The 117,363-nt window shown below is 31.9% G+C and overlaps 2 protein-coding genes across 2 annotated transcripts in view; one reads left to right on the forward strand and one right to left on the reverse strand.

Annotated features, from left to right (window-relative positions):
- The window catches only part of LOC126733979 (uncharacterized), an 18,303-nt gene extending 1,201 nt beyond the window's left edge, over positions 1–17,102 (forward strand). The window contains exons 3-6 of the mRNA XM_050437480.1: positions 1–1,552; positions 5,399–5,591; positions 5,644–5,772; positions 12,711–17,102. The exon at positions 1–1,552 is cut by the window's left edge and continues 603 nt beyond it. Of these exons, the coding sequence (XP_050293437.1) occupies positions 1–1,552; positions 5,399–5,591; positions 5,644–5,772; positions 12,711–13,208 (2,372 nt within the window). The 3' untranslated portion in view covers positions 13,209–17,102. The remainder of the gene's footprint in view (positions 1,553–5,398; positions 5,592–5,643; positions 5,773–12,710) is intronic.
- Positions 17,103–27,383: 10,281 nt separating this feature from the next.
- LOC126733882 (coatomer subunit beta) lies at positions 27,384–96,232 on the reverse strand. Its single transcript, XM_050437314.1, has 15 exons — positions 96,004–96,232; positions 95,476–95,809; positions 75,616–75,892; positions 75,294–75,551; positions 74,827–74,974; positions 74,385–74,596; positions 70,130–70,243; positions 69,900–70,066; positions 69,602–69,798; positions 55,135–55,320; positions 54,887–55,063; positions 43,642–43,850; positions 43,389–43,574; positions 27,712–27,954; positions 27,384–27,627 (listed from the first exon to the last, which is right to left on the reverse strand). Exons 1-15 carry the CDS (start codon positions 96,092–96,094, stop codon positions 27,547–27,549), a joined length of 2,880 nt encoding a protein of 959 aa, XP_050293271.1. The 5' UTR covers positions 96,095–96,232; the 3' UTR covers positions 27,384–27,546.
- Positions 96,233–117,363: the final 21,131 nt, after the last annotated feature.

A 117,363-nucleotide genomic window follows, 5' to 3' on the forward strand; every position in this document is an offset into this window, starting at 1 on the left:
ACAGACTAAATACAGATAGACGAGAAGTGCAGAGGCACCAAAGTGACTTCAATAGAAAGTTTGAAAAAGGTAATGAAGACTGGAGAGATAATCAGGAAGAAAAGTTCCATGAACTATATAGGTCGCAGAATAGCAATTATAGGGGTGGTTTCTATAGAGGGAGAGGACAAAGATGGAACAAAAGTAGGGAACAAATCTCTTCCCATGACATTGACAAAGAGTGTGAAGTAGTCAAGAGTAAGGTTATGACAGAAGGCGTTGAAGAGAACAAAATTTGGAGTAAAGATGGTCATGAAACATATTCCAAACCACTTAAAAGTTATGAGGGATATTACAGAGGTAAAGGTAGAGGAGGGCATAGATCAAACAGAGGTAGAAAATCCCCTATCCACCAAAATAATTTTAATGATGAAAAACTAGAAGATGCTAAACAAAAACTTAATTTAGCAGAAAATAATGCAGGGGAAGAAAATAGTGAAGCTCATCACCAAGATAATTTGGAGTCAAAGGAGCATTACTGCAAAGGTGAGTGGGAAAGTTCCTGGGCAGACCATAATAGTGAAGAGAAAATTCTAGAAGAGCCAAACACAAGTTATCATCAAATAAGCATTGATGTTAAACATCAAAATGAGGTGAAAGAAAATGAATTTGGGTCAGTGGGCCAGGGAGATGATAAGGAGAAGACTATAATTACCTCAGAAATTATTAGAAAGAATGGTGAAGATGAAAAAGATTTGACAGAACCAGACAGTATCCAAAAACCTTTAGTCAAGGAATGTTCTAATCAAAATCAAATAATAAGAGATAAAAGTCCTTCAAAGAGTACAGCAGCTAGGGGAACTGAAAAGCCTGTTGTACAAAGACAAAATCGAGCAAAAGAGAGAAATGGTTCAGAACAAAATGCAAAGAATTCATCAAGAAGGGGACGCCTCTCAAATGCAGATTTTTCAAAAAATTATGATTCTAAGCCTAGAGGTAGAGGTACTGGAGGGAGAGGAAGATTAAGTGATAGACAACCATTAAAATCTAATGAAGTTAAAGAAACCTGCTCTGAGGAACATTTAGTTTTAAATGAATCAAATCAAATTTCAGAAACACCTCTAGAAAAAGACAAAATGAACAGATCCTGGATCCAAGAAATGGAAGAAGAGAGGAACCTGCAGGAGCAAACACAAGAGGCACCTCAAACTTTGCCCTGGAGAACTAGAAATAATGGTGGTTCAACTTTTAAAGATAGATATTGGGATAAGGAAAGAAAAATGAGGAGATCATTGGAGAAACAAAATGGTGACACTGGTTCATGGAGGCATAGGTCAGACACTGTACAGGAAGACTGCAAATACAGAGATCCAAGAATGGAAAGAGAAAAGAAACAATTTTATCTAAAACCAACTGGGTTTGAACAGTGGGAGAGACAGTGGATGATGATGCAAATAGAAAAAGACATAGAAGAAATTGAAGGGAATCTGTTTAATCAGCCGAAGGAATTTTCTTTGGTTCACTGTGTTGCTGAGGATTTCAGAATGGGCAGTGGAATTGCTGTGACTTTTAAGTACGTGAGTATTTAATTATTTTTTATTTATGGAGTATTTATTATAACAATTTAGTGAAGGGGTATTCTGTGATAGATATATTTTTTAGTAGTTTATTTTTGTATTTAAAACAAAACTTACAATAGGTAAGGGAAACACCACTTTGACAAAAAATTTGCCACATTTAGTTGTATAGCAACATATGCCAATGTATCCTTGTTGACAGAAATAATGTACTTTAATTCTAGCTAAAAACTGTAAGAAGTATTTCTGATTACTAGAAATCCTAAGATTACTATTGTATTTTTAAGTAATTCTTATCTTAACTTTCAAACATATTTTACCTAATATGAACTAACTTGTACCACCTGTCAAAATTTTTAACAATATTTACAGGAGAATTCTTAAAACTTCACTTTAATAATTAATTAATGATAATTTATTTTCTAGCAAAAGCATCTATACTATGAATTAGATAAATAATAACATATAATAATAAACAATAATCTTTATTGCATTATACCAAAATACAAAGTATTTGCAGAGATATAATTGATCAAAAATGGGAATTTGACCTATGCCAAATAGTTCTGCATTGAGATTTAGCTCCAGCACAAAAAAATTTGGAATTCTATAAAATATCTCAAAATGAGAGATATCAAAGGTTGACTACCTAAACAAAATAGAGTGGATTTTTTTACTATGCCAATTGAAATAATGTTTATATTAGATGTAAATGTTCATGTGATAAACAGTTTACAATATTGTGATAATCTATTTGCAATAATAATGTTAGTTCAGAATTAGTGCATAATTCAATTCCCTGAGAGTATAATTACCTCTTTCACCGAAGTCCTGGCAGGTGATCTGGCTGGCTAAAGTATTCAAATATCCGGTACCGTGTAATATTACCGTTAAAAGCATTTTCCAAACATACACCTGTGAATTAAACATATAAAAAATACAGAAACATAATTTTTCAAAAATTTTACTCAACTTGTTTGTCAGGTTAATTAGCCTAATGTTTTTCAAGGTATCTCTACAAACAGCTTTAAATGAAGAAATAATTATTTTATACAAAAATCAAATGAACCAGTAACTAGTATGTGTAAACATTTGCCAATTTAAATAAATTTATAACATTATAAAGATTGTACATGTATGGAAGACTACAAATAATACAAAAATATTAAAATACATTTATTATGATATTTATTCTAATGACAGTAATTAATGTTTTCATTCATTGTTGGTGCTCATTTTTGCTTACTACACATGATTAGTTTGGTCCATACATCAGATCTGTCATTAGCTATTCTTAGTTTTCATAAAAGGGATTTGTAATATTTTGTTAGACTTTTTGAATTGTATTTCATTTCTTCTTGTATTTACTTAGAAATACTATTTCAAGAAACTTAAAGATGGAAATGAAATTTTTAGGCTTATTCATTTTTTATTTTTTCTTATATTAATTTACAATAAAACTTTTCATTTGTACATAAATTGGAATCATTTTTGCTTAAAATCGTTACTTTCGCTTACAAGAGAGTTTTTAATATTATTTTATCTAAGTTGTAGTAAAAATTTAATATTTATTATTAACAACATTATTTTTTCATATGGAAATAATAAGTATAATTGGAGAGTGATCTGAATAACTACCTTTAAGAAAAAAGGCATTTTAATGATTATTTGATATATGAAATTTACTGTTGCCGTCTGCGCTAGTTATGTTATTAATCATACATTTAAATACGGATAATTATTGACCTTTTCTCTATTTTAAATGCCATGTTACTCTCCACAAAAGATATCAATTTCTTTATTTATAGCTACTGATCCCAGTGATTTTAATAAATTAGATTATATAATTATATATATTAAATTAGATTTAATATGGGATATGAACCCATCACCTTAATTTATTAAATTTTGGTTTTTCAAATTGTTTATTTTACAATTAACATTAATTATTTCTAATTAATGCAATTTTGGCAAAACTGCAATTTATGTATTGTAATCCATAACATCAGCACACATTGTTAAGGTTACAAAAATAAAACTGTATTGTTAAATTTTTACAAGAATTATATCAGAACCACCTACAGTAGTGACCAAAATTATAGCAACAAATCTGAATTTTACTAATATTTAATAATAACTATTATATGTATGTTTTAATCGTAAAAGTACGCCACTGGTTTAGATGGCCTCGTAATATTTAAACAAAATTTCTCATTCAAATAAAAAAAAAGCCTACCTGTTTTTTTGCTGACAATAAATATTTGTAATTGCAAATATTTCACCTGGTCATAATTATAGCAACATTTGAAATTTAGTGCTCTTTCAATCTGTTGAAGTGCAATATTGAAACAATTTATATTGTGATTTCTTGGTAGTTATTAACTTATTTAAATAACAGTATGAATCGTGGTAAAACCGTGTCTGTTGAAGTGAGGCAACTTATAATTAATCAGTGTAAGTCAGGCATCAAACAGTCATCCATTGCAAAAAATTTTGCTCTTCACAGATCAGTTGTATCACGTATAGTGAAAAGATACAATAACACAGGGCTGGTAGTACCCAAAAAAAATTCGGGACGTCCCCGGAAAACTTCACAAAAAAAGTGACAAAATGATTGTTCGGATTTCCAGGCAAAACCCATTTTTGTCCTCTTCAAAAATTAAAGGGCTTTTGGATGGCAGTGGGTGTTCCGATCTTAGGAACGATCCATAAGGCGGCGTCTATTTGAAAATAAGTTGTTTGGACGCAGACCAGCAAAAAAGCCTCTTCTTTCCAAGAAGAACGTGAAGGCCCGACTTGAATTTGCTCGAGAACACCAGGGCTGGACTATTGATCAGTGGCGCAGAGTTATTTTTAGCGATGAATGAAAATTCAATTTATTTAAAAGTGATGGTGCTGCATACGTTCGACGTCCTGTAGGCAAAAGATTTAATCCTCGGTACACTTCTCCTACAGTTAAGCATGGTGGTGGTTCAGTTTTAGTGTGGGGCTGTTTTTCGGAGTATGGTATGGGACCTCTTCACAGAATAGAAGGGATTATGGATCGATTTATGTACAAGGATATATTAAAGAATGTTATGTTACCCTATTCTGAAGAAAATATGCCGCTGTTATATCAATTTCAACATGACAATGATCCAAAACATTCTTCAAGGCTAATAAAAGAGTTTCTCCATGATGAAAAAATTAATGTTATGAAGTGGCCCTCCCAATCTCCGGATTTAAATCCAATAGAAAATCTTTGGGAAATTGTGGATAACAGGTGTAGAACCAGGAATTTCAAAAATGCTGGAGAACTTTTCGAAGCTCTTCAGGATACTTGGTTGTCAATCGATCATGATGTTATAAACAAACTTATTTTATCCATGCCAAAAAGATGCATTGCTGTTATAAGGGCTAAAGGGTACTATACTAAATACTGAAGAATATTATTGTATTGTAATCTTATTTTGACTTTGGAGAATAAATAAATTGATTTTTCTAAAATGTGTTGCTATAATTTTGTCCAACCCGTTTCCTAAAAAAAATTCCCATTTTTTTATTTCTTTTATAAAGTAACAAAAAAATAAACATAAATAAAAAGGTTTGTAAAAAATACATCATAATATATACCAGTTTTTTTTCTAATCTACCACATCATATAATTTGAAGGAAAAATGTACTTGTTGCTATAATTATGGCCACTACTGTATATAATTACATAATAAATAATTCACAATATCTTTCCACACAATTTTGCATCATTGCAAAAAAGACTAATATATATAAAGAAAATAACAATTGAACTTTTATTTACTTGCTAATCATTCCGTTTGCATACACCAAGATCGCTTCATTTACAGGCGTGAATTCGGTAACCAAGCAGAACTCCTGGACCAATATGTGAAACCAGGTGGCCTGGCAGTTCTATTTGACGAGGAACATCAGCGTTTTATTTATTATTTGGTTACCAAAAAAGAATCTTCAGGAAAACCGACTTATCAAGACCTCTGGGAATCTTTGTGTAAACTTAAAGATCATATTAAGGAAAACAAGGTTAAACTGCATTTTTTAGCTCAATTTCTTAGGCTTATTAATGATTATTTAGGTGACAAAATTAGCTATGCCACGACTGGGTTGCGGTTTGGACCGTTTAGAATGGAATAAGGTGAAAGCGATGTTAGCGCATTTATTTGACAATGTTGATGTTGAGATTCGAGTGTGTAATTTAGTTCAGGTATGTATGCTACAATTGAGTCCAAACAAAACTTTGTCTTTTCCATTTTAACAAAATGTTTTATTATTTTGCGAGAATTTGAGCTTCATGATCGATAACCAGTATGTTTGATGTGTTTTTTTTTGGTTCTTTGAAAACAGTTTTTTTTTCAATTTTTAAATCAAATTAAAAGTTTTCAAAGTTTTTGCCTCTTTTGATCCTAATGTATCTTGCGACAGCTTTTACAGTACACTTAATGAAATATTTACATAGTATGGTTTAATTCTGATATCATAAAAAATATCAAACTAAAGAATTTAATTCGAAAAAAACTCAAGAAATACAGAACTCATTATTATGAAAGTCAGTTTAAAATAGTTCGAAGCAATATTAAACACAACAAACAATGAACGAACAAATTAGGATTGCTTTTTTAGAATTTCCTCGAACAGCTGAAAATCGAATTAATGTAGACTCCTCCGATTTTTGGAACTATGTGCAGAACAGGAAAGGAATTTCGCGTATTCCCGGAGTAATGCTGTTTCAATAAAAGATTCACAGCAAATTGTTGATGCATTTGGAACTTTCTTTCAAAGCGTATATATTGAGTCGGACCCATCTAGTATTAATGTTGGTATTGAATCGAGCCAGACTATTAACAACTCTCTAAATTGCTCTTATAATTTTTCGGAAGATGAAATTGTCACCGCCTCTAATAAACTAAAAAGTAAGTTGACCTCCGGTACCGATGGAGTACCAAGTCTTGTCGTTAAAGATTGTATTCGCGCTTTATCAGGGCCTATTGCCCACCAATTTAATCTTATCTTGTCTTCAACAGTATTTCCCGATAAATGGAAGACTGCAAGAATATCCCCGATACTCAAAAAGGGACCGAAGAACGACATTCAAAATTACAGAGCTATATCGATCTTATGTAATTTCTCCAAACTTTTTGAAATAGTTCTTTATAATAGAATATATGCCCATGTCAAATTAGACATAGCACCTAATCAACTTGGTTTCATCAAAAATCGCTCCTGTACAGTAAACCTGGCTTGCCTAAATGAGTATCTGTGTCAGCATTTGAATAATAGAGGCCAGGTTGATGTAATATACCTTGAATTCTGCAAAGCTTTTGACCAAATTGACCACTTTGTACTTCTTCATAAGCTAACATTTTTTGGTTTTTCTACGGATTTAGATATGATATGATTTTATAAATGATGCTTTGATAAAATCTTACTTACGAGGTCGTAAACAGTTTGTTGAATATGAAGGCTTTAAGTCTCCTATATATGAAGTGTGCTCGGGAGTTCCGCAAGGATCTAACTTGGGCCCGCTTCTCTTTTTATTATTTATAAACGATCTTGCCAATTTACTGTCTTGTCAGAGTTTACTGTTTGCGGATTATATAAAATTGTCTACAAAAATAGATACTGAAGACGATTGCGAATTCCTTCAGATAAATCTTAACAAAGTAGAGAATTGGTGCAATGTCAATAAATGCTCTATTCTCTCATTTTCTAGAAAACTGTTGCCAATCAATTTTGACTATAGAGCAAATAATGTTGTGTTGGCCAGAGTGGATGAGGTGATTGATCTGGGAATTACTTATGATGCAAAATTAAGTTTCGCTAAGCATATAGCAAAAATAGTTTCTGACTCTGCCAAATTGTTGGGTTTTGTTTAGCGAAACTGTCCGCACTTTTAAAATATTAATACTTTAAAACTACTTTTTTTCACTTACATACGCTCAAAAATAGAATACGGATCTCTAATTTAGTACCCAATTTATCTAGCTACCTGATAGATGATATTGAGCGCATTCAGCGCAAGTTTGTGAAGTATCTCTGGTTTAGAGAGGAAGGTGTTTTTCCAGCCAGAGGTTTGGATAGTCAATTATACTTAAATAAATTTAATATTATACCCTTAGCAAAAAGAAGAGAAATTCTTTCCATAAAATTCTTATATAACCTTATTCATAACAAGATTGACTGACCCACCCTTTTGGCTGGATTAAATTTTCGGGTACCAAGAATAAACTCTAGGCATTTTAGATTATTTTATGTAAATCCCACTCGGACTAATATTTTGTTTAAATCCCCTAATAATTTAATGTGTCAGAATTATATTAATAATAAGTTACACGAACGGTTCGTTATTTTTGTTGACAGTTTAATGTCCATTATAGAAGGTATTAAGTAAATAGGTAATGCAGTAGTCTTTCTAGTATGTATATAGATAGTCTGTTTAAGTGCATAGAATGTTAAGCATTTTGATTCTTCATTTTTATACTTATTTTGGTAAATTTTTTTTTTCCTTTTATTCTTTCCTGTAATTGGGTAACAAACCTGTTGGAAATAATGCCTCTTTTTTTTCAAATTTAAGAGTTTTCAATTCATTAAATCGATAATTTTGAACTACACAATAACTTATAGCAAATGCAGTTTTAAAGGCAAATTCATGAAATCAATTGCTTGTTACATTGTTGGATATAAATACATTGTTGGATTGAAAGTTTTCTAATTGATATTTTATTAAAAAAAGAAAAATATTTGTATAAATGGAAGCTCATAAGAAGTATAAACTTACCGGTTATATCAGGAACGTGAATTTATTAGAAATTTCTTATTTTTAATTGTTTTATTATAGTTCTGGGGCAGATGGCTTATTACTGAGTCTGTGAAAGAAAGGTATAGGGTATTCCGTTTAAAAGGAACAAAAATAGTATATTTTTGCTCTTTTGCCGTATTTTTCAAGGTACTCGATGTATTTCAGCTCGAAAAATTCTAAGATTGCCATAAAAAAGTAATTGTATGAAAAACAAAAGACCTATGCTATAAATGTTGCGTTTTTTAAATGGAATATATTTTCTGTTTTTATATAAATAAACGTATATGTTTGTTTAACTTCAACTGTTTTTTGAGTTCGACGCTTAGAGTCACACTTTCGGCTTATATTTTTCAATTAAATATATTAATATAATACAATTAATGCTTCAAGTTATACCTCAAAGTCATTAAAATGTTGACCTACTAGTAGCTTCTATATAAGTTCTTTACAGTGAATTATTCGTTAGATGCAAATCGACAGATATTAACGCTGTATTATGAGTAGGAACCTTTGGTGTAACACTTAAATCACAAAACAGTTTTACCACTATATTCTAACTCTCTAAGTTTTAACTCTCTCAATTTAAAACTCAGTTTTAATCTTCTCTCGAAGATGCTAACATAGTTAGCGAAACGTGTCGAGGAATTAAATAAAGTTTTGGTTAGTGACAAAACTATTTTGTGATTTGAAGAAAGTGCAAGTAAAGCAAACAGAAGATCCATTGCTAAATTTTATATAAATATATACACGAAAATAATTATAATATTTAAAGAAATTTGAAGCAATTTAATCATCACATAACAAAAAAATCTTCAACAATACAGAAAAGTAAAAAAATATGCCTTTTTTTCCATACCGCATTTTTCCAAAGTTGTTTAGTTGTGCATACGTATTTCAATAAGATAATAGATAAAAACATACTCATCATATTATACCTGCACACAAGTTTATCGTATACCGTAATAATTGTTCTATATTAGATACAATTAAAAAGGGTTTTTGATCGTTAAGGACAAAAAATTATTTAAATCAGCAACAAAATTTGTTTATATACTCAGAAGTTAAAGAAAGACTTTTAAGACATTCTTGTTTTTAAATTTACTGAAAAGCAATTAATGCGCCTAGGCATTAGCGCTTATTTCAAAAAAAATGCAAAAGAAGAAAAAAGGTACATGATATGATATTTTAATTTATTTTTTTGCAGCTAAACCTTGCCTCGAATGAAAATTTTACAGGAGACCGAAAAAGCTTCAAAGTACTCAGCTAATATCTATGAGTCAATTTAAGTCATTTATACAGTGTATAACAACGTTACAACCATTTATATATGAATAACCTGTTTTTTAAATGTTCGGGCACTAATCCAAGTCGGCGCCTTTATCAAAATACGTCAATTTATGTAGTTATCCTTCGTCCCAAATTAAAAAGCAAAAAGCGATATAGGTATATATGGTACAATGGTCAAACGAAGCAACTTTGGTATAGGCACGTTGGACAATATCATTCTATTTTATGCCAAGGAATTTGAAAGACACAAATTATACATTTATTAAAAGAGAAATGACTCCACTTATTTCCAAAAACCTTGTCTTACTGGCTTAATTAGCAAAGAAAGCAAAAGAAAATTAAGTGACTCAAAATTATGCGTTGACGAAAAATTATAAATTTTTTGACCATTTTGAAACTGATTATTACATTCTCAGAAAATCGCAATTTTATAATTAAATAAATTATACCAGTGGTGGTCTGAAAAAGCTTTTAAGAAATTTAAAATTATCTGTTCCTCGTCACTACCGGATTGTACGAATCCGGATTGTACGAAAATGAGTAACTTCAGGTTTTTACATAAAATCTATTTAAAACTTTACCAAATAACGGATATATTATTGACCTCAAACTTTTGAATTCCAAATGGCTACTCTAAATATGATACATCATTTTAAAGCGTGTGCAATCTCCTATCTAACCAAACCGAAAAAAAAAACAAAATCGGTTAACGTATACTCGCTTATACCTTAATTATAGTAAGCAAAAATGAGTGGTACTAAAAGACATTTTATTAACTTGAACTTTGGTAGGTCAAATGTAAATTAAAAACAGTATGAGGTAAAGACCAGTGCAACGATATATTAGAATGGTCACCCGTCAAAACACGAGCATTTTACTTCTCAAACAATGTAAATAGAAGGTGGATGACATTGTTTGGCAGGTGGAATGCTGGTGTTTTGACGGGTGACCATTCTAATATATCGTTGCACTGGACTTTAGCAGGATTGATCACTGAGGAATATCTAATATGATGTCATCTCCTTATCCCTTTTTTCGGTTTTTTAACCGCACGGACTATTGTCTGTTCGCCAAGTATCCACTTGATAAGTTGTAGGCTTTTGGAGGATCCTTTGATTAACACAGTCAAACGCCTTGCTGACGTCGCACCAAAAGAATGTGCCGCACTGATAATCTTGAAAAGTTTCAAAAATAGCTGATACCAAATTCAAGGCTCCAACTATAGTTCTGTCTCTACGAAAATCAAATTGACACTCAGAGAACAAAATGTTGTTTTCAAAGAAATTCACAATATGCTTAGCTAGAATCACTTTTTTAGGATCTTGGACGTTAGATGCTAAATTAAAATTCGTATACAATAAATGGTATTTAATAAATATAGCTGTACTGTACTCCGCCTTTATGCTATCTACCTGATAAACCCGTAAAGCTAAATCCACGTTCCATCCCATGATCAGTAATACATAGGATATGAATATTTTTGTTGGTGGCAAAGTCTTCATATACTCTGATGTTATTATTAAAGGCACTTTTTTCAGCTTTAGTGATTTCCATCTCTTCAAGAAGGTCTCACTTTCTATTCTTCTCCTACAGGTGAATAACCGACACACTTTTAGGAACCAAAAAAACTATTGCCTGTTAACAGCAGATGGGTTGCTAAAGCAGACTAAGTTTCTTTAACAGTCAGTGGCAGACTTGAACTTTTGCCACCCTTAGGCAATTTGGAACTCGCCGTCCAGATTTTAACAAAAATGAGATTTTGGTAATTTTTTTTGTGAGTGCTTAATCAATAATATTGCTTATTATTTATATTTAGAAGATTACAAACATGATTTAAAAAAACAATGCTCGGCATCTCCTTTCTTTTATTCAAATTATTACAGCCAAGTCAAGAACCCCTTTTTTCAATTCTCATATTCACGATTTTTGCGTCAAATTTTTACACAAAATCACAGATAATTTCTTTACAATAGATTGACAGGAACAAACCTGACTAACATTATTAAAAATATCAATCAAAGGATGACAGTTTTCTGTAAGCTTCGAATGAGGTATTGTTGCATTTTGTCAGAAGAAGCAAATCTAAGAAGGGTAGTTTGTTACCTGATTCTCTTTCTAAAGTAAGTTATGATGGATAGAATTGATAAGAGTTAAGAAATCGGCAAGAATGTTATCGCTGCCTATCCAAAAACATTATCCTCGTATCTTTGGTGATCGATATATGAGGCAAAGCGACAAGACATAATTTGTGACTTATGAAAACCTCACTTACAAAAGCTCAAAGACAAGAACCTATAGCAAGACTTGCTCTATTTTTAATAAATGAATAAAAGCAAGACTTGGTTTTGAATAAAATGAATTTGAATCTTAGTTTATCGACCAAACCTATAATGTGTTGGCCTTATTTTAATTTGCTAATCTATACCTAAATAAATTTTTGCAAATACGTTTTTTGTACTTTCTTTATTTCTATAGCATTCCGCGTTGACTTTTTTTACTTGTAGCTTATAAGTAACTGTTTTGAATGAGAGCCAAAATTATTATTTAGTCTTTGCCAATCAGTGTCGTTAAGAAATACTGACGAACAAGATAACAAAACTCATTTAATTTAACCATACTGTCTATTTTTAGATAAGATTTTAATAATTCCTGTGTTATACTTTGAATGCCCTTGATGCATCCCTAATTTTGTTTTTTTTTAACAATAAACTTATGATGGTTGTTAATATAATTATTGGATAATAATTATATTAACAACTACACTCTACATGGTTTAGAAAGCTTAACTTTTTGTGCACTACTGTTCCGATTCATATAAAAGGAATATTTTACTATAACTAACTATTTTAGTCTTTTCCAACGACTTTTCGCTTCGGATAAACCATCATCAACTTCGTTTTTTTTTATATGGCATGTAAAAAAAGTATACCTGATATATTGGTAGCTCAATATTTAATTTAATTTTTTTATCAACCTTTACTTTTTATGTTGTTTGCTAATTGAATATTTAGTTTTTTTCTTTTTATGTCGCAACATTTCCTACTATTATTAATTTTCAGAGTGAACCAGCAGAAGAAAAGAAGTCTAATACGTGTAAACTGGTGGTAGAGGACAACACCGCCCTAACCAACATTGACTCAGGGACTCTGTTGCTTTATTTTACCGACACTGAAGGAACCAGCGACGATACCATGCTGCGTTTGTCCAAAAAATTTAATTTCATGGAAGAGTTTAATCAACATACGCCAAAATCTCTTGGGGACATAGTTTATTTCGACGATAACGTCACAAATTACGGCATTTGCGGGTGTATTGTTAGAAAATCTCCAAATGACACGATCAGTTTTAAAGCTTTGCAAAAGTGTATAGAAAATATTAACGAAAAAAATAAGGCATTCGGCGACAGTGCATTCTTATACGTAGCGATGCAGTGGGTGAATGAAGAGGCTTATTTAGACAAAACGGTTAATCAAAAGATAATTTCCGTTTTGATTAATATTTTAAAGGACGCTAGTGTACATGTTTGTAAAGGGAATTTTGGGGACGAAGGAGAGTAGAAGAGGCATATTTAGTAATTTTTTTTAGGAACAAAATTTATTTGGAGGGTTTCCAAGAAAGGAATAACTGATTCATTCAAATGGCGTTTGTCGTGGCGTACAGTGGGGCAAAGAGTGTGTTATGTTGGTCAGTTAGACCACTAGAGAACATTTTTTTAGGTATTTTGAGCTCACTTTAGATAGATTCTGAACATTGGAAATATATGATATATATGTTAATTTTTTGTCGGATATCAATAATAATGGTGTTGCACACTTAAAGTAAAATCACAGATTTAGTTTTTAAAAATCTAAAAAACGTTATGATTATTTAGACCATACTCCATCACACACAACTTTAATTCTTGCTCTCGTTACCCGCTTCTATGATTTTATCGTATGCGAATTCTTCTAGATAGTTTTAGAAAATGCTATTGTTGTTATGAGAGAGATCGAATATCTAAGGCAGCCAAAAATTCGTTTGTTTGACATAATCTACATCCAATACGTACAGATCCAGAAACCTTAATTTGCTATTTTTAGGCGTTTTACTAGATATTCTATGTGTAATGTAACATCCAAACACTTTAAAATTAATACAGATGTTACTCTTATTTTCTTTTCTATTTTAGTCATATTTCCTGAGCAGATAAATAATCCGTGATGATGGAAAGTTCCGTATTTCTTAAATGAAATATTTAATATCCACGATTGTCCTTCGTGGCAAATTTTGTTTCGTATTAGGGCTAAAAATAAAAATTATATGCCTATAAAAAACTTTCATTTACCAACATTCTGTTTTCAAATAAGTAAGGAACGAATTCCATAAATACCATAATCGATTAGCTAATGAGGTAATTGTGCTGGGTTAATCGGATCTGAAAATTTTGTAATAAATATTTCCAGAACGTGTTGTTAGAGAACATATTTTTGCAGTGATTCCTTGTCATCACTAAAATAATTTAAAAACTCAAGCTGTTAGTAAAACACGATCAGTATTTATAGCTAACAAATAACTTTTTTGTAACGCATACCTTTTATCATCAAAGAAATTTTCTTTGAGGTTTGTACTTGGTTTGCCCTTTTAGAAATATTCGAATGAGTATCACTTTTGAGGTCAAATATAGAGGTAATTCCAGCATTGACATGTCTAGAAAATCATTAAATTATGTATTAAGAGTTTCATTAAATGATCCATTATCATGTAGTAAATAAAATTGCTTTAAAAAATTTCTACATAACTGATTAGACATTGAAGAAGCGATGTAAAGAATAGATTTACCTCTACATCAAAATAATGAATTTTGTTATAAATGACTCTGTCTTAAATAAAAATAAAATTACCTTATTAAAACACGACCGCATATCTATCTAAGCTAAGATATTTGAAAAACAGTGCCTTAAATCATAATTTTGCAAGAATAACTTCTTTTTCCAAATTAAATGGAGGATCTAACAGTTGACTTCTTATAAAAAATATTTTATCACCTCGCAGATTTAAGACAAAAAAGGACCAAGTCTGTCCGTATGTTACGCCACTGGCAATTTTTTCAAAAATTGGCTTTATCAGTAATTGACAATTCACTACAATAAGCTGCATGCGAAATTTAATTTAAATTGAGCTGGTAGTTTAAAAATTATGATAAATAAACAAATAATTATTCTTAACTTTTACACCCTGTATCTTTGTTATTTAATATTTCTGAGAAAAATTTTATAATGAAAGTCTATTTCTTTTTAAATTCTCTATCACGTCTTAAAATTAATGACGTTTAAACTGGACCACCCTGTATATTTATAAACATTTTTTGACCTGGCCAAAAGTAAAGCAACTTTTTATTCAATATATGTTGTATAAATACCAAAATAGTTTTATAATGAAAAAAACTAATATTTTGTAAAATTTACGTTATTTTTAATAACTTCCAGACAACGGTTCCGCATTGAAGATACCAGCCTCTGGATAATGTGGGGATCCATATTTTTCCATGACAATTTTAAAGCGTTATAAAGTTCTTCCACATTTTATAGGTTTTTGCTCTTATCTTCTTGTCCAATATTGCCCATAAATTTTCTATAGGATTTAAAATCGGAAACTGCGATGGCCACTTCAAAACCTCTATTTTTGCTTGCCTAAACAAGTATTTGGAGGAATGTTTGGCATCCTCTGTTTTTTTCAGAGAGCAAATGTTTTCTAGCTGGTCGTCTAGCTTGTAATCCACCATCCAATAGTCTCTTTCTGACAGTCCTTGATGAGACATTAACTTATAGGTCTTCAGCAATTTTGGGCTTGATTTGAGAGAAACACAAAAATGGATTTCTTTTTGAATATCTTAAAATTTGCATGTCTTCATACGAGGTAGTTTTTTAGTCTTCCTGTCTTCAAGTTTGAAGACACGTGGCCTTCCTTCTGAAATTGCTGCACAATTCCGGATAAAATTGATTTATGAATGCCAAATCGTCTTGCTATTTCCACTTTTTTCACATCATCACGAAACAGATCGACGACGCGACTTTAATTTCTTTCGGTATTGCTTTTCCTGTAGGCATTGCGAATAAACTATTTACGGTCGGGTTTTAAAATAATTATCCGATTTTATTCTGGCATTTTATCTGCATTGTATGCATTCCTGGGAAGGTACAGTGGTCATTTATATTTTATTATAGTCAAACTTAAATATAAAATAATAGTAAGAGAGCAAATTTTTTTTTAAGTTGCTTTACTTCTAGCCAATACTGTATATGCTAATATATAAAAGAAAAAGCCATAAAATCGCTTGTCCAGATCTATACATCGTACGAATCCTGTGTCTTGATCTGCATTGAAAGTTACTCGAAATCTTCCAAGTTTAACCCTCCCTCCTTTCTTAAGTCGGTCTCTTAATGATGATCCGTGGAACTTAATTTCTTTTACTGCTTGACGAATGAAAATACCTTTGATCATATGACCTCGTGTAAATCAATTATTCTTACAACGTGTGGTAGCCAAATTAAATAAAAACAAATCATATAATTGTAGCATGAATTAATCAAACTATTATGAAATCATCTTTTTGAAAATTGGTAAATACATTCAAAATTTATTGACCTATTTATAATCTTTTATTATTATTTTATCTTATAATTATTTAAAAAATATGCAAAAAATAAACCAACCTCATGTTGTCTCCACACCAGCTTCTCGCCATAAAGTACTTTGCACCTTCAGACCCTGAGCAGCCTTAATACAGAACACCCCTTCTGGCAGGTAACTTTAAGATTTTCCGCGGAAAATTCAGAGTGCGGAGCTTTACCTCCACCTACCCTATATTATTTTTGAACAACTATTTTAAAACATTTAGTCCTCTACAGGTATGTATTGTCCTTTACCTACGTGTGTGCTCCTTCCGCGTATTAGGCTGACAGGCCACGTTACTAAACTCTTTTGACGCACTGCAGGGAAATATCGATACAGACGTTTCCAACAACGTAAATGTCGATTTACTACATATATTGAGATTTTAGAGATTACACATAATTATTTGATACACATAAGTGTGATTATTTGAACATTCGTAAATATGTGTTTTAACAATGGAAAAAGTATGATGACACTGAAACGTAGTGTTGCATGAAGTATAAAAGAAAAAAAAAAGGTGATCTATTACTTGTTGAACTGAATTACGAATCAGTAAATGAAACATTTTAAGTTAATATTGACAAAAGTGCACATAGTTTAAGGGAAAACCATTATATTATTAAAAAAATTATGTAGGTAAAATGAAAATCCTGCTGTATCCCTCCGCTTATTTATTTATTAAACATGATTCAGTTTTTTTAAATTCCCGACATATTTTGGACTCAGCGCTGGGTCTAAACTTTTAGTAACTCCATTATCAGGAGATACTAAAAGGAAATAGTTCTAAAAGACAAACAGACAGAAAAAAAAACCTAAAATTAATAATATAAGGCACATTTACAAAAGCTTAAAATTGGTATCAGTTATACGCCCCAGGGTTTCATTCCATGTCAAAAAATTATTTAGGTATTGCCCCACTGTACAATTATGAAAAAACATGTTTTTACAGATGAAGTGCCTTATAATTTAAATTAAAAATTTTAGTATTGTGCATGTTTCTATCTCGTAATGGCATAATATTATTCGTGTATGTTCACATATTTTACGTGGTATGCTTTATAAATGACTATAGAACATTATTATTATTATTATTATTATTATTATGTTTATTTTTGTAAAGGGATCTTAAGAAAAGAAAGAAAAATGCGATAAATTCGCCCATTTTGCAAAGTTTTTTTTTTAACCGGTAGGTGCCTCATATTTTTACGAAATTCGTTGCCATAATAGTAATAAATCTATAATCCTATGACGTAATATAGTATATGGTAAATTCTTGTAAATAATGACTATTACATATAGTTCTAATATATATTGCATTATATTTTAATTCCATTAATTTAAACAAAATATTTTATTATTATATGTCAGATAAATTCTGGGTGATATTATTTATTCACTTATTGCGGATATTAAAACCCATTTTTTTTTAATAAAAATTAATAAACAACAAAGAAAAGATAGATCCTAGGTCCGAAACTTCATTTATACTTATTAATTGTGAATTAGTTAGTAGAATCACATCACTATATAACATTTTTCCTTTTTGTAATTTGTCCTATAAAAGTCAATAAATAAAAATTGCAAGATCTAGGAGTAAGAAAATAGTTTTTGTTAATTTTACTCCTGTTTTATGGTTTCCTAATGTTTGGAATGTAAAAAAGCGTTAATTTTGCAAAATGTGGATGTCGGCAAAATTAGTAACACACAAATTTTGAAGTTTTTTGTTTTTTTTAATGATTCCACAATTTTCTAGGCGACGTGGATGATTCCTTGGGTGTAGTGGTCAATAAATAAAGGTCTAAAATCATTTAAACACGCCGACATTTTGGCAAAATATATTGGCTCACTGCAAATGAAGAATTTTCAGTCGATATAAAACTCAGTTTAATAAAGATACTATAAATCCTCATTAGTTAAAAGATCATTTGTAATATAACTTCAGTTTACGTTTTTTACAAAATTTCGTAAATGTAATGTACTGTCTGGCTATTCTTTTTGCGGCTACGGGGCATCGGTAAGGGGAACACCGCAGTAAATAAAACATGGATTTCATTCATCAAATGCCCAGTGGCGTGCGAAATTTTATAAGGTATTGAAAGTTAAAAAAATAATTCCGTAAAATTTTAATATTTTTTTTGTATTTGATGTATGTATTTTACAATACATATAGGTATTTTGAGATCATGATATACAGGGTGATCCAATGCGAAATAGCCACCCCCGTTTTTTTCGCTAATGCTGTTTAGGGAGCAAATTAATTTGATATTATCAACCCCTCAACTTTTTTTTCTTAGTTTTGTTTTTCGTTTCAATGAGTTAAAACGAAAAAAAAACTAAGAAAAAATACACTGTTTATGATTCAATTTTATTAATTCTCAAAATCATCTTCCTCTTCAGTTATATCATCGTCACTGTCGTCGGTATCGTCATCACTAGCGGACAAAGTAATTATAATGGGTTCAATTTCCTCCATATTCTCATCTGTTTCCCAAAATTTATCTTCAACACCTCTAACATGTTGGGAAAATTTTTGCCAATCTTAAGGTTGTTTAAAGGAAAAGTTTCCCGTGATATTTCTGCTTCTTATGATATATTTAACCTTTGCCCATGCCAATTCTATAAGATTTAGTTCACCATTATAAGGTGGTGTCCTAAATGGGGTATGTCCATGTGAATTGATAATCCTATCAATCACATAATTTTTTTGATAAGGGGGGTCTATGGAGGACAACAAGATCAAAGAGATCGACTTTCTTGGCTTTTGGGTCATGATTTATGCCTGTAAGAAATATTTATATCGTAAAGTGGTTACATAAAATGTCTAAAATATAGTATTTTTTTCTTAGGACCCATACCTCAATATTTAAATTAAAGTTAGACTTATTTGACTACAAATTAAGACTTATTTTATTATATTTTGTACAAAACATGCTGCATATACCAAAATATCAATTTAATTAATAACCTTTCTTTGTAAGCTAATTCACTATATCTTGTTTTAGAGCTGATTTGGTTGGAGTCTTATTTTCCTGAACAGAATGATAGGAAGCATTATCCAAGACAATAACCGAGTTGGCAGGAATGTTAGGAAGAAGTTTTTCAGTAAGCCATCGAGTAAAATTTTCCCTATTCATCTGTCCATGATAATCACCCGTAGCAAGTCCAGCTTTGAATATTAAACAGGCATTTTTAATAAAGCCATTTTCAGAACCTGCATGTACAACTATCAGTCGACCTTATATTTTGTTTCAAATTCAGTGATATAAAACATCATTATAAATATTACAAATTATATTCCACGACCACATAATATAGCAAAATATTTACTTTAATTAATTAGATTATTCCTTACCTGTAGATGATATATTACTAATGACTAATTACTCTGCCAACATTTCTTAAAAGTCAGGTCATTGTCTATCCATGTTTCGTCCAAATAAATAATATTTCGTCCCTCTTGCCGATGTTTTCGAATTTCCCGAAGGTACTTATATCTCAGAGGTAAGATATTAGGCCGCTCCATCAAAATTTTTCTTTTATTTTGGCATTTACGCCAATAAAATCCATTGGATTTTAGTAATCTCCTTAGTGTCTCTCGGCAATAAGGAAAGTTGCCATCTTCCCGCAATTTTTGAAGTAATTTTCTTGTGCTTGGTACAACCTTAAACTCTAAATAAAAGCTATTAATAAGATGTCTTATTATTTGGTCGAAATTTTCGTCCTTTTCTATTAAGGTCTGGCTGGATCTTTTTTTTCCTGGAGTCGAAAGCATTTTATTGGGGTCCGTTTCCATCCTTTCAACATCTTCTTTGTGAATTTTTTTGACACTGGAAATGCCAACACCAGTGTATAGCGACACTCTTTCCAATTTTCGCTTTACTGGCAATTTATAACAGTTATTTGTTGCTTCTTCATCGCAAATCCTATAAACACAAAAAAGGGTGGGCTGTTTAAAAAAACTAATTATTATTATTATTATTATTTTTAAAAAAATATTTTCCCGACCTATAAAAGTATTTTTATTTTTTCGCGACTGAAATGACGTTTGAATGCATATTTTATTAAAATGAAACAGATACATAGTTTAAATGAAAATTCCTTACCTATAAGCATTTGCCACAACCTCTCTTGCTCGACTATTTACTGTCTTTCCACGTGTAAATTTGTTCATATTAACAAAAATCTCAATGTCAACGATAAAATAAGCACAAAACTATATTAACAAAAGTACCATACAACAAATATTAAGATAACAAGTAACAAAACAACGAATAATAAAACTTGAACGAAACGTAAATAAACACACTGCTAAGCTATCACTAAAGGCATCTAGAAAATAAAGCCCTTATATACGGGACTTGTACTGATATAAAAATTTTGAAAATAAAATTTTACATGTAATATGTCCTCCTATTATATTTAATAGGACCTGATGCTCATTTAAAAATTGGGTTATACGTGACTTGAAAGGTTATATTATAAGAAAACCATCATCATACAACTGTTTTTTAGTATTTTTAAAAATAACGTTAGAGAAAAGTTAAATTGTTAGAGAAATCAAATGGAGAGAGGATAATATGGTCACACAAGTAGCACTTAGTTTTATTAGGTAATATGTATTTTAATTTATATTAATTTTAGAAAGATTTACCAAGTTAAATAAATTATAATAATTTGAAAGTTAAAAATCACCAAAGAATTACAGCTCTTAATTCCTTTTTATATAACCATATTATCGGCTATATAAATCATTTTCAACAAACTTAATTTGATTTTAATTTATTCTTATAATAAAACTTGTGCATTTAAATTATTTAAGGTAGTTCTTATACGCAATAACTACGAAATGTTAGTTTGGGTTTCTCATAAAATATATTTTAACTTAGTTAAAGTTTAACTAATTGAAAACAAATGAATGCTTGAAATTGTTATTAAGGTAATTAATAAAGCTTTTACGTACTATTATAACAGATCATATAACAGTATTTTTTTATATTTTCTCATATAACAGTAATTATTTTTTTCATATATATACCTTAAAAACGTTTTTCTATACTTTCTGAATAGGGGTTTCGTTAGGAGCTTAATATTACAAAAGCGCCCTCTAAATTTTTGCTGACTACTACATTATACTTAAATATATAACAAAACACGTTACCCTTTTTTGTTGGCTTTCCGACTTGAAATATTTGATCTAATGTAGCTTAGAAGCACGTTATCTTTATTAGATACTTAATTCCTTCAAAAGTAATTAAAAAAATATATATACATTTTTTATGGTTCTTCTCCCGCAGAGTGTAGTTTTAGACCCCTTTTTTTAATTATCATCTATGCTGACCTTAAATATATTTTGCTAACTCATTTTTGAATGCTTGACGTAGATGGCAATATAATACTTTTTTTCTTAAAACATTGCTTAATAAGACATGTTATTTTTAAGTTGTACTTTCTTGAACTGTTTATTATTTTCCTATTCAAATTGAATTATTTTGTGAAGATGGATATATTTTAAAATCTTTCTTTTATTGAACAATAAAATTTAAAACTCTTTAATTTTCTCGGGATATTTGAGACTCCGTTATTTAATTGAGTACTTGTATTTTGTTTTCAATAGACTTGCCAATATATCCTTCGGCAACGATACTGAAATGTCAGCCCCGATGGCACTTTAAAGTGAGCAAGTCACCCCCTAATATTTTGACTGATGTCCTGATGATCGACGAAGTGCAGTATATTTATGGACTCGGAAGTTTCAGAAATTCGGCCACTTTTCTTTCCATATTTACTATTTTGTTGATACCAACAACCTGTTTTGTGCATGTACCATTGTTTATTATTGTATATACAATTAAGAAAAAAACTTTTTTTTCTCATATTTTGGTGACAAAGATTTCTTGTAAATTCCATAAAAGGTACCTTTATCGTATGTTTTATTTTTACCAGTATTGCTGAATCAGTCTTTGATATCCTCAGTTGTTAATCTGCAGAGCTCGTCTCGCCTACAACCTCCTGTTACAATTCAATTGCAACGACAGCATAAGAAGTTAAGATACACTACATTAGTTTTTAATTTATTAATATTGTCTGAATATAGCACCTTATTAAGCAAATATTTATAATCAGGAGTAGTAGAAAGGAACCTATGAAAATCATTTTCAGTGAGAATGTTCTGAGATGACTTCTTTGGAACATCATTTATTGATTTGCACTTTAGGAAAGAACCAATTTCATATAATTACCCAAATCGACTTTGTATTTTATCTTCAGCGTACTTTTCAACATTGAGTTTTCAGGCCAGAGAGCGGACGACTTACATTTCTTCGAAAGTTTGTGAAAATGGTCATAACCATATGATTATTTTCACGAACATTGAAAATAGTTCGTCCAAACCATAAACCACTGTTATATGCAGTATCGTAAAATTCTCGAGATTTTTCAGGTAATAAGCAACGATATATTTGCGGCTTGCTGCGTCAATTCGAAAGGATCGGTGGATTCACTTGTATGCTCGATTACCCAAAGATTAAGGTAAATCTGTGTCATGTATTTTAGAATTGTAACTTTAATTTAGTGGAAGCCGAATGTGCCTTAAATATTTTACATTTTATTTGACGCTAGGTACTCCGCAAATAGGTTAATCTAGGTTAAGTCAGCATACTATCACGTTTAGTTTTTAGCAGCCGTTTTTTTGTAAGAGTAGTTTTACCATGTAAGGCATAAAACCAACAAATAAATACATATTATTAAAAACCGTTGCGTTGATTGTCTAAAACATTATAATCTGATATTTAAGTTGAATTACTTTTCAAACAATATGATACTGATGAATATGTTCCACCAGAGACAATGCTGTTATCTCTGGTTTACGCGGTGAGAACCTTACAAAATTTGCGCACGGCGCCTGACAAACGCAGCTTTCAGATTGAGTTTGGAGTACGTTTTTTAACGTTTACGCAGCAGTCGTAGAAAAAATATTTTGAATGCTATGAATAAATTAAAAATGTTAAATTTATACCAAGTAACGATGCAAATATTACTTTGTTGTTTATATATAATAAAATTGTTTTTTTAGACATACACAATGAAAATTTGTATAGAGCCTTTGAACATGATTTTTCAAATTTGACAATTCCCATGAATAAAAATGGGGATTTTACACACATGTAACATAAATTTTTCTACTTCCGAATAAAACAGACATCAAAATCAAAGAAACCAAATTACTTACGCACTATATTAAAATTTAGTGTGAAATTACTTCTTACATGTCATATTCCTATGATAGGTATCGATAATTTAAAATTTTCATAATATAATAATTGTCAATGAACCTTTGAAGTTCATTTAAATAGCCAATTATACAATATATATATTTTAATCTCCTAAGTAATGGAGATTGAAATATGTAAGGTATGTGCATTATTCCCGAAGCAGAACGTGTTGAACTAACTTTTGACGTCACGTCAATCAGGAGACGTTCTCGGCCGCGTGTGAAAATCTAATAATTTGAAAAACGATTTAGATAGTTTTTGGTACAAAGATGAGTCGCCTCTACTGCTAGTGAACAAGAATCCTACCATTCATCTAATGAGTCTGTAGCCAGCAAAAGAATGTTAAGAATGCAATAGTTGGGTTTAACCGAATTGCCAATTTTAGCTATGTTATGCATACTTTTTACTTTATTCTATTTGAATCTTAAAAGAAGAAAAATAGGACTGACAACAGTGGATTTTATTAACGTTTAAAAATGAACTTTTACGAGTATATCGCGGGAGCCGTACCATTTTAAATAGGTTAAAAGGAAAAAAAATAGTTCCACGGTACACACCTACTATTTTAGAACCGGCCATCTTTTTCTAAAAGTATTCAAGTATCTGTTTAATTATTTTTCATTTATTGATAATCTTGTGATATCGCGTTAATTTTATTCCTTGGTTTTAGTTTGACCATACAGAGCCTTTATCGGCTCCAAGAAAAAAAAACGTAAAAGATTATCAGTACTGGAAAAAATTGATGATGCTGATTTTGGCGTAATAAGAAGAATTACTGAGAAATTTTTATACAGAATATAAAATAATACCAACTTTAGGAAAGATGCTGGCGAAAATTAAGGAAGAGATTGAAAAAAAAACTGATTGCGAAGATTATTAAAAAAGAATGGAGAATATGTCAAAATGGGCGATAAGTAATATTCTACATATAAATTTACATGATCCATAAAGCAATACCGCCTACTAATACTCGTAATTTAACAGCTATCAAATTATTAGATTTATTATATAAGGGCATCGAATCTGTCAGTTCCAATCATTGGAAAAATAATGTCAGACATGTTATAGATATAGAACATTCCGAAATTCCATGTTATGGAATAGGTATTGGGAAACTGACCAGATTATGAAGAAAATCGTATTATTTATTATACAGTTTATACATTTTTAAGTTGTGAACCAAATTGTATAAACTTATTTTGTATTCGCACAAATTTTCTTTTATCCATTTTTTGTAAATTCGGGTACATTTCTTTGAACTTTCTGCATGTTCTTGCTACAATTTTGTCACATTGTCCATGAATATTAAATAGATTCATCAAAACTTCATTTGAATAAGTATTTCTTTCCATTTTAATGAATTTTTAGGTCACTATTTAAAAAAAAACACCCAAGCGTATTTACTATTAATCAACTAAATGTCACTGTCAAACATTAATAGCATAGCATTGTTTCATCATGACCTTTCATGGCCAACTAAAGCAAATATGTCAAAATATTCCGATTTTTACAGAAAATTGCTTTTATTTCCGAAACCGAACTACTTCGATATAGGAACATAATTAAGCCTCTCTCCTAAATAAACCTCTTTAGACAGGGATTTTAATTTCCTTTTAGAATATGTTATAATATACAGGGTGTTCCATTTTTCACACTTTTTACCATTTTTGTATCTAGCGGTAAAATCACTAATTTTGAGCAACCCTGAATAACGTAGAACAAATTTCCATAGTGAAAAATAATGTACAATACTTCCATAAATTACGTTTATAATTTCAAGGTTCTGCGCGTTCCAGTGCCGTAGTAATACAAATTTATTTGGAGCTATGTTTTGGTCAAAAAATAAAGAAAATAATTAATTTCTCGAATACCACTAAGGATAGGTATAGGAATACCTTATACAAAACCAATCATAAAGTGATAGCGGATCGGAAAATAAAAAAATATACAGGGTATTCCATTTAAAATAACAAAGTTGCTACTACTTTTTGGTATAAGCGGCAACGCTGCATCGCTAAAAATATTTTTAATCGTTAGATCTTCAGCTAAAACCCATGTTGCCAAATTTTCAAAAAAAAATTATTTTCCGTTCTCCGTAAACGTCTAAGGTACCATAAACCATCAATCACCCTGTATACATTAAGTATGTATCTATAGTTCCCTCCATCAATAATCTATTTGCGGTTTCTTAAATGTATAAATTCAACTAAATACCCAAGATCCAAATCCTTTATTACTCGCCGTAATGTAGAGGCACGCAACGAACCGGGATGCTCGATTTGGCAACATAGACTAATAATTTTGGCTTGGGATGCTAGAGCTCACTCAGGCCAGCATCCTTTTAGGGTCCGCAAATTTAACATTAGAGTATTTATCTGGTGCGGAACTATTTACATCTGTGGACTTGCCAATATATCCTTCAGCAACGATACTGAAATACATAGAAGATACGCCCCCGTGGCGCTTCAAAGTAAGCAAGTCGCCCCCTAATATTGTGACTGATGATCGACGAAGTGCAGTGACGCAGTGCCCGGTGTATATTTACGGACTCGGAAGTTTCATAAATTCGGCCACTTTTCTTTTCATATTTCCAATTTTGTTGATACCAACAACCTGTTTTATGCATGCACCGTTGTTTATTATTGTATATACTATTAAAAAACGTGATTCTAGGAACTGATATTCAAAATAATATACGAGATGTTCACCCAAGCGTAAATCAGCAACGACTGACTAACGGATGTTTATTCATCTCTTTCTCTAACAAAAAACGTCAAACTTCAACTTACAGTGTTGCCAAGAGTATCTGGAGAGCATGTTAATTTATTGATACATGAAATTTAACACCTCCACTTATCAATATAATTACAACTTCACAACACCTAGCCTTGACATAAAATCGTAATGCTTTTCGTTAAATATCTGCAGGCATAACTTCAGTTCTTAAATACCTCAAGTCTATTACTTTGTCCGTATCAGCCTCTCTTACAAAATGGTGGTGTATATCGATATGCTTACTTCTTTTATGGTAAACATGATCTGCAGATAAATTAATCGCACTCTGGTTGTCATTGAACAAAATTATACAAGGAACTACGCCAATCAAATCAGTAAATAAACCTCGCAAATACATGGCTTCCTTAGTAGCCTCAGAAATAGACATGTATTCTGCTTCGGTTGATGAGAGAGCCACAGTTTTTTGTTTTGAGCTTTCCCATGAAACCAAAGACCCACTCAATTTAAAAGCATAACCTGTGTATGACCTTCGATCCAAAACATTTGCTCCCCAATCTGCATCCACAAATCCCTGTAACTCTGTTCCATCATCACAAAACTTTAGACCATAATCCAGAGTATGTTTTAAATATTTTAAGACCGTTTTAATGCTAATAACTGGCGATATATTCCGGAGAGGGAAGGGAAAAATCTTTTATTTATTCCAAGCCGTTGAAAAAATAAAAATGGCCTCAAGTGCCTGGAAGAATGAAATAAAAAAATATAGAAATGATTTGTATAATAATCGCAAGCAAGCACTAGTATTCTTTCGTTCTTTTATTTGTAATGTAATTTGTAATGATTTTCTGATACTAAAAAATTCCAGAAATTATACTTGAACATCCATTTTTTTAGCCTCTGGCGGATCATTTCCGCCCCTTTTTATCCCTTATTTCATATTACTATTTACTTGCGCCCTCCAAATTAAAAAGCCACGATCCGCCGCTGGAATTTAGAATTGTAGATTTGAGTTAAAGAGCATATGCAAGAACCTCATTCGTCAAAGGATGCACAGAGAGAAAACAATACATCTATGTTTACAACATTTTATTTTTTATTATATATACAAGTAGTATAGTATCTTAAAAATCTTCATTCACATCCATAATACTTATATAATCTATAGGCTAACATACAATTACTAGAGATTATGTTACAATAAAACTAAGGATAAAAACGAAAAGCGATGGAATATTTAAGCCGCGGCAACCACTTTAGTTTGTTGTGCGGTTTTTTGGCTGCTGTTAATTTTATCCCCCAAACTTAGTGCCATTCCCTGTTAAAAAAAAAACAAACAAGTTAAGATCATATTCACAACAAGTTCAGAAGTAGTTAAAATAAAGTTAACCAGGATACTTACTTGACTTTTAGCCCTAATTCTAATATGACCCTGCACGGGAGCATCAGGTTTATTAAATGGCTTTTCAATGCTCAAGTTGGCCAAAGCATCTTCTCCGAAAATCGACTTGGCATACATGTTTGCGGCCATAAAGCCGCACTGGCCAGAGAGGGCCTTATCGGGAGTCAAACATTTCATATTTGTGCTTTTTATGAGATGTTTAAGGTATTCGTTGAGGTCGGTCAGGGGTGTATTTACTGTTACCTATAAAAGAAAAATGAGCTGATTAATTGAACAAATCCAATAGTTCCAATATAGCACTGAAAATGCTGTCGTCCAAACCATAAAAGATGTTAACTGACATTTTCTTCAAAATTGAGTTTTTTACATCAATGGATTCGTTATGGAACTCTACAGAACACTATTCTTTTTATTTTATAAAAACAAGTATTGTTTCTTAAAAATATGGAAGCGAAGTTTACTATGCATTGAAAGAATTGGATGACATAAGGCCGTAACTAGCATCAAAATTGTCGAATACATCAAAGACGTCACTGTTATCCACGGGAATGACCAGTAATTGCACTATGACCTTCTTGTATTGCGAAACCTCCAAGAAATAAGAAAACTTGATTTTTTCGGATTCTACTTAAATGCAGTTAGCTACTTTTATGCTTTGTAGGACATTATGCCTCTCGGACATATCGCATAAAGTATAAGTCCGTGGAAAAACAGATTATTTCATCAAAGATGCCAAAAGAAATTGCTGGAAACTGTTTGTTTGAGAAAATGTTTAAGTTTCCTATAATCGCCGCTAGAGGGCGCAAATTTTATGGCCAATAAGTTAATACCAAAATAGGTAAGGAGTATTATAAATAATGCATAAGTAAATGTCGATTTTTTAAAAGTTGAATCACTTTCCTATCTCCAATCAAGCAAACGATTTATTTTTAAGACAAAAGGTATCGCAGTAGAGCTTTTCATAATGACTATTCTAATAAAATTTGAAAGTAGAAACAATTCGTTTAGTTTTTTATCGATAATTAAGATGCCAGGACAGTGAATATAAATCGAAGTAAGTGAAATCATGTTGTTGTCCTATGTTGAAAACTTTTGCCGAAATATGTTATGAAATCACTAATACTTCTTTTTTTAATAATTAGAAAATACAAAAGAATATTAAAATATACCCCAATGCGATTAAGCAACAGTATTTGCTTAATCAATATTTTGATCTGATAACATTTTAACATTTAAACAATTACTTCAAAAGTTACTGCTTTCCAAGGCCTACTATAACTTCACTAAAGCATTTCTTATTCTGTCTATATATATATATATATATATATATATATATATATATATATAGATGTCCAGACATTTAATTATATTATTTATTAATTGATCTGATATTATTTTATTCTGGATAATTATTGATATTAAAGTAAATTAATCGCTTTTTTCTCATAGTTTATTAGAATTGTCATAATCATGAGCGCTGTTGATACCGTGTTTTAAAAATAAAAAATGTATATATATATATTTTTATGTATATATTAATATATTTCGTATTTATATACTACTCAATATATGTTAAGTTGTAAGACAGTCTCGTAAATGCTTATTATTATTCTTTATATTCTTAGGAAAAAAATATATAGTAAGGAATGCTCCTTTAAAGGAGACCTAGAATAAGTGATTCAAACAGAAAAAACTTACTGAATATTATAAGGCAACATTTTGTAAAAATCTAATTCTCTTATCTATATAAAAGTTGCGCCCTCCTGTAAAAATTATTATAGTTAAAAATTGCCAAAGATTTCTTACAGCCTCTTTGATAACAGTTTGTTTCCCGCAGACGACTAATATCCGACTATACTCTATTTCAGAAGTGTGTAGAGCAATAAAACCTCATTAGGTATGCAAAAGTGGTACCTGGTGATCCACCAATATGTTATGCCACTAGTTGGGTATTAGTTTCAATGTAAAATTCTTTCTTTTCGTTGATTGCAGGTAGTGCCACCCGGTTTTGGGTCAATTTATGAGTTTTGCCCATTGTTACCCACTGATAAACATTGAAAACGGTTCGCCAAAGGCGTGCAACTGGGACTTGTTTTTTACCTTATAATTAATGTACTTAAATGCTATTTTATTTTAGAAAGTTACTTTTGTTTAAATGGAATAATATATTTTTTTCACAAATTTATTGAACATAATATGTAGAGTAAAACAGTTGAAAATGTCACTTTTGGATCTGGCACTTTTTGAACAGTGTATAACAATTTTAAATTATAATAGATTGTAGTCTTCTTCGTCATCTGACGAACTGTCATCACCTCTTGACATTATAATTAAAGGATCGACTGTCTCTCATCGATCGATGAGGTTGTCAAGATCCCACATTTTGTCCTCTTGCTTAATTACATGCTGAACTGCTTTTCGCCAATTCTCTGGTGTCGCTTCCGTAATGGCTCGATCAAACAGTAGCTTAACATCTTTCATTTTAAAAGTCGTGTTTTGTCTTGCTACAAATCCTTTTACCTGCGCCCATATCAGTTCTATAGGATTTAGTTCGCAATGATATGGCGGTAAGCGCAGTACAGTTATATTATATTTTTCGGCTATATCTTCCACGGCGTATTTCATGAAACGAGTTTTGTGTAAGTTTGCTATTGCCAGCAGTTCTTTTTTTATCAAATTTGCTTCAAACGCAATACCTTTTGCAGTCAGCCAATCGATAATTTCTTGCTTTCTCCAACTTGAAGTTGGCGTCTTCTCTATTCGCCGTGAATGATAGCTTGCGTTATCCATAACCACCACCGAATTAGCCGGAAGAAATTTTATCATTTCACCAAAATAGTCCTCGAAAACGTCTGAGTTCATGTCTTCATGGTAATCTCCTGTGCGAGTCGACTCAAAGGTTAGCACACCTTCTTTTAAAAATCCCTCTTCGCTTCCAATATGTGTGATTATAAGTCTTTTTCCTTTTCCCGAAGGTACTTTAATACCCGTAGACAGGTCTTCTATGAAAGCTTGGCGAGCACTGGTTATATTTTTGTCTTGCCACATTTTTTGGACTATATAACCTTCGTTAATCCACGTCTCATCAAGATAAAAAACTTTCTTTTGCTCCCTGCGGTACTGCTTGATACTTCTCAAGTATTGTCGTCTCCAACAAACAATTTCGTCGCTCTCCAGTAAAAGTGCTTTGCGGTTATGCTTTTCCCAGGCAAAATCCATATTTTTTAAAGTTTTCCATAAAAGTTTTCTACTTATCAACGGAATACTGTCATCTCGGCCAAGCTCCATTAAAATTTTGTCTAGGGTGGGTATTTTCTTTTTAAAATAAAAAGAGTGAACTTTTCTTCGAATTATACATTTAGCATTTTCATCAAGGACTTTTGTAGGTCGTCCTGGCTTTTGCTTGGGAGATTCCACTTGACCTGCTACTTTTCTTTCCCGCAACAATTTGAAAATGGTGGACTTTCCAATTCCACTCATTCGAGAACATTTTTCAACAATTTCTTGCACAGTAAAACTAGGGTAATCGTGTTTTATGCAATCATGTACATTTAAAATAATAACTTTTTCACTCAGCGATAGCGGAGAATTTTTAGTACATCTTTTCGTTGGACTGAATACCTTCATTTTTTAAATATTGGGATAATAATATTGTGATTACACTACAGCGTAGCAGTGACTACTAACGTTTAAAATATGATTTAAAAGTATTTATAGTCTGTATATATTACCTGACCCCATTTTTGCATGTTACGAAGCGTTAAAAGATAGGTACCTTTACAAAAGGATTAAAAGTAATTATTTAGTATTTAATCTCTTTCAAAATAAAGGCATTTAATCCGTGAAAATTAAATTCATAAATATTATAAGTACCTGCGCCTATGAACTACCACGAAATGTAGCCAAACAGAATGGAATTCCCCAGTTTATTGCTCTATACACTTCTGAAATAGAGTATAATACCTTATGAGATACGGCCAAGATTCATTCTTAGTGGGGTCACCCACTTAGTTTATTTTGGCTTTTTTGTCAAGACAAATAAAAAAAAAACACGCCCAAGCCAGAAAAAAATATCATATGCCAAATTGCCATTAATAACAATTACTCTCGAACGCTGTTAGATAAACTGATAATTAAGCAATATACTTAAGAACTACTGTTAAAAGCAGGGGAAGAGGGACGTGATTTTAAAGCGAGCATACGCGAACATCTAAACTCTCTTCGGATCAACCTTTGGGGTATATTTAAAACAAGAAAACCACAATTTTGACATTTTAAAATGCCCTCACCCCCGACAGTACCGCGTCCTAGTATGTCTCGCATTTTATAAAATATACCGGTGGTGCGTCGCCGAGCGGAACATAGGAAAACCCATGTAAATTTTAAGGGGGTCAATTATTGGCTTCCCTGTACATTTTATAGAAAAAATGTAACGTAGAAATGTAGAAAAAAGATAACTTTTTGAAGAGACCAATCTGGCAAACCCTTGTGCAAAGTTTCAAAAAATTGTAATAAGCGAATCTTAAATTATTTAATTAAATGTAATTGCAAAATTAGCAAATTTTCGGTTCAGGTAAAACCAAACGGACACCAGTAAAATGAATATTGTCACTGACGTGAGGAAAAGTGTCAATAAATCAGTGACAGTCGATATTTAAAAACAAGTATGAATTATTCAATCGACGAAAAAATAGCCATAATTAAGTGGCATTATGCGGGAAACAGTTTTAGAGCAGTATCTAAAATGTTTAAATGATAAAACGAAAAAAAAACATTTCTTGTATTCGGCTGTACGTCAGATTTGACAAAGCCTTATAACAAATTGTTTGCTGGTGTCTGGTTATACCTGAATCAAAAATTTGGTAATTTTGCAATTACATTTAATTGAATAATTCAAGATTCGCTCATTACAATTTTTTGAAAGTTTGCCAGATTGGTCTCTTCAAAAAGTGATCTTACATTTTTTCTGTAAAATGTACAGGGAAGCCAATAATTGACCCCCTTAAAATTTACATGGGATTTCCTATGTTCCGCTCGGCGACGCACCACTCGGTATAGAAAAAACACATAAAATGCATGCAGAATAAATTAAATTAGGCAATGTACCGAGTTAGATTTACTCGGTGGTGTTTGATCATTGTCGTTACGTGTCGGCTTAATTCGATAGTTCTAGATCGATAGTTCTAGCCTGGACACTTATCCCCGCTTCCATCGATACCTCACAACAGAAGCCGAAATCATGCGAGGCGACGACCGCATCGCGATGGCAAAAATTCCGCGCTGGGGCACATATTTTGCGTTGATTCGAAATAATATTTTACTGCAGTTATTATTGTAGTTTATAGTAAGATTACGCATTTAAAATTTTAAACTACCACACTATTTTGATACTCGCTTTGAGTTTTAAAAAGAATAAAAATTCGGTATTTAAATTAGGTGGGTAAATAAAAAAGCAATTTTATTTTTAACTTACATTTTACAATCTTAATTTTATTTAGAATAATGCCTACCTCTTGCTGCATTCCTATTTAAGCTCAGAAAAAATTAAAATGGATTTTAATTTTTTTTTTTTTTGGTTTTTTTTGATTATCTTTGAAATCATTCAAATTTTCGATTTTTTAAATAATCAACAAAAATTTGCCGTAGGTACCTACCTATTTTTGTTTTCGGCATTAACATTTTTACGAAAAAGTAATACAGCAATGCAAAAACTTTCCCATAGCAACCAAGATAACCCACAAAAGTGTCAAGAATAAAATTTTGAAAAATTGTTTTTTTTCAATAATCTTCAAAACCACATAAAATATAATATATATGTTTCTTGATATGGCATATTCTTTTACAAATAAATAATGTGCAACTTTGGGTTAAATTTCGTATTTTGAGGGTAGACGAATTTGAAACACCGTTTATGTATATTTCTCCAATAAAATAAATAATAAAAAATATTTAAAACATTTATCATATACCTAAAAATACGTAATAATGAAAAAAATATATTATCTTGTAAAATGTAAAATATTAGGTCCCGCGGTATCTCCACTTAGTCGTTCCACTGTACGGCGTGCGCCACCAAATCTCGGCTTCAATTTTGACGCCACGAAACCAGTGTCACGGCTAGAACTCTCGATCGGCTACGGTATAGGCAGTGCGATTTGCTGTTTTCAATTTGACGTTCAGTTTGAATCATTATTTGATTGCCGAAGATAGAGCAATAGACGCCACAACGTAACGGTCAATAAGGTTTAATATTTATTTAGCCTTTGTAGTAATTTTGTGAAATTTATTTCTAGTATTTACGAACAGAATAAAAAACCAGTAAAAAAATGCAGATTTAATGAAGAGCTACACAGAGAATTTCCATTGATTAAAAAAAATCATACCATACCATTTCCATACCATACCACAATCAAAATTTCAGATGAATGGATTGAACGTTGCAAATGGTTTGAACGTATGAGGACAAAAACCGAAGCAATAATTTTTAATATTTTTTCACCATATTTGCTTTCACAATTGCAAAGAGAATTAGAAAAATGTGCATTTATATCCATATATTCTCATGTTTCCAAGCACAAAAATTTAAAATTATCTCCCACAAATGTCTGATTTTTTGATCCACAAACCGGAATTAAAATTAGAATATTAGATTTTGTTTCTTTCATTGCCGGGTGAAACTTCACAAATAATGTTTGATTCGATAAGTACTATTTTAAAAAAGAATAATTTTGGCAAAAAGCTAGAAGAGGCATCATTACCGATTTTACGAAACTTAACGAATATTTAAACCAAAAAAATATTATTGGAGTAAGTTGTGCAGTGCATTCATAATACTATTTAAATAGCACCTGACTTACTTCCAGTTGATGTCGAAATTATTGTTGCAAATATATTCGTATTTTTATGTATATACTGTCCGTGTTGAAAACTTGAAGAATTTTTATGAAAACGCAGAAATTAAATATAAAAGAATTCTGGGTTACAGTAAAACTCGATGGCTCTTTTACCAGCTAGAGAAAATATTTTAAAAATAATCGAACCATTAAAATCAGGCTTTTTATCACAATATAAATGTCCACGAATATTGCAGCTCTTTTTTGAAAATGACACAACACAAATTTGGCTTCAGTTCATCCACAACCAAGCTACATTATTTCACGATGCTATAAAAATTATTGAAGGGACAAAATTACAATTACGAAAGTATCAAATAAAACCAATAATTTAAAAACAAAATTACGAGAAAGAACTATAAGGATTACATTCCTTTAATTATTCGAAATTAGATTGCTAGGTTGGAAGAACAAGGTATCATCTCCGTCTACTATCAACGACCTGATGTTCTGAAAACTGTCAACATTTTTATAATAACTGATTGGAATATCTCGAAGAATGAACAGTTCAATTCGAAGATATTAAAAATTTTCATTGTAACATTTAAAAAGGAGATTTTATAGGAATATGTGAAAAAATCGTTTTAATATATTAGTAACAATTTTCCGAATAATAATATTTGCGAAAATTATCTTTTTCTTATTGTAAAGAGATATTTTACAGATGAAAAAATTAAATGTTGGTTGTCTGCAAATGTGGAAACCGACAAAAAATGACAGTTATTCCTTCATTTTAAATAGAATAATATTCCTTATCAAAATATTTTTAAAATTGTAGAATTTGCGCTCTCCCTTCCATATAATTTGACCAATTCCACATTTCAATAAATGATCCGAATTTATTGCAAAGTATTCAAGCAGATCAAAAATATCACCTATTCACCATATTTTTTTACAAATATTTTTATAGTTACCAATAATTCATATAAATAAATTTTGTACAAGTAGATCCATGTATACAATAAAATATATGTACCTAAATTTGTTTTATTTCATTTCATTTGTCCGGCTTTGTCTTAATAAAAAATTGGACACTTTACCTTGGAGTCGATCGGAGTTGCTAAGAAAGGTCTAAAGGTGAGTTTAAATGAATTGGTTCAAAATCATTTTAAAGCAGCAGCTCGTGTATTAATTTTTTTGGCGTACCCCAGTAGGTTCACCGCTCAAACATACATATCACACCCGGTGATAGCGGCTACTTTTAACTGTATACAGTACCATTTTATCATTACTGTTGTTTAGGCTCTTGTTTTATAATTTTTTAGATACAATAGCCTAAATGTGTCGAGGTAATTAAAGTTTTTACCAAACAGTGGAGATTTGGATTTTTTATTTTCTTTTCCTCAATAATTGACTATGAGTTGCTGTCTGGAGTATCATTTTAATGCATGGGTTCGGCACCCAAGAAAGCCAATTGCCGACGGTGTATCCAACCATGTTCGGTATTAAGACAAAATTATCTTTCGTTTCATAGCAATAGGTGTAAATTAACTATTTCATAAATAATAATAATAATAAATCGTCTTTTATTATTCATGCATATAATCTGTTTACATAAGTATATATATATAAAGGTTAAGGAATACAAATGGCGAATTTTAGCCTTAGGCTTATTCTTAACCATTCCTATTTTAAATCAAAGAAAAACTGAAAAGTTTATATAATTCATAATGATTAAAGTATTCTAATAAGTATTTTTGCAGATTAAGAGAATAAGCTTTTAACTCAGACCTAAAAAACTTTTGAACTGATATTACTAAAGTAGGGATTCAAGGCATTATTTGAAGATACCGCATTATAGGTAAAACCTCTCTAAAATAGTTTTGTATGATGTTGCGGTATAGTAAGATGATTTCCATCACGAAGTTCACAGTTATGAATGTTCGAAAGACTCACTTTTCTCTCAAATATATAGCAATATTCAACAACATTTAACAACCTTATGAGAAAAGTAGCATAATGATGTCTTACCACACACAACATATTTAACCACCAATTGTTTAAATTCTGCTGAAACATTATCATATCTCCTCAGACCAAATATGAAGCGATTATTTTGTATAACTTGCAGGCGACTTTTTGTAACTAAATCTAAACAGGGGCAACCTTCTATATTACAATAATAAAAAAACTGACTAGAGATTCACAGAGTTTTTTCCTAATCTTAAAGTATAAAATAAATCGGTTTACATAAAGAACTTTCATATTCATACTTTATACATTACAAAAGCTTTCTCTTCGCATAATATGTAGAAAATTCCAAATTTGGATCACCCAGTTTCAAGTGCAACCTATCTTCTAGGAGTCCTCTGTTCAAGTACCTCTGTTTTGTCAGGATTTATCTTCAAGTTATGTTCACTTGAGTAATCATTTATAGATTTAAGATCCTCGTTAAGAGATGCTTCAGCCTCTGCTTTGTGATTTTTTGAATTTGTGATTACCCGAAATATTTCAAAAACGTATATAAGAAACAAAAGTGGTTCAATTATAGACCCTTGTATTACACCAGATATTACTGTCTCAGCAGAAAAAAAATTGTTACCAATTTGTACGCGCTGTTACTATCTGTCAGATAGCACCTGAAAAAGGACACAGAAGTTTCACCAAAGATCAGATACTTTAGTTTAGCCCATGGTCCCATCTGTTATCAAAAGCCCTAGAGTAGTCCAGGGAGACTAAAAGAACTGCAATGTCAATGCTCTTATTATGTTGTGAGTTAAGTTCAAAAGAGCAGTAGTAGTACTGTGAACAGACCTAAAGCCTGACTGATGAACTGGAAGTAAACTATTAAGATTTAGATAATTTAATACTTGTGTGTGCACAGTTCGTTCAAGAATTTCAGATAGGACAGGCAAGAGGCTTATAGGTCGAAGTTCATTCACAGCAGTTACTTTTCTGGCCTTTAGAACAGGAGATATTATGGACTTCTTCCAGTCCTCCGGAAAAAATACTCAAGCTTCCCTTTCCTTAAGCTTCAAGCCAATTAAACTAATTAATTTTTTGCCTAAGTTTATTTGTATTATAGAAAGCTGTTTTTTTTTTAATTTATTTGATTTCTCAAATACACTCAAAAAAAAGTCAGTTGCGTGATCAGGACTAATACAGTCAAGTGGAAATTCCCTATTAGAGGTTTCTGAACTTACATTTAGATTCATATTCTAGATTTCTCCAAAACAACTTGTTTTTTTGCTGTTCCAAAATTTAAATATTGTGTTTTTTTTTTCTTCGAATAGAAGCAAGAGCAAAGTTTCGAGCCTGCTTATAAGCTTTGAGATCAGCTAATGATTTTGATTTTTTATATTTTAAGTTAGCCTTGTCACGATCTTTTAATATAGCTTCTAGAGCTGGTGTAAGCCAAGGTGGTGGCGGTTTATGTACGCGGGCGGTTTTTTGCGTTACATGTTTGTCAAATAATTTTGTTAGGTTCTGTGAAAGAAATTGTACTTTGTCATCTATATTTGGCATGTAACATATATTATCCCAAGGTATTTGTACAAGCTCCGCATTGAAAACGTTTTCATTAAAATTTTTGTACCTGCGGAATGATATTATTTTCTGGACACTTTTTAAATTTGGTACGCGTATATTTTAAAATGCCAGCTTATGGTCGCTTATACCGGTAGCAGAAATTCATTCAATTCATTCAACATCCACAACAGCATCTGCATCGCTAAAAAATATAGGATCTAGCAGTGTTGATATTCTGTTATACTCTATTTCAGAAGTGTATAGAGCAATAAACTGGGGAATTCCGTTCTGTTTGGCTACATTTCGTGGTAGTTCATAGGCGCAGGTACTTATAATATTTATGAATTTAATTTTCACGGATTAAATGCCTTTATTTTGAAAGAGATTAAATACTAAATAAATACTTTTAATCCTTTTGTATAGGTACCTATCTTTTAACGCTTTGTAACATGCAAAAATGGGGTCAGGTAATATGTACAGACTATAAATACTTTTAAATCATATTTTAAACGTTAGTAGTCACTGCTACGCTGTAGTGTAATCACAATATTATTATCCCAATATTTAAAAAATGGAGGTATTCAGTCCAACGAAAAGATGTACTAAAAATTCTCCACTATCGCTGAGTGAAAAAGTTATTATTTTAAATGTACATGATTGCATAAAACACGATTACCCTAGTTTTACTGTGCAAGAAATTGTTGAAAAATGTTCTCGAATGAGTGGAATTGGAAAGTCCACCATTTTCAAATTGTTGCGGGAAAGAAAAGTAGCAGGTCAAGTGGAATCTCCCAAACAAAAGCCAGGACGACCTACAAAAGTCCTTGATGAAAATGCTAAATGTATAATTCGAAGAAAAGTTCACTCTTTTTATTTTAAAAAGGAAATACCCACCCTAGACAAAATTTTAATGGAGCTTGGCCGAGATGACAGTATTCCGTTGATAAGTAGAAAACTTTTATGGAAAACTTTAAAAAATATGGATTTTGCCTGGAAAAAGCATAACCGCAAAGCACTTTTACTGGAGAGCGACGAAATTGTTTGTTGGAGATGACAATACTTGAGAAGTATCAAGCAGTACCGCAGGGAGCAAAGGAAAGTTTTTTATCTTGATGAAACGTGGATTAACGAAGGTTATATAGTCCAAAAAATGTGGCAAGACAAAAATATAACCAGTGCTCGCCAAGCTTTCATAGAAGGCCTGTCTACGGGTATTAAAGTACCTTCGGGAAAAGGAAAAAGACTTATAATCACACATATTGGAAGCGAAGAGGGATTTTTAAAAGAAGGTCTGCTAACCTTTGAGTCGACTCGCACAGGAGATTACCATGAAGACATGAACTCAGACGTTTTCGAGGACTATTTTGGTGAAATGATAAAATTTCTTCCGGCTAATTCGGTGGTGGTTATGGATAACGCAAGCTATCATTCACGGCGAATAGAGAAGACGCCAACTTCAAGTTGGAGAAAGCAAGAAATTATCGATTGGCTGACTGCAAAAGGTATTGCGTTTGAAGCAAATTTGATAAAAAAAGAACTGCTGGCAATAGCAAACTTACACAAAACTCGTTTCATGAAATACGCCGTGGAAGATATAGCCGAAAAATATAATATAACTGTTCTGCGCTTACCGCCATATCATTGCGAACTAAATCCTATAGAACTGATATGGGCGCAGGTAAAAGGATTTGTAGCAAGACAAAACACGACTTTTAAAATGAAAGATGTTAAGCTACTGTTTGATCAAGCCATTACGGAAGCGACACCAGAGAATTGGCGAAAAGCAGTCCAGCATGTAATTAAGCAAGAGGACAAAATGTGGGATCTTGACAACCTCATCGATCAGACAGTCGATCCTTTAATTATAATGTCAAGAGGTAATGACAGTTCGTCAGATGACGAAGAAGACTACAATCTATTATAATTTAAAATTGTTATACACTGTTCAAAAAGTGCCAGATCCAAAAGTGACATTTTCAACTGTTTTACTCTACATATTATGTTCAATAAATTTGTGAAAAAAATATATTATTCCATTTAAACAAAAGTAACTTTCTAAAATAAAATAGCATTTAAGTACATTAATTATAAGGTAAAAAACAAGTCCCAGTTGCACGCCTTTGGCGAACCGTTTTCAATGTTTATCAGTGGGTAACAATGGGCAAAACTCATAAATTGACCCAAAACCGGGTGGCACTACCTGCAATCAACGAAAAGAAAGAATTTTACATTGAAACTAATACCCAACTAAGGTAGTGGCATAAAATATTGGTGGATCACCGGGTACCACTTTTGCATACCTAATGAGGTTTTATTGCTCTACACACTTCTGAAATAGAGTATAGTGACCCTTGTAGCCTCATCAATGGTCTGAGTGAAACCAAAAGCATAAAAAATATTGGATATTAGATTACTGATGTTAAAAAAATTAACATTTAAGTCCTCCATAACTGTTACATAGTTGGAGGTTGATATTATTTTTGGTAAAATATTTGCATTTGCACAAGCCCCAACATTATTGATAATACAATATATGACCCCAGCAAGATACTGTGTTAATAATAATTTTCGGCTACATATATTTTCAAAACCATCTACTTCTGTAGCATTATTAAGTTTTAAAATCTCAACCTTTAAGTGAGATTTAATAAAAAATAAAAATATCTCAAGAATATAATACATCATTTAAGTGTCTCATATACAGGGTGTTCATTTGAAAACTTCCCACCACGGATTTATCGAAAACCACTGTTTAAAAAAAAAAACGCCGAAATACGTCAAAAGGTTTGCCAAGGGAGACAACTGTCTAACCTAAAATTACTTCACCCTCTTTTACCCTCTGCCCCCCAGGGTCATCCCCTTAAAAATTTTAAATGACAAGGAGTATCGAGTAATAGCTTGTTTAAAAGGTCTTTCAAAGTCTTCTATTTTGACGTTTGATTTTTTTAAATCGGTCTATTCGTTTTCGAGAAAATTAGAAAAACCTTTGTTTATCTTAATTTGTTTAGATAGAAAACAAAAACATGAAAATATCAGTTTTTATTTCAATAAGCGTTCAAAATGTTGCCCGTTAGGGTTTGCCAAATCTACAATTCGTTTATAATTTCAATACGTAAAATTGATTCGTTTATAATTCAAACGAAAACTACCAACATAAACAGCAACTCTGAAGATTAACACAGCTTGTACTGCACTGAATTCGTCCGGGCTAGCAACTGGGCTCTTGCCGGTTTCCTGACTTAGTTTGTTGTTGATGTTTTTTTTTGGCGCCTATCTTTTCTTTTCTGGGTCGCATCGAGGTGCTCTAGCTTTTAATGGCTCGGAAAGCGGGGACGGACTGACTAGGATGAGGAAGCGTAGGTTATATTTATACACTGGGTGGGCGGCTGGGATTGGTTGGATACGTTGGTTTAGGACACGCCCACCCAGGTCGTAGGTTTTGGACCGGTGTTGTGCTTTATTTATTTATGTGTTGTTTTTTTTAAATATGTTTTTTTATTTTTTTTTATTTAATGGAGAAGTAAAAGTTAGATTAAGAAAGTAATAATTTTAAAGCTGGATTTGACGTTAGTTTATTAAGTTTAGATATTAGATTATTTATTTTAAGATTAATTTCGTCCTCCGGCAAGGATAAAAGAGATAAAAGAGTATTTTGCTGTACTGATATTTCAGTCTGTTTGGCCCCCAGGTCGGGTTTTTTTGCTGTTTCTGTCCTCCCGGACACTGGGCCCGGTGTGGGCACTCTTTTCAAAGCTTCAGCGAAGTTTTTCTTGCTGTTGATGTAATTCGGGTTTTTGGGGCAGCATCAACACAGTTATCCTGGGCGAACTGTATTTATTGTTATACCTGCTTAGTTATTTGTAGTTGCTAAGGAAAATAAAGAATTTATTTTGCTGTCAGTTCCATTTGTGACAGTCTTGGAATAGTGAACATTTATTTGTTGAATTGAAGGTTTTACTTCCAAAATGGTTTACACACTAGCCGAAAGAGTGGAAATTATTCTAATTTATGGTGCCCAAAATCAATGTGCTGTGCAAACTGCCGTCACGTTTAACCCCAGACATCCGGAGAAGATAACTTCGCATAGGTATGTTTTGGACCTTGTTACTAAGTTTACTGAAACTGGATCTGTTGCAAATAAAAAACGTGATCTTCATTACGCAAAATTGTTGGTGCCACTGGTATTTCATTAGGTATTTCATTAGGACGATTTCGATAGGCGAGTTGAGTTTTGTGAAAAAATGACTGAAGCGATTAATGATAATACTATTCATGTAAAGATTATCTGCTTCAGCGATGAATGCACATTTTATCTAAATGGATTTGTTAATAAGCATAACTGTAGATATTGGAGCAATGAAAATCCTCATGCATTTGTAGAAGGGCATACCCAGTACCCTCAAAAAATTAATGTATGGGCAGGCATTTTAGGAAATAAAGTGATTGGGCCATTATTTATTAACGGAAATTTAAATGGAGATATTTATTTGGATATGTTGGAAAATACCATCAAGCCCTATACTTAATGAGGCTGAAATATATTTCCAGCAGGACGGCGCTCCTCCTCACTATATTCTTCCCGTTCGGCAATGGCTAGACGACGAGTTTCCAGATAAATGGATAGGGCGAAGGGGGCCTATAGAATGGCCTGCTAGATCTCCTGATATAACGCCATTAGACTTTTTTCTATGGGGTCATTTGAAATCTATTGTGTTTACTCCCCAACCTGAAAGTTTAGATGAACTTCGTCAACGCATCATCGGCAGCCATGATATCCCACAACATGTTTTTGAAAATGTCCGTCAGGAATTTAAACATCGCCTATATCATTGTTGGGCCAACAACGGCCAACATTTTGAACACTTGAAATAAAAACAGATATTTTCATGTTTTTGTTTTCTATCTGAACAAATTAAGATAAACAAAGATTTTTCTAATGTTCTTGAAAATGAATCGACCGATTTAAAAAAATCAAACGTCAAAATAAAAGACTTCGAAAGACCTTTTAAACAAGCTATTACTCGATACCCCTTACCATTTAAAATTTTTAAGGGGATGACCCTGGGGGGCAGAGGGTAAAAGGGGGTGAAGTAATTTTAGGTTAGAAAGTTGTCTCCCTTGACAAACCTTTTGACGTATTTCGCCGTTTTTTTTTTAAACAGTGGTTTTCGATAAATCCGTGGTGGGAAGTTTTCAAATGAACACCCTGTATATATCTTATATATATACGTCAGTAATTTAACAGTTTCAAGTTAACGAATCTTTTTTTTTTATTAATGAATTAAAAAATAAGAAAAGTAAAATTGCGGCACTCACCTTATTCTCCCACTCAAACTCGGCCCACATGCGCATAAATTCAGAATCAGTACACGACGCAGGCACTATATAGTCCATTATGTCAATATGAATGTCATTTAAGACAACGACATTTCTATCTGAAGCCGCTCCAGTTACATCGTAGACAATGTTGCCGAATATTATGCCATTTTCCGTGGACGCTACCTAAGAATGGAAAAGATATATTTTTGTTAAAATTATTGATAACAAACCAAAAACAACAACTGCTTACCTTAACGTTAGCCTTAATATTACAAAAATCTTTAGGAGCTAAAACTACCGGTTGCGGTTTTTCTACCAATTTCAAATCGCCCAATGTTGCTAATTCTAGGGTGCAATTTTGCAAGGTATCATTGGTCTGATTGACAATAAGCACGTCCAATACGATATCATATTGGTTTACGTGAACATAGGCTTCAGCATAGACTGGATCAGAGAAACCTGAAAAGCAAAAGGTGTTTTTCGATAATTAAAAAATTAAATAAATAAAGCCAGACATCCAATCATTATTCATATATATAAAAAAAAGATTTTTATTTTTTTATTTAAAGAGTTTTTATGAGGGACGATAAGTTTTTTATATTAAAACAGATGTATTACATGTTCCAAACAATGTTTTATAGTTGCCTCCACCAAAATTCAATTTTGTGTTTAGCGGAGCGTTCAGCGGCACCTTTGATGACAATACAATCGCAAAATAGATTATTGGTGGAGAAAACTATAAAAATATGTAATTTAAAAAAAAACTAAAAAAATGGTAAATGATTACAAATAACCGCTAAATATCCTTCACATATCGTTATTATACAGGGTGTTTCGTTGATCATGTTACAAACTTCTAGGGCAGATAGAAAACGTCAAAAGAAAAACAAAAGTTCATATAAGCATGGGTCTGGAAAAGCTTCCTCAGGGAGCTAGAGCTCTTTGAAAATAACCTTTAAAAACTAGTTTTTTTTTAATAGCTCCGGAACTACTTTACCAGCTACCGCAACCAATTTTAAGAGGTAAATTGATCGTGGCGGTCGGCATTTTGAGCAATTAATATTTTAAGTTTATTTTTTTGTAATACCAATCTTTAATAAAATTTGTTTACGTTTTTAAAATTGTTAATTTGTTGGTTTTTTATTACACTTAAAATCATTTAAACATTTTATGCCTCAAGGTAATTAAAGTGACAGTTAATTAATTTGAGTACCAATTTAATAAAGTGGCTACCTTAACTTTTTTTAAACATTTATTTTTTATTTACGCCAGATTTTTTTTTATTTGTTTATTAATAATAATAGGTAATTCATTTTTGTATCTCATAACTTGCTTTTCGTCAATTTTCACAAAAACGGTGATATTTACCATTTACCGACTTTTACTAAGAGCACCTTTTTTATGTAAAAAGCATAGGAACATCATAATCTAATGCCCAAACGGGCAGAAATTAAAGTCTTAAAGAAATGGGCCTAAATTTACCAAATACCCCCCTGATTCTGAAGCCCCTGGTAAATATTTTTTTTATTTAGTAGGTTCAAAAGAATAAACGTACTAACAATAATTTACCTTCCAAAATTGTTTGCGGTAGCTAAAGTAGTTCCGGAGCTATTAAAAAAAAACTAGTTTTTAAACGTTATTTTCAAAGAGCTCTAGCTTCCTGAGGAAGCTTTTTCGGACCCATGTTTATATAAACTTTTGTTTTTCTGTTGACGTTTTCTATCTGCCCTAGAAGTTTGTAACATGATCAACGGAACACCCTGTATAGCACGAAAGTACTATTACGGCAGATCACTGTGAGGGCATCTTGAACATCCCCATGGACAGTTCTACAAGCCCCTGAACCACGACACAAGTCACAAAGATGTAGCTAAGCAGTATACTGAGGGTTTAATATTAACACTTAAATTTAATACTAGGTGATGGCTAAAATACTTAAAAGAACTTTTTAAGTATTTTAGTATTTAAAATAACGTTTTAAGTAAAACAAATTAAATTTGGTATGTAGATATGTAACGTAAATCGATTCATCAAGTATTCGACTATTTGTCACTTTCGCTTTGACGCGAAATTGTGCCTTCATTTTCTCATTTTATAATCGATAAAAAATAATATTCTTAAAATAATGACACCCCACTTGTAATGTTTTTTTTTGACACATAACGTCAAAAAAAATCTTGGCGATAGTCCACTATGACTAACATAATAATGTTGAATTTGCGTCAAGTAAACACAGGAAAATAATTTTCGTCATATTTTGTTTTTATGTGGTCTACACGAATATTAAAAATAAGTAAATATGCATTTCAAACATTTAATAATTTCATTCAAATTATTGGGAACAATAACTTTTTAGGCATTAATTTTCTACTGATTATTTATATTATTCTTTCGAATATTTTAGTGTAACCTTTATAAGATTGCGAACCTAATTGTTAGATTATTTTTTGTTTTATTTCTTCTGTTAAATAAATAATTTATATATTTTGCTTTAAATTAAAAATCTTGAATGAAACAATTATATATATTTTTTTTGCAAGGTATAAGTGTGACATATTTTTTTGACAAAAAATCTAAAGAAATTTGATGTCGATATTTTAAGTGCATTTAATTAAAAAAATGTTAATTTCTTTATTGTAAAAAAAGAGTTCCGCGCGAAATTTTTGGTTGCATAGTTCTTTCATTCGATTATGGGAATTTTTTGTTGTCAAAATGCAGTGAAGTCATACCAACACAATTTTCTCCAAGCTTTTGATATCTTATGAAAGAACAAACAGACAGCTTAAAAACAATGAAACAAAGAGAGTAATGGCCTTTGATTTGCAACGAGGTCTGCGTGCTGCAAATTTATCTACATAGTATATTATTTTAAATGTCAATGTTAATTATCAGGCTACAATCTTACTATTTGAGGCTGTTCATCGACTAAATCGTATGTTTACTTTATGTGGTATGAACTTATTGGAGGCAGAGGATCTGACTAAATTGCATTATGTATTTATAGTAAATTAATGAACTTAACTGAGACCGTTCAGCACGTCATAACATAATTCGGACACGTGCGGAGAACTAAACCGATGGGTATGGCGGTTATGTGTCTGTATGCTATTCAGAAAAAACCAACTCTTAAGACAACTGATCAAAAATTTCTTTGATGAGGTCATACTCACCTTAAGTGTAACAGAAACCACGCACGCACGAATTGAAAGGTGTAAAAAAACAAATATCGAATGAATTTAAAATAATGGTGCCACGAAAAAACTAACTTCAGTTAGTTAATAGTAAAGGTTTTCAGTTAGTTTTACCCCTTTCTTAGAAGTAAATCTAAATATAAAGTGGTTTAGCCTGACCAAAAAGATTTTTAGGCATTTTTAAAGCTCTTAGGTAACATACTAGTAAATCGATCTACGTATGGCTAAGATATACCAAAGAGTTCGGAATAATTCAATTTAGGTATACACTTGATGGCCATTTAAAACCCTTGATAAGTAATGGCTTTAAAGCGAAAAACCATTAAATTAAAAATTGCCCTAAGCAAATTATTTGTTTAACCAATGCAAATTATTTGACTTTATGTTAAGTATAAATTCTGAGTGAGTATTCTACCTAATTACCATATAATTAATAAGAGGATTTATATAGGAAAATTTATTTACAAATATGATACCGCTTGGTATTTGAAATCGTATCCACTTTAACTGGCATACAGACTCGTACTTAGTCACAGTTTAAAATTATACGAGATCGATTTCATATGGAAGAAGAAAATTATTACCAACAAAGATTTGTACAATTTGATTCAAGGCTTAGTTAGTCAAGATAAAGTTATACAAGAGCAAATAAAATTAGGAAACGAAGAAATTAAAAAAGAAATTGAAACTACAGAAGATTTGTTAAAACTGGAAAATAAGGAACTTAAACAGCGACTATCTGACGTAGAAAAAAGTCAAGAAAATATAGTATTATTTTTTACGATGTCAAAAAAGCCTCAAGTTCGATAAAAGATATTGAGGGTGTGCTAGATATTAGATATAACAGCAAACTAAAGATTGACTGTCGTTCCAATTATATAAGAGACGTTTACCCAGGGTTGGCAAAACGAAAAACCCATTTAAAAAACCCATAGGGTTTTTGTGCCAAAAACCCACCCAACGACCTATACAAAAATCCATACAAAAGCCCAAAGAATTTGAGATGTTTAAAAAAAATGAAAAATGAGATAAAATTGATACTTTTTATATAGTATTTAATAACAAAATATCAAAATATAATGACATTCTTATTCCTAAGTTTTATCAACAAATCGGGTTTCTCACTTTTTCGTGAGGAACAACATTAAATAAATAATTTCAATTGGAAACAGAACAGAAAGGTACTAATAGACCAGTCTTTAATATTCTTATTTCTAAGTTTCAAAAAATCAATTTTTACATTAAAATATAAAAAAACAAAACAAAAACAAAATGCCTTATTCATTATAGGAATAAAATGAAACTAAATTAAACACCTAAAACAACTTTTTCTTTTTCTCTTTTTTAAAATGACTCATTTTAATTATTTTTACTAGCTTTTCTACCTTATCTGGCAGCAACTTATTCCGAAGATCAGTCCACACCAAACCATAGGAACTAAAGATTCGAAAATGTGGCCATGTTCATCAAAATACAATCTGAATCTGAATTTTGAGCTGTAGAAGTAATCTTAGTTTTTACAATTGACCACCATTTGAATGCAGACATGTTTTCTATCATGCTTTCCTTAAAAAGTGATAATTGATAAATATCTTCATCCTTTATTCGGAATAATAGATAACCTTGGAAAAAATCTTCGTGATTCTCAAGTAACCAAGCCTCTGCCTCATCCTGGTTTTTTTTTTCTAGGTTTTTGTCCATATATTTAGGATCAGTTAAAAAACATAGAAAGTGGAAGGGTTGTATTGCCTGCTCAAATATTTTTTTAATGTCTTCAATGTAGGGGCTTAGACATGGTTTGTTTAATAAATCTAGCCAGATGGTGACGGCATCGGCGAGAGTAGTTTGGTCACTTTGCAATTTATCTAAGGCAGTACCAACTGCCTGTAGTTGTTGCTCTAAGTCAAGTGCATTTTTGTATAAATTAATGTCGTCAATTTTTCTTATAATATGCTGATCAAGAGACTCTGGATGTTCTTTTGTAATTTCTCGGTACATTAGGTAGTTAGCATTAAAGGTACTTACACAGGCCAACTGCGAATTCCAACGGGTATCATTAGGAATTTGAGGCATTAAACCCCCTTTAAGTTTAAGAATTCCGTAAGGTTTATGGTGGTTTCTGATATATGTCTGTATTTCTACTATGTGTTTGAGGACAGTTTGTGGCGAAACAATTTTTTCCAATAGATTTAAATAATGTGCATTACATCCATAGGTTAGTATAGAGGGATATTTCTCTGCAACCATTTTTCTAAATTTCTTCATTTTATTTTCATTGTCGGTTACTATTGCAAAAACGTCTTTATTGTATAATTCCTTACATTGTTTAATCGCACCTTCAGCGATTTCAAAATGATATTTAGATGTTTTTTTGTCATCGACGCAATCTAATGAAGGTAACAAAAAAGAACTATTTCCGGTGTGAATGCTTGTCGATATAATTGGATCGTTTCTAACACTAGACCATCCATCCAACATCAGAGTAACTGGTCTATTTCCCTCGGTCTGCATTAGAACTTCCCTTATTTCTTTTTCATAAACCTCGTAAACTTCATCCAGCAAGTTTCCGGCAATTTGTCTCCTGTTAGGGGGTGTATAACCTGGTCGAAGGGATTGGATCATCTCAATAAAAGATGGATGTTCAACTGTGGAAAATGAGAGATTGCATGTATAAAAACATTCTGCAATTTTGAGGTCCAACTTATGTTTTTCTTCCTTTGATGCTTTTACGACTACTTTGTCCAAAACTGTTTGTTTTCTTCTTTTAGGAGTCATTGTAACTGTAACACCGTCACTGTCAATCAATTGGGGGGATTCTCTATCTTGTTCTGGCCTTTTCCTGTTTTTTTTTGTGCTTTCTGTTGTAGGGCACGAGGAAAAAGAACTATTGTCATCATCTGATAATCGCAAAGGAACTACCTGGCTCTCCAGATACAACGAACACTTTCCAAGATGTGCTTTAATCCTGAGTGTACCATCTGTCAATCGAATCACATATTCCCACTCCACAGATTTGTGACGACCCCCTCCGTAATAGTCCCCACCTTTTTTAACCCTTCCTTTATTAACTTCGTTTTCTTCTTTCTCCAAGTTTTGCTCCATTTCAATCTCACTGTCTGAAATCTCCGACGATCCATCCAAGATGTTGATGACCTCGTGATCAGCCTCCAAATTTTTAGACACAGAATTCCCTTGTGTTGATGTGAATGGTATTGATGAAAGACTATCAAAAGACTGTTGTGATGGTGTTACAGTCTTCCATCCGTTTTCCATCTTGTCATTTTTATTCATATCGTTTCCTGAGTTTACCACTTCTTCAAGTTGTATATCTTCAACGATAACTTCAACTAGGTTTGTTTTTGTTGTATTACCATCCACATTTTTCTACCATAAAAGCAAGAAAAACCCATGCTGAAAATATTTATAGTTTAAAAAAAGTAAAACTCACCTTTTAACTTTTAGTTTACGCATCAAAAAGAAACACACTAAAACACTCTGTTTTATTACTATTACAACACTTTACTAGTGTTGTGTAAAGTTTTAACACAACACCAAAAAAAAAACCAGTCTAGTCAAAACTTCAAAATTAATGTTATTTTTCTATAATTTAAGGTTAGAGTTTCGGAAAATGACAAATAGCCAACAAATACCCAAGAAAAACACAAAAACCCAGCACAAATAACCAAAACCCCACCCAGAGCATACAAAAACCCAGATTTTTGCCAACCCTGCGTTTACCTTGGATAGAGCGATATTGGGAGGGACGCCACGACCACTCTCCATTGAAGTGGTAAATTACACTCTTAAGCTTGGTATATTGAAAAACGCAAAAACTCCTGAGAGAGCAATTAAGGCTAGTTCGAGAAAAAAAACCAAATAGCATATATTAAATGAAAAACGCTGTACATAAACTGGAATCAGGTGACGTTACAGTAACATCAGGACAAAACTAAACAGCCCACAGAAAACCAACTCTGTGAACAGATAATCTCTCAGCCAGGAAGCAGCAATAATCCAACCTTAAGTCCTTTCAACACAAAAAAAGAGTAAATTTCCTCTTGGACCGATGGAACAGTTACCAAGAATATAAAAGTTAGTACTACAATTTTTTATTGATTGGGATACTTTAAAAATACAAACATGTTACTTTCACTAATTATTTTAGTAGCTTTATTTTAATCTTAGATTTAAGTACCTACCTACTATACAGGGTGTCCCATTAGTGCGATAATGGACGATAGCTCCTTATACAGTGATACAAAAAAAAAATTTTATACAAAGTTACTTTACTGTCTAAGGTGCATAACATAAAAATATTTTTGGATATACAGGGTGATTCATAAATGTGATATGATACACAACTTTTTTAATTTAAATGGAACACCCTATATTTTATTGCATTTTTGGATTGCTTTAAAAATTCTGCATACCTTTTATCAAGCATCGTCTATACCAAAACTTACCCGTTTGTGAGATATTTAATATTTTATCAAAAAATCGTCATTTGCACGTCTCCACAAAAACAAAAATAATTCACTCATTTGGGATCCTACAAGCCAAATCTTTTGTAGGTTCTTAGTGCATACTTACACTTACTTTATGGTCCTATGAGAATTTGATAATATTCTACAGGGTGTTCGCAATACTCTATCCAAAACCAAAAAATGTAAACAACCATATCTTATTTTTTTCATATGGAATGACCCATATTTTTTTATCTTAAAATGTTCACAACGTGATAAGCTTTTTTTTTGTTAGGCATGTCCTATACCTATCTGTAATAGTTATCGAGTTTTTTACACTTTTTCCTAATTTCGCCCTTAAAATCCACAATAGTCGCCACAATTTAATTTAAAAGAAGTTTGCTTAGTTGGCCATGGAAATAACAGTTGCACAAAAATCAAGCAATTACTTTGACAGAAGATTTAGTGTTGTCAGTTTATCACTATAGCGAAACATTTTTGCATTAAAAATGATTTTTCGAAAGAGGATAATATGGTGAAAATGATTTACTGTTTGGGTGCAAGTGAGAAAAATAGTTTACTAGCAAGCAGAGTTTATGCACAAAAATATCTGGATGCGAAATGACATCTAAATCGATTGGCATTTGAAAGACTAAAGGAGAGATTTGAAAGAACTGGAAATTTAAATTATGAAATGTCACAAAGACAAAAAACAGGGGAAAATCCACAAAATTAAATGCTTGTTATGCAAGCCCTAGTAGAAAATCCGCATGTCTCTTGTAGGCAAATTGAAAGGCAGTTGGACATTAAAAAAATCCACTGTTAATAGAATCACCCGGAAACATAAATTTCATCCATATCACGTACAGCTTGTACAAGAATTAAGCGATCAAGATTTTGCTAATCGCCGAAACTTTTGCCGCTGGGCTTTGCATCAAATCCCACTACAACAGGACTTTTTTGACTTTGTGTTGTTCACTGATTAAGCGACATTCCATAAAAATGAATTTGTAAACCGACACAACTTCCATTATTACAACGATGTAAATCCAAGGCATGTGATACCACTGGATCATCAACATAGATGGTCACTTATGTATGGGCTGGTATCATTGGGACAAAGGTTCTTGGACCATATTTCTTTGATGGGGCAGTGAACGGTCAGAACTTTCTACATTTTTTGCAAAATGAATTCGAAGAAGAGCTGGATGATTTACCGTTACAAACAGTAAGACGAATGTGGCTACAATTAGATGGAGCGCCTCCTCATTTTAGCCGTGTTGTGAGGGCCCATCTAAATGACCATTTTCGAAATAAATGGATTGGCAGGAGAGGACCAGTTGCTTGGCCGGCCAGATCTCCTGACCTCACAAAACTCAATTTTTTTTGTGGGGGTTTGTGAAAAATCGGGTTTATCAAAGGCCTGTTAGCACCAAAAACGACATGAAGCAAAGAATTCGGAATGTTTTTCAAAAAGATACTAGAGAAATGTTACAGAAAGTAAGCAGTTCTTTTGTTAAACGAATTCGTTTGTGTGATCAACACCAGGGTGGACATGTAGAACATTATTTATAGTTTAATGTACATACCTTTTTGGTTTAGTCATTTGTTGTTGTTATTGTTCACAATTTTAATTTTTTTTATTTAAGGAATATTTTTTTGTTGATTTTTCGATTAGTTTTAAGATTTTATTATTTGGTAAATTTTAAACAAAATTTCTTTTCTGTACATTTTGGTATCATTAAATTTGTTGTAATTTAATGATAATAAAATGCCAAATTTAAAAATGCTTTTCAATCCGTTCCGTTCACTATTTTTAAAGTTTAAGGTTTAATAAATTGTTTTTTTCAAACGTCTTTAAACGTTTAGCAAAATCTTTATCAGATAATTCTTGCATAATCTGTAGGTACCTACATAAAAACATGTGATTCTGTAACAGTGGATTTACAGATAGGTATAGGACATGCTTAACAAAAAAGAAAGCTTATCACATTGTGAACATTTTAAGATAAAAAAATATGGGTCATTCCATTTGAAAAAAATAAGATAAATAAAATTTTTTGATAAAAATTTAAGATACAAATTTTTTGGTTTTGGATAGAGTATTGCGAACACCCTGTAGAATATTATCAAATTCTCATAGGACCATAAAGTAAGTGTAAGTATGCACTAACAACCTACAAAAGATTTGGCTTGTAGGATCATAAATGAGTGAATTATTTTTGTGGAGACGTGCAAACGTCGATTTTTTGATAAAATATTAAATATCTCACAAACGGGTAAGTTTTGGTATAGACGATGCTTGATAAAAGGTATGCAGAATTTTTAAAGCAATCCAAAAATGCAATAAAATATAGGGTGTTCCATTTAAATTAAAAAAGTTGTGTATCATATCACATTTATGAATCACCCTGTATATCCAAAAATATTTTTATGTTATGCACCTTAGACAGTAAAGTAAGGAGCTATCGTCCGTTATCGCACTAATGGGACACCCTGTATAAGTTTCAATTGCAAATTTAAATTATTTACTTTTTTTAAATAGGCTGAACTGTAAATAAAAACTGATACTTAAAACGATTTTAATTCGTTTCATTGTACTTTTAAAACAGCATTTATATATTCCTACAATTTATGAGTGTTCTATTCAATAATATGAGTGTTCTACGTGTATAAGCATAGTTTTAAAAGCTAGAATGATAGGAATGTTTATGTTTATAGAAATTCGTTAAGATGAGAGAAATATTTTAGCCTTTGGATGCTGATTGTATCCTTATTGCAATTATATGGGGGCGTTTCGACCATCTGCATATCTGACTGTTTTATGCAAAAAGAGATCCCTTTGTCGGCTTTAAAGAGAATATAGGTGCCAAATGTTTGTTATTTAATTTTTTTTTAACTATCGACTTTAATATTTGCGAAATTAATACCAACTATAATGAGTTTTCATGGTTTTTGAAAGAATTAGAGGAAAGTTTCAAGATTATAGTTTTATCTGAAACGCATGTCTTAGATAACGAGGGAGAATTCAATATTTTTGCGTTTTTGTAAAGAAAAAGCTCACCACAGTATATTTCTTTATATTTATTGGAGAAGATAATTTATTAAAATTTCAATTGGACGGAATCAGGAAAGGTTTGTTGTAATTTGTATATACAGGTCGCCAGCTATTAATTTAAACGTATTCATAGAAAAATTTTCTGAGTACCTTACACATAATTACTTGAGATCTTAATTTACATATAATATATTACCCACGAATATCTTGCATCGAATCGAATATCTTATGAATAATTTTGCATGGAAAATTAGTACTTTACCAGACAATCCAATAAAACATGCACTGATCGTATTTATGTTACAGGTCAAAACCATACCTTTTTTAAAAATACAAAATTATAAATTTTTGATGGTCGAATAACTGATCACTATTCGATTGCTTTTTCCTTTAAGAATGACTTTGTGAAGAATGGTCAAAGATCACAAGAGATTAAACAAAAACTTATATAAATAATATTAAACTTAGAATGTGTCTACAAAGCAAATTTTGGAATTGTGTTTATCCAGCCCAGAGTCTTTATGTATATCGCAACTTGAAATTTTATCAGTACAACAAATAAACACCAAAATTGCAAAAATTAATTACTAAATTTCTATTTAAGTTATTCTATTTAAAAGTGCTCTCCTGGAAACTACGAAAAATTAAGATATATGATTTTACCATCTTTCCACAGAATTTATATTGCTAAAAAATGTTTTGAAATGTAACTGGACACTATGAAACATCAAAAATAAAACCTTGAATAACATTAGCGAGAAGATTCAAAAAAATTACACTCACCGGTAAGCTGGGTGACCTTGTTCAACTTATTCACTCCTAAACCGTCTGCTCCTGCTCCTCTTCCACCAATTAGTGCTTGGGACAGGGAAGTTTCAAACATATTTTCTCCGAGTTCTCCTCCCTTATCCGTTTCTAGTTGCAAGAAAGTGATTGGATCATCTGTTTGGATTTTCGTACCTAAAAAATATTAATATATTTTACCCCGTATTTACTATATATTAAGATTTAAACTTGGAATTAAATAGTACCTGTTTTTTCTTTAGCCTTTTGAGTGGTCGCTTCCTCGCGCTCTTTTGCCAATAGCATTTCCTTTAGAGCGTTCCTGCAATAATTTGTGAAAATTTCGATTATTGTTGGGCATCGGTCAGAAATTACTCTAAGGCAAAACAGGATGTGGTCTTGATCGTCGTTTGTGATTGGTTTTGTTGTTAGGCCTATGAGAAAAATTGTTATATGAAAAGTGGTAACTAAAGGTTAAAAAAAAATGTGATAGATAAATGCACTAAACTGCAGGTGAGTATTGTACACGCAAAAATAATTTAAGAACCTCATATGTTCTTATCAAATTCTCATTTGTTTTTGAATTATAACATATTTAATTTTTTTTAATAGTTTATAGCTTTTTATAACATATGCTGTAGGTAGTAAAGGATTGTTTGGTCCGTTTTGTTGTTCTGACTTGTGTTGGTGTTAGTGTGTTTGACGCGTTTATTTTTGAGTTTGTATGATTAAAACGTTTCACAGGAGAGAACTACTTTTTTTTTGCAAAATGAGTTAAAACCATTATTAGATAAAATTCCTCTAAATATCAGAATGCAAATGTATTATCAGCAGGATGAAGCTCCCACACATTTCGCTCATCAGGCCAAAATTTGGACGAGGAGTTTCCAGGACTAGGGATTAATCGCAGTCGTCCCATTAGTTGGCCTCTAAAATCTCCAGACCTCAACACCACCTGGACTACTGTTTGTGGGACTGGTTTAAAAATGAGGTATACAAAGTGATAGTCGACACTCGGGAGGCCCTAAATCGACGCATTAGAAATGCGGCAGTGTTCGTTAAAGAAAGACATGAATCACTTAGAAAAGCAACAAGTGCCCTTCGCAGATGAAGTAAAATGTGTTTAGAGGTTAATGGCGATAGCCGACCCCGGTACCATGGTGGGCAAAGTGTTCATGATTCGATGGTGTGGTCTCAGGTTCAAATCCTGGCATGGGCATGGTTGCTTGTGTTTGTCTTGCAAATCAATACTCGCGGTTCGGAATCCACATTAATTTGTGGGTCCATTACAATCAACAAAATTGGAAGGCCGTCGAAATACGACGCAAGTCCATTGTAATTGAGGAAGAAGAAAAAGGTTATGTCAGTATTTTTGAACATCTGTTAAAACAGCGCTATAATTAGTAGCAAACTTGTCCGTGGTCGTATTCAGAGTGTTTCATTTTCTTAAATTGGTTACAAAGTTTTCTCTTTTGCTCAAAACTAGTTAGTGAAAATTATTGGTGGTATTCCTTAAGAAATTTAGATTTTCGGCTAGAATTTGTACAAAGCATTGGCAATCATATAGAGCCTAAATCCTTCGGATGTACAAAGGACATATTATGTTGTCTATTACAATTTTTCAGACAAGGACCAATAAAACTGTGACAATTTTTGTCGTACTACTAGCAGGATCATTTGAGACTGTTTCCTCAACTTCAGCACTCTTGCTCTTACTATACGAGTGGATTTCATGAATGGTCCATTTGTAAAGGATCAATAACCTTCAAAATATTTTATAAGCAAATTATATTATATTCTAGTTATAGGAAATGGTGCAATCTAAATAATATGTTGTATTGTTACCATGGGTACATTAACCTTAAATAGTTTAGTAAGCATTAGGTATTATTCCAGATATTATAATATACCTGGAATAATACCTACCTGTATTTTGCTGAATAATTAATTAGGAAGTGAATTAAACAATATATGTAATATAATTGGGTATTAATAAAATGTGATTGATAGTAGCAACAAGGGACGTCTTATTTCACATGGCGACCCTGCCAGACAAAAAAAAATTAACTTTTAGTTAAAAAAGTAACGTTTACGTTTTAAAAAGTAAGTGCCTAAAAAGTGAAAAACCGAAAATCAGCAAGGTAAAATGGGCACTTCACAGTCAACGGATCAAAAAGTGGAAGAAAATGGAGTAGTTAATTCTAACTTCATAGTCCAAGAGGCAGAATATAATATCACAAAGGGTGTTAAGGTTGTGTTATACCTTATCCTGTGCATATTGGTAGCCGTGTTTGCTTCGAAGATATACAAGACGTGCAGAGAAACATGAACAAACAACTCCGAAGAGATTTAGCCGCTTCAGTAGCGAGCGTTGCTGCTGTTTAGAAAAGATACAGTTGTGTCCTATAGTATTTTCGGCAGTGTTTGCAGTGTTAGTCCCAGTAAAAGTAAACAATAAGGTGTGTTAAAGGTGTTAAAAGTGCTGTAAAATGTCAAAAGGGTTCAGCAAAGAAATGTTTACTAGATATAAGTACGTAAGTTTATATTTAGATCTATCTTATGTTCTTTAGTCGTTAGTTTAATAATTTTAGGAATTTGTCATTATATTTTATTTAAATATTTGAGTTAGTCTTTAAATGGAATCTGACTATCAAGTAGTCCTAAAACTTTGGCCATTATTAACGTTAAATGCTACACGAAGATTTAAATTTACAGTTAGCCGCAATTAAGGCTGACGTAATTAAAGAATCAAAAAGGGTTTTAAAGAAAAATATTCCTAGTAGTGAAATAGTTCGAGTTGAAGTCAGGGATCAACTTATAATACTATATAATCAATTTACAAGCATAGTGAGGGAGTCATGGGAGTCTTTGGATCTTTTGGAGAAAAATATTTGTAGACGACATTTTAATTATATTAGGGATAAAACAATAAAATCTTTTCTAGCATTAAAACTGAGGATTATAATACCACAGTCAATTTTTTCAAAAATAGATATTAACGTCTTAGACAGTGAAGACGAAAGCGACGACGACGAGGAAACTGAGACTAATATTTTAACAATGGTGACTGCAACAGATTTCTTTAATCTTGCAAGTAAATTAGTTCCCACTCAATTTGATGGAACATTTGAAAATTTTCAATCATTTTTAGATTGTTTAGAACTGCTTAAAGCAAATTCAGCAGGTCACGAAAATAATGCTTTAGCTTTCATTAAAACTCGTTTAACTGGGAAAGCTCGTAGCTTAATAACAAACGAACAATCAATTGACCAAATCATAGATAAACTTAAAAATAATATTAAGGGTGAAAGTTCTCGATTATTAACAGCTAAACTTTTAAATTACAAAGAAAATCACAAGGATGCAACTTCGTACGCAGTCGAAATTGAATCTTTGGCAGACAAACTGCAAAAATCTTTTATTTCAGAAGGCGTTCCAGCACAAGTTGCACAAAATTACACTGTAGAAACTACGGTAAAATCTCTCACTCAAAATGCAAGTAACGAAAAAACACGTTTAATTATGCAAGCCGGCACTTTTACAACAATAAATGATTGTTTGACTAAATTTATGAATGTTAGCTCTGACCCTAACCAATCTAACGTATTTCGTTTGCATCAAACTAATCGTCGAAACTATCGCGGTAGAGGTGGTCAAAATGGATATAGAAACAGCGACCATCAACAAGTCTTTAATAATAATCGCGGAAGATTTAATTTCAGGGGTTCTCGAAGAGGGCGTGGTAACTATAACTATAACTGTAACTATGACAATAATTACCGACAAAATTTTAATAATAACCAGCAAAACTATTATAATAACAATACATCTTCAATAAGATACACTAGCGCAGAAATTCCTGAAAACCAATCGAGCCTCCAACCGGTTCGATTGGGGGAAATGGAAAATTAACTAATATGTTTCATCTAGATCTTACACTTTCAAATTTCGTATTACTTGATATAGATATGACTAAATCTCAAAATGTACTGCTAGTCGATACAGGGGCTGATATTTCCATTTTTAAACGCACAAAAGTTGATAATAATCAGATTATTAACATAGCTAATAGCAGCGAAATTAAGGGCGTAACAGACGGGTTAACTAAGTCATTGGGTGAGACGGAAACTGTAATTTGGCTCGAAGATCAAGGGTTACATCATAATTTTCATATAGTAGATTCCGATTTTCCTATTCGAGGGGATGGTATTCTCGGACGTGATTTTTTAGCTAAATATCAGGCAGTTATTGACTATTCAAATTGGACCCTAAGTATGCAGATTCGGGGCTTCAAATATGTAGTTCCTATATTTAGTGGTCCAGAGAAAAATACAGTTCACATATCCCCTTGGTGCGAAGTCATAAGGCAAGTCGATAGCCTAAAAAACCTATCACAGGATTCAGTAGTTTTAAATAAAGAGTTACACCCAGGTGTTTTTGTTGCTCGATCTATTATTAATGGGAAAAATCCCCTTGTAAGAATAATTAATACGACATCTGAAAGCGTAGATATAGACCTTTCTAAATTAGAAGTTATATAATAGACCTTTCTAAAATAGAATGTATATAAGATTGACATAGAACCCAAAAATCGTGAAATACAATTAGTGAACGAACTTAATCCATAAATGGACAGAAAACTTGGAGATTATGTATTGATTTTCGAGCAGTGAATAAATCGCTTATTGCAGATAAATATCCGATTAGTCGAATGGATGATATTTTAGATCAATTAGGTAGGGCTAAGTGGTTTTCAGTAGTCGACCTCATGTCAGGTTTTCATCAAATACCTCTTGACGAATCTTCTCGTGATATAACCTCATTTAGTGTCGAGAAAGGGTCTTTTAGATTTACTAGATTACCTTTTGGGTTATCAGTCAGCCCTAATAGTTTTCAACGAATGATGTCCTTTGCATTTTCGGGTATCACACCGGAGAAAGCATTTCTCTATATAGATGATTTAATCGTTATAGGTTGTTCAGAACAACATCATTTAGGAAATTTAAAAAATGTTTTTGAAACATGTAGAAAATTTAACTTGAAACTAAATCCACAAAAATGCGATTTTTTTAGAAAAGAAGTTACCTTTCTAGGTCATAAAATTACAGACAAAGGCATTTTACCAGATGAATCTAAATATAGTACCATAAAAAACTATCCTATTCCGAAATCTGGTGATGAAGTAAAACGATTTGTAGCATTTTGCAATTACTACCGCAGATTTATACCAAATTTTGCTGAAATTACACATCCTCTAAATAAATTAACAAGGAAAAATACCGAATTTGTGTGGTCAAGGGATTGTCAAAATTCTTTTTCTTTACTGAAAAATTTCTTGATAAGTCCCCAAATTTTACAGTATCCCGATTTTAGTAAACAATTTATTCTTACGACTGACGCATCAAATATCGCGTGTGGAGCAGTTCTCTCGCAAAACAGTAATGGTAATGACCTACCTATTGCATATGCTTCTCGTACGTTTACTAAAGGAGAATCACACAAACCAACTATCTTAAAGGAATTAACGGCAATCCATTGGGCAATTAAATATTTCCGTTGTTATTTATATGGACAAAAATTTTTAGTTAAATCGGATCATCGACCCTTGGTTTATTTGTTCTCAATGAAAGATCCTTCTTCTAAACTCACCAGAATGCGTTTAGATTTAGAGGAGTTTGACTTTGAGATAGAATATATTAAGGGTAGTGAAAATGTTGCTGCTGACGCGTTGTCAAGAATTGACTTTGAAAATGTAAAGAGTATTACAGAAACAAGCTCACAAATTTTTGTTTTAACTAGGTCACGAACAAAACAACTAGTTAGTGACGCAGCAAAAAATCCAACTAAAATCCCAAATTCAATAACAGAACCTAAAATTTACGAGACATTAAATAATTATGATATATTAAAAATGCCCTTATTAAAATTCGAGCTCGAACGAATGTAAAAATATTAGTCTATTTCAGAAATAAAATAAATGTAAATGTTAATATGCCTGTCATTAATGATGATTTTGCGTTAGCGCAATTATTATCTAAGCTTGAAAAATAGCTGATGACTGCAGTTTTAAAAATATGAGACTAAGTATAAGTGATAACATTTTTACGAGGTGCACCGTAAATAATTTTAAATATAAAGGGCAAGAAATATTAGAAAAATTAAAAATTGTACTATTTCCTCCCCCAAAGGAAATAAACGATAAAAAAGAACAGCTTAAACTTATGGAAAGATTTTCATAATGACCCTTTACTAGGAGGTCATTGTGGACAAAAAAGAGTCTTAAAGAAGTTAAAATCATTTTATCGTTGGAAAAATATGTCTCGCGATGTCGCTCATTATGTTAAGAAATGTCATAGGTGTCAAGTTAATAAGCCTGGTTATAAACACATTGAACCATTAACATTGACACCTACACCCCAAAAAGCTTTCGATATTGTTTGCATTGACACAATTGGTCCTTTTCAAAAATCAAATTAGGGTAATTCTTATGCTGTTACGATCCAGTGTGAACTAGCAAAATATGTCGTGATAATTCCAATCCCCAATAAAGAAGCGTCAACAGTGGCTAAGGCTATTTTTGAGAATTTTATCCTTATATACGGTTCCATGAAAGAAGTCAGAACGGACATGGGAACTGAATATAAGAATGAACTTTTTAAAAACCTTAGAAATTTAATAAAAATTACCCATAAAACGTCTATTCCTTATCATAGCCAAACAATAGGTGGTTGCGAACGTATTCACCGGGTTCTTAATGAGTTTATGCGAATGTATGTAAACGAAACGCGTTTAGATTGGGATATATGGACTAAATATTTTGCATTCTGCTATAATACAACACCAAGCGCATATCATAATTATACCCCATATGAATTAATTTTTGCTAAACAAGCGGACCTTCCAGAATTTCTCAATGGTTAGGTAGATCCATTATATAATTTAGATGCGTATGATAAAGAAATACGTTTCAGATTACAAGCGGCTCATAAGAGAGCTAGGGAATTTCTTGACAAAGCAAAATGTAATCGTAAAGCATAAGTTGACCTGAATTCAACTCAATTGTTACTTAAACCAGGAGATTTAGTACTAATCACGAATGAAGATCGTCATAAACTAGATCCTTGGTATGATGACCCATCATAGCTGTACAAGGTCCAAATTGTGTTATAAAGGATAATAAAGGCAAAGAGTCTATAATTCATAAAAATAGGCTTAAGAAATATGTAAACCAAATGTAAAATATAATTTCATTGTAATAATTTTAAGATTAAATTTAAGTTATTGAGCATAAGCAGTGGAAAAAACAGTGAAACAAGTATAAAAGCAAACACAGTGTATTTTGGCATTTTTCTACAAAAGTGATTTGTGCGCGGAAATAGTTCAAATGCGAAAAGCTTTAAAATAATTTTGAAAGGCAGTATAGTTAAACAATAATAATTATTATTAACATGTATAGCATTAATTATTTTAAATAATATAATATTGTAAAATATAAACTGGTATCTAGGTAGCTATTAGGGTAAGCAATTTTATAGTTTTTTTTTTTTAATTTTATTTTTTTTATATAGAGTACAGGTATACACTTTTGTCTTTAGATAATGCCCTTCACAAGTGGCCATAGTGAAGGTCATTCTCTAGGAAACGGAGGTGTAAAGGATCACAGCAGAAGTTTTTACTATCGTAACATAATTAAACAGCACAAGTTTTTAATATCGTAACAGTTCACAGAAACACCCAAATGCGTCTTTTTTCAACCAAAAACAAAAGAAAAAACAGAACTCCACAAATGCCGGATGTCATCTTGCGAAATGTCAAGATGGTCAGCTTTTACCTGCAGTGTTGCCATTTCAATTATTTTTTCTAAAATATTTGGAATGACATTACCGTAAGCAAAAGCTCAGTGACGTGCGACATGTAATCTTATCAAACGGCTTTCTGTTTACATTCGGCATTAATTTTCATTATGCAAAACACAGCATATTAAACATTTTAAGATTACAATTCTATGCGGGTTTTACACATTAGAATAAATATTTTAAAAATGCCTGGATTTTCGGGTAATATTTTGGGACATTTTATCGACAAACGACGTAGCTTCGACGAAAGTCAGATGTTTACTAATCCCGTCCTCGGGCCGGCCGGGGCGATGCTCTGTCGCAGGCACTCGTACACGCGCGACGTTGCAAAATTTCGCCTCTATGCGGTTTCCTATAAGTAACGAACGAAAACACGATCTGTATAGCAAAAATTATCTATACCATTCTACGGAAAAAAAATCTGTAAAAATTTATATTATTTTACCTTTCCGATAAATTGAAGGATAACGGAGATACGAGGGGGATTCCAAAATGCAACATTTTCAAAATTGCCCTATATCTTAAAAACTAAAAGGGCCGTGAACATTTTGTTAGCGGCATCTTTAGTTTTATGAAAAAGTTGCATACTGTCGTAAAAATTGCATCCCGCTAACGTTAAAAACAACAGAGATACTCCGCAAACGCATTCAAAATGGAACACCGTGTACATTGAAGGAGAGCATTCGATTGTAAAAGAATTTTTAAATCGAAAATATAGTTGATAAGCAAGAAAGATCTTATTATTTAATAGTGAGACCTTATAAAAAAGATTATTTTGTATTATTTTGTAAGATATTTAGTAGATACTTTGTAAGATAAGATTATTACCTACAAATAGAAATTCAAGAAAATACGAAAAAATAATAATTACTACATCATTACCCCGATTTGGCGACATAGTCTAGGCGAATTGTACTTTTTAGGGAAAAAATTGTTATCCGGAAACTAACGAGGGGAAAAGGTTTGGGGGGTATCAGGAACGAGAAAAAAATTCATGCAGGAACAGGTTAAGGGAAGTAAAGTTTTGGGGGGGTGAAAAGGGGTGAAAAATTGTACCTTTTCGATTTGCGGCGAAAGTTGACGTCAAAGAAAAAAATGTATAGTGGAAAAGTTGTAAATAATAAAAAAATCTACAACTTTTATAGAGGCCACTTTGTGACATAACCTCAACATTTCCAAGAAAATCGCGAAAAATTGCTTTTTTTTAATTTTTTTGTTTTTTATTTTTCATTTTCGGACAAACACACTGATTTTGATCGAACTTGGCAAAAAGATACTTTCAGGTGTCCTTAAAAACCACAATTTTTTTCAGACCGAAATATTGAAAATTTTCCGAGATATTAAATTTAAAAAAAAAAATGACGTTTTTTTCAATTAAAATTTGTCCTTCAAAAAATCGTCGTAGGAGATTCATCCAGGTCTCATTTTGTTTGTTTTTTTATCTACTTTCAGATAAAATTAAAAAAAAATAGACTTGCCATTTAAAAATGTGCTCAAAAATGCAAAAAACTAAAAAAATTTTTTTAGATTTTTATAAATAAAGTCAATAAAAAAATATTTTAGATAAGAAAATGATAATTTTAATTATTTATTTTAATAAAACACATTGATTATAATACATTTAATAATAAATAATTTCAAACATTCTTTTTTTTCATAAAATTTATTGTGTATTTTTTCTGTTATACCATCCAATCAAATACTGATTGATTATTTCAATTTTAAAAATATTAAAATGCATTATTATAAGTTGGTAAGCCGATAATGTATTATTTTTCTAGAAAATTAGGAAAAACTGTCTATTTTGCCAAAAATTTAGTCATACGGCCTTGAAGAAAGCGAATTTGGGCACAATAACCTTCGAAAATAGACTCAGCACATTGTAAAATATTAAGTAATGTGAAATTTAATCGTAAAAATAGTAAAATCAATGAGATCCCACGCCCCTTAGTAGCCGGAGTATTAAGTATATCCATGCAATCGAATGTTTATAGTAATATTATCAAGAAATTAACTTTACGATCAAATAACAAAATATATGTTTTTTTTGTATTTTTTCCCGTAGAATTCAATGGTGTAATCAGATTTTTTGTTTTTTAAAAAATTTGAACATATTCTTAACAATTATCGTAAAAATTTTTTTGAAAAAAAAAATTTTTTAGTTTTTTGCATTTTTGAGCACATTTTTAAATGGCAAGTCTATTTTTTTTTAATTTTATCTGAAAGTAGATAAAAAACAAACAAAATGAGACCCGGATGAACCTCCTACGACGATTTTTTGAAGGACAAATTTTAACTGAAAAAAACGTCATTTTTTTTTAAAAACTTAATATCTCGGAAAATTTTCAATATTTCTAACAAGGTATATGCTTCGGACTTCGGATCCAGTGGTCTCTGGTTCGATCCCTATTAAATTAAAACATTTTTTTGAAAAAATATTTTTTATATTTTTTGTCCTTTCATAATTGTATTTGTTTTCATTCCTTTTAAGATAATATGTATAATATGTACTGAATGTGATATTTGGCGTTTTAAAATCCATATTTTAGTCAATAATGATACACGATGGTGTAAACTCATTTTATTTTATATTTTTTTATTTATGTTAGTGTGAGTCAGTGTGTGGCTTTTGTATTTAGATAGGTATGTCTTTTCTGTTAATTAGCGTTCTGTTCTGTATCATTTAATTTTGATAATTTTATTTAGGTCTGATGATGCCCTAATACGGCGAAACGCGTAACCTAAAATAGACGCTTGATTTATGAGACTTAGACTTTGAGTTTACTTTCTCCCTCCTTTTGTTAATAAGCGTAGATAACGTATATTAAAGAAAAAGGAAAAAACATTGCAATGCCGCTCCATCGCATTGTTGATTCCATGGACACAACTAATCTTTACCAGTGACATCGTCAAAAGATATTTACATGATAAATATATATTATTAAAAGAATATGCTTTACATTATAAACAATATTACCGTTTATGAACTCTTTATGCGTTTTTTTAATGTAGTTCATTAGAATAAAGGTACCTATCCAATAAAACGCATTTTTATGGAAATTAAATATTTTATAATTATTGTAGATTTCTTAATAAGTTTTTATTATTCTACGTTTATGACGACGATTGGCTCTTGATATGATGTTATAACAATATCGGTATTTACTTGTGAAAAGATCGGCCTAAATCATCTTTTCCCCCATGGTGCGGCACAAACAGCAGAAGTTTTGTACTATCGTAACATAATTAAACAGCACAAGTTTTTAATATCGTAACAGTTCACAAAAACACTCAAATGCGTCTTTTTTCAACCAAAAACAAAAGAAAAAACAGAACTCCACAAATGCCGGATGTCATCTTGCGAAATATCAAGATGATCAGCTTTTGCCTGCAGTGTTGCCATTTCAATTATTTTTTTCTAAAATATTTGGAATGACATCACCGTAAGCAAAAGCTCAGTGACGTGCGACATGTAATCTTATCAAACGGATTTCTGTTTACATTCGGCACTTGTGAAGTTCTGTGTTTGCTCTTTAGTTTTTTGGTTGAAAAAGGAAAAAGGTCTCATGTGAGTGTTTTTGTGAACTGTTACGATGGTAAAAACTTATACCATACCATGGAAAAAACGCGATTCCTAACATCATATCAAGGGAGAACCGTAATCATAAACGTAAAATAGGGGATCATAGAAATAAACCTAAATAAAAACTTGAATGTGAAGTTTGTGTAAAACAGATGAATTTTTATATTTTTAAATTAAAATATTTTTTTTGAAAATACGTTAAAATGTTAAAAATTTGTATTTTAAAGCATGAATTATTAAGAAATCTAAAATAATTATGAAAAATTTAATTTGCATAAACATGCGTCTGATTACACAGGTATTTTTACTCTAATGAAGTACGTTAAAAAAAACGCATAAAGAGTTCATAAACGGTAAAATTGTTTATATTTAAATCACAATTTACTATTAATAAATATTTATCATGTAAATATTATTCTGGCGACGTCATTCGTAAAGATTCCTTGTGTCGGTAGAATCAACAATGCAATCGAGCGGTGTTGCGATGTTGTTGCCCTTTTATCTAGTATACGTAATCACAGCCATTTTTACTCTAGCCGCGAACATCGCAAGGCAACACCGCGAACCGCTTATGCTTCCGGATCGATTTAATAGCCGTATTTAACGGGACTCGGCAATGATTTTAAGTTTTTTTACTAACAGAAATGCCCGTTTTGTTGAAGGCATTATGCTATTCATTGGAAAATAGATTTGATATGATTTTTTAACTTTATTTTCATAATATCAAGATTATATCCTAATTTATAAAACAAAAAAAAATTTACCTCTGGATGTTTACTAATTATTGATCAAATATTTTTGTTGGCTTTTTTCGAATAATAATTCTACATTATGGTAATAAATGGTGGATACAAAGTGTTAAATTGTAAATTAACATGCAAAGCCTGAATTATTACATATTATACAGTGTGGTACATAATAAATGTGAAACAATGATTGTTTTAAATTGAAAGTTAAGTATATATCAAAAATGTCGTCAAAAACACTTACAGAAATAAGTATGAGATTGGGTGATTTTGGACACAAAATAGCTAGTATACAGGGCAGATCAAAGCATATATAGTAATATATATTAAGCAAGCATAGCATATAGTGCAAGGCGAGGAAGTATATAACATAAAAGACATCACAATGGTTGCTGGTGAATAAGGTCCTCAGAGTCCTCATTATTATAACAATTGGCTAATTCCGAGGCTGATTCCAAATCACAATTATTATTAATTAAAATAATGCCTCTCTTTAAGCAATTTATGCTTTTTTTAAGAATATCGCTAAGTGATTCTTGAGCTGATGGTTCACAGCTAGGAGATTTATATCTAGACAACAAATTCTCTAGCTGAGACCACCTATTTAGTGTCAATTCAAAAGGTAAAATCCATTTCAGGTCAATATGGGTCAGTTCATTCCTATTTATAAACACTTTTACTTTCATGTTGCTCTCTACTATGACTTGATTAGCGATATTTAAACAAGTATTAGTCAAATTTAAGGTGTAAAAACATATTTTTAAATTATCAACTATTTTTACATTCCACAACTCTGAAATATTAATTTTTTTAAGATAATTATTTATTATCATATGAAAATTTGTAATAAGATCCGATTGTTCAAATTCAAGATTGTTGAGTTCAAGACGATGTGCATGTTCTTTATTTCATTCTTCTGGACTCTTTCGAGGGAGAGGACCTTTTTTGAAAGATATCCAGGTAAATTTGGAAAAATTTGAGGAACTGCTGAAGGAACTAATCGAGTTTTAGTAGGTATTTTTGTTGTTGTGCCATTTGGCAAAAGATAAATATCCTCCCAAATGATGTCAGTGGGGGCAAAATGCTTAGCACAAACAACAGAATGCTTAGTAGGAGTCCAGTTGTCTCTAGGAATTGCTTTCAGCCATTTACCTTTAATTTGCTCATCTTTAGGAAAACCAAACACCGATTCAGCTCCCTCGCCTGCATCTAATGAAGTTTTGTAATTGGATTTGCATCCAGGGACACAGCATGGACTTGGCATGTTAAAAATGTACAAATATTATATAAACTTACCTACTACCGGCTACTACAACTCCTAACCCTGACTTAAACTACTTACTTACCACATATTGTTTACAAGTAGGGAGACAAATACCTACACCAATTTTCCATATTTCTCCCTATGTATATTAAGCTATAAAGCAATATATTATTATCCACAGACTAACCAAATAAATGAACTACCACAAGTTCAAAATACAAGTCACAAAACCATTTTAAGTAAGAAAGCCAAGAAACACACAATAATAACAAACCCACTTTTAAAACATCATTTAGCTAGCCGGCCGGTAAATTTTGTTCGACTTTTAAGTTCGATTATTTAAATAACTACGCAAAATCCACATTAAACAATATAACTAGAACTTAGAGTAGGTTTTTAAAATTGAGTCTTAACGTTAGTAATTTAAATTTAAGTACAAAAATCCGAAATTTTAAGAGAGAAACGAGGTAAACACCCACGGAAACCGCTGCGATTACCTACTAATATATGGGCCAATATGGGGTTATGGGGTTTCCAAGATCGCGGCGTCGATCGACTCGCTATATTGTCGATGTGATGATGTTCGTGGCTAGAGATAAAGAAGGTTGTGACGTAATCTTCATTCATTTTACATACTACAACTTTGAATATTGACTTCTTTATAGAGTATCTTATTATAATATATCTTAAAAAATGATTTTTATATGAATAAAGGAGAACAGTAGTAATGTTTTGTGCCTGTCAAAATAAGTGATAAATTCTTGATATTAGAGCGTTTTTTTGCCATTCCTACATTGGCATCTGAGATGTTGCAATAAATGTCCATAGTCCCACTGAAATGCTAATTCTAGCATTTCAATGTTCTAAGTGTATACATATGACGGACTATATTATTATATTGCCAATAAATAATACCACAGAAACTAGATTGTTAGAACAGACGATTGCATTTTGCAAAATTAGTGTTCATATCGATATATTTGAGGTGTAATTTTCTTTAAAAAGTTTTTTATTGATAAATAAATACTGTTAGTTTTTGGTGTATATTGTTGCCTATGCTTTTCCACTTACTTTAAATTCTCAAGTTCGAAATTTATTCGTTGTACTATAAAAAAAGTCTATAATGCGAACAGAGCCGCGGGTCAGAGCTAGTAAGTTACAAAATTCAAATAAAAATAATTTCGTCAGTCCACAGAAGTCTTAAAATTACTTTAAAATATAATTATTACTCGTTTGATTTCCCTTGTATAAACCAGATGTACTTACTAGAATTTCCCAAATGAATAACCCCGCACATAATAAACATTGCCTCTGCATCAAATTTATTACGAACAACCGGGGACTCCAGGTTACCATATCTCAGGGCAAGTTTGGTGAGCGTCGTTGCTAGCGCAGCCCCAATGAAAAAGTCACCATCTATGAGATACTGCCTCAGTGCTGGACGTTTTTCTTTTGTAGATTTCCTAGTAAAATATAAATCTTTAACTTTATTTTTGATCAAAAAAGATATATTTTTTTAATATTTCTTTTAAATATTATTGAGATATATTTTTTAAGAACTTACTGCACAGAATTAAAAGCACTCTGAGTGGCATAAGTGCCATCTGACGTCACCAATGTTGTAACAGATGGCACATGCGCGGTTCCTTCTGCCTGCACCTCACCTGGTAATCCTTGATTGTGTCTCATCTCAGCACTTACTAAAAAGCCTTCGCCCAGAGTGTTTACAACCTAGTTTGGAATAAATTTTAAATATAAAACTAGAACTCAATAATAATTGAAATAAAAATTCACCTCCTTCATAACGGCTTCGATGTCCGGCACCGTAGTGGCGTATTCTCCCAAGATCCAAAGTGCAGCTCTATGCACCTTAACAGATTTGATGTCCTTGAAGGATTCTAACAGTTTCTAAAAAATATGACACTTGTATAAAGAATGTATTTTATTTCAGATGTTCAGCTAATGACACATAGGTGACTAAAGCTCAAAATCATAGGAACCATATAAAAGTATGTAATGTTAATTAAGGTAATTATATATGAATGGATAAATTTTATTCTAGCCGATTTATTCTCCAGTAATTCTTCGAGTAGTAGTTCAAGTGTATAGTTTTTCGGAGTTTTCTAGTTTTACCTTTTTCATGTTAACTTAAGAAAAATTTAAACTGTAATATATTTGATTTTACTTAGTATCGCCCAGGTAATCGAAATATATTAGCATCTTGTAGTAAGATTTTGTTTATTAAAAAAGTAAAAAAGCCGGAGCTTTAAAAAATCTTTAAAAAGAAAAATTTGCAGGCAAGTGAAGAAATTTTAAATAGGTAAACCAACAAAACTCACTGAGTCCAGTGTGTAATTTCTTATTATTTTTATTCTTACATTATTAAACACATAAATAGAAACATACTAGGAACTATGGCAAAACCTTGAATTATCAGCTGAGAGTGCTTGTGCAAAGCCCTTTACATTAACAATATTTTTTTAATGTTCAGGGTTAAAAGAGCATAAAGAGAATAGAACAAATGTTTTATGGCAACAGTATAATATTATCTATTTGTCCTGGGATATAGAGACATGATTAAATAATTCTAATAGAGTAAAGCAAAATAATATACGAATAATGGTACTTCACCCTGGAGAAATATATGGTAATCTAATGTATGTATGAGGTGACCCAGCTAAGTGATTAAAGAGTAATTATTATCTTGTGCCAAATAATTTTAGAGGTGATGACGCATACACTATCACATTAGCATTAGCCGCAGCACTACTACTGCATGTCTTGCTATGCAATACAGTCACTGCTAAATTTAACTTATCCTTTCTTAATTTAGACGTGGCTCATTAAAATAGAAAAAACAAGTTTTTCAATCTGCTTTTCAAAATAGTAAATTGTGGTTTTATAAATATTTTTTCGTGTTGTTAACTATTTACTTTATGTGTGTATTGCTAATGTATGTTAAATTTTGTTAATAAATTTGTGAAGCAAAATACAGCAATAAAGCCAAGAAAATAAAAATATTACATTATTTATAAAAAATATTAGATTTTTACAGCTTTAGATTACAAATTTTAGATTAAAAAAAACCTTAAGTTGCCTGCAAAAGGGTCAGACTCATAACAGATTCTCATCATTCTTGGGGGAGTGGTGAGAAGAAACCGCAATTTGTACGATAAAAGGATACCCTAAACATAGGAGCATTAGAGACATTTTTTTGAACTGCTTCAATTGTTTCCATATAAAAGTCATAGAAGGGAGACCACACTACCGAGGCATATTCCAGTTTAGATCAAACCGATGAGAGGTAGACAATTTGCAGGCAGAGTACAGATAACTGAGTAGCGCAAAACAAACCCAAGGTTACCCACACCATCATTATAATGTGATACAAATTTACTTTATTTAATTTACAATGGATTTTATACCATCAGGGCCGTAGGAATACTTTGATTTGACACATGCATCATAGATCCGTTAAGTGATTTGAACTTTGTTCAAATTAAGATAATATTTAAGGTTATATTTTGGAGCATCACCCACATGTTTCTTATAAGTTCCAGAAAAGTGAAATTTAAACAGAGTGTCTGCAGAACTATCACCTCAATACATGTTATTGGGATAGAAGCTTGAATTGCATAAGGTGTTTCATCTCATGTGTGTTTCATTTCATGTATGTTAACACTTATTACGTGAAGCCAATGTTGTCGGAAAGAGGAAAATGTAATGTAATCAGCCTCATTTTTTGTTTTTAATTTAGTGTGAGCGAGTTTTTTGCTACAACCAAGTAGGAAAATTTGATGATTTAAAGAGCCTAATTGGAACATATATATCCAGTGCGCAATATAAAATACTGTAAAAATAATCAACACAAATATTAACATCATTTGAATGAAACACCCACTGCCAAGAAATGGAAGCCAAAAAACCATTAGCGCATAATAGTTGCAATTTTTAAAACTAGGATGGTAAACATCATACTTGACTATTAACATTATTAATTGCAACTCTTAATAAGCTAAGTGGCGCTGTGTAATATTTGTAAGATTCTCATTAGCACATGTAAGACCAATACCCCAAACATTTTTAAACACCAAATCGACAACTCGCCATTGCATGCAGAATGTGATTTACTTTCAACAGTTTTGCAGAGCCTTACAAAAATCCTTTACTTAAACATATTAAGTAAAGGATTTTAACTGGAAAGGAACAGAACTAAAGGAAATAAACAGTTCTAGTTTCAGAAAGTAGTGCATACATACTCATATAATAATATACATTAAATAAAAATGTACAATATTACTAAAATCTTTTAAAATAAAGTAATAACGAAATTCTTAAATATTTCCTGGATTTATTATTTATGACTTTAGACGAAAAAAACTAACTATTACTTAAATCATCACTGTAAGGTCAGTTTTTTTTTCTTTCAATCTAAGAATAATGATTTAAATGATTGTAATGTAACGTACTACATATATTAAGTTTAATATTTTATTTTCTTTTTTGTTTTATTCATTTAATCATGTTATTTTTGTATATTTAGGCTACCTTTGATTTTTATATTTTAGATCAAAAGAAGCTTTGAATAGGGGGAGGCATTTTACTATAGGTCTTTTCTCAGAATCTACAGGGTGTTTAAATAGGATTTCCTATTCCGGGTGACAATTAGAAAATTTAGAATGGCTATATCTGAGGAACCATAAAAAATCGCGGAAAAAAATGTCCACAATAGGGAGGGCTATACAAAATAATGTAATAGCTAACTTGTTTTGACATATCACTTCACCCCCAGCCACCTCAGCTATAAAATCTGAAATATGCCATGCTTGTGATTTCTTATATGAAAGCTATTAAAAAATGCTTCTCAACGATACCTTCCAAAGATTTTTTCAATGTAGTAGTTTTTCTGTTTATTAAATACAACTTTACTTAATTAAAGTTAAGTTCTATTTTTTAATATTAACTTAAGAAATGGTCAAAACAATAATAGTTTTATGTTCAAACTCCTGATGCACACTTGCTAATGTTCCTCTAGAAATAACTTAGCGTCCTTGAACTATTTATTACATCAGTTACTCTATTTAGTCAGATTGCGTCTTAAAAATAACAGATTTTAGATAGTCTCAGAAAAAGTAATGAAGAAGTAGGTCCCGCGATATAAGAGGCCATTAAACAGAACCTCTCCTCCCAATCCACTGATTAGGGTAATTATTTTCTAAGCATTGACTAACTCGGAATATTGAGTAAACATCCTATTGAAATTGTAATAAATTTTCTTCTAGAGATAAATTACGATGCGCGCCTGATTTGATTGATAATTGATGAGCCCTGCAGTATTTCTAGCTGTCACTATTTATCAAATTCAATTCTTCCGTCAGTCATGGTCTCCACATTTTTAAAGCATTTGAATTTCATAGAGATGAAGCCTAATTGTAGCTGCCTGACGAGTGGATAAATTAGCGTTTATTGCAAACTCTTAAAGTAGTTCAATGTAGCTTGCTTCATCTAGTAATCTTTGTTCATCGTATCTTTTTATTTGCGAGACATGTTGCGGAATATTCACATGTCTTATACTCCTCTTGAGATGTCTGACTTATATTCTTCATATGTCCTTCAAATGTCCTACCAAAATTAATTTGACACTTTCCACATTCAGTTTTGCTGTACAGTGATGTTGTTACACATAAATGCTATTCTTCATAAAATATTATCAAACTTAAAATCAAATTAATTCCCATCAATTAAAAATCAATTCTACTCCTTTTTAAGATATTTTGAATTTTGTACTTTTTCAGCTAAAATCGGCCTTGTATTTGCCATTGTGTGCTAAACCGAATAACTGATAATACTTGGAAAGGAATTGCCTAAAAAGACATATGATTAAAAAAATAACGGTTGGGACAAACTAAAACTTTGTTTAAAGCTAAATTGTATTGCACTTCAATTTTTTTTAAACACCCTATAGATTCCGAGGAAACGTACAGGCAATTAAATGCCGTAATTTTTAGTGTAAAGTGAATTATGTGTTTAAAAAAAAAACATCTCTTACCTCAATAATTAAGGCCCGTAAATTTTCAAACTTCTGAATTGCCTCTCGAACAAACACCAGAACATCAGCGGCAGCCAGTTCGTTGTTATCAGATAAAAATTCCACTAAAACTGGAATTACTGTGGCAGCCACATCTGGGAATTTAATACAACACGAATGCAGAGTTCTTACTAGAAGCTGACGGTACTTCCCTGTGTCTTCTTGCTCAGAATCTATTTGAAAATAGACTCTTGAATTTTTTATGTAATTTGGACAATTATTTTGTTAAAGGGGTAACATATTATATTGTATATGCTACAATAATATAGTGCATGAACACATGAACAACGGAATATCGATCTTAATTATCATTTATAACAAATCTGTATCGAACTTAGCACATAGAATAGTGATATCTTAAAAATATTTAAATAGCCACATGAACAAACCACAAAAACCTTACCAAGTGTTTTCGAAACTTCTTTTTTCAAAAACAGAACCATTTCCTCAATATTTCTTGAGTTGACTAACTCCATGGCTAAATTTAAGGTTTTTCTTCTAACTTCCAAGTCTGGACTCGACAACACTCTGAGAATGTCCATAACTAAGTCCTATTGAAGAACAAGTTTAAAAAATATAAACAACTGTTAATATTAAATTATTTTACTATTAAAAAAAATTTAAATAACTATTGTTGGGGATACAAACAATACAAAGAAAATATTGTTGAAACTAAGAATAAAGTTGCTCAATACTTGTGAAATGTTTTGTAAAAAATCCCAAAATACTTCAAAGTACTTAAAAAGAGCAAAAAACCTTATTTTTTTAATTCTTCATTCTAATTAAATTAACATAATGTTGCAATTTATAAAAATAAGCAATAAAAAATAACATCCATATCACTATTAAATCATAGAAAACTATCCTTACCTGTAAAACTCTATTATAGTTAGGATGCTCTCCTAAGTTAACAAGCTTATCTAAAACAATGAGTTTAACATTATTGTCGCTTTCCTTAATAATCAATTCAATATAGCAAGAAGCAGCTGCTCTAATTGCAGTGGGAGCACTAGAAAGAGTTACCAAAGTTCCCGCAGCTTCATACCTAACAGCCGCGCTACTTGAATTCAGTAAATTGTAAATACACCGAATAAATCTTGATCTTTCTGCAGGATTTGAGTGACAAACCTAAAAAATATTTAAATTTAATATTACTGCTAGCATTCCATATTAATTGTTATGCACTTCATACCTTGTAAATTAATTCAACAATCACTAACTGTAAAATATCACCAAATGATGTGACCTGGTCAAGACAAGAGCTAAGATATGATAATGCCCTATCTTGGTCTGCATGTAAAAGCATTAAAAAGGCATTTCTTTTACAAGACATATCTTGCTCACCATCTAGATAGTTAGAAATTAGCTCAGGAGCATCCGGAATCAGAAATTCAAAGTTTCTATAGATAGTGAAGATTGCTAAGACAGCATTTCGTCTAACATAGCTGTGTTTGTGCTCTAAACAGACTCTGAAAAAAATATCATGCTTTTGAAGACAGTTTTATAAGAAAATATTGATGTAGTAAATTACAAAATCGCTTAAATATGTAAAATCGATAATAATAAACTTAAGAGTGAAATAGGGTACTAAACATTTCTTGGTAAGAGGTAATGCATATTAGTACTCAATAATAATCATAAAACCTAGGTAATACCCTGATGTATTCATGATTATAACAGGTATAATAAAATAACAAATCTTCATTTAGAAAACAAACATATATAAACATATCTACATTTACATTACATTTGCACTAGTATCTTTAACTGTACGCCTCTTTTATCATAGTTATTAAAATATATATTTTTGTTACCTTCTAATACAGGATGTTTCATTGGAAAAAGGACATTTTTAAGCGCAAATAGAAGTTATACAGGACATTTCAAAAAATTCATAATTTATGAATCGCATTGCAAATTTTAAAATGTTTTTTTTGTTAGCCAATTAGGAAAAAAATATACTAGCTACAACTGTATCGCTCATTTTTGCACAAAAAAACTTCACATAAAAGTTTTAAGTTTCCTTAATGCGTCCGAAAATCTAAGGACCTAAATAAAAATAGGAAGATTTGCATTTGCCGCCTTTTTGCTAAGAAAACACCGACTTCAAATGTAGGGATATATATTTCTAATTGTCAGAAAAATTACAGCTTGCTTTAGGATCATACATCAAAATATTTAGCAAAAAAAATATGTGTGAATGTTTTATTAACGATTTATTGTTTAAAACAAAAAATTTAAATTATTTATGTAATAAAGGAGATAAAAGAAAACAAAAACTTATAATTAGGTTCAAAATCATGTTTTTATATTCATCGTATCATCGCTTTTGGAGTAAATACCCATTGCTTAATGGAGCAAATACTGGATAAAAATAAGAAAAAATAACAACTTCTCAAGATATTCACCATTTTGCTCTATGCATTTTCTGGCTCTCAAAACAATTTGGTTTACTGTAGAAAAAAACAGCTTCAGAGACTTGGAGGTCTCATATAACAAACAAATTGAAGAGCTGCAAAAACATGCAAAAAATTGTATCTACGATGAGAACTTTGGAACTGGAAAGCGCGGAACAGAGAATGGAAATAAAAAGCTTAAACATCAAGCTTGATCAGTTTCAGAATCAAGTTTCTGCAGTAACTTCTCCATTGCCCTTAAATACCTCTAGAGATAATATATCGACTCAACCCAGGAAAAAAAATGTCTTATTTGGATTAGATATAAAGGGCTATTTACAACTCTTAAAAAAATATATATATATTAGAGGTAAATTCGACATTAACAGTCAGACGACAAGTAGGTTACTCACTGCGGAAATTCTAGAGAACTGTCTTGCTTACTGTAGTAGGTTTACAAGAATGGATTTTGTGTTTATATTTCTCAACCCGCAAAATTCAGGTATGGGAAAACGCCTTAGAAGTCATAAAGTAAAATCTCAATAAAAAAGTATGGAGCACACGAATGTCATAATTGGACCACCTCTTACAAGTTACAACCAACGACATGTGCTTAATCTACTTATAGTCACTCACAATAAGAGAATGTCATCCCTTATTACTTCCAAAAATGATGCAATGCTTGTACCATGCACAGTACCCGGTTCTACCTACAAGAGACTTATGACGTTCTACCTGATTGATGTGTGCGATCTAAATTTTAAGTCTTCAAATTTTTCAAAAAATCCAAATCTAAGGACTCTAGAATAGCTTGTCTTCGTGTACTCATTCCTTAACGACCGGCTGTCAGAGAAACGATTCAATTCATTCTACCCACACAGAAGAATATTCTCTCCTGTTACTTAATATTCAGTCGTTGCGTAATAAAACTTCTTTAACTCACAATCTTTTTAAATAACTTGAATAATCCAAACATTGGTTTAATAACAGAACATTGGTTAAAAACTAATGAATTGATATATCTAATTATACAGTAGTATCTAAGTATTGTAGGACTCGAGTGACTCATCGGCTGTATGATTCTGGTTAGTGAAATTTTTTTGGAGCAGAATTCTTTCCAAATAAATTAATATAATTATCTCCTAAAAGAAATCGCGTCTTTCTGTTATGTTCTCTAGACCAAGAAATGTATACATTATTTGTATTTATCGATCGCCAATATTAGACTTCAACGACTTCTTTTTTGGTCTGTAGACTCGTTTGTCTGAAATTCTTAATCGGCACAAATAATTATTTCTGGAGATCTTAACGTAAATTACGAGGATATGAACTCTGCTTTAACTCTCCATTTACGCCATATGCTTAGTTCATCTAACTTGCAAATGCATGTAGTCTCACCCATTCGAGTGACTAAATATTCGTCTACTACAACCTTCCAAACTATAATAAATTGTACTGTTATCAATTCTGCTTTATCAGGTACCATGAGGCTATTATGTGTGGGGTTAAAAATACCATCATAAACAACACAAAACCGAGTTTTGGATTAATATTTAGTAAGAAAAATTATGAGCACTTCTACAATTTAGGAACCTCTCTTGACTGGAAAAACCCAAGTGAATTGCTTGACCCATTCTCAATTTTTATAAGCGAGTGTTCTATCAGCTATTCAATATTGCTTTTTCCATTGTAAAGCTTAAGTCAAAGTCTAGGTCGAAGAAGTCTTGGCTAACAACAAAATCTCTTCAAAAAATCTGCATTCTCTTCATACCATTAGAAAGCATACTGACTGCCCCGCATTCCACTCTTACTTCAGTTCGTATCATTCATTGTATAAACGTATTATTATGCTAGCTAAAAAATTCCACTATTCTAAATGATTGAATGAGAGTTCAGCAACAAGCCAAGCGTGCGCTGGAGAAGAGTGAATGATATTTGCAGTTAAAATAATTACAAAGCTGGTGCAAATCCAAACACTGATGAATTCAATATTTTCCTCTGTACGGTAGCCCAAAATCTTCAACAAAATCATACTCCATCAACTCACAAAAATTCATCAGATGGGGATGCGATCACAGTCAAAATTTTACTTAACTTGCCGGATATTGCTCTAAAGATTCGCTTATTAAAATTTTTTGAAACTTTGCACAAGGGTTTGCCAGATCGGTTTCTTCAAAAAGTTATCTTACATTTTTTCCATAAAATGTACAGGGAAGCCAATAATTGACCCCCTTAAAATTTACATGGGTATTCCTATGTTCCGCTCGGCGACGCACCACCCGGTATATTCCGCTTTAATAATGCAATATATTGTTGACATCGGAATTAAATTTAATTGTTCAATATGCCCTAAGAAAAATCTCTCTCTGACCAGAATTTTGTCGTTTTAGAGATTTAAACATGTTTAAAATTATTTTTTGGCATTCTTCATCTTCAAACTCAAAACTCTCCGCAATTTCACTACTACAAATGTTCAATCCAGTTCCCCGTGACGAAGTTTTATCCTCCTCCTCCTCCACCTCAAATGGTCGCCAAAAAGCCATTATAATAAGTCAATACAATTAATAACAACAAACAAATATTAAACTTTTAAAACGAACTATAATCAAATAACAACAAGAACAATTAACAACGATGTAATAAGAAACACAACAGGAAAAAACGGGAAACAAATTTAGCCGGTTTCATAAATTCGCCAGAAATGCGCCTGCTACTGTTTCGGTATTAAAAATCAAAAATGCCCACATGCAACTTGCGTCATAAACATTAATTTCTCGACATTTCACCTTAAAGAAGATGTATTATTTTTTATGCGACCGATGCCGCCCTAAGCGCTCCCACTTTAAAAATATATTGGTGTCCCAATAACTACGCAAATTAAAATAATATATTATTCTATCTCACTCTATTCTTACTGCTCTGACATGATATCGATATATCGACTTTCGGGCGCTGCCTTTGATTTTTTGCTGCTTCTTAAATTAAGTTTGCTAATAATTAAGTTTGGAACTATAAATTCATTTATACTAATATAACTAGGTGAGGGATAGTCTAGTAAATGCTGCTGTAGACTGTCCTTAGTTGTCACTTCTTAAACTTAGAATTCCTTCTCAAAATATCAGGCAGTCTGAAGCTTCTGTAATACCATTTCATCCCATTAACTATAGCATGAATGAACCAACTACATGACCGCATGGTTCGCAGGGCTAGTGGCCTGCTAGGACAAATAAATTTGTGTATTTATTTATTTATTCATCCCAAAAAGTACAAACTCTTACACAAGTCAAAATACAGAAAAAAAATATTACAATTACAACAATAAAACCCATGCAGTAACTATATAATACAAAAAGATAATCCACAATTAAAGGAAAAATACATCAAGGATTAAGCGTTAAGCATTAAGTAAAACAAAAAAGCAGCTTTAACAGAAATACAATATAAACATGAAAAACACAATACTCCTAAAAAGCCACAGTGGAGTGAAGAAATTCCTCAAATGAGTAAAAAGGGTTGTTAATTAAGAAATCTTTAATTTTATTTTTGAATATAAGTGGCAGAATTCTTAAAGAGGCTGACAGAGCATTAAAAAAATTTCACTCCATAGTGCGAAACCCCAGTTCTTGATTTCGAGAGTCAATGGAAAGGTGGAATTAAGGAGCCATTATTTCTAGTAAAGTGCCGGTGGGTATCAGCATATGTTGCATAGTCCTAACATACAGGGTGTCTCATGACGAAAGACGCAATCGATGTCTCGGAAACTAATTTTTCAAAAATTTTGAAAATTTGGCAACTTGGCACAGTCGATGGGGGCCACACAACTAAAATATTTTGACAGTTGTGACGTGTAACCGTTTTTGACATATTTTTAATTTCATATGAAAAATTATGTTTATAAGCCCTAACATAATTACCGATTACTCCCTTTTAATAGCCTTTATTTATTGGTTAGTTTTGGTTTTATTTTAAAGGAAGGACCACTTTAAAAGACTATGTTAATATTTGGCTAAAAAAAAGATACAGATGGGTCAAAAGCTAGCATTAAAAATTATAATGCAAAAATCATTAAAAGTCAATTTTTTTATTGGAATCCCCCTATTTTTATAATTTTTTCATAAAGATAATTAAAAATAAGGTTACCTTTATATAAGGTTTTCTAGTCCAAAAATTGATAGCTTCTGAAATATTGGCAGTTTAAATTTGGCCTAATACTAAAAGCCGCATAGTAACACGGCTCAAGGATTGTTGATTAGTTGGCCATGACGGTTGTCATAGTAACTGCTAGAAGCGGCAGTAAGACAATGGATTATAACAGAAATGTACACTTTTTAATTAAATTACACATTAAATTACACTTTTATGAAGAAAACTTAAATAGCAAGTCACTTATAAATTTAATGCATATTAAGTTTAAATTTTTAATTCTGTATCAATTTTTACAGGAGAAGAATATTTAAATACTCTAGAAGGCTTGGATACAGAATATTTAATGAATTTACCATTTGCAGAACACCGAAACATTTATTACTAAGATGATGGTGCACCATCACACAGAACCCTTCCTGTAATGAGATTTTTAGACGCATCATTTAATGACAAGTGGATGGCTTATAACGAACCTATTTTGTGGCCTCCTCGTTCTCCGGATCTAACTGCTCTAGATTATTTTATTTGGAGATGAATAAAAAATATTGTATATTTCAATTCATTAACAACGCAGCAGGATTATATGGAAAGGGTTAGATAAGCATTTGAAAGTTTATCTCCAGAGTCAATTAGAGCGGTAACCCATGACGAGCTAATTCGCAGATGTGAAAAATTGTTTAGAAGTTCAAGGAGGACATTTTGACCACTTGTTAAAATAACTTGTTACTTTGCCAAAATGCCAAATTTAAACTGCCAATATTTCGGAAACTATTAATTTTTGGACTAGATAACCTTATGTAAAGTTAGCCTTATTTTTAATTATCTTTATGAAAAAAATTATAAAAATAAGGGGCTTCCATTTAAAAAAAATGACTTTTAATGATTTTTTCGTTTTAATTTTTAATGCTAGTTTTTGACCGCCCTGTATCTTTTTTTTAGCCAAATATTAAAATAGTCTTTTAAAGTGGTCCTTCCTTTAAAATAAAACCAAAACTAACCAATAAATAAGGGCTACTAAAAGGGAGTAATCGGTAATTATGTTAGGGCTTATAAACATAGTTTTTCATATGAAATTAAAAATATGTCAAAAACGGTTACACTTAGGTATAGGACATTATACACAAAATATACCTAGAATTTCACGTGGAACCCAAAAACGTAAAAATTTACAGGGTATCATTAAGGGTCCATTTAAGATAACGAAGTTGACACCTACTTCCGGTATAACCGGAAACGTCACAACTGTCAAAATATTTTAGTTGTGCGGCCCCCATCGACTGTGCCATGTTGCCAAATTTTCAAAATTTTTGAAAAATTAGTTTCCGAGATATCAATCGCGTCTATTCGTCGTAAGACACCCTGTCTAATAGGCACATAGAATAAATGCACAGGGTAGAGTGAGAATTTTCAATTTCCTGAAGTGGGATTTACAACACTCTCTGTAGCCCATAGGAGCAATCACCCTCACCATTCTTTGCAATGCAAATATCTTAGACATGTGCCCCCAGCTGATAAGACAGTACATCATTATAGAATGAAAATAGCTAAAATAAGCAATCCTGAGTGTGTCCATTGAGACAGAGCCCGAATATTTAATTATAAATTACGGATAAGGAACATGCAACTTGATAATTTGGATGACAACTCTTCAACATGACTTAGCCAGGTTAAACCTAAAAAACATAAACCTGAAAACATAATCTGCTGGGTTTTGGTTTCGTTCAAACATAATCTGTTTGAAACAGGCGAGTCTTTGAAGTTTGCACATGACACTTGAGATATGCGAGAAATATTCGCTTCACCAGTATCACCAAGTTGGTCAGCAAAAAGCTGTGTCATCTGCATAGAGATAAAATACAGAGCAAGTATCGCAAATAGGTAGATCGTTGACGTAAACCAAGAATAAAATAGGCCCCAGAACGGAGTCTTGTGGAACTCCATGTTTCAGTAATAAACTCTGTGATTCTCACACAAATCCATAACTGCTAAGCTGGTTGAATGCGAATTCCTAAAGCCGTGCTGTTATTCATAGAACAATGAATTGAGTTCAAAATATCTCTGCTCAAAGCTATCTACAACACATTTTCATTAAAAACAAGTTAAGGACTAACAGTCTTAACTATAATGGTATTTTACTGACAACAGTACAGCAAACTGATTAAACAGACCACTTTCCCCTTTATTTGGACATATGGCTTGACATAGATGAAAACCAACAAACAATATTTGACCATCAAAATTATATCTCATATAATGATGATCAATTTCTTAAATCACTCAAAAATGAAACATGGGAACATGTAACAAATGCACAGGACGCAACTCTGCTTATGATAAGTTTTTCAAAACTTTTAGTACATTACATGAAAACTGTAAGACAACAAAAACTTGTTATCACAAAAAAAATAAAAAAATTAAACCTTGTACTACATATGGTATTATATGTTTAATCAACATAGAGATAAATTAAAAAAAAACAAAAGCTAAAAAATAAAAGTAACCAAAATCTCAGATAAAAATACTCTACATATCGGAACATTTTAAACAAAACAATTCATCAAGCTAAAACTCATTATTGTGGGTTGGGAAGACTTTTCTCCACAAATGAAAATGCCAATCTTATGTCAAGTGCATAACTCTTTCCTTCTTCACCATCATCAGACTCTAAAATTTATTTTTTCTTTTCAGAGAAACACAGTAAAATAACAAACAGTAAGTTAAAATTAAAAGGTACAACAAAAATGAACGAAATTACAAATAAAAGTAAAAGTTTTAAAAAAAGCTTACCTAACACTACATAGCTGTGATGTTTACATGAAAAACAATAATTATGATAATAAAATCAACAAACAGTAAGTGGCGCGACATCTAGTAAACGCAGTTAAAACTAAGGTTTCAACATGAAAGATAAAAATATCACGATAAAGGCGAATAAGCTTCAATTATTATTGAACGTCGACAGAGTACTATAATAGCGCGGAGAGAATTGCTTTCTGATATTTTCTTCTCAATAAAAGACATGAAAATTTCTGCCAAAAAAGGTGACAAATTAGAACCCATGGCCAAACCTGTCTTCTGAGAATGGAACTTTTCATAAATTTGAAAGAAGTTTTGTTTTAAAACGATATCTACAAATTTCTAGGATAATGTGGTACATATATTAGAATTTAAGAACAATAAATCTAAAATATAGGATAAGCATTCATCGGGAGAGATACTTGGGAATAGGATACTAGGATACAAAGAAGGAGTTTGGAGGTATAATAATATTAGACAAGTTCTGTGCCAGATGAAAATAGAAGTAATGGAAAAAGGGTTGAAAAAAGCAGGTTAATTGGGGTAAAATCGATGTTAAGCAGGAAGAAAGCTTTGATGCAGGGGAATTTCTATTAGAAACTACGGGCCTTATAGTAAACTTTTTTGTGAATCTTAGAGAGGCAATAAAGTAGAGGAGTGACGGGGTTCATAGGAATTAGTTTATAAGGTTTCATGGAAAAATGTTCGAAAGTTGAACTACAAATTTTAAATAGTTGTTTAGTATGATGAACATACCTAGAGGTTGGGTTACTAGATTGTTACAGGATTAATCACGCTTTAGACGGGATCTGGAGAATCCTAACTTTTATTCATGTGGTTAAAATATTTAAAAATGACTTTGTTCTAAATTTTTCTTTCGAAACTTTATAAGTACGAGACTGCTGACTGACACACCCACCATAATTACAATTGCCTTCGACTCTTAATGGAATTCGCCAATATTTTTCATTGAACCACTATCAATATTATCACCATTTTAATTCTTTGTTATTGTTTACAATATGCTGTGCATGGTGGAGATTTCACGGCAATTGAATTGGTCAACCGGTTTACTAAAGCGGACGCCAGTGGCGCCGCGTGTCGAATTATTACGATTTGGCCCGTATTTGTACTGTCTACCAGGCACTCTATCGTTTGCTTATTAGTGATCTACGTATAGGCTTTGATTGGGCCCATAGCGGCTAAACCCATAAAGTAACGAGCGAAGTTCCTCAATCTCCGGTCTTGCGCCCAGACGTCTTTTGGACTACTATTTAAGCAGTTCCTCGACGCATCTGGGGGTCTTTCCAGCTCCTGCGTCTGTCAAAGGTGAACCGTGCTGTCCGCTGTGACGGAGAGAGATTAATGGTGTAGTGAAATAAATCTACTATCATCTCTCTCCGCCAGCATATTTATATCTATATTAATACTAAAAACTAAAATTCATTAGTGTTTCTTAATTTTCAAGCAAATAGTTTTTGAAGGTTAGTGGTTTGATGCCTCTCGAAACTTCGTAAGTGATTTTCACCGTTGGTGACATTTTATTTGGTGTTCCGTGTTTCCATCGAGAAATCTCTCTTAGGGCTCCATGAATATGAGTTTGTAAACCGCCAGTCATGACCCAGCAGTGATGAGGATTTCGCCCTGAAGCCTAAAAGCAAATAATTTCGCCGCCCTTAGCCCCGTCAACTCACATCATGCCTTAGGCCCTATATGATGAAAAATAGCCCATCGCGGGCTCTCGCCCCCGAAAAAGGAACACCATGGGACTTGACCCGTAAGCACATTCTTTTAATCTTAACCATATTCTTTCGATTTCTCTGTATGATTTAACATGAATTTATTATTATTATTTATTATCATCTTCTCATTTTTATCTTTAAAACTATATTTATCTTATAATTATGTAAATTAAAACACTTCAATGCCTTATTATGTAATGCTTCCGAAGTGTCACTGACGAATTCAGGTACCTTTGGTTATAAACTTATATATATACAGGGTTACTGGTAATTCGATACATTCCTTTGGAGATGTGATTGGGGAGGGGGTAAGAAGTAAATTGAACCCTAATATGTATTATGCAAAAGTTGATAGTTTTCGACATATTTAATTTTTTCTGTTTTTCTTCAAAATGTAGACCTTAGTGGTTTAAAAGGCAATTTCCAGAAAATCCGCTGTATATTTTTTTAACTTTTTAGGCAAAATACATGCTCAACACAATAGTGTTATCATGTATATTTACTTGTATTTACTTACCAGATTTTGTTTGCCTTACAACTTTAACTCATTGTTTCTGATGAAGTAAGATGTTAACTTTAATAAAAGCCCTATTTAAATTAAATTAAGGTGTTTTACTAGTGAGTGAGTGAGTGTGACTGAGGCAAATGACCATACAGAGAACCCACGAAGCCGGCCTGATAGGTTCTTTTTGTTTCATCATTTAAATTTAACAGGGTTTCTGTAACCTATCAGATCTAGGGAGTTGTTCTTGTTGTTTAAAACTTTTAAATCAAGACTGTCGAACAAACTCAACTCCCTAGAAATAGTCCCTGTAAACCGGTTAGTCTTGCCAGACTATTATTTATACCATAACAAGATGGCGCCCAACGTGGGACGACATCTGATTTGAAATTCATCAGAGTTTAAAAAATTCATTAGTTTTATGGTAAAATCGGATTTGGCATAATCACAATACAATTCCCATTATCAGCCTTAGTTAGAATAAGGTCGTTTTTTTCTAGTTTAAGTTTCTTGTCATTTTTGAAAGAATCATCCTGCCGGAGTAGGTCGTGTGAGGATTTTATGGAGTTTAAATATTTATTATCTTTGTAAATATTTTTAAAGTTTATGTGTTATGTTATGGTAATGTTTAAAGTAATGTCGGCTCTAGCCAAGCTTGGGTTAGACACTTGGGTTGAATTTTCAGAATTCTTTCACAGTCTACCAAAGTGTGTTCAGACACTGAAAGTCTGTCAGAATGCTGAAAGTTGAACTTAAGGCTCAAATTGAGAATACCTTCGTCGTTTTTAGAAAGGTTTACGTTACTTAAGTTGATAAATCTATCGTAAAATTTATGTGGGGAAAGTTGACGGGATCTCTGTGACGTATCAATAAATGTAGGGTTATGTTTATGTGTTAAAAGTTGAAGTTTTTTGTTTAAAGTTAGTCGATGTTTTTCGCCTTCACGTGTGACAAAAACGTTTTGTCAGTTGAAAGTTAATAAATATTTAAACTCTATAAAATTCTCACACGACCTATTCCGGCAGGATTATTCTTTCAAAAATAACAAGAAACTTAAAGATTTAAAAACAAAAATACAAAAAAACGACCTTATTTTATCTAAGGTTGATAAAGGAAACACATTGAAAGATGGCGGGCGAGTCTGACGGTGATTCAGATGCTAGTGTAAAAGATTAAAAAAGTACAGGTTTTAAGTGTTGTGCTAAAAAAAGTTGTAATATCTGTGTATGTATAAACTGTTATGCAATCTACCACAATAGCTGCATAAAACGTATGGAAAATATTCTATTTAAATTAAGTAATTGATAAAACAAAAATTATATGCTGCTTGGAGTTGGCAAATGTGGCGACAAATTCTGATGAAAATGCCGTAAAAAAATTGAAATGGAAAAAATTACACTAGAAATAGAGTACCTTAAGAAAATATTGGACGAGTTGGCAGACAAAAACAACATTTTAAAACAAAATAACCAATTATTATGCGAAAAAGTCACTAATTTGGAAACCTCTACAAAAATAAACAAAAACAATACTGGTTTGACATTGGCAACTACCGGCGCTAGTGCTACCACCACTATTGCTTTTGAACAGGCTCCTAAAGTGTTGTATAAAGACGTAGCTTCCGGATCGATACCGACAAAGCAATACCAAGAACATTTTACGAAGGATAGAAACAATTATTTAAATTGAAACCATATAAGTACTAAAAATTGCAAATCAGAATGGTTTTGTAAGTGACTTCATTCCAGTTCAAAAAAAGAGTACAAAAAAGAAAAATCTAGGAACAGGTGGAATGGATCCTAACTTTGATAATAGGGTAAAGCGGGCGGCAACTGAGGATGTGATTCTAAATTATATTCGAAAAAAGGATGGCTTTGAAAATGTTAACTTGTTGGTAAAAGAGATACCCACTCATTAGCATAAGCTTAAAAATTTGCTAGTGGTAGCTCCAATGGACAAAAAGGAATGTATGTATGAACATTTTTTTTGGCCTAAGTATACATAAGGATTTATCAAATAATTTAGGTAATATACTAGAAAGAGGAGGTAATTTTTTATGAATAATTCCAATAAAATTTGAATTCGTCAAAGAGTACATTAGATAGAAATGACAATTTGTATATGGGTCATGTAAGCATTAGATCTCTTACCCCTTCTTTCTCCGAGGTATCTGCAGTGCTGCAGCATGAACAGTTTCATTTATTTGGGGTAAGTGAAACATGGTTAACACCAGCACTACCTGATAATATAGTAAACATGCCCAATTGCACATTGTATAGGGCTGATAAAGAATCAAGGGGTGGGGGTGTGTGCTTGTATGTAGCTCAGTGTTTAAAAAGTATAGTTCTGAATGAAAGTGTCTCTTAGGATTAGCGAAAATATGGTTGAACAACTATGGGTAGATATAAAATATAAGAATAAATCTTTTCTGGTAGGAACATTGTATAAACCCCCACAGGTTAGCTACAGTTTTTTGAATAATATAGAAACCTTCTTGTCTAATATCTCTACTTCATATGACTACATAATCTTAATGGGCGATTTCAATATGAATTTCTTTGTAAAATCTGTTGAAAGTGATTATATGGCATCATTGCTTGAGCTTTTTAACTTAAAACAAGTTGTCTCTTATCCCACAAGGATTAGTATAATTAGTTTAACTTTAATTGATATAATATGTGTTGATAAGCAAGTAAATGTCATTAATTCAGGTACTTTACACATGCTCAATTTTACGGATTATAGACTCATGTACTCAATAATTGATATTAATGTTCCTAAAATAAGTAATAGGGCTCTAATCTATAGAGATTTAAAAATCTTTGATAAGAGGTAGTTTGAGCTAGATGTACAGCATATAGATTATGAATCTATTTTGCAGCAAGCATTTTCAAATGATAAAGTAACTCTTTTCAGTAATAATAACGAAATCTTCAATAAGCATGCTTCCCTAAAACATTCAGTAATTAATGCTGCTTTTAGTAAGTTAAAAAAAAACTGGTCAAACTAAACATAAAGACTTCTACCTAGACATCAAGAACTATCTGTCTTTTGCTATTTGCAGTGAAAAAAGCCATATATGTCATTTGAACTCCACAAACATAAAAGGGATACAAAAAAAATTTGGCATAAGTTAAAAGATTGGAATATAAAGCATAATAAAAACAGTGAAATACCTACTCATCTGAAAGATATCTATGAAATAAATGACGCTTTTGCAGTTGGCCACACCGATAGATAATTTGCTACTGAATTTGTATCGGGATACAAGGCTGGAAAAGCTTAATAATGCTGATCTTATTTTTAAACATATCTCAGAATATGATATACACTATCGGGCAAAAGTAGAGCAACAAAGTTCAATTTTATTCATGTTTGAATAAAAAAAATTATTGGTTGTGAAATAAAATTGTGATTTTTCGCTAAGCTTAATGTCACACTATACTTACACTGAAAGTAATATTTCAGTACATTTTGGTGTACTCTTAATCATTTTAAGAACGATAAATATTAATGATTATAAAAATTGATAAGAATGGGGGCGACAAAAGTAGAGCAACAAATTGTATTTAACAGTATTTTATTTTACTTTAGTTCAACAAAAAATATTTAACACATTTAACAACAAAAAGAATTGAAAGTAATACATTAGTAATTGATAGAATATCCGTTATTATTAATTACTTGCTGACAACGGCGCGGCATTGAAGCAATCAACTTCTGAATGACATTTTCGGGAAGACTTGTCCAAACTTCACTAATTTTATTTATTAAGGATTGTTTATTTGGAAACATTTGGGTACGCATACGACGTTCTACTTCTTCCCAGAGATTCTCTGTAGAAACCACTGTTGAACAACTTGTGAAGAATGTTTTGGATCATTGTCCTGTTGAAAAATAAAACGCAATGGCATTTCCCATTCTGCATAAGGAAGCAAAACATTCTGCATGATATCCCTATAAACAAATCGGTCCATCGTATCATTAATATTAAATTATTATAAGTGCATAGGGCCTACCCCATTCCATGAAAAACAATCCCATAAAAATACACTACCTTTACCATGCTTAATTGTAGGTGTTACGTATTTAGGATTAAACCTTGTATTGATTGGTCGCCTCATTCCATCAGAATTGAATATTTTGTAGCGCGTTTCATCACTGAATAGAGCTTTTTTCCAGTCATTGACGGTCCAGTTTAAATGCCGGCGACCTTGCTGCTCTATTTCTTATTGAAACTAACGGCTTTTTAGCTGGGCGTCTACTAAATAACTTTGCGTCTACTAACCTTCTTTGTACTGTTCGTATACCAAACGTAATTTCTGGAATTTCGGCAATAATTCGAGGTGTGGACTTCCAAGGATCATTTTGGGAAATCCTTTTGATGCGTCTGTCAGTCATTACTGATGTTTTCCTTGGCCTTTCCGATTTTGGCAACTTCTCTAAATGTCCTCTCTCATTATATGATGATATTATTTTGGACACAGTGTACCAGGGTAACTCAAACTGTCTTGAAATATCGGCTTGTTTGTTACCTTCCATGAATCCATTCACAACTCTTTGCTTCAAGTCTTTTGAAATTGGAATTCCTCTCGGCATGATTAATCTTACACAGAAATATTCAAAAAAACATAAAAATCACCTTACACAATTATTTTATCCCTTTACTTTTGCTAAAACCCTTCTTTTGGACAAATTATTTGAATGCTTTATTTTATTTGAATTGCTTTACTTTTGACGCGTTACTACGAAGCATTTAAACTTAAACGTCAAAATAAAATCATTTGTTTTGATTGCGAAAAATTTTGTTGACATTGATAATCATAGCCTACTTTGTACATTTATAATTTTAAAATCGGTATTTGCAAATATTTTTGGAAGTGTTGCTCTACTTTTGTCCGATAGTGTATATATATGTCATTTAAAAGAATAAAATCAAAAAGTATGGGTATTGACCAAATAAGTTATAATCTTGTTCTTTTCAGCATTGAGCTTATTGCTCTATTTCTGACAAAGGTGTTTAAGTTATCTCTATACAAGGGAAATTTCCACAAATATGGAAAACTTCTATTATCAAGCCCCTACCAAAGCAAAATAGAATTGAAAATCTTTCAGAGCTAAGACCAATTTGTCTTTTACGCATCTTTGCCAAAATGTTTGAATTACTAGTGTTGGATATGTTGCTTGAATTTGTAAATATGCATGAAATTATACCCTCAGTACAGTCTGGTTTTCTGAAAAAATCATGAAACAGCCACAGCCCTAATAAAAATAGTTTCCGAGATATCAACCAATATGGACTCATCTTGTGTTTCTTGCCTGGTAATGTTAGATTTCAGTAGGGCCTTTGACCTCATAAATCATGAGATACTGTTGGCTAAAAGTATGAGTAATGAGTACTGTTGGCTACTGTTGGCTTGAGCTTCTTCAGTGAGTGTTTGCAAATTGGTTCCAAAGTTTTCTTCAACTAAGGACACAGATTGTGGAACTGGATGAAGCAAGACCAGAACCTGTTGTCACTGGTTATGGAGTGCCCCAGGGTAGTATCCCCGGACCTTTATTATTTAGCATGTACACTAGCGACCTTCCAGAGCAGATTCGGTTTTGTTCCGTAAATTTTTATGCAGATGAAACACAGCTGCTATCCAGATTTTCCTCCTCATAATGCATGTCAATGTATGCAGCAAGTTAATGAGGGCTTAATATTTAAATGGTCAAGACAGCATGGGATGGTTTTGAATGCTAACAAGAGCACATACTTACTCATAGGTTCCAATACATTAAAAAAACAATTTCTTCAATCTAATTTCACTACTTTACATATAAATAACAGTATCCTTCCTTGTTCAGCATCAGCAAAAAATCTTGGTGTAATTTTCGATGAGGTCCTAAACTTTCAGGTACAGCTCAATAAAAAATTATCATGCATGTATGCTTTACTTCAAACTTTGTATCAATTTAAATATTATTCACCCAATAATATCAAATTAATGCTTGTCGAGGCTCTTGTTTGGCCACAGCTAGATTACTGCAATGTTGTCTTTTACAATTACCTCACTCTTGAAATGAAGAACAAAATTCAGTTAGCTCAAAACGCCTCTATGAGATTTGTTTTCAACATACAAAAATTTGATCACACCAACATATTATGTTGACAATAAAATACTAAAATTTGAAAGATCAGCTTTACATTTTGTTCAGTTTATTTATAGAATTTACAAGTCGAGGTACCCTAAATATCTTTCAGATTATTTCACAGCAAGACAAGATTTACATAGTCACCGCCTAAGAAACATTATAAGATTTCAAATACCAGTGCATAGAACTGAAGGTTTTAAAAACTCATTTCCCTATCAGGGTGTATTTTTGTTAAGCTCTGAAGTATACAACTTAAAAAGATCATACTCACTTTTCACTTTCCAGAAGAAATACAAGGCTTTTCTGTTAGATTCACATATACCTTTATTGTAATGTTAACTAATTTTAAGAAACGAGTTTAGTTTTTACTACTTTATAGTATAGTATTGAAACTGCCCACTAATACTGTATTTTTCAGATAGCATGGAAGAACACATTATGTGAATGTTACCTTTTATGTTATATTATGTTGTTGCATAATAAATGTTTATTTATTATTATTATTGTGATTATGCCCAGATCCGATTATTACCATAAAACTAATGAATTTCAAATCTTATCTAATAACCCAACCTCTAGGTACTTTCATCATATTAAACAACTATTTAAAATATGTAGTATTAAATTTGTTGAACATTTTTCTATGCAACCTTATAAACTAATTCCCATGAACCCCATCACTCTACTTTATTGCCTTATAATCACCATATTTGTGGAAATTTCCCTTGTATAGAGATAACTTAAACACCTTTGTCAGAAATAGAGCAATAAGCTCAATGCTGAAAAGAACAAGATTATAACTAAGATTCATAAAAAGAACTGCCCTATAAGGCCCTTAGTTTCTAATAGAAATTCCCCTGCATCAAAACTTTCTTCCTGGTTAACATCGATTTTACCCCAGTTAGCCTGCTTTTCCAACCCTTTTTCCAAAAACTCCTTTTATCTGGTACAGAACTTGTCTAATATTATTATACCTCCAAACTCCTTCCTTGTATCCTTTTAAATCTATTCTTCTATTTTTAGACCTTTTGAATCTATTCCCAAGTATCCCTCCCAATGAATGCTTATCCCATATATGAGATTTATTCTTCTTAAATTCTAATCTACCTACCCATATTATCCTAGAAACTTGATCCCTTATAGATATCATTTTAAAACAAAACTTATTCCAAATTAATGAAAAGTTCTATTCTCAGAAGACAGGTTTGGCCATGGGTTTTAATTTGTCACCTTTTCTGGCCGAAATTCTCATGTCTTTTATTGAGAAGAAAATATCAGAAAGCAACCACCTTTCTTCTTAATTTTACTTCTTTCTTAAATAACCTCTTCTCCCCGCGCTACTATAGTACTCTATCGACGTTCAATAATAATTCAAGCCTATTAGCCTTTATCTTTATAGTTTTATCTTTCATATTCAAATCTTAGTTTTAACTGCATTTACTAGATGTCGCGCCATTTACTGTTTGTTGATTTTCTTATCATAATTATTGTTTACCATGTAAACAATCTCAGCTATGTGGTGTTAGGTAAGGTTTTTTTAAAACTTTTTAAAACTTTGACTTTTATTTGTAATTTAGTTAATTTTTGTTGTACCTTTTAATTTTAACTTACTGTTTGTAATTTTAATGTGTTTCTCTGAAAGGAAAAAATTAATTTTAGAGTCTGATAATGATGAGTGAACTCATTGAAATGCATAACTGCAAAGGACATAATTACATTTTCATTTGTGGAGAAAAGTCATCCCGCCCTTCCCAACCTGCAGCTATATTATAGCAGCTACTCCACTTCAACATGAACAATACTAAACAAATCTATAAAGTAATCTCATTGTTAAAATAGCTAATATTCATAGTTAAATACTTTGAATGTCTTTATGGATATACCACAGGACACAGTGCTTGGCCCAATATTGTTTATTTGCTATATAAATTCATTACTAAGTCTAGATAATGATGGCATGTCAATTTCCTTTGCAGATGATACAGTACAGTATTTTACTGGTTCATCATGGAATTCGTTAAGAGACAAACTTGTTATTGGTCTAAGTAAAGTAAAAATATGGCTAAATTCTTGTAAATTATCACTGAATGTTGCTAAAACAATTTATGTTGCATTTTCTCTTACTGAATTAAACAGACCTTCATACAACTCAATTACTCTTCAACAAAAAAATACAACAATATATGAGGTGTCACATAGTAAATACTTGGGCATACCTATAGATCAACATCCTAAATGGTCAGAACATATTGATGATGTAACAAACAAATTAAGAGGTCTGATTCACAAAATTCAGAAAAGATTATCTATATCCAACAAATCAACTATACAATGAAAGCATTTTAAATGTTTGAGGTCTATACTTTTTAATCAATTATATTTACTTGTTGTTTTAAGAATACAAATAAACAGCATGTATATCATACTTATCATACCAGGAATAATATAATATGTTGATTGTCCCTTTAAGAAGGTTTGATGGTAACCAGAGATTTGCATCTGTAGTTGCAAAAATATATAATCTGCTACCAAATAGTATAAGAGAACTAAAAAAATTATTATCAATATATTAAACAGGTCAAAACATTTATTTAAAAAAACATGTTAATCTGTTAAAATTTATTGTGATGTGTTGTCAGATTGTTCCAGATCAAATGGGTATTTCTTGGGGATTGTTAATGTAAAACTATCTCAATGATCATTGAATATAAATTTTGTTATTAATAATCAATATCATTAGTAAGTTAAGGCTACAGAAATACATTAATTCACTTGTGTCATAATTTAATATTAGGAATGATGTATAATAAACTTCTGCACATACACATGAACACCTAGGAGCATGAAACAAATCTGGGAAACTTAGATTTAAAGATTATACACATGTTTGTACTGTACATTTTCTAAATAAATAAATAAAATAAAAAATAAAATACCCTTCAATCTGTGTCTTAAGCATAGATTCAAAGATCTTTCCAAATATAGGAATTAGAGAAATAGGGCGATAATTTTCAAGAATTTCAGTTCATACTCTAAATTTAGTACTTTCAAGGAAAAATTAAAACAAATTTTGTAAATTATTCTATTATTATTCTTCAATTGTAGTTTTGTTAGTAATTTGTGGCTGTGTTGATTTGGTTTCAAATTGAGAAATATTGGTGTGCAATATTTTTTACTAAACTTGGATGTAACTTATTATATTTTTATAACTAAAATGTAAATGGATTCCATAGATAAAATAATAAATAAATTAATATTTCTTGGCTATGTAGCTCTTTAATTTTAACTTAAAGTTTTTTTTTTCCTTAAATGTTAAACAATTAATTTCTTACCTTATAGAAGGCATAAGTGGTTCAAGTAGCTCAGGCTCTTTTAGTTTACAAAGAAACCTTAAAGTGGATCCTCTTAAAAACTCATTTGGATGTTGCAAGTCTTTCCTATAGGCATCACAAACCAAAATCATCTCTTGTAATAATTTACCATCTGGAGTGGTCTTTGGTACAATTTCCCAAAAAATTAACAATAGTTTTTTGGCTGTGTGATCCTGTAATGGTAACACATAGCGGATAATTATCATAAGAAAGCCTGGAGGAAGGCGATCTCCAGCCAGGATCATCCTGATGATTTTTTTTAGGGCTTCAACCTTTTGCCCAGTATCCCCTTTTTCTACAAATAAAAAACATGCTATAATAAAACATGCTGTATGAAGCAAAGATATATAGGCACAATTTATGAATATTCATGAAGGGTACTTTATTAATATTTGCTGATGCGACATATACCTAGGTCATATAATATACTTTGCTTGAGTAAAAGTATAACTATTAGTAAAATAAGTAAAACAAGAATGGAATATTTACCCAAATCATTTTTTAAATGCATTTCATTGTAAGGTTCAGAATCAGACGATGCATTGATTATCGTATAGCAGGGTTGTTCCACGGTGGTCATTTTAAATACAAGGGCGGCACCAACTTTAAAACACGCACTAAATTATTTAATTTTATGGTTTTTCACAGATTTTCCTTAAAATAATTTCAAGAATCGGCCAAGTAAACAAATTATATACGTGTCAAAAAACTGTCAGCAAAATTGTGTGGTTATGTGACAAATTGCAAGGTTGTCTTGTTGACTTGATGGCTCTGCCACAGCCGAATTTACTCAAGCTGCGAAATAACAGTTGGCAACGTCGCACCACGTGAGAGATTCGGATCCGTTTTCGTCACGAACTTAATAAATATACCTGGACTGCTAAAGCCGAGTTTACATTGCTATAGTTAGTTGTACCACTTACTTGTACAAGTATATCCAGGACAGTTCACATTCGCTAGTGGACAAGCTAGTAGGTGTTTACACATAAAAGTAATTATTCGCTAGCCAGTTCCCAACGTGCAGTAGATGAAATGACTCCTTTTCATTGCCGGCGTCATGCTTTGGGCATTTCAAAATTAATAATTAAAAATCGCGTTAAAAGAATAATGTTGAAAATATCGAGCATTTTAATTGAAGAAACTATTAGTTTGATTGAAGAAGAAGAATGTCGTCCGAAAAGGATATGGGTTCGAAGGTGGATAAATAGAAGAGGTGCATCCGCTCTTCTTTTAAAAGAACTTCGTATGGAAGATCCTGAAGAATATAGATTATGCCTTCGGTTGACACCGAGTAAATTTAATGACTTGCTGAATATGGTTCTGCCTAGAATTCAAAGAAACGATACACTTTTAAGAGATGCTTTACCAGCACATGTTAAATTAGAAGTTACCCTTAATTTTTTGGCAACTGGAAATAGCTATAGAACCGTTTTGAAAGAAAGAAAGAAAGAAAATGTGCTATATTACGTAAGACAACAAAATCTTGTGTACAAGCATCCTAAAAACTAAAAAATTCCAAATTCACTTTAAATTTCAAATTTCAAACAAACATAACATCTAAAACACTTTACCATAAAATTTACAACATTACCAAAATTAATCATAACAAAACAGATTGAGAAAAAAAAAGCATCTTTTTGATAAATTTCATTAAAAAATAAGTAAAGCTGTCAATAAAACAGAATTTAGAAGAAGTAAATTAAATTATTTAACAGGAAACAAAACTAAAACACAAAATGATGTCAGAGCACAGGTTAAAAGGTATCATTAAAAAAATCGTCAAGGCTATAATATGCCCTGGATAATAAAAGTGATTTTAATTCCTTTTTGAATCTCTTAACTTCTAAAATTTGTCTGATACCTAGAGGAACATGGTTGTAAATTTTTTTTGCTAAGGTATATAAGTGAGTTCTTGGTGAGGGAGGATGTAGGGATTGGTAAGGGAAAATCGTTAACCTGGCGAGTCATATGACCAGTGTTAGAGGGAGGTTTAGGACATTTATGAATAGGAGTACCTGTTTCTAAGATAAAAAGAGAAAAAAGAGTTAGGATTTTTTGAGATATAAAGAGAGGTTTACAAGAATATCTTAACCCAGTGGAACATAGGTATCTAACTGCCTTTTTTTGAATCACAAAAATTATGTTTAATAATCCTTTGTTGCTTAAACCCCAAAAAGGCAAGCCATAAAGAAGGTGGGACTCAATAAGAGAAAAGTACACTGAACGTGCAACTACCCCTCCCAGCTCATGCCCCGCCATTCTTACTGCAAAGCATCCAGAGGATAATTTTGATGCAAGTTTTAGGATATGATCTTCGAAGCGAAGGCGACCATCAATGGTAATACCAAGGAACTTACAGCTTTCTTTGTTTTGCAAGGGGGAGTTTTCACTAAACATAAGGCCCTGAACGTCACACTTAAATCCCATAATAAAGGTTTTGCCCACATTAAATACAAGCCTGTTTGCAGCACACCACTCCGATAAAATCTTAAGATCCTTAAAAACCTGGGCTCTAACATTATCAGAATCTCTATGATTCCATAAAATGGTAGTATCATCAGCAAACTGAACCACTTTGCCCTGCAGTTTTAATGAACTCAAATCATTTACATAGAGCAAAAATAATAGTGGTCCTAACACTGAACCCTGAGGTACTCCAGTTTTAAGGGATCTGGAATCGGATAAACATCCAGATACTGTAACTCTTTGGGTACGATTAGACAGATAGGATTCCAGCCATTGCAATGCCACACCTCTAAAGCCATAATTATTGAGCTTAGACAGCAGTATTTTATGATCTACACAATCAAATGCCTTGGATAAATCACAAAACACTGCCGCCGCGGACTCTCCAGAATTTAAGGACACATAGACACTCTCCAAAAAGCCGAAAACAGCGTCATGAGTCCCTTTTCCCGTTTGAAATCCAAACTGATTTGCAGATAAAATGCAATTATGTTGCAAAAAAGATAAAATTCTGATTTTTGCAAGTTTTTCAACTATCTTGGAGAGGGTAGATAATATAGAAATTGGACGGAAATAACAAGGCTTACTCACATCTCCACCCTTATAAAGAGGGATAACCACTGCCTCGTTCAAACATGCTGGAAAGATGCCATTATGAAAGGAATTGTTTATGGCAGAAGCTAAGGCATTCAATGCTGAGTCAGGCAAAAGGAGTAGTAATTTTTATGATATTCTATCAGCTCCAGTTGATTTATGGTTTTTTAAGCTTTTAATTGCATCTCTAACATCAGTAAAGCTAACAGGATAAAAGAAAAAAGAGTTTTGAACTGACACTTGTTGAATATAATGCAAAGGATCAATATTAGTATTCACATCCTTGAGCAATAAATGAGGAATATTACAGTAATAATCATTTAAACTATTTGGTCTTACTTCTGGTTCTGAAACTTTCTTGTGAGAATGCCTGAAGTCATTTATAATTGACCAACATTCTCTCTGCCTATTTGAGGACATATTCAAGCGGTCACTATAATATTTAACCTTACCTGCTTTTATCGTCTTTCTATATAGACTACGATATTTCTGATGATAAAGAATAATGTTTGCATTAGTTGTAAACTTGCACAGCTTAGCCAAAAAACGGAGGTTTTTAGCTGACGTTCTGAGGCCTGCTGTGACCCATGGTTTTCTATTTTTCATTTTAAGCCTCTTTTTAGGAAAACACTGATTGATCTTGTCACATAGCACATGAAATAACAAAGTAAATGGGTCAGGAGCCATTTCAACTGCATTCCAATTAACCAAAGCTGCAGTAGAAGAAAAAGCATTAAAATTTGCTCTGCTGAAAATTCTTCCTATATAATGAGATGAAGGAAATACAGTGTTACATGGAATCCTAGCGAGAATGGCTTTGTTTCGTTCTCTCTTCTTTTATTACTTTTTGCTAATTTTACTTATTTTTAGTTAACATAAGTTTTCTTTAAAGTTTAAGATATTTAATAATTAGTTCGGTAATACTTTGTTTATTTTGGTTTATTTACATTGATTTTGCATATAAAAGTTCAGCCGGTATAACACACGCGCTTCTTAGTAAATTGTTAATATTTAAACTCGACCTATCTTACATTTCCTTACTCTCTTACTCCAATGTTCCTTCCATAAAGCCTTGCTCTTTTATCCTACTTTACCTTATGGTCTCCTCGGGGCGAGAGGAGTAAGCTATTTGACCGAGGTCATCCGCCAAAATACGGAACAGGTGTGCGATACCGGAAAGCAGTAGTACTACGGCAATTATTGAATCGGTACCTAAATCTAATGCGAGATAATACCGCAGTGCATCACGTCTTCGTCGATTTAATGAAAGCTGATTGGGGTGTTCCTTATATCAACATCCTTTACTTCATCTATTACTAGGGTAAGTCGAGTCATTCTTTTTCCTTTTACGTTAAATTGTGTCTCTTCTTATTTTGTTTCTATTTTATTTCGCTCATTACATAATCACTAAGGGTGTGCGTCGAAAACAGAGGGATCACCTTATTTCAGTGTGACTGGAGCAGCGTCCCTATTTCTTTACAGTCTGGCCTTGATAACTTGATAAATAATTAAGATCGAAATAAACTTGATTTAAGTAATTAAACATATATTATAAACAGGCCCGAAACAGGCTTCATGGTCAGAAATACCAGATAAGAGTACTCTACATGACACATCATTTAAATTTGTACACAAATAATCAATAGTAGAGCTTTTTCGAGTTCCAAAGACGTCAATATCGAAGTTTGTACCAGAAGTTTGCGACGCAATTTATGATGCACTGAATAAGTATATAAAGGTAAGTTAAACATAATTTTTTTCTTATAAATGTATGTATATGTATATTTAAACATAGAAACATATGAAATTAATGAAGACATTATTACGTGAGTAAAATGAAATCAAGAATACAGAACGAAAGTGTAACTTAAAGTTCTTTTCGACCTTTTTTTTTAATATTCGAGACGGAATAATTAATATTTTCAAAGGTTACATTTTCAAATTGCAAATTATTATTTGTTGATGTGGTAGACGATAATGATACATTCTGTTCTGAAGTTGATTGCAATAGTTGGTATCCAGGAGCCGAGAATGATTGCTGTTGTTGGTCAAGAGGTGCCGGTGGTAAATCGGAAATTGTTGGAGATAATAAAGGTGGTTGCTGTACAGGAGATGACAGAGGTGAACGCTGTTCAGAAGACGGTACCGGCGTCGACGGTAGTTGGTATCCAGGAGATTGCGGCGACTGCAACGGTGGTTGGGTTGAATAGTTTGAACCCCAATAGGTTTTACCAGAAGAATGGGAAGATCCAGTAGGACTTGGTAGATTTTGTGACGTTAAGGGTGATGGAGTAAGACTCATGTACCTATATCGGGTCAGTGTAGTCTGCAACTCATTTTGACATTGTAGGGTCAAGTGTAACGGAAGCTTCTTTAAAGCGATGGCCATATATCTTCCAAAAGCCTCAAATTCATCTTCTTCATTACCAGATTGCAGTAAGGAACAATTAATGTCACGAAGCTCTGAAACTGCGGTTGATAAATCCTGGTATCGCCTTTTTGATCCCGCTAAGGAACTGCGTGCTATTGCTTTCTGAGAAGCTGTTTTAAGGCTTGAACTTCAGAAACTACAGATGTTGTAGTAGTTTGAGAAGTTGCATTTGATGTTTCTTTAGAAGTACCAGGTTCCGATTCCAGTTCGTTCTTCGGATTTTCTTCACTTTGTCTAATTGGCTGCGAGATCTGAAAAGAAAAAAAGGGAAAATTAAAATATTATAATCAAACATTGTTCTTCTGTCTATTGAGAATGATTATTATTTTCAGGTCTCTTCTACTTTAGAAGCTTGGAAACAGATAGAGAGGGGTTTCCAACAAAGATGGAATTTTCCCAGGTGCTGCGGGGCTATCGACGCATAAGCACATATTAATTCAAGCTCCTCCAAACTGTGGAACAGAGTTTTTCAACTATAAAGGACATAATAGTATTGTCCTCATGGCAATTGCAGACCACAATTACTGTTTTTCCTATATCGATGTTGGATGTAATGGTATTGTATCCGATGGAGGGGTTTTTCAAAACTGCTCGATGTACGAAGCTTTAGAAAAAGCCATACTTCCAGAAGGAACTTGTTTAGTTGGTGACGATGCCTTCCTTCTAAAAACGTATTTAACTAAACCATTCAATTCTGTGCCATTATCAAAAGAAGAAAAAATTTTGAATTATCGCCTGAGTCGCGCAAGGCGTATCATTGAGAATGCATTTGGTATTCTGGTTAGCAGATTTCGAGTATTTGAGAAAAAAATTGCTTCCAAATTAGCAACTGTTGACAAAATAGTAAAAGCTTATTGTGCCTTACATAATTGGCTACGTAAAACAGATTCAAATACTTATTTTACACCAGGCTGTTTCGATGAAGAAAATATAGACACGGGAGAAATAATTCCAGGAAAATGGAGAGCTGAGGTGTCAAATTTGAGAAATCTTGCAAGGCCAATATCTGGTTACAAATCATCTCGACTTGCTAGAGATTTCCGGGATTACCTTAAAAGATACGTTAACAACGAAGGAGCAGTACCATGGCAAGAAGCAAGAATTTACTAATTTTATTTGTGTTATCAAAAAACAAATACCTATATCTACTAATATGAATTACGCTATTAATTATTATTATTATTATTAGTATTATTATTATTATTATTATTATTATTATTATTATTATTATTATTATTATTATTATTATTATTATTATTATTATTATTATTATTATTATTATTATTATTATTATTATTATTATTATTTAGTACGCATTGTGTTGAAATCAAAATAACTTCTAATTGTAGGGCCTATATTTTAATAGCTACATTAGGTAACACTATTATGTAAATAAACAAATAAAAAAGCTAAAATACACTTCTTTTTTTTAGTTTTTTGTACATAGAAATTTAAAATAGTCCTAAAGTCCTAAAGTAAACCGTAATTTAAAAAAAACGTAGAACTGGTCAGAAAATCCTAACATTTAATAGGCTGAATTTCCCATTAAAAAAATAGTGCTACGTTTTTATGAAATGAGTTAATACTCCAAGATAAATGGGTCATCCCTTACACTGCGGTACAATGAAAATTAGAATACGAAATCTAACCTCAGAATTTCTACCTACTAAATAATATTATGAAAGATTTGCCGAAAAAAATTCAGTTACGTTAATATTATTACTAATTAATTTATCTGTAATTTGAAAGTAAACTTAACATGGTAAGCTTTGAGTTGGTCTTTTTTCTTTTGTCTCTTTCATAAATGCGTGCATAATATGGAACCATTTTAATGTTGGGGTGTATACATCATCAGCTCCCATTCCTGATTTAATAGATTTTTCTATTTTTTGCAACTCTTGGCTGTAAGTATTTCTCAGACTTTTTAGTTTTTGCCTAGCATCGGCTACGGTGAATCCATCAACACCCATATCTCGCACTTATTTCTCCAAAGCTGCCGATCTCATTTGATTGTTTCTGTAACTGAGTTTGGTAACATTCTAGAGACACTCGTATTCCCGATAAAGTTCCACAAATTTAACGGTTTCCCCCTCGGACCACTTCATTTTAATACCAAATAAAAATTAAGAAAATTACCTACCGCACTGATCTCACTTTTTCACTTGCCAAAACGCGTCCAGACCCGTCTACACTCGACTAGTTACTAAACAAATTGCCTGGCTAGTGCGAAATGTAGTGGAAGGGGAAGGCTAGTAAGCAAGTAAGTAGATGGGCTGGCTATTCACTTGCCTGTCCTGGCTACTTGCACAAGTACTTGCCTGATAGGTTGACATTGGGTTAGTTGTTGTCTTACAAGCTACTGGTGTACAAGTAACTAACCCGTTTACTATACCAATGTAAACTCGGCTTAATGCATATGGCTACGATACCCAAAAATGACCACTGCCACAGAATAAACCCCTTTTGGTTGTTTTTCTATGACCACTGCCTGGTAGCCGCCATTTTTATAGTGGTTGTGTCCTTTTGATGTTAGTCACTCTGAATATTTTCAGTGTTGCCAACAAAAAATATATTAAATAACGGTAATGAAGTTGACGACACTGACGTTAGATGTGTGAGTAGTTCTTACAAAAATTAAAGTTTTAAAAAATCAACATTTTCGAAAGGAATGGGACAGAACAGGGAAAGATGTTAAAAAACAATGGAAATTTATTAATAATTTTCTTGGTAAGGGTCCTAATAAAGTTTATATTGATTCGTTAGAAACATATGATGGGAAAATAACTAACATCGTTGAAGTAGCAAATAAAATGAATGCCCATTTTGCTCATGTCGGTGTGGGTATTGTAAAAGAGTTGGAAAATGACGTTAGGTATTTGGGAAAAAAAAATTCATTTCCTGAGATTGGCTGTACTAATACTGCTTTTGTAGAATTAATAACTGAATTCGAAGTAAATGAAATCATACTAACACTAAAGAAAAATTCTGCGGCGGGACATGATGGCATATCGGTGTACGACGTTGTTAATCTGAAAGAGAGTATTACTGGGGCTCTGGTAAGGTTAACAAATAATATTTTCACTACTGGAACCTTTTCTAAGGAGACTAAAAATAATTAGAATTTCTCCAATCTTTAAGTCAGGTAATAAGTCTTCGATGAATATCTACAGACCAATTTTGGTAACAAGTGTTTTTTCTAAAATTATTGAAAAAATAATTAAAAAAAGGATCACGTCTTTTATTAATAAATATTTACCACTTGATGATTACCAATATGGGTTTGTTGAGAACAGTAATACTCTTAGCGCAACAGTTGATTTTGTAGATTACATATCGCGAGCATTGGATAAAAAGAAATTAGTTGTGGCCGTATTTGTCGACTTGCAAAAAACATTTGATGTTGTGATATACTTTTAAATAAGCTCGAAAAAATAGGATTCAGTTGAGTACTTTTTGATTTACTTAAAACATATCTCGAACAATATGTAAAATTAAATGATACATGTAGTTCAGTGTTAGTTAATTCTTATGGCGTCCCACAAGGTTCCGTAATCGAACCATTGTTTTATTCCTTGTATGTATTAAACTTAAAGCTTGCTAATCTCACTGCGCGTTATTTCACTGTTGCCGACTATACTGTGTTAGTTTATACAGGTAGTAGCAAGGTTGTTTTAGAGAATAACATCAATACCGATCTCAAACTATATATGGACTGGTTGCATTTTAATAAATAAAAAGTTAATTCTAATAAAACAAAATACATGTTATTTAAACAAAAAAATACACAAGTTGATAACTTCAATATTGGTATATATGATTTTCACATTCAGAAAGTTGAAAAAATTTGGTATCTGGGCTTAATAATTGATGAAGCATTAGCTTGGCGGGAAAATATCTGCAGTGTTGTTGAAAGAGTAATGCAAATGATTGCAGTTATTTACAGATGTCGTGATTATTTAACTGCAAAAACTAAAAATAATATTTATAATGCTTTCTTGATGTCTCACCTTAGGTATTTACTCCCTGTTTGGGGAGTGTGTGCTCAAACTAATTTTACTACTGTTGAGACTCTTCAAAATGAATTTATTAAAGTTCTTTTTAATTATGATAGGCTTACTCATACAGATACACTTTATTAAGAATTACATCTTAATAAGATTCAATATAAGATTCAAGATTATCAGACTAATAAAACAAATATTTTAAAGTGCATTCATTTCTCTCAAGCTAATTGAAACTTTGTTTCATTTTAGATGAATATTACTTTTTTTCATAAATTTTAACGAAATTTTTAAAGACGTACAAGAAAAATCACTGATCTAACGCAGCTCTCTTAAATTCTTAACTAAATGTATTTCTTGTTTTTGTTTCTACGAGGCAATTTGCCAGCACGATTTAGAGATTCAAGAAAACCGTCGGGTATGTACCCTGTTTCCCGAATCGACACTTTCACTATATTAAATCATCAATCACAATCTAAATTTTTCAATGCACGATTTCGCGTATCCCACGATGCATCCGGCCTGGTTACCGGCGTGAATAGGATGAGCTACCACCAGCAAGGGGTAGGGAAGGGTCTGGGAAGGGGATTTCAGGGATAGGAAGAATGAACAACCACATGTTGTTGGGATGAAGGATAACGTAGAAGTGGGATAGAAACTTTCACAAAGTTTAATTCCGAAATGTACGTTGTACTAACGGCAAGAGGTAGGAAGGGGTCAAGGAAAGGAATCTATAGGATAGGAAAGAACGAGAACAACCGCGTGTTGACTGGGTGAAGGATGACGCAGAAGTGTATAGTACTAACTAAATGTAACTTTCCATTTTGTATTTGAAAATATAACCTTTCAAAAACTTTAATTGTTTTGTTTCCCTACAATTGGCACAACTGAAATTTGTCAGAGTGACCAACATCGAAAAGACACAATCACGCAAAATGGCGGCCTCCTAGTAGTGGTCATTTACTTTTCATTGAATTGGCAGTCCAGATGTATTTATTAAGTTCGTGGTTTTGGTGGATCCGTTTACGCTTTGAAAGCGCGGCTCTGCTGAGATGAACGTTCAATTTTGTTTTTGCTCTATTTACAAATGAGAATATTTTATTTATGTGATTGATTTATTGTTTCAAATATGAATAGGCGCCGTTAATATTTATATAAATGGATTATCAGACTTTTTCCCCTATAATCTAGTCTTTTAGTTATATAAATTTCATCAGTTAATAAATTAACAACTTTCTCAGTCGCTGCTAAAAAAGTGTATACAATGTTTAAATAATTAGTAGTATTATCATTATTGTTAGTTTGATTTAAGTTAGAATTTGGTGACACATCAAAGTTAGAAGGAAGATACTGTAGGTGCCTCTTGGTGGGTAGATTAAAATAATCTCTAAGCGATTCATATGCGCAAGGGGATATAATATATATCATAAAAAACATTCCTATAGTTGATGGGCACTAACGTTTTTGCTTTAAAATAAGTAAAGTTATTTGGTTTATTAAAAGTATTACTTGATTACAAATGTCACTATCTTTTTTATCCTCTAAGTTGTGTGAATCAGAACTTTAACGTATGTTTTAAGAAATCTGAACTTTGATTAATGAAGTCATGAAACTTCTCTAGAGATGAAGAGTATGGTTTATTGAGCTCACAATAATAATGAGAAGACTAAGTTAATAGCTCAAATAATAACTCATTGTTTTTAAAAATGACTTTACCATGTAGGTCGCTATCTATTGATATTTGACTAGTAATAGTTATACAAGCATTCGTTCAAGTTTAAAGTATAGAAATATAGTTTTGTATCCCCCAGCAATTTTTACGTTCCACAGGTCAGATATCAGAACTTTTTGGGAATAATTACTCATAAAATCTTAAAAATTTGTTATGAAATCAAGTTGCTCAAAGGCTTCATTGGCAAGTTCATTACGTTTTTGTTGTTCACTATTTCTTTCGTCTGAACTTTTTCTAGGAAGAGGCACTGTTTTTGTTAAATATGCAGGTAAATTTGGAAAAATTTGAGGCACTGCTAAGCTATCTAATCTTGCTTTAACTCTAATCTTAGTGAGTGTGCCATCAGGTAAAAGATAATCATCTTTACGGATCATTTGGGTCAAAATGCTTGGCACAAACCACGGAATATTGAGTAGGAGCCCAATTATCTCTCATTTTAAGTTGTTCATCTTTGCGAAAGCCAAAAATAGAAATACTTGCCTCCCCTGCTCTTAAACTACTTTTGTAATTAGATTTACATGTGTTTATAAATAAAACAAAACGAACATTTTTTTGATGTGAATAAAGCATTGACCCTGATTCTTAGGCATAAGTTGCTAGTTTTAGCGGAACACAAGATATTCACAAAAAATCCCAAATCATACAGATAAGAGCACAACATAAAAATCTTAAAAGTGATATGTAAAATAAACTTGAAAATCGATAAATAGCACAATGACCCACTCAAGAAGCCGGCCGGCTCCACCTGTTTCTGTTTACAAATAAGGTGCTTGTCTTTATAATAATTTATCACTGTTTTTATAGTATATAACACACCGACACTGGCTGGGAGATGTTACTAAGGCTTAGTAAGTTCTTAATAATAACTACATTCAGTTTCCTTTCCGAAATTTTACTTACAAACTCAAATTTAAAAGTCGAATTCAAACGATCACCATTAAATATCGTGAGAACTGAACTGAAAACGGATCTGAAAGTCATGTTGCTGATGTTATCATTTCGCGGCTTGAGTAAAGTCGGCTATGCTTATATGTCGGTGGGTTATACAGTCTAGAAGAAGGTTATGTTTAGATTGTAAAATTTTTTTTGAGTATTGCGTTATAGTGTGCGCTCTTTATAAGTTGAGAAGATTAAATACCAATTAGTTTTAAATTATCAAGAAAACGAAGTAGTATTTAAGGTTGAAGACCTGGAAACCGCACGTAATTTGCTTGATGGTACCTATGTTACAAATTTTATATTATGTTATATTTGTTATTCATACATATTTTATATTCTTTTCAATGATTGCATAGTACATTACTTATTAAAGAAAAATTAAAGGAAAGAAAGTTAACAAACAATTCCGGCAATAAGTTGTTTATGGCTTCACCCATGCACATTTATATGACCATTATATATAATTTATTTTAGATCCAATAAAAGCACAATAGTTTGTTCGAGAGAAAAGAGTGGCTCAAGCTCTGGAGGATCAAAAAATTCGAATTCATTTTTTAATCAAACAGAAAAAAAACAAAAATATAAACACTTTAATTGCTAATAACCAATTCATTTCAGCGACTGTTTCTTTAGATCATTATTTTTAAGTGATGGGGGAATAATAATCAATTTTAGGCGAATAAACAACGCGTTTTGTTTTTTACCAATACCCGATTGGTATGTAGTTACCAAAACGTTTAGGTGCTGTTGGATTTTAAAAAGTCACGTTATCAATCTACTGTTAAAGTAGTCTCCAACTTTAGTGGTAAATACCCAACTTCCTAGTAGTTTTTCATTTATGGTTAAATGGTTATTTGAAATGCCAAAAAATAATAAAAATAAAGTCTGAGATTAGGAAATATGATTATTTATAAAGGAATACTATGTAAGAAATAAGAATGCAGTACACAAAATAAAGTTGTATTTGTTTATTATTTACTATTTATAATCAATAAACACTGGTTAAACCACGACGTTTACGCGAAAACAAGTTGTGACGTCAATGTAGTTGTTTGGCGTGTAAAAACCAAGGATAACCGCGGTAATTATCAATAAATTGTGGTTATTCGCCTAAAATCGGTTGATATGTCACACTTATCTGTCAAAGTTATCAACCAAAAGAATAAACGTGCGCGTTTTTAAAGTCATATTTTAGCAGTAAGCGGCTATAAGCGTCTTTAAGACATCACATTCAAGCGATCAAGTCATCACGTCACCGTATAAGGCGCTTTAAGCATTTTTTAGCGGTCTCCCGAGATCGCTAATAAACTCAATATGTCAAAGTCAAAGGGAAGCTATACGACAATAATAAACAATAAATATTGATATAAATTTTTTGATATTTTTTTTAGAGTTGAGAAGCATTATATTAGTATTAGTTTTAATTTATTTAATATTAATGTATATGAGACAGTTAAGACATCCAAACCAAATAAAAATGGAGAAAACAATAAATTATCAAAAGAGCGAATAGGTAGATTTGCAAAAAATATAGTGAAGAACGTAAAGGTGAGGTTGCACGGATATTTTTTTAAATTAATTTTTGATTAGTTTGTGTTTATTTCTGTGAAAAAAATATGAGTGAGGTTATGTTTACGCCAGTAACTTTTTTGTTTATTGTATTTGCTCTTGGGCAAATGTTTGTCTTTTATAAACGTTTTCAGGGCGAAATTAATTTGTGTTTTGTTACGATATAGATCTGATCCTAAAAATGTATGAGATCGGATTTCGATTCAAACCGTTTTGAAAACTAAGACAAAAATGGGTGTTTTCATCGTTTAGGTCAGTCTCGAAAACGAATGCAACACCGATGAAAGGTATAGCTAATATTTACTAATATTTAGACTCTGACAGCTGTTAGACATGACGTCATTCGAGCGCAACCATATAATGACGTAACGCGTGGTAAAAATTTACCCAAGTGGGACAAAAAAAAATGTATTCTTATTTATGACAAAAAAACATAAAAACTAATTCAAGGTGCTCTAAAATAAAACATAACATTGAGAAATATCAATTTTTTTACTTTTTTCTTTAAAAAACCCATGGTACATATTTTGACCCACCATACCACTGCCTAAAGTTATTTTGTATGGTAGGACTGAAAACAAGACTTGTTCTTTCCCAAACATAGGGGAACTTGACACACGCTGCAGGTCTAGTTTGTGAGTATTTCAAATTCCTTGGAACTACAGACTGCGTATCTTCGTCTACTGGTTCGTACTGGCTGATGTGTACTTTGAGTAAGTCTAATCGTTTTTGGTTGGGAAGGTTTCCTTTTTTTGATGGGAGTTGGTAATGGTTTTTCGGTACCTGTAATGATGTTACCAATTTGTCAGCAACTAGATGTTCTATAATATTCAAACGAAATTCTTTCATGTTCATTTTAGGCCCTTCAGATAACTTGTAAAGCACGTAAGCATTAACAACAGCAGCATCAATAAAGAAAAATATGATTCAATGCCAACATTTTTTGCTTTTTCGGTCGAGGCCGTAAACTGCCCTCATTTGGTCAAATTTATCTACTGAGTTCATATGTTTATTGTAATCAGTCAGCGCTATTGGGCAAGGTATGTTTTCTACACTGCCGTCTTTTGCTTTCCTTTTGACCTCAGTTTTGTCATCTGGGTTGTGATAATTTGAAAGAAGGTGAACTGTTCTTTTATCGCGCCATTTAAATGCTGAAAGTCCTGTAGAACTCACGTACCAGTCACAGTCACCTCTGTGCATTGCTTTATCTTCCAGAAATTGGGGCATATTTTTTCTGGTATGTCTAACAGTACCAGAGGCATATAACTTTTCTTGATACAGTTGATTCATTAGGACTACATTTGTAAAAAAGTTATCAAAGAAAATTTTATGATACCTGTGTTTCAAATTTTGTGTCATCTAAAGCACTACTTTGGTACCCAAATATTTTTCTGCAACAGGACTGGTTTTGCCACAATATATTTCAAAATCCCAGCAATATCCAGTGCTGTCAGCTATTATCCACACTTTATAGCCTCTCTTTACTGGCTTTGCAGGCATGTATTGTTTGATCGTAGAGCGGCCTTTAAACTTTATCATAGACTCGTCCACTGATAAAAATTTGTGAGGATGCAGACAGGCTTGAAAATTGGATTTCAACATTTCTAAAAATGGTCTTATCTTATATAATTTATCAAAATTATCGGAATTTCGGTTGGGCATGAAGTTGTTGTCATTAAGATGTACATTACTTAGGAGCCAACCAAAGCGATGGACAGTTATTAGTCTACTAATAAAGGGATCATATAAAATTGGATCTGTACTCCAGTAATCCCGATATGACGGCAGCTTTTTGATATCCATTAGTAAGTTTATACCAATAAATGTACGCATTTCTACACTATCGGTGGGCTTATAACTTTTGCCGGAATTGTGAAAAGTTTGCTCTGCGTAGAGGTTTGTTTGAAACACCATATGTTCGACAATTTTTTTCTGAAATCAGAAGTTTAAAAATATTATATGGTGTCACCCTATCTAGTTCCTTTATGACTTGGGCTAGTCCTGAATATTCCATAAATTGGACAGGTGGAACCGTTTTATTATTCTTACTCCACTGTATTTTGAATAATGTTTTTAATTCGCTCAGTGGAATAAGGTCTTCGGGGTCCCATTCCTCCGGTTCATCATCAGATGATGATATTATCATATTATCCGGTTCTGATAAATTATTTGTGATTTCTGGCTCCATTTCCATTACAACTATCATCATCCGAGTCGATATCTGATGAAATGCCTACAAATTCACTGTCCGAGTTTTCAATATTCTCAATTTGATTATAAAGATCCTTTTCGGTCAAACCAATAAGCTTAAAAGGTAATGGTTCTGGAAAACGGTCACTTGCCATATTTTGCTCCTACCTAAAACAAAAACCTTACTTGTATGGTGGGACAAAATTTAACCCATAGTTAAAAAAACAGAAAAAGCAGAAGTAAGTAACTCAATATTTCAAATAAGAAAATCTCATCCATTTTTCACAAAGAGACCGACGTATACAACAGACGAAAAACAATGGAAAACACAAAGTCACGGTCTCACAACATTTACTTGAAGCTACACGTGTTTCGCTCTATTCAGAGCATCATCAGGCCTAAAACAATAATAATTAGTATTGAAAGAAAAAAAGAGGACATTAAAAAGACTAAAACCTTAAAAAGCCACTAACGTTGGCAAAACAGTAAATAAACAAACATTTAAGGTTAGGATGACTATACAGTTATTTAGAACCAAAAAATAAAAAATAAAAATAATATCACACCTATTGGGAATCGAACCCGCGACAACAAGCTTACAAGCCAGAGACTATAACCTATGGGCTACCGGAACACTGAGAAGAAGTTCAAAACATTTGTTGTTAAGCCAAGGCATTTTAACACAATATTAAACTTATTTCAGTTGGAAGAAATTATTAAAATATAAAATTGATTAAATAAGATTATTAAAAATAAGGTTGGGTTCAAAATTAAATACGTCGTTAACACAGACAAGAACAGGACTCTTCTTGGCTTTAGTAATTTCCATCCTCTCCAGAAGGTCAAGCTTTTTCCCTTTTGGGCATTCATGAAGTATTTCAGCTCCGACCTCTGGAGAAAAGTGATGTGTGGAAGCTAACAGGTGATTCGCAAATGCTGACTTTGTATCACGGACGTCTGTATTTTTAAATTTCTCAAACAACGCTACATGTTTTTTAACGCGTGTAGAAATTTTTCTTCCAGATTGGCCAATATATACAGCGTCACAGTCCCCACATTTCAAAGAGTAAACCCCTGATTTCGAAAAGACATTTGCCTTGTCTATCACGCTCACTAACTGTTTTTTTAAATTATTCGCGGTTTTGAAAGCGATTTTGATATTAGAAGTCTTAAAAAATTTAGCTAAATTTAATGAAATTGAGCCGAAAAAGGACAAAGATCTAAAGGACTTTTTGTCGTCTTTCTCATGAAGAAGATTGTAAGTCAACCTGTATTTATTTAAGAACTTAAAGTATAATTTGTTAATTAAGTAAAGTGGGAATCCATTATTAAAAGCAATATGTTTTATAATATTAAGCTCTTTAGCAAACGCTTCCTTTGACAGGGCGATGTTAAAAAGTCTATAAAAGAAAGAATTGAAGGAGGCAAATTTGTATGGATAGGGAGAAATAGACGCGTATTGAATGACATTATCAGTAGTTGTGGGTTTACGATATATTTCAAATATTAGTTTATTATTGAGTCTTTCTATAAGGAGGTCTAGGAATGGCAGTTTACCATTTATTTCTTCCTCAATGGTAAAAGAAATCTTTGGGTGCAAAGAATTCACAAAACGAAGAAAATTTGTCAAATCTTCTTTCTGGCCATTCCAGACAATGAAAATATCGTCAACGTACCTCTTATATTCAATGAGAAACTCCCCAAACCTACCCTTAACAATCCTTTCTTCTAGGTTGCTCATAAAAATTTCACTTAACAGTGGGGAAAGGCATGAACCCATAGCCAATCCAGAGACTTGTTTGAAAATTTTATTATTGAATTGAAAGAAATTTTGATTCACAACAAGGCTGAGCAAGTCCAAGAGGTTATCAACTATAACTCGACTAAGGGAAGATTTTAATAATAGAGTTCTTACCAGATCTATACATTCTGTAGAGGGAATGCTAGGAAAAAGATTTTCTACATCCAAAGAAATAAGTATAGATCCGTCAGGTATGTAAAGATTTTTCAGACTATTTGACAAATCCACTGAATTTTTAGTTGAATAAACACTCCTAAACTTAGTCACCTCCCTCAAAACTGTGTTTAACCAAGCTGATAAATGGTAGCAGGGGGAATTGATAAAAGAAACCACTGGTCTTATGGGAACATTGTTTTTGTGAATTTTTGGAAGACCGTAGAGAATTGGAGTTCTGGGATTCATAGGATACAGCTTTTCTTTCTTAGTGTTAAAGAACTCAAGAGTTAAACTGCACTTGTCCAGCATTTGCTTAACTTTCGTAAAATACGAGTTGGTGGGGTCTCTATTGACTGTAACAAAGTCCTCTGAATCCAAGAAATCCAACACTTTCTGAATGTAATCATTCCTCTTTAGAATAACCAAACAATTACCCATGTCTGCTTTTGATAATATTAAATCGTTACTTTTGATTTTATTTTTTAAAGAAGTTAAATGTTTTTTGTTAAAATTAGTATCATTAAGATTATCTGAGCCAAAACTAGAATTTAAGAAATTTATTATTTGAGGGAGGTGACTAAGTTTAGGAGTGTTTATTCAACTAAAAATTCAGTGGATTTGTCAAATAGTTTGAAAAATCTTTACATACCTGACGGGTCTATACTTATTTCTTTGGATGTAGAAAATCTTTTTCCTAGCATTCCCCCTACAGAATGTATAGATCTGGTAAGAACTCTATTATTAAAATCTTCCCTTAGTCGAGTTATAGTTGATAACCTCTTGGACTTGCTCAGCCTTGTTGTGAATCAAAATTTCTTTCAATTCAATAATAAAATTTTCAAACAAGTCTCTGGATTGGCTATGGGTTCATGCCTTTCCCCACTGTTAAGTGAAATTTTTATGAGCAACCTAGAAGAAAGGATTCTTAAGGGTAGGTTTGGGGAGTTTTTCATTGAATATAAGAGGTACGTTGACGATATTTCTGGAATGGCCAGAAAGAAGATTTGACAAATTTTCTTCGTTTTGTGAATTCTTTGCACCCAAAGATTTCTTTTACCATTGAGGAAGAAATAAATGGTAAACTGCCATTCCTAGACCTCCTTATAGAAAGACTCAATAATAAACTAATATTTGAAATATATCGTAAACCCACAACTACTGATAATGTCATTCAATACGCGTCTATTTCTCCCTATCCATACAAATTTGCCTCCTTCAATTCTTTCTTTTATAGACTTTTTAACATCGCCCTGTCAAAGGAAGCGTTTGCTAAAGAGCTTAATATTATAAAACATATTGCTTTTAATAATGGATTCCCACTTTACTTAATTAACAAATTATACTTTAAGTTCTTAAATAAATACAGGTTGACTTACAATCTTCTTCATGAGAAAGACGACAAAAAGTCCTTTAGATCTTTGTCCTTTTTCGGCTCAATTTCATTAAATTTAGCTAAATTTTTTAAGACTTCTAATATCAAAATCGCTTTCAAAACCGCGAATAATTTAAAAAAACAGTTAGTGAGCGTGATAGACAAGGCAAATGTCTTTTCGAAATCAGGGGTTTACTCTTTGAAATGTGGGGACTGTGACGCTGTATATATTGGCCAATCTGGAAGAAAAATTTCTACACGCGTTAAAAAACATGTAGCGTTGTTTGAGAAATTTAAAAATACAGACGTCCGTGATACAAAGTCAGCGTTTGCGAATCACCTGTTAGCTTCCACACATCACTTTTCTCCAGAGGTCGGAGCTGAAATACTTCATGAATGCCCAAAAGGGAAAAAGCTTGACCTTCTGGAGAGGATGGAAATTACTAAAGCCAAGAAGAGTCCTGTTCTTGTCTGTGTTAACGACGTATTTAATTTTGAACCCAACCTTATTTTTAATAATCTTATTTAATCAATTTTATATTTACATAATTTCTTCCAACTGAAATAAGTTTAATATTGTGTTAAAATGCCTTGGCTTAACAACAAATGTTTTGAACTTCTTCTCAGTGTTCCGGTAGCCCATAGGTTATAGTCTCTGGCTTGTAAGCTTGTTGTCGCGGGTTCGATTCCCAATAGGTGTGATATTATTTTTATTTTTTATTTTTTGGTTCTAAATAACTGTATAGTCATCCTAACCTTAAATGTATGTTTATTTACTGTTTTGCCAACGTTAGTGGCTTTTTAAGGTTTTAGTCTTTTTAATGTCCTCTTTTTTTCTTTTAATACTAATTATTATTGTTTTAGGCCTGATGATGCTCTGAATAGAGCGAAACACGTGTAGCTTTAAGTAAATGTTGTGAGACCGTGACTTTGTGTTTTTCATTGTTTTTCGTCTGTCAATATTTCAAGTTATTTAGTATAAAACATTTATATAAAAAGTATATCAAATATTTTAAACAAAAAAAAACAATAAAACTTAAAAAAAAACAAAAATATCTTACCCTTTTTAGAACGAAACCTGCAACAACAAAACATAAACAAACGAATAACCACTTGAATCACTAGGCACAATCTAGCGACATCTGCACTTTATACGCTTAATCTCTAAGGCTTATACGATCATATAGTTAGACGGTTTAATAAATAAACCGACGTACATTACTGGGAAAAAAACAATTGTAGGTGGGTTAAATTTTACTCCAACATACATGTAGAGTTGTATAGGTGGGTTAAATTTTGTCCCTAAGTACTTCAAAGAGTTAAGATATCGTAAGGCAACCGAGTAAGGCGCTTACTCGCTAAAATATGGCTTAAATTCAGCAGGATTTTTTGATGGATTCCATCAAATGGTTGACAGCCGCTTGACTGAAGACGTAAAACAGCTGATTTGTGATGGAACATCAACCAATGAAAAAAGAAACGCTTTTTTGTATTAACCGATTCCAAGCGGTCTATCGGTAATTACCGTTCCTAAATGGTATTAACCAAACACGTCCAAGCGGTTATAGTTATAACCGCTTGAGATACGTGACGTCACCAATTAGCCCTTTATACGTCATCAATTTGGAACAGTAATTACCCACGTCCGGAGCTGTTTTCTAAACGTCAAATGTCAAAGATATTGAAATGTGCGGGAAAAAATAAAAACAAACAACAAATTATTTCCTTTTTAAAAATGACACAAAATTTATTATGGCTTATAAGTTTTCTTTTTTTGATATTTATGTTTAAGAACTAATTACATATAATATTAGAAAATTATGATAGTGACAGCTGACAAATTACAACGTTCCTTCAACCAAACACGTCCAAGCGACACGATTGGTTATGTTATAAAGGGAGTGTTCAAGGTGAACCAAGGGCTTAACCGCGGTTAAAACCGATAGATCGCTTGGAATCGGTTATTGTGTTTTGTTTTCTTGTTTTGATATTTGACTTTTCAGTTGGTTTTCAAATTTATTTTTCCTCTTTATTGTTATGTTTTAATAAGACTTCAAGTAACATGCCATGGTGCGAAAAAATATTACCCCTATGCCCTTGCATCGACTGCTGAATTTAAAAAAGCGCCCGGACCACGGTTCTTACCAATATCACGCTGAAAATTGGCTATATACGGAAAACTACCTTTCATTAATCAAATTTTACGAAAAATCTTAACAAAATTGAATATGTGTGAAGCTAGCGTCCGATCGATATCCAGCAACCAAAATCGGTTGCCAGCAACCAATTTATAGTCCGCACTCCCTGTTATTTGATCAATATAATGCCCGTATCTCCTGAAATTCCCAAGAGATTTTAATAATTTTTTGTCCAGATATTAACAATGAATACCTAAATCCACTGATGATGGTCTCAAACCTCTACAAACTAAGGTTTCGTTGTGAAAATTAATTAAAAAGTCAAATGGTAAAGAAATGAAAAAGGCTCTAACTCCCAAAATTCCCAAAGGATTTGGATAAAACTTTATTCTATAAAAGATAATAAATATCTAAATTGATTTTAGATGGTTGCAAACCTCTACAAACGAAAGTTTTTTGG

This window comes from Anthonomus grandis, chromosome 3 (genome assembly GCF_022605725.1).
Source record: "Anthonomus grandis grandis chromosome 3, icAntGran1.3, whole genome shotgun sequence".
NCBI lineage: Eukaryota > Metazoa > Arthropoda > Insecta > Coleoptera > Curculionidae > Anthonomus > Anthonomus grandis.

Coding starts and splice junctions, on each gene's coding strand:
- LOC126733882 (XM_050437314.1), bottom strand. CDS start 96,094: ATGACCACCGTGGAACAACCCTGCTATACGATAATCAATGCATCGTCT. Junction 70,067..70,129: donor TCGAAGCCGTTATGAAGGAG/GTGAATTTTTAT, acceptor ATTCCAAACTAG/GTTGTAAACACTCTGGGCGA. Junction 43,851..54,886: donor CAAGGTCACCCAGCTTACCG/GTGAGTGTAATT, acceptor TTTGCTTTTCAG/GTTTCTCTGATCCAGTCTAT.